The sequence below is a fragment of the Schistocerca americana genome, chromosome 3 (assembly GCF_021461395.2).
Source record: "Schistocerca americana isolate TAMUIC-IGC-003095 chromosome 3, iqSchAmer2.1, whole genome shotgun sequence".
In the NCBI taxonomy this organism is placed as follows: domain Eukaryota; kingdom Metazoa; phylum Arthropoda; class Insecta; order Orthoptera; family Acrididae; genus Schistocerca; species Schistocerca americana.
This window is the reverse complement of record NC_060121.1, coordinates 453,887,880-454,032,058: the sequence shown is the minus strand read 5'-3', so window position 1 is coordinate 454,032,058 and position 144,179 is coordinate 453,887,880. Positions and strand designations below refer to the sequence as shown.

General features: G+C 40.9%; 1 protein-coding gene across 1 annotated transcript; it reads right to left on the bottom strand.

The window, feature by feature from the left end:
* Window positions 1-39,384: 39,384 nt before the first annotated feature.
* Window positions 39,385-141,997, bottom strand: LOC124606765 (alanine--glyoxylate aminotransferase-like). The gene is made up of 7 exons (XM_047138820.1): window positions 141,664-141,997; window positions 117,359-117,551; window positions 96,550-96,715; window positions 87,295-87,450; window positions 84,565-84,666; window positions 66,598-66,846; window positions 39,385-39,957 (listed from the first exon to the last, which is right to left on the bottom strand). Exons 1-7 carry the CDS (start codon window positions 141,817-141,819, stop codon window positions 39,807-39,809), a joined length of 1,173 nt encoding a protein of 390 aa, XP_046994776.1. The 5' UTR covers window positions 141,820-141,997; the 3' UTR covers window positions 39,385-39,806.
* Window positions 141,998-144,179: the final 2,182 nt, after the last annotated feature.

Here is a 144,179-nt window from a genome sequence, read left to right as displayed (position 1 = left end):
TGAGATGCCTACGTGACGAAATTCAGGATAGTCAGAAGAATGTGAAAATAAAAATTGAAGGAATGAAGAGACACTGGGAGAAAAAGAAGAAAAAAGCACTAAATAAGTTCAAACACACCCCTTAGCTGGGTACAACGAATGGAAATAAACTAAAAAACGCATATAAAGGACACAGAATGTACTGTCTTTCCGGCTACGGAAGTGCTACATAAATTATTTTTCTCGGCTAGCTCCGATTCAGTGCCACAGCGCTTAATTTGATTGTGGGACGGACGCAGAGTCTGGGAGCTGCCGATGCCGAAGTTGGTAGTGCGGAGCGCGGCGCGGAACCTAACCTTTAAGATCACATTTCAGACGTCTCTGGGGCCTATTACAGCTGATTACTCGCGTCGTGACTGACATTTTCATTCCGGCGTCGGGTCGTTACGCGGGGCGGCCCGGCGCGTCATTGTTCTCAGGAGGGGAGCGGCCGAGAAAATGAAGAGGCGGTGGCGGCGGCGGCGGCGGCGGGGGCGGCGGAATGGGGTGCGCCAGATAACCAGGCAGCCAGAGCACAAGTCCCGCGTTGTCGTTTACCTGCATTCCGAAGCGCCGCGACCCACCCACTGAGGTCCACAGGCAGGTGATCGTTTCCAGTGAAAATGATTAATGACTGCTAAACTATTTCCTGAAAAAAGCATCCCTGGGAATGCTTGTTATTAACATCACCGTCATGGTACAATAAGTGCTGCCTCCCATGACGCAGAGAAATAAGCAAAACATCGTGAAAATGAAGAGAGAATGACACAAAATTTAAGTCAAATGGGCAACCCACCTGAGTTCTCTTTCGGGAGCACACAACTACAATGTTGCAACACCATGATCGCAGGATGCAATAAACCTCAAACTGTCATAAAATGTACTATGTGCTTCTGTATGCAGATGACTAGAATTTCAGGATAACAGCACAAAGTTGTAGTAGCACCATCTACATTCAGTATATAAGGAAAGATTAGGCAGTGGATTTCTCATTCACAAATAGAAATTTAATGTTAATTGTTTAAGAGAACATCGTGTTGTACTTCATGTGAGCGGGAGAGACGTCTACCAGTATTTTTCGGAATTCGACAGTTGTAGAACTGTAACCTTTCGCAACCAAATTATTGGTCTTTGGTTTTGTAGCATGCGTTGGTCGAGATCATACAATCGTCACCCCGGTACGGAAACTGTGAGTGTTCAGGAGAGCCACAGTCTGCGTCATGCAGGACCTCAGTGGCCCCACGCGACTGGCGCCTCAGAGGACAGATACGGAATGTCCGTTGAATAAGTACATAAACTTTTATTGGTGACTGAGGGCAATGTACTGAATAACACCGCACCAGTATTTACTTAATCTACAGACTAATAATTATAGCTATTAGGAGGAGTGTGTTTTGAGATTGGTTACTGCCCCCAAGCACACGTGGCAAGAGCAAGCCATTAATGCTTACTTTCCCCTGGGTTGAAAGTCAGGTATTGAAGTACAGACACGTGGATGCAAAACGGTTAATCTATACTGACAGGAGTAGTCCATTTAATGGTGAATTTACGACTGTGCAGAAACCGTCAGGTAGAAAATTATGTGAGCTGTTAATAGGAAGACTGTTAGACGCACAGAGAAAGCAACTAACACGCTAAAGTGGCCACATATACCTCTAAAACCTCTGCCTCGGCCAAGCAGGATCGTATCTTGAGTCTGGAAGTGGGATTGTTCGCAGCAAGACAAGTATTCACGTGGGCAGTGCGACGGACTGTCAGCGTTGTGATCATTCTTGGGCTTCCCTTATCTTTTCAGAGAATGAAATTTACTTTACAATATTCTTATTCATAACGATATTACAGCAAAAATTAACATGTAGAAACATAACACAAAATTAACCTTGCGTGATATCTAGGGTTTCTTCCAACATATGAGTAAATCTTGCCGGTTTGGAATGCTTTAGTCTTAAGCGACCATTGTTGCAGCTTCCTTTTTCCCTTGTCTGTCTTCTTTTTCTTCTTCTTCTCCTTCTTCTTCTTCTTCTTCTTCTTCTTCTTCAAGTTTTCCTCCTCCTCCAACTTCTTACTGTTTTCCTCCTCCTCCTACTACTTCCCTTTCTTCTTATTTTTCCTTTTAATCTCTTCCTTCTCCTTCATCGTTTCCACTATATGTGACTTTCGTTAACACTGGTTGTATTCGCAGTTCACCCGTCATAGCCATGACCTTCTAGTCAGCATTTAAGAGAGTGATGGACATCATTTTATTAATGATCTTGCTTTTGTCCTCCCTATGTAGCAGCACGAGATGCCATCTCTTCGAGTTCAATCTGTTGTTTTCGGCGTATCCCAACACGTTTACCTCTTTCAGCAGCGTGGATCCCAAGAGAACCCAGTAACGTTCGTATAATTCTGTAAAGAGAAGTGCGCCGACGCGGTATAGCCAATGACAACACGGGAGTGCCACAACGTCGTCTTTTCAGATGAGTCCCGTTTCTGCTTACATTGTCGTGACGGACCCATCTGTGTGTGGAAGCTTTGCATTCGTCATCGTCATGTGGGCCTAAAACTTTGAATACCCAGCACGATCATCTCAATGCTATTTTGTCGAAAACCGACATTCTGAGCCCGTGGCTATGTACAGAATGTAGGTTGACTCGTACATAGAAGGTAACAGCAACCAACCACTTTTTACAACGCTATTTATATCTTAACTCTTAAAAAGACATTGTACCATATCTTATTCTAGTTGTAGGGCACCACCGCCTCAAGGAAATTTCATCATATGGGAAAACAAAAAAACTGTGAAAGCTAATGTTAAACGTTTCTTAGCGTGAAATAGCCGTTCGATGATGAACTTGTTAAGTTCGAAACCGCTAGCGACGCTATTTAAATAAATAAATAGCATCTCAAAATGTGGCTGGTTGCTGTTGTCTTCTACATATGAGTCAATCTATTCGCAATCTCAGTTACGCATGCCAGATAATATGGGCAACACCTTTACATATGTGACATGTTAGTGCCTATCTTCGAGGTCTCCGTGATGATGTCTTTCAACGTAATACTACATGTTGCTGGTTCTGTCGTGACCTGTCATAATGAGGAAAATGTTCGTTCGACCAGGTCAGCACGTACTCAGGATCTCTAAACCATTGAAAATATGTGATCGTTGTTACCAAGAACACGCCTCCACTCATCAGCGACCACAGTTCATGTACCTCGCAACCGGATTAGAGCTATTGCTGCTGTCTTGGATGGCAATTCTGTATACAGAGTGAAAAGTATTTAAACCGACAAACTGTGGGAGGTTGTAGGGGACATCAAAACAAATATTCTTCCCGAATGTCATTTTTTCCTATGAGGAGTATTTAAAGTGGTAGAGGAAGATTTCTCTGGCGGCAAATTAATTAAACCAACAAAGACTTTTCCATTTATTTATTTTTTTGACCAAGAGACAACACATTAACACAACCCAATTTTAATAACAGTAGATTTTCAAAAATGGTTCCAGTGACACGTAAACAAAGGTTACATCGTAGAATCATATTCTGTCTGATACGGGCAAAAACCCCAGGAGTATCCTGAATTGTTCCTGCTGCTGCTACCCGGGCAACCAGGTCCTCTTCTGATGCAACAGGAGTTGCGTAAACAAGGTTGCGCATCTCTCCCCACACAAAAAAGTTCACAGGGGACATATCTTGGGGGTCGAGCAGGCCATGGTACAGGACCACCTCTGCCAATCCACGTTTCTGGGAACTGTCGGTCCAGGAATCGACGCACATGACGATTGAAATGTGCCGGCACCCCGTCATGTTGGAACCAAATGCGTTGTCTTGTAGGGAGCGGGACGTCTTCCAGCAATTCTGGCAATGCTCTGGCGAGAAAATTGTAATAGTGCCTGCCATTTAATGTCCTAGGTAGCAGATACGGCCCAATTAAACAATCCCCAACAACACCGTCCCACACATTAACGAAGAACCGCACTTGATGAGCGCTAGTAACAGTGGCATGTGGGTTATCCTCACTCCAAACATGCGAATTGTGCACGTTGAAGACTCCATCACGCCCGAACGTTGCTTCATCGGTTAACAACACAGAGGATGGAAATGTCGGATGCATTTCGCACTATTCCAGATACCACTGCGAAAACTGGGCTCTGAGTGGATAATCAACTGGTTCCAGGTTGTGGACACGCTGTAAGTGAAATGGACGTAACAATTTCTCTCGAAGGACTGTTCTTACATTCGTCTGATTAGTCCCCATGTTACGTGCAATTGCACGAGTGCTGATAGAAGGATCCCGCTCCACATGCTGCAAGACAGCTTCCTCAAATTGCAGTGTTCTTACCGTGCAACGGCGTCCCTGTCCAGGTAATATGCTAAATGACCCGGTCTCACGCAGACGTTGGTACACAGCAGCAAAGGTCGTATGATATACGGCGATTAGGATATTGTTGGTGATAAGCCCGCTGTGCAGCTCGTCCGTTGTGGTGCGCTACGTAGTACTCACCAACCATATCAGTGTACTCACTCCAGGTGTATCGCTCCATTAGTAAACAGAGACAATGCACTACTACACTGGTGGACAGCAATTGCCTACAGCTGAAGAGCGTAATACGCCCTCTAACAACTGAAGAGCGTAATACGGCCTCCACCGGTTTAAATAATCCTCATAGGAAAAAATGACATTAGGGAAAAATATTTGTTTTGATGTCCCCTACAACCTCACAGAGTTTGTCGGTTTAAATACTTTTCACCCTGTACTCCACAAACATCTACAAGTTCAATCATGTATTCTTCCTGCCATGCTTCATATGCACAATAAATAAAATTTCCTTATTTGCTACCTTTTTCTGCTGTTGTAATTTTAATGGCCCCAGTGCACATTTTTGATTGGCAATTGGTGAGATGAAAGATTAAAACTGGAAAAGCCAAATTTGCCAAACGGTGTAAAGAAATAATTTACTAGACACTCTAAAACCTAGAGCTGGGTGGTAAATTTTATGTCGTAGCTTGACACAAACTGGGCACGTCACTGTCACGAACCAGGTAGTATGTACACTGACGGAAAAGAATTGCAACATCAAGCAGGAGTTATGTGACATAAACTAAAGTTGCTAGGTGTGTTTCTACGTCTGAAATATGATGTCTGTTCGAATTTCGCATTAGCTGCATAAGATTGGCGCTAGTAGCGCCACTATGCGGATGCAAATCAGGTTTGCTTTAAATACAAGCTGTAACAGTCGTTAACGGTACCTACCTTTGAGACTGGACGTGGTCCGTAGATGTTAGACAAGAATGCCTTTAAGGCGACAAAGGCGCCATTGTCAACAGCTCACTGAGTTTGAACGAGGTCGCTAAATAGGACTACGAGGTATTGTATGTTCCTTCCGTGGTGCTGCAGAAAAACTTAGCTGGAATGTAGCCACTGTTCGTGATCGGTGACAGCGGTGATCACGAGAATGTACGGTTCCAAGAATACCGGTCTCCTGACGTCGCCAAACCACCGCCATTTGCGACTTCAGTGGTGTCAAGCGAGAGCTCATTAGAGGGTAGGATGGAGGTCTGTTTTCTTTTGTGATGAAAGCCTCGGTGCCAGTGATGGTCGTGTGTTGGATAGAAGAGGCCTGTTAAGGGCCTACAAACAACCTGTCTGCGTGCTAGACACATTGGACCTACACCTGTGTGACAGCAGGAACACTCTCGTGGCTATCCCATGCACTCTGACTGTAAATTTGTAGGTTAGTCTGGTGATTCGACCTGTTGTGCTGCGTTTAATGAACAGCACTCCAGAGTGTGATTTCCAGCAGTTTAACGCCCGTCCACAACCGGGTTGTAACCCGACGTGCTCTACAGAGTGTCGACATGTTGGCTTGACCTGCTAGATTCCAAAATCTCTTCAGTCGAGCACATACGAGTCATCATCGGATGACAACTCCAGCGTCATCCACAACCAGCTTTAACCGTCCCAGCACTGACTGACCAAGTGCAACTGGCAACAGGCATAGAACTCCACCCCACAACTTGACATCCGGCACCTATACAACACAATGCATGCACGTTTGCCTCCATGTATTAAAGCAACAGCATTTCACATTTGCAATGGCTTATCTCTCGGTTACATTAACCTGTGATCCTGTAATGTTAATCACTTAATTAGGTTACCTAGACAAATCTATTCCCGGAATTTCATTGCTCTACATTGATTACTTTTTGGTGTTGCGATTTGTTTCGTCAGTGTAGAAACTCAGATTAAGTCAACTGACGAAAATGTGGTAGGCAGCGAGGATTATGAATACAAATAACGTGAGTCAAAACGAGTTCCAACGAACAAAACCAAGAGTACCTTAAATGCAGCACATACAATCATAGTTCCAATTCAGGGTGCTGGTCCAGAAACCAGGGTAAGTACTGTATTTAAGAATCGACGTACAGAAGCTTCAACAATGAATCACGAATTGTCGATTCAGTCTCCACGGCCATCCACACGTGACGTTTTGCTGCGATCCGTCGAGTAGGTCCGCCTAAAGCGGAACTACATGTCGCAACTGTTTCTAAACACAGTTTCCTTACGTAGAGGGTTTAACGTGAAAAGAAGATATTGTTGTAAAACAGTCAAACTAAAGAGATCGAACTCTCAATCCACTTACAATCCACCCTCTGAGCAGTAAAGTTGGTGTAATCGAGTGCATCATAGGAGGGAGTGTTTCAAATGTGTTAACTCTCTCCTACTTTTTATAACACTTGTCAATCAGTTTCATTTAAATTTTTCGCCGTGTCTTTCTGTCTGACCCGCATCATATTAAATTTGAAGATGGAGACTTATTATAGTTCATATACAACACCAATTAATACTGCATAATTTGATAGATTATATAATGGTAAGACAGAGATTTAGGAACCAGGTTTTAAATTGTAAGACATTTCCAGGGGCAGATTTGGACTCTGACCACAATCTATTTCTTATGAACTGTAGATTAAAACTGAAGAAACTGCAAAAAGGTGGGAATTTAAGGAGATGGGACCTGGATAAACTGAAAGAACCAGAGGTTGTACAGAGTTTCAGGGAGAGCATAAGGGAACCATTGACAAGCATGGGGGAAAGAAATACAGTAGAAGATGAATGGGTAGCTTTGAGGGATGAAATAGTGAAGGCAGCAGAGGATCAAATAGGCAAAAAAGACGAGGGCTGGTAGAAACCCTTGGGTAACAGAAGAAATATTGAATTTAATTGATGAAAGAAGAAAATATAAAAATGTAGTAAATGAAGCAGGCAAAAACGAATACAAACGTCTCAAAAATGAGATCGACAGAAAATGCAAAATGGCTAAGCAGGGATGGCTAGAGGACAAATGTAAGGATGTAGAGGCTTACCTCACTAGGGGTAAAATAGATACTGCTTACAGGAAAATTAAAGAGACCTTTGGAGAAAAGAGAACCACTTGCATGAATATCAAGAGCTTAGATGTAAACCCAGTTCTAACCAAAGAAGGGAAAACAGAAAGGTGGGAGGAGTATATACAGGGTCTATACAAGGGCGACGTACTTGAGGACAATATTATGGAAATGGAGGATGATGTAGATGAAGATGAAATGGGAGATATGATACTGCGTAAAGAGTTTGACAAGAGCACTGAAAGACCTGAGTCGAAACAAGGCCCCGGGAGTAGACAACATTCCATTAGAACTACTGACGGCCTTGGGAGAGCCAGTCCTGACAAAACTCTACCGTCTGGTGAGCAAGATGCATGAGACAGGCGAAATACCCTCAGACTTCAAGAAGAATATAATAATTTCAATCCCAAAGAAAGCAGGTGTTGACAGATGTGAAAATTACAGAACTATCAGTTTAATAAGCCACAGATGCAAAATAATAACGCAAATTCTCTACAGACGAATGGAAAAACTGATAGAAGCCGACCTCGGGGAAGATCAGTTTGGATTCCTTAGAAATGTTGGAACACGTGAGGCAATACTGACCCTACGACTTATCTTAGAAGAAAGATTAAGGAAAGGCAAACCTACGTTTCTAGCATTTGTAGACTTAGAGAAAGCTTTTGACAATGTTGATTGGAATAATCTCTTCCAAATTCTGAAGGTGGCAGGGGTAAAATACAGGGAGCGAAAGGCTATTTTCAATTTGTACAGATAGCAGATGGCAATTATAAGAGTCGAGGGGCATGAAAGGGAAGCAGTGGTTGGGAAGGGAGTAGGTATTAAAATCCATGGAGAAGAAATAAAAAACTTTAGGTTCGCCGATGACATTGTAATTCTGTCAGAGACAGCAAAGGACTTGGAAGAGCAGTTGAACGGAATGGACAGTGTCTTGAAAGAAGGGTATGAGATGAACATCAACAAAAGCAAAACGAGGATAATGGGATGTAGTCGAATTAAGTCGGGTGATGCTGAGGGAATTAGATTAGGAAATGAGGCACTTAAAGTAGTAAAGGAGTTTTGCTATTTGGGGAGCAAAATAACTGACGATGGTCGAAGTAGAGAGGATATAAAATGTAGACTGGCAATGGCAAGGAAAGTGTTTCTGAAGAAGAAAAATTTGTTAACATCGAGTATAGATTTAAATGTCAGGAAGTCGTTTCTGAAAGTATTTGTATGGAGTGTATCCACGTATGGAAGTGAAACGTGGACGGTAAATAGTTTAGACAAGAAGAGATTAGAAGCTTTCGAAATGTGGTGCTACAGAAGAATGCTGAAGATTAGATGGGTAGATCACATAACTAATGAGGAAGTATTGAATAGCATTGGGGAGAAGAGGAGCTTGTGGCACAACTTGACTAGAAGAAGGGATCGGTTGGTAGGACATGTTCTGAGACACCGAGGGATCACCAATTTAATATTGGAGGGCAGCGTGGAGGGTAAAAATCGTAGAGGGAGACCAAGAGATGAATACACTAAGCAGATTCAGAAGGACGTAGGCTGCAGTAGGTACTGGGAGATGAAGGAGCTTGCACAGGATAGAGTAGCATGGAGAGCTGCATCAAACAAGTCTCAGGACTGAAAATCACAACAACAACAACAACAACAAAAGTTGCTTTAAATATTAGATTTTTTTCAATTTTTGTTCAAACTCCAAGATAATAATCCCTAAACTGAAACCAATAACATGTGGCTGTTGATCATTTCGCTACTACAAATCGTCACATGAAAAAACAGCTAGAAAAAGATATTTGTTTAATGAAATTTCCTGACAGATTAAAACTGTGTGCTGGACCGAGACTCGAACTCGGCACCTTTGCCTTTCGCGGGCAAGTGCTCTACCAACTGAGCTAGCCAAGCACGACTCACGCTCCGTCCTCACAGCTTTACTTCTGCCAGTACCTCGTCTCCTACCTTTCAAACTTTACAGAAGCTCTCCTGCGAACCCTGCAGAACTTGCACTCCTGAAAGAAAGGATATTGTGGAGACATGGCTTAGCCAAAGCATGGGGGATGTTTCCAGAATGAGATTTTCACTCTGCAGTGGAGTGTGCGCTGATATGAAACTTCCTGGCAGATTAAAACTGTGTGCCGGACCGAGACTCGACCTCGGGATCTTTGCCTTTCGCGGGCAAGTGCTCTACCAACTGAGCTACCCAAGCACGACTCACGCCCCATCCTCACAGCTTTACTTCTGTTTTATGTTCGATCTACAGTTAGCTTGACTCTTCATTAAATTTCTGTAACAAAAATATTTCATTAGCGAAACCGTTCACAATTTTATTGCTACTGGTTAAATTTATTTAAATTGCAGCTCGTTTATTAGTTTTAATAGCCACCTTTCGTGAAAACCAATTGTTGTAGGCGTAAATCGTCTATTCGACGATCATTTCAGCGATAGCATCCTGAACAAACAATCCCTAGTTCTAAAAATAACATGTTCCTTCCTTCCTTCTTCATAGTTCGCTAATCAAGTGCGTCGTTCAGCACAGTACCCACGCTATGGGCGTGAATTCATTGCCGTCCAAGTACATCAACAGTACTTCTCCTTTCCATGTTCCCTTATTGAAATACATTGATACTCCTTCAGTATACGGAAGTTTAACTCAAGTTTTTTAATAATCAGTGAGGAAGAGGTAACACTTTTACAAATGACACACAAACATCCACCCTTGATTGTATAACGTCCTAGACAGCAGATATGTAGCACTGTTATTAGTGCTGCTATCTCCTGTGCTAGTTTTAATTGAATTAATTGTTAGTAATTATATCCTCTAAGAAAGAGTGCCGAACATTTCAAGTGGTGTGCTATTCATTTTGATTCCTTTTTCGTGAGCCGGAAACTGCTAAGACCATGTTGAGGTCTGTTACTTCGCCCAATATTAGCTGTATTTGAAATTTTATGCTTCTATAAATGATTGTCTTGAAGAAGAAATTGCACGACAGTTATTTAATCTTGGCTGCATAGCTTCAGGCGAAATTTCTCACCAGGCCCTCGTATTTGGCGGGAGTCATTATTGTTCTAGGCATCTTTATGTGCTCTGTGTGTGCTCAGAACTAAAAAGAACGACGTTACGCGATTGACGGCCATACTAGAGACACTGCCCAACACACCTGTGCAAAACTTCATCGGATTTTCACTGTGGACAACATACTCACCCGTGCCCGAGGGAGGATTCGAACCTCCGGCGGGAGAGTGGGGGAAAGATAGAGTAATTTTAAAGGTAGTCAGGAAGAGAAAACACAGTTGGCTTGGACATTAGATGAGAAGAAATTGTTTACTAATGGATGCTATGGAAGGAGCGTGAATGGATGAAGAAGAAGAGGACGCAGAAGATACCAGATGTTGGGTAGTATAAGGGTCGGAAACGAAGAGGGTAGCAGATCAGAGGATTGTATGGAAAGCTACATGTAAAGACCTGCCCCAGGACAGAAAAATGATGATGATGAGTGCTGTTTGAGTTTATGTTAAAGTTTTATTGCCTGGAAAGAAAAGTTTTTAATTCGGGGAAAATAGTTAGGAGAAAAGTTTTGCATGTAAGAGCGCTTCGGTTGCACAATACTGATGTTGTCCGAAGAAGATCGGCGGCTACAACAACGGTTGGAGGTCTATACAGCCGTCGCTATATCGTCATTGCACCCTGGTTGCAATACACACGAGTATTGGGTAACTCCACGTAAAACTGAGCAACTTTATTATTGTTCGTCTTGCAAAATTGTAACTGAGTCTGCCCTTGTGGGGCGCCATTCTTCCACTGTTTCGTGACTGGTCATCTGTTCATGTTACAAGGTAGTCATTGAGATTGCCCTGGAAGGAGGCCATTATTTTCTATGCAGTAATAACTGATTTATGTTTCAGGTCTTATCACGCCAAGTTAATAATGTGTGTAATGTATTGCCAGGAAATGTGCGTAAAACTGACTTGTGAAATAAAATAAGATTGTAAGATTACGGCCCTGTAAACCTGATGAGGTAGCAACGGATGGATTCTAATGCTGTAGATTTGTTCTTGAGTTAAGTAATTATCTTTTGTAATTGAACAGTTCACGTCTCTTAATTTGGCCTTCGACTGAAGGAATTTTACACCTAAATTAGTTCTGAATTTGTTCGGTACTACTGTATAGTTGAGCAAATTATAAATTGTGGACGAGAAAAACGGTGTGTACAAAACTTGTGATAAGGGGGTCCCGCTGTAATTTGTTGTTGTGTATTTCAAGTGCTTTTGCTAAATTAGATTTATCTGAATATTGTTTTTAGATTTGAATTGCTGTCAGTTTATTATTACAAATTTGTTTAAGGGTTACTACGTGCATTTTTAAGATAGCATTTGGGATTTTAAATTTTTTTATTGCAAGTTGTTATGGAGCTTGAGTTGAAACTTTTAATGTTATAATTGTTTTGGGCTCAAATTTGACACTACTGTGTCATCGGTATTTTACCCCTGATATTGGATCAGTGCAGATATCAGTTACGAGTAGCCTTGTAATGGCTACTCGTCAAAAGAAGAAATAAATAAAAGGGGTAGGACAATATGTCTTAAAAAACTGTTGAGTAAGAACTGTTTGTTAATAAATTTGTTTTAAAGGATGTCTGAATTAACGTTTGGCCGGCACCTTACCACGCCTTCATACCTCCTAACATACCAGCTTTCTTCCAATTAGTCAAATTCTGATAATTATTTCAGGGCCTGACTACAGTTTAAGAGCAGCAATAATTTTGGGTGGGTTAATTTTAGCCCATAACGAATGGCATTTCCCTGAGACGGTAACGTTGTAGCGGCGTCACCGTATAAGGTAGTTTTAGTGTGAATTTGCGGCAGTGGATTGCAGCCGTGCCCGTGCAAGCGCGGGCTTGTTGATAATAACTTTGTGCAACGCGAAGTAACAAAGTATGTCGGGCCGATATGGGTGCAAGAATTGCTGAAACGGCGGGATCAGCAGGATTGCTTGCCGCAAAACGCCATCGAAACCTGTGCACTGACGCTGTTCTAATGTGTATCAGTATGTAACTTGAAGTGGCGCATTTGCAAAACATATGTGCAGTGCCGAGCATAAGTAGGGGACAGTCAGGTAATACGAGTCCTTAGCGTCACGGCTCTCTTGGACGACAGTGGTGTGCTACTCGGGCGGCCACAAGAAGCTTCCGACGGAGTATCAGAGTTCCCGTCTGTGGCGGGACACAGGTTCGATCCCCTGAGTATGCAAAGGACTCGGAGCCAGATAGCAGCGGGCCAGACCAGACCTTCGAGCAACACGGTCGACTCCTGCCCGGAGGCAGGGGGGTCGCATCCCGGTTGCTGCAGAGAACATCCACTCACCAGCATCCAACTTCGCGGGGACCAGGTCGGCCTGACGCGAGTGTCACTTGTCACGGGAGACCGGCACGCGGCCATCATCGAAGAGTTCGTTGCTGGGGTTAGTGTGCCTCCCTGGAGCTGTCACGACTGGGCCATGGGCAACGTGACTGCTCAGCAAAGCAGAGCGACCAAACCACCGAATAAGGTGTGCGGGACGACGGACACCTGTATCGCCTGAGGCAAAGGAAAATAAAATGTTTACAGATTGTCGCAGAATCTCTCTGCAGCCATGAGCTGCCCTGTGCTCCGCCCCACAACCTCCACTCCAGTAACCCGTACCTCTGGCAACTTCAACGTCATCGCGGTGCGCTCAGGTTTTAGTGGGCCATTTGGTGACAGTTATAGCTAATCATGAGGCTGGTAAGAGCCCCTACAAAGGATGCACCTTGGTTCTGAGTCAACATTAAGCTGTTTGTCTCCCTCAAAGTGTCTTGTTGCGGCAGTTCAATGATAAGAGGAAGGCAGTAGCATACCAATAGGTCCGCATCTACTAAAACATAAGAGTGTTCACTTCACAAACCAACATTCGAACTGAAGGCAGCTCTTTATACGTACACATATGAGTGTTTCCCATAGTCAACAGAGTGATTTCCACTTGTCGCTGGTAGTTGTTAGTATGTTTCACAGAAGCAGCTCCTGAATTTTAATGTAAACTGACTCGTTCCACATCCCATCCTGAAGAGTTTAACGGATCATTGAAAATTAATGACTCAATGAATGAATGAGGTAATCAATAACTATTTATTTGTGACAAATTTAACGAATATTTTTGCTTCAAGGTCATTTCATTAACCTTTTTTCAAGTATTTTGTTTTGCTTCCGGTTTAGAACTTCATAGTCTTTAGTCTGAATATATTATTATTCTTTTTGTTTTTTAAAGTATGTGTAGTACCTATTCTTTTTTTCTTTAAAGTATGTATAGTACCATAATTTAGTTTAAATCTTGTTCTTCTTTGTTCACGTACTTATTCCAGTTGCCTACATTACGACTATCCCACAATCTGGAACCAAGTAGCAGTTACATCTGGGTCATCTAGCGGATTCCAAGGACAACAAAAATTAGATTTTCGGTATTTCGCGTAAATATTGACCGAAAGTAAAACTTTAAACTGCTGTCATAACCTTACGTTAAAAGTCTGATACAATAAACTGTGTGTTTGTCTTGATACAGCGTAACTGACAGTGTGCAGATACCCAGACTTTATTCATCCACTATTTGAGATTGATTGCACTTAGTGACTTTCAGTAAGTAATTTTACACATAATTCCAAACTCTTACGAAGCATTTTCTCGCTGACACTTCCCCCCCTGCCCCCCTTCTACACAAAATAACGAAACGAAAAAGGCTTATCGGTTACTGCATTTTCGCTGTTCATGCAGTTAAACTCCAGAATGAAACATGACGTTTCGACTTATTACTTCTTTACTACCGACCCCGGTCGCATCACAATTTTCAGACTGTACCCACATATACCACTGAATATACAGCGTGTCAATTATTGAACTATATGAAATAAAATTATCATAACTTCTGAACGGTTTGCGTTAGGACGTTCAAACTGCACGGTTGGCTGCGGGGCATGATGGGAATTAGTACGCGCAAGCATGGCTTGGATTAGCGATGAAGCCCATTTTCATTTGGATGGGTTCGTCAACAAGCAAAATTGGCGGATTTGGGGGACTGAGAATCCGAATTTCGCGATCGAGAAGTCTCTTCACCCTCAACGGGTGGCTGTGTGGTGTGCAATGTCCAGTCACGGAATAATCGATGCGATATTCCTTGATAGCACGGTGACTATCGAACCGTACGCGAAGATTTTTGAAGATGATTTCACCCCCATTTTCCAAAATGACCCTGATTTCGACAAGATGTGCTTCATGCAAGACGGAGCGCTAACCCATCGAAGCAGGTGAGTTATGTCCTGGAGGAATACTTTGGAGACCGCATTCTGATTCTGGAGTACCTAGAGGCCACTGGCGTGAGCCTCGATTGGCCGTCATATTTTTGGGATCTGAACACATGCGCTACTTTTCGTGAGGCTATATTAAAGACAATGGGTACAGCAATAACCCCAACACCATTGCTGAGCTGAAGACAGCCATTCAGGAGGTCGTCGACAGCATCGATGTTCCGATGCTTAAGCGGGTCATGCTGAACTTCGCTATTCGTCTGCGCCACGTCGCCACGTCATTGTCAATGATGGTAGGCATATCGAACATGTCATAACACGAATCCGAATATCTGTTGTGACGTTTACATGTTGGATAAAGTATGTGCACGCCGTAGCTTGTTACTAATTTCCTTTTTTTCATATATTTAAATAATTGTCACCCTGTACCTACAAAATTGTTTCATTGTACGACACACAATCAAAAAAAAGGTTCAAATGGCTCTAAGCACTAAGGGACTTAACATCTGAAGTCATCAGTCCCCTAGACTTAGAACTAATTAAACCTAACTAACCTAAGGCAGCACACACATCCATGCCCGAGGCAGGATTCGAACCTGCGACCGTAGCAGCAGCACGGTTCCGGACTGAGGCGCCTAGAACCACTCGGCCACAATCCAGGAGATATGACGTCATATACATTTAGATCCATGAGAGATTAAAAAAAAGAGATTAAAATCTCTCGCAGTATCTACACTGTGCAACACAGTTAAAGAATCACTTTTTCGAAAACCCGTAATTGTCTCTCATTGCAACAATTGTTTGAAATTTGGATCAGAAGTTCCTACAACCTTCCTCTATAATGGCACAAAAGTATGACGCCCTGAGACGCCACCCTCCTGCTCGGCGAAGCTTCCAACCGAAAGATAAGCCCAGAGCTCAGAAGTTGATGTGAGGTGTAAGACGCGTTAATGGTGTCACTTTGGCAACAAATTTCATCACAATTCTGCTCAACACCATCCTGGACACGCCACGAGATAGAAAGGTCGTCACAGCCCACACGCCTCCTCGCCCACATTTCACACTTTCTTTTGAACCCTCAGCGATCGAGATCAGATCCGCGACGCCCAGCGTTCAGACCACGCCGTTTTCTTCTTTCAAACGTCCCGCCGCTCAGAATTGACACGAAAAGGTTGAAACGGCAAGAGTTTACGCTTCATTTAACTAACATTAATTTCTACTTGTTTAATATTTCATTTTACGCCGAGAGCGTCCTTTCAATGTTTCGTCTAGCTAATAAACCTCTGGATTCAAGAAAGCTTCCGTGTATATTTTTTCTTCTGTTGCTGTCACTCCTTCTCTCTCATTCTTTGATCCCGTGATAAATGTGGATGGATAAACGTAATTATGCATGGAATATATAATAATCTGGGTTAGTCAAAGATAGTAGCAGTAGGGTAGTTTAGCACCAACATAACAACGTGAGCAGATTCGGCAGAGAGTTCGTAATTCCAAAGATAGTGGGGATGAGTAGGGCAGAGTTTGTGAGGTTGGTTCTCACTGAGGTCCTCCCTCCACCACCAGGTTTTTGAACGGTTGGCGTTTGGTCCTAGAACGCGCCATGTTAGGACACTCTGGGGCCGCCGATTGAACGAGACGGACGCAGGGGTGCGGCGCTCGTCATGGATGGTGAAAAAAGTTATTCATAATGTAGGTTTCTTGGGGTAACATTGATTATGAAACATGTTCGGGTGTGAATTAATACCGGGAAACGTTCAGCGATATTTTATTTGTAGAAATTTTTCAGATTAATGTGTTTCAACTAGCGTATTTGGGCGCGAGGTGATTGAGGGCATGAACCAACTGTTCATGTCCTTAGGTCAATAGCGGATAGGTTCATTAATGTTTCATTTGTTGCATAGTTTAGTTCTGGATGCAAACAATATAAATTTTTCATGATTCAACGGTTTATTTTACTCGTTTCTTTGTTGTCGAACTTGGTCACGTGTTGCCAGCATTCATAACGGTAGTCACTGGATTTGCCTTTCGTTAATCATAGCATGAATAATGTGGAGTCATGAAGCCTGGGCTGGTTTGCTCACGTTGCATTGCGGTTGCATAATACGCCGTTTCAACATGACCTTATCCGCATGGTACTGCATGTGTAGTAACCCAAGTAATATTCCACAAGTTTTCGGGATTGCAGCCGGATCTCATCGACTTCTTTCCACGATATTTCGGCTGACAACCTTACAGCCATCTTCAGGCGAGTGTTTGACACTGGAGATTGCTAATTTTTTTTTTTTTTTTTTTTTTTTTTGCTGAAGTCTGATCAACTTCGTTGATTTTTACTTCTGTAGGGAATAGAAGGGGTAAAAATTTTCTCTTTATTTATTCATCCTTCTTTCAGCTTTAGTTTGGGCACACAGAAGGGTCCTTTAACTCGCTGCTTTTGGTGTGTGTTTGAAAACGTGTGTGTAGAACTGCTAAAGAACGATATGTCCTTAAATTATGGAGAATTACCTAGGGATATCATTTACGGAGGCTCAAATACTATCGCCTTCGGTACTTTATATTTGTGGTTGCGTAATGGTTCTACCACACCTACTGTGGTGAGTTGTGGTGTACTGTCACGTATCATGTCCAACTTCCGAAATAAGGTTCGTGCCTTCTCCTTGACCTTGTCTGAGAGGTAAGATTTGCTTAAGGCTCGATGAATGTCATGATTTCGGATCCACCATTGGGCTCCTGTGATCCATCGTAGGCATCTGCTTTGTACAACCTGTAGCTTCTTGTAGTTAGTGGCACACGTAGTACCCCAAGAGGTCGATCCATACAAAATAGATGGTTCGACTGTGGCATGGTACAACTGGAGTTTCGTGCGTTGGCTGAGGTATGAGCTCTTCAGAAATGGGAGGAGAGCTCCCAGCATTTTGAGGCCAGACGTCTTCTTCTCCATAATGTGATGACTATACAACAGTTTGGCGTCCAGATGCACTCCCAGGTATTTTACAGTTGTTGCCCAGGGGAGTGGCTGGTCTGATATCCGTAGGCGTGCATTGACGATAGGTCTCCGACGTGTGAAGACAATAACTTTGGTTTTCTCTGCATTGACCGTTATTTTGTTCATGTGGGTCCAGTGGTCCACTAAATCTAGTTGGCGCTGCATCCGTGTGACGAGGTGGTCCATTCTGGTGCCTGCAGTCAGGAGCGCTGTGTCGTCGGCATAGAAACTGGCAGTAACATGTGGCACCGTCGGGAGGTCGTTAATATATAAATTAAATGACCGATCCTTGTGGAAGTCCTTCAAGGACAGGCCGTGTTGTTGAATTCTTGTCGTCAATGCGAACATATAATTTGCGATCCTGAAGAAAATTATCGAGAAGTTTTAAGTAGCAGTCTGGTAGGGGAGTGGTACGTCGGAGCTTGACGATCAACTTGCGTCGCCATACTTTGTCGCAAGCCTTCTCTATATCGAGAAAGACTCCAATAGTATGTCGTTTCTTGTTGAAATTGTCTTGGATAGATTCCGTGAATCGCAGTAGTTGTAACTCAGCCGATAGCTTCGCCTGGAAGCCAAACTGCTCCGGTCGGATGATGTTGTGTGCCACAAGGATGTCCAGCATGCGTTTCAGTAGGACACGTTCCAGGATCTTTCCCAGCGTCGGCAGTAAACTTATGGGTCTGTAGCTGTCAGGGTATGAGAGATCCTTGCCCGGTTTTGGTATTGGCACTATTCTGGCAATCTTCCATGCCTCTGGGAAGTATCCAGTCCTGAGGCAGCTGTTCACTATCCGGGTGAGAAGCACAACAGGCTTTCTCGGGAGGTGTTTCAATTCCGTATTGCTGATTCTATCTGCTCCAGGTGAGGTGTGTTTGCTATACTTGATAATCCTCCGAATTTCCTCCGGCGTTGTCAGCCGGGGCATAGTGTTGATCGGGGCGTCCCGAATAGCTTCCCATTCCGCCGCTGTGTCCTCCTCTGCATCATCTCCATCCTCCGTGGGGGGCGTAGTCATCTGTTGTTGGTATGTATCCGCATAAGGCTCCGCCTGCGCCAGTGAGTCGTACAAGAGGCCATGGGGTCCTCGAATTGCCCTTTTGGGGGGCTGTTGCTGTCTGAGACTTTTAACTATTCGCCATTCATCTTTGGTGCGTAATAGAAAGTTGTCCATTTTGAGTTCCCACGTGTGTTGCTTCCTGTCCTGAACCTTCCGCCGGAGTTCTCGGGTTAGTCTGTGAGTCTCCCGTCTATCATCCGGATGGCGGTAACGGACCCATCGTTTCCGAAATCGATTGCGTCTTGTCTTAAGTTCCTGCAGTGGTGGTGGAAACTCGTCATAATTGACTTCTGGTTGCAGGTGCTCCATGAGTGCTCGTTGTTTCGCATTGTTAATCTTCTTCGTGAGTACTGCGACTGCCACATCAATCGCTTCTCTGGTAGTAACAACCTGGGTTGGTCGCACATTGTTGTTGAGGTACGCTTGGAACTGCTGCCAGTCGTAAGTTCTTGTCGTCGGCAGTGCGAGTTGCAAAGTAGCCCTCTCTATGAGTCCTAACACCGGTCTGTGGTCCTACGAAAGATCATCCAGCGTCCGCAGTTGTAGATTCGGGTTGACGTTCTTGATTATGACGATGTCTAGAACATCAGGGTCTTGTGTCTGGACGTAAGGTATCCTCGTCGGTTCCCGTGGTCCATGGACGGAAACATGTAAATTCTCAGCCAGTGCAAACAACATATGTCCTTTTGGGTTAGTCTTACGGGAATTCCAGGCAACATGTTTACTATTAAGATCCCCTCCAAGAAGGATCTTGTCGTAACCCTCTGTAACGGCGTAAAGATCTTCGGGGTGGAGAGGCTTCTTTGGGCTAAGGTAAGCCGCAATACAGGTAATGTTTCCGAGCGTCGTGTGGATTGTTACTGCCGTGGCCTCTAAAGTCTGGAGTTGGGGTAAACGTTTTTGGTGGTGACGAATGCATTTTTTGATCAGAACTGCGGTCCCACCACCCCGTTGGTCCCGTCTGTCCGTCCGGTAGATGTGCATGTTCCTCAAGCGGAGGTCGGTTGACTCGCGGAGATGTGTTTCGGAGACAAATGCTACGTCTATCTTGTGGCGATGTAAGAAGTCCGTGAATTCTATTTTCTTCAGTTTCAGGCCGTTGGCATTCCAAATGCAGAAGTTAAGATTCCTCGTGTGATGCCGTCTATCCATTTAGGGTGTTTGAAAAGCTGTCAGTACGCTTTCGACAAGCGAGAGGATAGACGTCAGCTTCTGCTGGAGGGCGGTGAGTAGTTGAAGAATATCTGTTAACGCTGGTGTAAAGGTGGTCGACCAGGCAGATGACGTCTCCGCTGGTGTTGGAGTCGGCGGATGGGCATGTAGTGCTTCGGAGTACGAGCGCTGTTGTCTTGTCTGTCGTAGAGTCACTCTGGGTGCCGGGTGTGGTCGAGAGGCGATTGTTTCCACAGGGAGAGGTGCCGCTTGTTGTTGGGTGGCCGGAATCGCTGCCATGGCCGAGTTCTTAACAATTATAGGCCGTTGTGGGGTCGACTTCTTTGGTGTCCTTCTAGTATATTTCCGTAGGAGTTCTTGAAATTTGGGGCAGCCACGGAAGGTCGCTGGATGTTCTTGATCACAATTGGCGCACTTTGGGGGCGCCGTCCTTGGATGGGTACAATTCGATGATTTATGGGATCCACCGCAGCGGACGCAGCGTGCTGGCATGCTGCAGTAGTTCGCTGTATGCTCGAAACGTTGGCAATGTCGGCACTGGACTGTTCCTTCTTTACTATTATAGGATTCTATTATCACTCGCGTGTAGAGCAGGCATTTGACATCATAGATCTTGTCACTGTCTTTTCCGGATGGGAGGGTGACTCGGTACACAGGTTGCGGTATCAATTGTTTCGTCTTCTCGTCGCGTTCCTTAAATTGGTAGACTTGTAGCACTTTGAAGCCTTTTTCCTTGAGGGCAAAGGAAAGTTGTTCTTCGGTAACTTCCGCCGGAAGGCGTTTGACAACTACTTTCAGTTCCCTCTCGTCTGGTGCTTGATGCGTAAAATAGGAGAAGCTGTGGTTCGTGAAGAATTTTATTGCACGTCTTTGGTCTTCGAAGGACTCAAAGTGGTATTTGATGCGGTCCTTTTGGTATATAGCTTTAAGGTTGCCCTCTAGAAGTCCGTTGAGCGTTTCATTGAGGTGAACGTAATCCTTTGTGTAATAAATTGTGACTGGGGTCACTTTGCGAAGCACATTCTTGTCTCTGTCCACGGCTTCTGCGGCATTAGAAGTCTGTGCCTGCGGCTTGTTGGTGGTTGATGGAGGCGCAGCTTGAGGTGCCAGTGGGGCGAATCGGTTCGTTGTGGGGATGGTCTCCGTTCGTCTCTTAGCCGGGTGGGCTAAGTCCTTGGCTAATGCGTTGCTTCTGCGCCGTTTGTTGTATACGAGCGTAAAGTCCCCCTCTGCGTGTGGGGAGTCGTTGTCGTTTTCTGCTGGAAAGGCCGCTGACATCTCCGCGTCGTCGACCGTTTGGTGGGAGTGCTGTGATTCGACATCTGAGTCCACAGATGGAGATGCCAGACAGGTGTCGTTATCCTGCTCTTGCGTGTCCCGTGAATAGCGGATAAGGTGTTGTATGTCCTTCAGCGTTTCTTTGTCCTCCTCCCGACATATATCGAGTCTTCTGGCGTAGTCCTGGCGGTCGTCTTCATTGCTGCGTCCGTCGTAATGTGACGTATGACCGACGTCCCAATACGGTTTCGTCGTGTGGTGTGTAGTCTTCTGCGGTCGAATAGCGCCTGTCGATCGTCGTTCTATCCTGCCATGAACCGGTGCCGTAGCCTGGGTCGTCAACCTGGGATCCGTCCAGTGTGGAGCGGCCGCTGGAACGTCCGACGGGCCAGGTCCAACCGACCGACCAGCGGCCGACTCCGGCTCGTCCGAGGCGGCTGCCCCGACCGCGCGCGCATCGTCCTCGCTCGTCGGCATCGCGAACTCGACTGGAGATTGCTAGAGCAAGTCGCTCTATTTATACGTAAAAGTGCCGCAGGCGCGCATGCGCAAGTTACCGTAGCATGCGCGCCACCTGTCGATTCCAAGGCCCTCTACAATATTACTGCATCTATGGAGCGCAAACGAATGCGTGAAAAAAGTAAAACATGCACGCAGACGTATCCAAAACAATAAAATGCTAAATTTCAATATTAAAATTAAAATTACTTGTCGCTCGACATGTCAGAAGCCATAAAAAGTTTTCTTTTGGTTGAAATTAAAGAAATCAATGGGTCCCAGGCCTTATTCGATAAAAAGCCGCCATCACGATTAATGAGATTTTCCGCTAAACGTATTTCCACGGATTCCTTCACAACTGAATCCCAGAAGGATCTTGATGGGGCCAAGATTTTCGTGGCCGAATAATCCATAGTATGTCCTGTGGAAATACAATGTTCGGCTATGGCCGACTTACTGGGCTGTAAAAGGCGAGTGTGGCGCTCATGTTCAACGCAGCGGTCGTGTACTGTGCGTGTGGTTTGACCAATGTAGGCTTTCCCACACTCTTTTTTGCAAGGTATTTTATAAATTCCAGCCTTCCGTAATCCCAGATCATCCTTGGCTGAGCCCAGAAGAGCACGAGTGTTTGTAGGTGGCCGGAACATTGCTTTCACACGATGTTTCTTTAAAATTCTGCCTACTTTCGATGAAATGTTCCCGACATATGGGAGAAATGCTCTGGACTTAAACACCTCCTTATCCTCTTGATCTTGCGGGTGGTCACTTGTTTTCCTCCTTAAAGCAGTACTGACCTGATGTGCAGAATATCCATTATGTTGAAATACCGATTTCAAATGCTCTAATTCGTCTGCAAGGCTGTCTTTATCAGACACGACATGTGCCCTATGCACCAACGTTCGAAGGACCCCCATAGTTTGTGACGGGTGATGACAGCTTGACGCCTGCAGGTACAGATCCGTATGCGTGGGTTTTCGATAGACAGAATGCGCCAATGACCCATCCACCCTGCGTTTAACCATGACGTCCAGAAATGGTAGGCAACCATCCTTTTCAACTTCCATCGTAAACTGAATGTTTCTGTGGATGGAATTCAGATGTTCCGGCCACCTACAAAGACTCGTGCTCTTCTGGGCTCAGCCAAGGATGATCTGGGATTACGGAAGGCTGGAATTTATAAAATACCTTGTGAGTGTGGGAAAGCCTACATTGGTCAAATCACACGCACAGTACACGACCGCTGCGTTGAACATGAGCGCCACACTCGCCTTTTACAGCCCAGTAAGTCGGCCATAGCCGAACATTGTATTTCCACAGGACATACTATGGATTATTCGGCCACGAAAATCTTGGCCCCATCAAGATCCTTCTGGGATTCAGTTGTGAAGGAATCCGTGGAAATACGTTTAGCGGAAAATCTCATTAATCGTGATGGCGGCTTTTTATCGAATAAGGCCTGGGACCCATTGATTTCTTTAATTTCAACCAAAAGAAAACTTTTTATGGCTTCTGACATGTCGAGCGACAAGTAATTTTAATTTTAATATTGAAATTTAGCATTTTATTGTTTTGGATACGTCTGTGTGCATGTTTTACTTTTTTCACGCATTCGTTTGCGCTCCATAGATGCAGTAATATTGTAGAGGGCCTTGGAATCGACAGGTGGCGCGCATGCTACGGTAACTTGCGCATGCGCGCCTGCGGCACTTTAACGTATAAACAGAGCGACTTGCACTAGCAATCTCCAGTGTCAAACACTCGCCTGAAGATGGCTGTAAGGTTGTCAGCCAAAATATCGTGGAAAGAAGTCGATGAGATACGGCTGCAATCCCGAAATCTTGTGGAATATTCGATACGCCGGGAAAATTTCAAGAGTCACAACCCAAGTAATGTTTGAGAGAGTGAAAGGTAATATCCTTCCCTACTCCGCGCGTTAAATAGGTGTGACAATAACTAAATGGTGTTAAGAGGCCACCATTCAGTAACATTCATTTTTACCCATTTTAATCATTAGGAGATGTAACTGGCGACGAAGTGTTGTCTATGTTTCTGGTATGACGAGATTCAGGAGATAGTGAGTGCTTCATGAAGGTTTTGTCACTGGGAGTGGTCGTTTTCTTAAATAGAATAGATTTCGTGTATGTTTTGTCACAGAGGGTAATAGTTTTCTTAAATATTATCGAAATAAATCAGAATGATAATTGAAATTCTCTCTTAGCGTTATTCAGTATCCTTCATCCATACCACTGAGATAAGGACTATATTCCATGAATTTTCAATCCAGGCATATCCATTGTATGCATTATGCACTTTATGCTACCAACTGAATTCATAGTATCAAAAAAAGAAAGTCTTACAGTCCCTAATGTTCACGTATTGTTCCATGGCCGTTCACCGATGTTGCGTTATCAATTGGTTCAAATGGCTCTGAGCACTATGGGACTTAACATCTATGGTCATCAGTCCCCTAGAACTTAGAACTACTTAAACCTAACTAACCTAAGGACATCACACAAAATCCAGTCATCACGAGGCAGAGAAAATCCCTGACCCCGCCAGGAATCTAACCCGGGAACCCCGGCGTGGGAAGCGAGAACGCTACCGCACGACCACGAGCTGCGGACCTTGCGTTATCCGTTGCTTCATTTTTAAATTAGAATACTATCTTTTCTAGCGGGTTTGATTACCCATATCTCAATTTATCGGGCCTAATTGAAAGAATTAGACACATAGCGGTAGAAATGGGAACCATGGAGCACTGCGTCCTCTTATATTAAAGGGAGATACTTCTTACATGAAAAATAATCAGCATAACAAACAAGGGGTAGACTTTCAAGGTATCAAGAGGTAGCTTAAAAGGCCTCAAGGAAACCACCAATATACTTGGGGCGTTGATTCCCACACATTTCGCAGCTAGTAACAAACGTTCTCAGCGTTAGGAGCAACAGGACGACGTTCTCGACAACGTTCGACACTGATGACACACCTCGAACGACTCAACCCTTCTCTAACGACATTGTAGAGCTGCAGCCCCATCGAACATGATATGACCCCTCTTTGGACTCTTGCCGATTGCAATTTTTGCTCCGGTGTATGGGGTGGAATCACTAGGGACAGATCAAAACCATTCGACGAAATTCGGACCTAAGTCGAATTAGCAAAGAGTGTGTGTGCTTTTTCAGCCTTCCCGTGTCGTGATAGCGAGGGTGGGAGAGGGGAGGGGGGAGGTCTGTAACATTGACAAGTGCGTGAATAAAATGGCAAAGGGTCCTTCTAAAATACCCCAATCCAACAACAAACTTGTTAGACTCAAGCCTCTTTGTTGACCACATTAAAAATGTACCTGTACAGAGACTTCGACAACCATTCCCTAAAAGACACCCGCTGCTGCCGCTCTAGCACCTGACAGCAAGCAGCTCCTTCGAAACGCCTCATATTCCGTATGCCAGCAAACTTGCACTAGAGTAGCAGCGGAGTACCACAGAAGAGCTCAAAGGATTTAACAATTACATTGGCTACTTGAAAATCAAAATAGCAGTAACCACAATACAAGGCAAATAGAGGGACTGAAACACATGGATAAGCCAATGTTCGGTTATCAACTTTGGCTTGGTCCATGCCCCTGATGGTTGCTTGATTCAGTGTAGATTCTAAAACACGCGTTTAGAATATTCATTAAATTTTCATAACAAAAAAATGGCAAAGAGCACATAGACTTTCAATCATGAGAGAGAAAATTCGGGAGACACTGAGAGCATTTAACCTGAAAGTATTTAAGATTAACAGATTAAAAATTTACATAACAAAATAAATTACAACACGCACATAAGCCTTTTAATCCTGATTGAGGAACCCAAAGCAAATAACTGAGTCTATTTGACCCTCAAGTCTTAAAATTAACTGATAATGAAAAATGTTAAAGATATCTAAACCTGGAAAGTACAAACACCACTAGTGCAGATAAAAACTAATATTCTAGTTCAGGTACTCGCAAAACAGAACTAGGTAAAACGCAAGCCCTCTTACAACTGAGTCGCTGTTTAATTCTGGCATCTTCTTATTACCAAGATGCTGATCCACTTTAAGAGCATTGGTCCACCTTACGGTAATGTCGTCTAAAGAAACTCAGTAGCACAAGCACAGGACCATTCACGAACTGTGACAGCCTCTTTACCGCGCACAGTGCTTAAATTCCTGTGTTGCACCTGGGAGAATTAAGGATGGTGTAAGTGGCTATGTCCATCAACCACTGCAGCAAGAAACAGTTTTACTCACACATCAAAGTAGCATCCAGTACCGCTAAAGCGCAGGGAAGCTGCGACTCTCCAGTAGGCGCAATCATGCTTCCCAAAAGTACACATCCGCCGTCCAAATGCAGCGAAAGAATTTGCACGGCTAGCAAGTTCAGTCCACAATCCAGACAAACTCCTTCACTAACAGCCAACCCCCAGCAGACCCCAAGTATGAGCTGTGCATGTGCTTAAATCCACGTGAGGTGCTGCAAGGCTACCACCTACTGAGACACCAGAGTGGCGACAGCTGGTTAACAGAACCCAAAGAAATTCTGCGAACAAAAGAGTCAATATGAGTGCACATGCATGGCTCAGTTCCCCTCCACCCTCCGTCCCCCTCCCCCCGTTTTCCTTTAAAGGAAAACGGGGGAAGGGGGGAATGACACCTTACGATAGTCGTGATTAAGGCTGGTAAAATACCGAGCTCCCGAAAACCACGTAAAACAGTTATGAAGGTCGGGTTATGGCGCCAATTCTAATACCACCTTTTCATTATAGGAGCTGTAATCAACCATTGGTCGATAACCATTTCCACTGACCTTACGAACAAGAAAAACAGGCGAGGCATATTGCGACACTGATAGCCTAATAAAACCATCCGTCAAAAGCTGACTGATAATCTTATACAGCTGCATCAGTTTAGGAGGCGACAATCAGTAGGGGACTGGTGGACAGGAATTTGATTGGTGAGCCGAGTTTTGTACTCAGTTTCTTCCGTGCTCCTAATTACTCAGTAAGGAAGTCAAAAATTTCACTACGTACTTCAGGGATTGCTGGGGCTCAATTTTGCTCAGATGAACAACATTACACGGGAAAACTTTGTCGGAACATTGCAACCCTTTGAATATAGTTATGGTCACACAGCAAACACCTTTTGTTAGGCTGAAACTTGAAAAGGAACTCTGTACTTACATAAACTTAAATGCACGCTGTCTTCTTAAAAAATTACAGCCAAGCAACACATTAGTCGACTAACCATTGACAACAGTAAAACTTACTTGCCGTGAGAGCCCACAAATCCCTAAATTATCACGGATCTCGTCCAGCACAGGCAACAACTCGCCATTGACCATATGACACTGAAGTTTACAAATGTAAAGATGCTTCCTATGCCAGTGATAATCAAGCGAATGGAGATTGCTTCCTGTGTCAGGCAAAGCGCATATTTGTTTATGATTTAAGGTGATACAAAAAAAAAACGGTAAACTTGAGCTTGATATGGCCTTTACCTTGAGCGGTCCCCAGAACTTCTTATTTTGAGCCACCACCCGATGCCATCAGTTGCGTTTTACCCTGTCTCAGGGTACCCGACGGTCTTGCACTAGAGGACATGACTGATTGCACTGGAAACATCTTCTCCTATCAGAAGTCGCCTATTTGCATTTATTACCTAGAGGTAAGACAATATGTAGTCTTTCTCCCCTACTCTTCAATCTGTACATCGACGAATTACGGAAATAATAGTTTAACAGAGGAATTAAACTTCAAGGCGAAAGAATATCAATAATTAGATTCGCTGAGAAACCAGATGGCGGTTATAAGAATCGAGGGGCATGAAAGGGAAGCAGTGGTTGGGAAGGGAGTTAGACAGGGTTGTAGCCTCTCCCCGATGTTATTCAATCTGTATATTGGGCAAGCAGTAAAGGAAACAAAAGAAAAATTCGGAGTAGGTATTAAAATCCCGAAGGACTTGGAAGAGCAGTTGAACGGAATGGACAGTGCCTTGAAAGGAGGATATAAGATGAACATCAACAAAAGCAAAACGAGAATAATGGAATGTAGTCGAATTAAGTCAGGTGATGCTGAGGGAATTAGATTAGGAAATGAGACACTTAAAGTAGTAAAGGAGTTTTGCTATTTGGGAAGCAAAATAAGTGATGATGGTCGAAGTTGAGAGGATATAAAAGGTCGACTGGCAATGGCAAGGAAAGCGTTTCTGAAGAAGAGAAATTTGTTAACATCGAGTATAGATTTAAGTGTCAGGAAGTCTTTTCTGAAAGTATTTGTATGGAGTGTAGCCGTGTATGGAAGTGAAACATGGACGAAAATAGTTTGGACAAGAAGAGAATAGAAGCTTTCGAAATGTGGTGCTCCAGAAGAATGCTGAAGATTAGATGGGTAGATCACATAACTAACGAGGAGGTATTGAATAGAATTGGGGAGAAGAGGAGTTTGTGGCACAAATTGACGAGAAGAAGGGACCGGTTGGTAGGACATGTTCTGATGCATCAAGGGATCACAAATTTAGCATTGGAGGGCAGCGTGGTGTGTAAAAATCGTAGAGGGAGACCAAGAGATGAATACACTAAGTAGATTCAGAAGGATGTAAGTTGCAGTAAGTACTGGAAGATGAAGATGCTTGCACAGGATGGAGTAGCATGGAGAGCTCCACCAAGCCAGTCTCAGGATTGAAGATCACAACAACAACAACGATGACATAACTATCCTCAGTGAAGGATATGCTGAATGGAATGAACAGTCTAATTAGTGCAGAATATGGACTGAGAGCAGATCGGAGAAAGACGAAAGTAATGAGAAATATCAGAAATAAGAACAGCGAGAAATTTAACATCAAGCTTGGTGATCACGAAGTAGATGAAGTAACGGAAATTTTCCAACTAGGCAGCAAAATACCCCATAACTGCCGGAGCAAGGAGGACATAAAAAGCAGCCAGCACTGGCAAAAAGAGCATTCCTTTCCGTGAGAAGTCTACTAAAATCAAACGTAGGCCTTAATTTGAGAAAAAAATTTCTTAGAATGTATGTTTTGAGCACAGCGTTGTGTGGTTGTGAAACAAAAAAACCAGAAAAGAAGAGAATCGAAGCATTTGTGATGTGGTGTTACAGAAGAATGTTGAAAATTAGTTGGACTAATAAGGTAAGGAATGAGGAGGTTCACCGCAGAAACGGCGAGGAAAGAAATATGTGGTAAACACTGACTAGAAGAAGAGAGAGAATGGTGGGACATCTGTTAAGACGTCACGGAATAACTTTCATAGTACTAGAGTGAGCTGTGTAGGGTGAAACCTGTAAAGGAATACAGAGATTGGAATACACGCAGCAAATAACTGAAGACGAAGGTTGCAAGTGCTACGCTGAGATGAATAGGTTGGTACAGGAGGGAGAGGAGGGGGATTCGTGGCGGGCCGTATCTAACCAGTCAGATGACTGATGACCCCCGCCCCGAAAAAAAAAAAAAGGCTGGGGGTGTGTTATTAGCCACAAAGGTTTCCAAGCTACATCCGCTAAGGTCAGGCCTTTCATCGAAAAACCAGATGTTTTATATACTCACCACTGCCTTGTCTAACTCGGCAAAGGTATCCGGTTTATGAGTTACATGAACACGCGACTGGTCGTCTGGACGCACACATAGAAAATTATTTACTGCGGTAACCAGAAGGCAAAGAGCTGACATCCTCCATGCATCGGATAAGTGGCTTGCTATGGCTTTGAACACAACATAAATGTTAATTGGCCAACCCATATTTTAGTCCACTTGACAAATTTTCCTATAGCAATTTTTTACAGAATCCGTCCAACGATTCGCCCTTACTGAAGCAAATTTTTAGCAATGCAAACGTTTGAACTTGATAAACGTTAGAAAACTGCCCCCAGAGGCACTCTATAGATTTCACAATTATTTTGACTATCTGAAAATCAATATTACAATAACTACAATGCGAATAACACTTTAAACACTTAAAAATTTTGCAAGATAGCAAATATGTGACTTCTGCACTGACTTTAAAATAAGAAAACGAGCATTGATAAATCTACAACCATAAACAGTTATTCACAGGAGCAAACAAGGAGGGATTGAAAGTAAATAAAGGGCCTGAAACACACAGATTAGCCAACGCGCAATAACCGGCTTGAACTCTACCCATGACCCAAATGTTGCTCGATTCAGCATACGTTCTAAAATACACACATAGAATATCCATTAAACTTACATAATAAATATATGCCAAATAGCACAGTGGCCTGTAACCACGGCAGAGAAAATCTGGGTGGACAATTGAACCCGTTTGACCTGAAAAATAAATTCCAACGTGTACATACGCCTTTTGACCCTAACTGAAAAATCCAAAGAAAATAACTAAGCTAATTTGACCCCCAAATACTTAAAGTTAACTGACAGTGAAAAATATTGAAGGCACCTAATCCTAAAAAATACAAGTACATTCACCGGTAGTGCAGATAAAGGCAAATCTTTCTAGATCATATACTCGCAACACACGAATAGGTAAAATGCAAGCCCTCTGACAATTGAATCACTATTTAATTTGGGCATGATCTTATTACCAGGATGCTGATCCACGTGAAGGGCATTGGCTACATTAAGGGCCAGAAGTATAAGCCAGACACCTAACGGTAACAACACGAAAGTTAATAACAAAGGCACAGGGATTTTCAGGAACCATGACAGACACTTTGCTGCACAAAAGACGTCATGTTCTCCATTTATTCCTATGTGGGACCTGGGAGAATCAAGGACGGTGCATGTGCCCATGTCCAGCAACCAAGGCAGCAAGAAACATGTTTAGTCAAACTTCAAAGCACGACCCAGTACCGCAAAGGCAGAGGGAAGCAGCGACTCCCCAGTAGGCATAGGCACATAGGCACCCTCCCCAAAGAAACACATGCCATCCATGTGCTTAAATAACGTCTGAAGCTGCCACCTGCCGAGGTGCCGGGGAAGCCCTAGCTAGATAATGAAACCCAAAGAAGTTTCGTGAGTGAAAGAATCTATATATGCTCGTGCACACACCTCAAAAATTTTGCGGTTGCGTGTTATTTATTCAGGTTATTGAACTAATACTAATATATTTGAGACAACTAAAGTACTCTTGAGTCTGTTAATGGACGTATAAACACAAAAAGACTGGACTGAGAAATCTAAAGTGAATGTGTACCATGTGAGGGTACGAGATTTCCCAGATGTTTTGTAGCCAAAGGTTGGAAATAAATAATTTCCTTGAGTGAAAGTTAAATCTCGTGCTAATTTTGAATATAAATGAACAAGCTTTGTTAGTAGAAGTATATGCATTTTCGCTGCCCAGGATAATCGTTCAGAATATAAAGTTTTAATTATTATATGAGAAGATTTGTTAGGAGACAAGTTCTGTTTTGTGTACTTCATTATTTGCGTGAGATATTCCGCCTCGTCTCCGCGCCGTTCCATAGGAGTAGAAGGCGTATTTGGAGTCTTGACGGGCAAAGTAGTCACGTGCTGCAAAGAGTCTTTTGCTCGGGCCACGCTGTCAAGGAATACCAGTCACCAGAAGTTTAAATCAATAATGTATGTATGTATGTATTGAAAAAACTCTTATTATTCGTTACTCAGAAGGTCTCCAGTAACAACTTATCATCTAACACGTGCTACATCTATAGGCAAAATAAATGCCTTAAAAGATCGGAGCTGCCAAGTCCTGGTTTTTAGTAAAAATTGAATTATTCTACAGATAAAAATAATACTCAACAAGTCGGGGGGTTCGCGGACTACTCCGAGCTGAAGATCACAACAAGGTAATTTAAAATATACATGAATCCCGGCAATGACTTCGAACTTCAAGGAACAATTATTGGTGTTTACAAAATAAATTCAAAATGATAGTGCAGTTTGACTCTGGAAATATTCTAATTTCTAATATTTCTCTCGCTAATTGTACACAGTTTGAGTGACAATTTTACCTTGTTGGGGTACGGGGTCATTGTTGGAAGAAATACGTCTTAAGGTAGTATGTGTATGAGAATTCGACGTTACATTCCGGTAGGAAAAAAGTGAAGAATCCGCAAAAATAAATAAAATGTTCTTTAGAAATTGGGAGCACAACAATTAAATTGCAATGAAAGTTGTGAGGTTCCTCCTGTTTTGGAAAGCATTTTACTTTCTACATTTAAACTTTTAGTACAACTCGCCAGATAGCCGAAGTAATTCACCGCCTTAAGCAGTGCTGCAGAACACGATGGCAGCGAGTAGGACGTTGCTTCCCACAACGGTAGTGGTGACGAGAGCACCACATAGCGTGGTAGTGAATCATGCTAGCGAGGAGAAGTACGCGAGCCTTGACAGCGAATCTTTTTTGGCAGTCAATACCTAGAGGAACCACAAGTACTCTGGCACGAAACTCAGAATTTTCTTGATTAAATACTGCATAGCTTAGTGTCCGTTGCTTCGCTAGCATCGCCTGTATGGCTTGCAGAGATTTTATTTAATAGGATTTTTATGTTGTTCTCAAACTGCAACACCTTCTAAGCTTTCCACGCTAATCAGGGCCACAGAAACGTGGTTTTTTCCGAATGTACTTCTGACCGAAAAGCGATTCTGTTAGCTGGAGTCCAAAGTTTTTAACTAAAAGTGTCATTTTCGTTCTTGTGGAGATATTTCCATGCTAACTTTCATCCCTTAACAAATATTTCTTTTTATCTAGCCGAGAAGTGAAATACCACTTTTTTATAAATTTTACTTTAAAATTTCTGCAATGTAACGAAATATTTCCTTAAAAATTGTCTTCCCCTATTGGACTTCCTTAGGGGTCGAATTCCCAGAAACACTGAACACCTATTTTTTTTATTTATAACGGAGAGGTCAAATACCAGTTGTCGTAGATGTAGCTCTTAAAATCCTTTGGTAGCTCTTGAGTAACAATTTACTTTCAAAAATAACTTTCAGCCAATATTTTACCCCCTTAGTGGTTGAATTCCAAAAATGTTGAAACGCCTTTTTTTAATTTTCCTTATTAGAAACCAATACTAGTTTTCGTAGTTCTAGCTTCATAATTCGCTTACTAGCGACATTCATCCAAAAACCTTTTCATCCCCTATTTCACCTCCTTAGGAGTGGAATTTCGGACAATCCCTTCTTAAATGATGCCTACAGAATAAGATCCACACCCTTTCCAAATTCAAGTTTCTGCCCTTAGCAGTTTGGGCTGGGCAATGGCCAGTCAGTCAATCAGTCTTACCCTACTTCACCGCTTAGGGGTTGAATTTCTAAAAACAGTGAAACACGTATTTCATCGTCTCTAACCGAGAAGCCAAACACCAATTTGCAGAGATTTAGCTTTAAAAATTCTTTCAAAATGAAATATTTTCATAAATCGTTTCACTCCGTGTTTCACCCTCTTAGGAGCTGAATTTCCAAAAACAGTGACATTTGTACGTTTCATTTCTAATAGAAAAGTCAAATGCAAATTTTTATACATTTAGCTTCAAAAACGCTTGCACAATGAAATATTTCCATAAAAACTTTCGTCCCCCATTTCACTCCCCTTGGTGGTGAATTTCCAAAAACAGTGAAATATGTATTTTTTTATTTCTAACTGAGAAGCCAAATTTAAATTTTCATAGATTTAGCTTAAAAAAGCTTTGATAATAAAATATTTCATAAAAACCTCATCCATTATTTCACTCCTAATTTCCAAAAACATTGAAACACGTATCTTTTTTTATTTGTCAAAAACCACTGTTCATAGATGTAGCTTTAAAGATACCGTATCAGTCCTTTAATAATAATATAATTTTAAAAAAAGTCTTTCACCCACTACTTCACTCCCACAGCGTTAAATTTCCAAAAATGTTGAAACCTATATTTCTTTATTTCTGACCGAGAAAAAAATAGCAATTTTCGTAGGTCTACCCTCAAAACTGCCTTCATAGAAACATTTTTCAAAAAGCCCTTCACCTCCTATTTCACCCCCTTACGGTTGGAATTTCAAAAAATCCCTACTTAAACGACGCCCGCAGTACAAAATCTACATCTTCTCCAAATTTCAGGTTTCTGTCCTTAGCGGGTTGGGCTAAGCGATGATGAGTGAGTGAGTCAGTCAGGACATTGCCTTTTATATATAGGGATTATTATTTAATATTTTTGACATAGCAAATTCTAGGAAGAGCATATAGGTCATCAGGGCTTTAATGCCATTATGTCAGTATGCAGTTACCAGTTGATTCAGTAGACAAATGAATATTGTTAACTTAACGTAGATGTACAAAGAGCTACGAAGTGTTACCATGTAAGCAAGAAATTTCAGCTGCACACCAACCTCGCCAGTCGGCGACAGGGTGTACTCAGAGCCTGTTCTTGTGTAATAGTGGTCACACGATCCTCTTGAATTTTACGAGTATTAACTTTTTGAGAGGACTCCTTTCAAAATATTAAATTGTTACTGTTTGTTAATACAACTATCAAAATGGCATCCAGGACTTATTTCAAGTATATTATTTACCTGCTCGTCCACTTATAATCACAGGCAGCCTGCTTGCATCTTCTGAAGAATCCAGCACCTTACAAGAGCTGCTTCAAGGCCCTACATCTAAGAGAGGTTAACAGAAAACAACTTGGAGAAAATCCTATGCACCAATCCCTTAAGATAATCCACGAAAGGATTAGCGAAATTAGCGCAGTCTCGGTTGGGAAGGCATTTCCAATTATACTATACGTGACCTGTACGCTTTCTACGGAATTGCGACTAAACTGAGAAACTGTTATATCGGTTTAGTATAGTGAGGAGGTTTTGGAAGCTCACATGCTTATGTGGAAATTTAGAATATTAAAAACACAGATATTATGCATATACATTTTATGCATATACCTCACTGATTACTTAAATAGTGTTCGTACATTTCTTCATAAAGTTTTGGTCTTGTCCTATAAAACCTTAGTGTCTCAGGCAAAGCTCATTCAGCAACATGTAAAAGTAGTTTTTTATATTTACGATTTTTTTCTTCCATGTAATATGTGAAGACAATGTCTTATAATATTTTATTTTACTGATTTAAGCACTTACAGCAACTATATATTTTTAAATGTTACCTGACTAACGTAATAAACGTTATATCGGTCATTAAAACTACCCATCACAATTGCTCTTTTAGACTCCTTTGACACTTACTTGGCCCAGTAAATTCTCGTCAAACCAACGAAGTTAAGCACTGTCGGGATGGGTTAGCACTTGGATGGGTGACCATCTGGTCTGCGGAGCGCTGTTGGCCGGGGGGATGCACTCAGCCCTTGTGAGGCAAACTGAGGAGCCACGTGACAGAATTAGCGGCTCCGGTCTTGTGAACCGAATACGGCCTGGAGAACGGTGTGCTGACCACATGCCCCTCCATATCCGCATCCGCTGACACCTGTGGGCTGAGGATGACACGGCGGACGGTCGGTAGTTTGGACCTTCCATGACCTGTTCGGACAGAGTTTGGTTTTTAGTTTTTGGCATAATAAAGTGATGACATCTCGAACTTAGTGATCCCTCGCAATAAGAACATTGTTAACCTCATAAAATTCCTATGTTGCAACGTGTCAAAATCCAGAACATGAAGGCGAATACTGTCTTTATGCGAACCAGGCCATTCAAAGTTGCTTCTGTCAGTCAGCATCACTGTGTCAGTGTGATATTCAGGAGGTTACCCATGCTTTTCTAGCCACTGGTGGGCTGGATAAGCATTTCTACCTCAGTTACAGTTTACACGGATAGCAAGAATTTGAAAATCACGTCTACATTAAGAACACACACATCTACCTGTCGACTTAGTCCCACCCCCCTTTCCCTCTTCCTGCCACCGATTACCGAAACCCTTTCCTGAAACTAACATTTTCCTGTCCCACGAATCCCCTGACATGCTGTAATAGTAGGCAGGATCCAGGAAGTATGCATCAGGCTTGCACTCCTGAATTTCTCAAAAACGGTGTCTGCGAGGAAGTGCACATCAGTCTTCCTCCATAATCTTAACACATTCTCCTAAATCAGAGATGTCGAACTCCTGTCAAACATTCGCCGTGTTCTCATACTCAGCTTCCATTACGCCAGTGCGTGTCAGTTTACTGGAGAATTCGGTTATGTCAGGCAGTGTTGTTTTATTGAGTCTCTCCATCAAATCCAGGTATTCATCTGGAAAGACCCTCTTCGTCATCATGAGTTGAAACTCAGGATATGCGGCTCTGGTGATATACATGTCCTGCTGATGCATTCTCTCAGCAAGCTTCTGAAGAGATGTGTGCACGAAACGTAGTGATGCCGGAAAGCGGAACAGTATTTTTAATGTGATTCACTAGGAAAAAGAAATTTGCTTTACAGTGGTATCAGGAATGACACTGACCGTATCATATTTCAAGCCAAAATCACCCACATTCTCAAAACAAAAGTGGGCACCACACCCTTTCAAATTGTTAAAGAAGGTGGATTATCGCTGTGGCTGTTGGTACTTCAAGTAGCAAGCGTTGTAAGCTGCGCCACAGAGCCTCCCTGTCGGATGAAAATAGTCTTTATGTGGGGTTTCCGCTTTTCTATTGAACGGGAGTCCACAAATTTGATCAAAATGCACCATTCTCTTGCCGGATGGTCATGGGGGTGTTGTTGTGACAAATCCGATCAACTTCCCAAATATGTTTTTCGAGCTCAGAAAGCGACCACCTCGTAGGGTTATCCCAAACATATATTCGAATTTATGGTGACTGGAGTCAGATGGGCGTAGAAGTTGCTGCGCTGCCACATACAGTGCATATTGTCTATGAAAGGGAGGCATTGGGGGTAGTCTTCACAATGCTCCACAGGAGCTAGGTGGTACTCGAAGTCGGCGTATACAAGGAAGGGACATCGCTTCTGGTGGTGGGCATTCTTAAACTTAAATGACTTTTTTTGATTGAGCGGAAAATAAGTGGGACATTCTTTTGATCCACAAGTAATGGTGCTTCTCACCCTTGGAGGATAGCAAACAGATCTACCTGTTTCGAATGGTGACTCGCTAATTTTGAAAAGCGGAGGTGTCCATCTACTTTATGTGTAACTTCTTTGATCCGCGCAATGTGCTCTAGGTTATCTTCTTCTGGTTTGCTACAATCATCATCCAGCGTGTATACAGGAACTAAATAATCAGGGTTCTGCCTCTCGGACTTTTGTAGGTCTTGGAGTTTTATGGGGAACGAGATGCCCATGGACATCAGATGTTTCGTATTTACTTGTACACTGGCCATGTTTTGGGTAATTCTATCCCTAGCCAAAAGTGATGATGCAGTGCCATATAAATCTTCTCATAGAGATTCCAGACATTAGTACGGGACAATCTAGTGGCAATATCTTTTGACAGAAAGATGAAACTGGACACTCATTAAGTGAATCGTAGACATGTGAGTGCACATCAAGGTGGAATAAACGGCTGAGGGCCTTAAGCAACTCACTTTCCTGCATGTCGGAAAATTGGCCGAATATGACACTTTTGACAGAATTTCCACGCCACTCCACGATTGAATCGCCCTGCGATGTCGCACCAGGTATCCCTCAACTTTCGACGATGCTCTTTTCTTTGCCAGGGTCACTGTCTTGTTTTGGGGGCAGGGGTGGGGAAGGGGGACGGGAGATCACAATATAGAGGTGTGTTACACTTAATACTGCTAGTTGGTAATGATTCTGTGGAGCACCCTCCCCAAAACACCATGGCGTATCGAGGAAAGTGACAGGATCTTGGCAGCTCACATTCATGGTGTCAATAAGGGCTGGTGAAATCCTGTCCCCAAAAGTATTAGCAACCACAGTAACAGCGGACAGGGGTACTGCTGCTGTTAGGTCCAGAGTGGTGTCAAAGCAGTGTCATATGGTGACAATTGTGAGACAATCCAACGTGCAGCTGCATCAGTAAACGAGCAGGTGTCATCAGCCCATACCACAGAAATGATGACGGACCAGACTATGATGATGTTTGCAGGTGTAGGGATAGACAAACGTATCATAATCTTGTCAGATTGCGGTGTGGTTGTTGCAGGCGTAGCCCTGAGTCTGCACACGTCGATCACATCCACAACAGAGGAAGAATAAGAGTTAATAAATTATTGGTAAGATGAAAGCTACGATGAGTAGACAAAATCATGGGGGAAAAAATCAGCCTAAGTACATACCTAGAAGATCACTGGAATTAAATCGGAGCTGGCTGCTGTGGCCGAGCGTTTCTAGGGGCTTCAGCCCGGAACCGAACTGCTGCTACGGTCGCAGGTTCGAATCCTGCCTCGGGCATGGATGTGTATGATGAGCTTAGGTTAGTTAGGTTTAAGTAGTTCTAAATCTAGGGGACTGATGAAATCAGATGTTAAGTCCCTTAGTGCTTAGAGCCATCTGAACCATTTTTGAAACACTTCGGAGTCACTTATTAGCCCCCCCCCCCCCCCAATCCCCCATGAACAATCATTTCCATTATAGCATTTCATCTCAGCTGTTTCAATTGGCGCTGTTGAAGTTGCTGCCAGCAAGTTTTAAAACCATTCAAAGAAAGTCTACTCACAGTAGTGTAGAAACACCCTGATCATGCAGTGTTAGTTGGAGACTGTTTTAACCTACACTGTGTAGATCGAGATGTTCGTGGTTTTGAAATACGCAGTGTCTCCACCAATGTCATATGTAAACCACAATCAAGTCCAAATCTGAAGGCAGGGTCATAAGTGAAGTTCAGTACTTAATACTGAAAGCATGTTTGTTACTGACACCATTGTAGAGCCACAACAAGACTGACCTCCTGGGTGGAGAATACAGCTACTTATACAATCTCTGAATATTTGAGAATGTCATTATTTATGCAGACATTGAATATTCCAGAATATACAAACTTTAGAAGCAAAGGATGTGTTAAGAACATTCTAGAAATCATAAATTGTAAATAACAAATAATTTCTGTTTGCTGGATATGATACAGTGATCCACAGCACAACAGCCAGTCATGTTGACCACTATGCTAAAAAACATAACCACAGGTTATGGTAATATTATTTAGCTATCAGACAAAATCCTTCATCAGACATACAGAGAACAAAACTCACACACATTCACACAAGCACAGGCATCTTCCTCACATTGTTGTTTTGCTTATCTGCCATTCAGCCTTCCTCTATGTGGGGATTAGCAATCTATCCTCTCATATTGTTGTCATGAATTGTGCTTCTGTGAGTGTGTGTCAGTTTTGTTTTATAACATCTAGTAGTCTTTTTCAGTGTACCTATCTGCCACTCATAACCTACACTAAGAGATGAGTTGCAACATATCCTATTCATATACTTGTTATTTCATCCTGGAGTTTCCATTTTTTAACAGGTAACTAACTCAGTGTCTTCCAGTGCAGATATGAATACGACTATCATGTTTACAACATGGCAACAGTAAATACTTTTTGAAACAGGTGGCATGATCTAGCTTGCACAATTTGTCTAGTCCAGCCATCATGCTAGTAATATAAATAGTTTCATTAAGTGTCAATTACAATTAATATGTTCATTTTTTTAAAGTTACATCATTTCACTGATCCAACTCTGCAATTATATCATGGTAGGGGCAGTAGAGGATTTTTTGTATTTCAAAGAGATGAATATTTTTGTAAAATGATTTATTTGATTTTCTTAATTTTTAACTACAGCATTCTATTTTAATATCATGCCAAAATAAATGAGGAATAATCTCAAAGATTGAAAATTGCTCCACAGCATTATGATGGGAATCAAATAATTTTAGTGTTCTGGCTGTCTTTCCTTTGGTAGCACACAGCTTTTTTACACATTTTTTGATGTAAATAGCTAGGGAAAAGTTAAGTAAATGCTTTCCAAAATAATTTACTTGAATGAGTCCACTTTCATTCATTTTTGCATCTAAACATTAAACGTGCTAGACAGCTCTCTCTTCGATTTTGGCACTCATCAATTGCTGCTTGGAACAGTGGGTTTTTATTTGCATTATTTTACTGTCAGGAAGATGGATGCAAAGTATGGGCAAAAAGGCATGCTGTTGCACTGATATCATTTGAAACTGGCATGTGAAAAGGTTCTTGCCCCCAAGAAGGCTTTTGTTGTTGAAATCATTCATTTATTTTGCAATGTTCTATTGCATCCTTCAGGACTTCCAGGGTGAAATCAGCAGTGTACGAGTTTGCATTGCTTCCCATATGACCAATTCTGTGTAGCTGTCTTGCAGTTTTGCCAGCTCCTCCAGGCAGATCCATTTTATAACTGTAACATAACAAAAAATTATGTAAGACTTTTACATTCCTATAAATATGGATGACTGTTACTACTAAGGGAACAAAAAGAAAGGTGTACACTCACACATGCATGTGCACACACACACACACACACACACACACACACACACACACACACACACACACACACACACACACACACCGAAGAACCAAAGAAATGGGTACACCTGCCTAATATCGTGTAGGGACCCCCACAGCATGCAGAAGTGCCACAACATGACATGGCATGGACTCAACTAATGTCTGAAGTAGTGCTGTAGGGAACTGACACCATGAATCCTGCAGGGCTATCCATAAATCCGTAAGGGTATGAGAGGGTGGAGATCTCTCCTGAACAGCATGTTGCAAGGCATCCCAAATATGCTCAATAATGTTCATGTCTGGGGAGTTTGGTAGCCAGCAGAAGTGTCTAAACTCAGAAGAGTGTTCCTGGAGCCACTCTGTAGCAATTCTGGACTTGTAGTGTGTTGCATTGCCCTACTGGAATTGCCCAAGTCCTTCGGAATGCACAATGAACATGAATGGATGCAGGTGATCAAACAGGATGCTAAAGTACAAGTCACCTGTCAGAGTCATTTCTAGACATATCAGGGGTCCCATATCACTACAACTGCACAAGTCCCTCACCATTACAGAGCCTCCACCAGCCTCAACAGTCCCCTGCTGACATGCAGGATCCATAGATTTATGAGGTTGTCTCCATACCCATATGCGCCCATCCGTTCGACGTAATTTGAATCGAGACTTGTCCAAACAGGCAATGTGTTTCCAGTCATCAATAGTCCAATGTTGGTGTTGACGGGCCCAGGCGAAGCATAAAGCTTTGTGTCATCAATGGCACACAAGTAGGCCTTCAGCTCAGGAAGCCCTTATCAATGATTTTCCGTTGAATGGTTCACATGCTGACACTTGTTGATGGGCCAGCATTGAAATCTGCAGCAATTTGCTAAAGGGTTGCACTCTTACCATTTTGAATGATTATCTTCAATTGTCATTGGCCCTGTTCTTGCAGGATCTTTCTCCACCAGCAGCGATTTCAGAGGTTTGATGTTGTATTGGATTCCTAATATTCACGGTATGCTCGTGAAACGGTCACATGGGAAAATCTCAACTTCATCACTACCTTATAGATGCTGTGTTCCATAGCCTGGGTACCAACTAAAGCACCACATTCAAACTCACTTAAATCTTGATGACCTAGCAGTAACCGATCTAACAACTGCGCCAGACACTTGTTGTCTTATATAGGTGTTGCCAACCACAGTGCCATATTCTGCCTGTTTACATCTCTCTGTAGTTGAATATGCATGCCTATACCAGTTTCTTTTCCACTTCAGTGTGTGTCTATATAAGGAAAATCCTTAAATGTGAGATAGCAGAAGAGTGTGAATGCTAGGTCGATTAAGGCCAAGGATCGTTCCAAAGACAGTAAGTTTCTTGTCCTTGTTCCAGTATTATAACAAAATTTTCTTTCGTATTTGATTTAAAATGTTGAGTTATACAGAGAACATTCCACTCTGGAGTTAATCCTTCAAAACTGTCTGAACCCTTGATATATGATAGATCATGTGGCTCATCTCTTCCTAGTACAGAAGGTGCAACCCATTGCCAATGACTGTGGTAGTGTAAATGAGAAATTCTTTGAAACAGTAATAAAGGTAAAATCTGTGGCAAAAGCCCATGACTGGACTGTTGTCCTGACTATTCACTGTAGCACTAGGAGGAGAGAGGTGATGAATCCTTCAGCACAGCAGCCTATTAGCCCCAGAAATGATTTTGTCATACGATGACATCGTTGGAGACTGTGGCTGTTATTTGAAGACAAATGTTGATGGTGTTGATGATATTTGGTAGTCATATGGACAGCAGGCTGAGTGAACCTGGGACTATTGTGTAGGGATTGGAATGAGGAAAAATGGCCACATATACCCTGTGTTCCCAGGACCTCCAGAGTCTAGGTCCAGTGCACTACCCACTAGATCACCACAGCCACCATGAAAAAAAAAAAAAAAAAAAAAAAAAAAGATAAATAGTTTTCCACAATTTGCATTATGTCAAGTTGCACTTCTTTTTCCCATCTATCACTTAGTTCACTTCCTGGCAAGGACAGAACCTTATCCAAAGTAGCTCTTAAAAAAGAAGGATGAAACAGTTATATTTATAAACATAGATAGCTGCAACAATGCAAATCAGGACTCGGTTCAAACAATAAGTTCCACTGTATCCTAGAGCTAACAATCAAAAACAATACTTCACAACATCAAGAAACCTTCTGGTTGTCAAGCTGCAACAAAGATGGAATAGCGTACTCCATTGGGGCACGTCAGTATTAAGTTACCAGTAAGCTATGCAGTGTTAACCAAATTATTTAAAAGTGCCTTTGTATATTCTGTTAACTCGGTTTAAGTTGTCGTTACGAGGAGTGTGTGCTGTAGTAAACTGTAAAATATCCTTGCTGCCTTTATCAGTAACAACAGCAACATTGCAAATTTCAGGTATGTTGGGCAAGAAACTACTTTAAATTATACCAATATGATGCAAAATGATCAAGAATATGCTATCCATGTTAACATTTTCAGACCCTCTGGTTACAAATGTGTACATTAACTTTTACCGTGTCGCAGCTGTTACATAAGTATTTTTTCCAAATGGAAACCTGAAGTACACATTTGTGAATGTTCAGCCTTCTCATCATGTGCAAGAGTAGCCAACTGTTGGACATCACTATGGAAATATCAGCAAGTCAGTGCAGCAGTGCGCAGCAGCTTGTGACCACCAGAATACGCGGATGTGTTTGGTTCACTACATTCCATTGTGTATTTTTATATTGTTGTTGTTTTTTGCATGATAATTAATTTAATGATCATATTACTGTTTACTATAATGGAAAATATTTCATAATTAGTTATTTTAGACCATAAAATGAAGGCAAGTGAACAAAGTTTGTTTTGAAAACGGGTACATATTTGTGTATAAATCTGCATCTAAAATCATTAAAAATTAGCCTAAGAGCATTACCACATAAAGAAAAATTTTCTTTCCTTCAGAAAAAATCCAGGTCTAAGATGGTTAAGCAGTGAAATGTCAGGGGTACAACTACTTCTTTACTTATGGAACCACACAGTTAAGAAAGAACAATAAATACCAAAATGCATTAGACTAAGTTCCAAACACTACTATTGCAATCAGATATGTGACAAGATTATGATGAAGACAGTTACTAATTTCCCATCTAAAAAATTAATTGTTACATCTGTCTAACGAAAGTTAATAATTTCATGCATTTTTCTGAAAGTTAACATATAGCTGCAAATGTTTGCATCATTGGGTTAACAAAAGGTACATGTGTAAACGTATTATATGTCATATGACATTGTAGCCTGGGATATCACATGAGGTGTGTTCAGCCAACTGTCAGAAAGTGTTTTCTTCCCCTGCGCACATTGGCCCCTTTCCTTGTGGATATGTGAGAGCTGCATTGTGTACATAACCATAGAGTGTATGCGAATTTAATGGATGTGTGATAGTGCAGTATTATGTTTGTGTTGTATGATGGAGATGAGAGAGGGGAGAGAGTGAAACCTGGTGCTAGCACATAGCCTACACCTCTTGAATAGCACCAACAGCGCTGCCAAACTTAACAACCTCATCACATCAACAGATCACATCAGACTGTCTGCCAGACAATTGATTGTGAATTGCAGAGTAGTCAAGTGGTTGTAGACAAGCTCTCACTTCATGAGACACTGCAGAGAAGTTTGGAATTTAATCCAGGATATTGGTGAAAAGACTGGTGATCAGGAACTTTACGTCACCACCTCTCCCCCTCCGCCAGCCAAATACTGGCAGTGAAAACTTCATCTACCACCAGGATTCAAACGAGTTTATTTCTGAGCTGAGCACTGCAACACAGGCATTTGTTGGTGACCTATGCTGCAGAGTCTAATGAGACACCCTCCTCTAGCATTACTTTTCCTCAACAGTAATTGTTAATGCCAGTATTATTTTTAGAATTTTGGACAGGTCAATATTATCTCAGCTGCTTTTCTGAAAAATTTCATTTAATTTTTTACACAACATGTTATATTTCAAGCTAAAATTTATGAAAAAGAACAAATTTATTTTGATGTTACAATCGATAACTGAATGTACTGTTATTTAATTTATTTTTTTTTTTTTTTTTTTTTTTTTTTTTTTTTTTTTTTTGTAGAAACATAACTAAAAATTATTTAGCATGCTTAAAATTTCTATTATTAATTACACAAACTAGTTTTTGGTTAAAGGGATCCTACAGAAAATTTTGTAGCAGCCAAGCTTTGAATGCTTCATGCCTGTGTGAACTTTTGAAGAAGAATACTGTTTGGGATTGGAATCGGCAATGGCAGGATGCTCTTGATGAGATCAAAGGACAGTTATGTCAGTCAGATATTGTTCAGACCAGATTTATCCCTTCCTTTTTGTGTTATGACAGACAGCAGTGATGTTGGTTTGGCTACTCATTATTTCAGGAGGTTGAAGTTGAAGGTGTTTTTGAGCATAGATCTCTTTCTCTTGCATTGGCTAGTTGAGTTTTGCAGAAACATGAAAAGACATACACTGTAACTGTGAAAGTACTTTTGGCTGTACACTGTGCGTTCAAGTTTCTGAATTATTTACTAGCCCGCAAAGTCTTCATCTGTACTGATCACAAAGCATTATGTTATCTCCAGGTGTGTAAGCTGTACCATAATAGAATTACTTGCTGGGCATTGTTTTTACAGCAGTTCAATTATGAAATCAGATACACTAAGGGCACAATGCAGTTGCCGATGCTTTGTCTAGGCTACCTTTAGGGAGTGAATCATCAAACAACTTTGGAGGAGGAGAGAAAGAGTTTAAAATTATGTATTTGAGAGGAATGAAAGAGGAAAAAGAGAACTTGAAAATTTGTGAAGGCATGCATAAGTATCAGAATCATGATCAAAACTGGCAATTGGTTAAGATCTGTTGGTTAAGAAAGGAAGAGAAAAGACAGAACAATTTGTAAGATACACAAAGGTATTTTATTCAGGAGCACAAGACTGACTCAGATGACTGGAAACTATGTTGGTCGGAACAATGTATTGATACTTTAATTACTTATACACATGAGAGTTTTGGTCATTGAGGATCAACCTTCTGTACACAAAAGATTCAGAAAAACATCTATTTTTATAATACAGGAAGGAGAGTCAAGAAGAAGAATGCCAGCTGTGACAGATTTCAAAGAGTGAAGGTAAGTAATCAAACAAGTAGAGGTTAAATGCAAAACATACTGCCTAATAGTAACATAGATTTTGTGTCTGTGGACATTTATGGACCTTTGCCTAAGTCTAGCAATGGATTTTGTTATATTTTTGTGGTCATTGGTATATTTTTTAAGTTCATAAGGCTGTTTCCTCTTAATAAATCTACCAGTAAGTAAATCATTTCTAAGTTTGAGAACACATTTTTTCATCAGGTGGTATTCGTAAAACAATTTTATCTGACAATGGTTCTCAATTTACATCAGAACTTTGGAAAGATTTTGTTGATCATGCAAAAATAAGGTTTGTTCTAATCTCTGTGTACCATCCATTGAGTAATCCTGCAGCAAGATATATGAGAGAAATTGGAAGACTGTTTAGAACTTATTGTAGTAAGAATCATACCAGTTGCATAGATTATGTCAGTGATTTTGAGGATATTATGAACAGCTTACAACATTCTTCAACAGGTTTTTCACCATTTGAAATCACGACCAACTAACTTTATTTCTTAGAATGTTGAGTTTCCACCATGTAAAATTCTATCACCACAAGAGAGAGAAGAGTGTGTCAGGGAGATGATGAACAAGCAGGGTGTTAGGAGAAAGCAGAGACATGATGATAAAGGCAGATCTTGCAATGGTGAACACCAAAAAAAAAATCTAAGTGTAGATATCTGAGATAAATAAATTTTTCAATATTTATATAGGACTATTTGAAATTCTTGAATCTCTGCATCCTAATGCATACAGATTCGTGTATTCTAAATTTAAGAAGTTGGCTGGATTACACAATATCACTGAATTGAATGCCTATAGACATGATTCATATTTTTTTTTTTTTTTTTTTCCTTTCTCTCTTGTCAGGATTGTAGTGTGTAAGGTGGTGTGATTTCTTAAGTTCTGTCTTATCTACAGGCTGAGTTTAAATCTATGCCACACTACATTTGCAAGTACATACAACTATGTAATTCTGTTTTATAATAGATTTGTGCTTTATAATTTTATACATATATACCTTGTGACTAAATGGGTAGATCCATTCACAGTTTTGAAATAGGAAAATGCCATTAAATACCTAGTAATAAATTTCTTATTTTAGAATGCTGTTAGTGGTCATTATTATTATTATTCCTGTGTACTCTGCAGAAAATAATTAAATTTAATTGTCATGAACTCTTTTGGGTAAAGTCATGGGTGTTGTGATAAACTGAGTGAAGAAGACTCGTTTTATTCATGTGTATTGTAAATATGAGGAATAGTTTCTTAAAGTTTCATATGGTCAAACCAAACACATATGTATGTCAAACACAGAATTCTTATGTTGGTACATTGTGGACTATGGTCCATGCCTCATTTTGTAGGCATTTATTGGACGCTGCATCAGGATAGTACAACTTCTCTTGCTTGTGTACATAATTTTTTCTAATTTGCTAATTGCTAAGTAAATGTTACTTTGAGACATTTTTAATATATCTGTGTATATTACCTTACTAGTTCATTTTTTCATTGTATTTAGTTCTGTTTATTAATGTACCTATGGGAACAAGATGCATGTCGAGGTATACTGAACAAACTGTCCCACAAATATCTGCACATAAATATGTATTTCCACAGTAGGCGTACACATGTACACAGCAAGAGACATCAATGCAAACTCTTAGAAAATACATGGCGGCTTGAATGTCCAATCTCAGTCAAAGATTATGTTGTTCATGGTCGATATGACCTATTGACGACACACAGCCTCCCCCCCCCCCCCCCCCCCCCACATTACGGGGTACCAAAGGTGAGTCTTGTCTGGAGACAGTGTGGGCATTGATGCTGTTGGTGGAAGTACGAGATGGTAGACGCATGACCAGGACCTCTACCTCAACCGCAGCAGGGTGCGGAGGCAGAGCAACGGGAGCCAGAACCACCTCGAAGTTGTTGAGCCAGTGAGAGTGGATGATGTGGCGGCTGGCCCGTGAGCAGGCAGGCAGAACAGTGGATGGTGGAGTGTAGGTGTGGCCAGCCCTGATGGTAACCAAGCCATCCGGTGAGATGAAGGTGTTGATTGTCATCGCATCGCACTCACAAGGGAGGGTGAGGCTATGCGCAACACTGAAGTTTAACTGGTCGTTGGGTGGCAAGGTCACAGTGTCTGTGAGTAGAATGAGAACTTGGTCATCGAGAGTTATGATTTAAATGTCACTCACGCAGTGTGGGGGTACGTTGCAGAGCAGGGTGACTATGGGAGAGGGTGTCTCCGTAGCAGGTGAGGTAGCACTGAAACCCGCACATGGGGTGGAGGTTGAAGTATCCGAGAAACCCGCAAATGGTGACGGGGAAGCGTCAGGTGATAAAAACGGCATGGTGGCCCAAGGAGAAACATTGTGGGACTCCACAGTGGGAGAGAGGCTGGCAGGAGAGTCATTAGAAGAATCTGAATGAGCCAGCAGGGGGCTGTCGGGATCCATAAATGCTGATTTGAATCAGTGTAATGAAACAGTTTTCGGAGAGTCTTTAATGATGATGTCGCCCTGCCGGAGGACTTTAAAGTGGCCAAGGTAAGGTGGTTGCAGAGGTTGTCAGACTGAATCGTCTCTCAGCATCACATGGAAGCAAGTGTTGAGAGCGGTTGGCATGTAAGTGTCCAGCGGGCAGTGGCTGATAGCTGGATATAGGCACGCATGTTTGAAGTGAGTGTGCATGCGACTTACAAAATCCGGGTGGGGGAGGAAATCTTCAGGTACCTGAGGCTGAATGAGTTTCCCTGGTAGGACAGGGTTCTCCCCAAAAGTTAATTCTGATATACACTCCTGGAAACTGAAATAAGAACACCGTGAATTCATTGTCCCAGGAAGGGGAAACTTTATTGAGACGTTCCTGGGGTCAGATACATCACATGATCACACTGACAGAACCACAGGCACATAGACACAGGCAACAGAGCATGCACAATGTCGGCACTAGTACAGTGTATATCCACCTTTCGCAGCAATGCAGGCTGCTATTCTCCCATGGAGACGATCGTAGAGATGCTGGATGTAGTCCTGTGGAACGGCTTGCCATGCCATTTCCACCTGGCGCCTCAGTTGGACCAGCGTTCGTGCTGGACGTGCAGACCGCGTGAGACGACGCTTCATCCAGTCCCAAACATGCTCAATGGGGGACAGATCCGGAGATCTTGCTGGCCAGGGTAGTTGACTTACACCTTCTAGAGCACGTTGGGTGGCACGGGATACATGCGGACGTGCATTGTCCTGTTGGAACAGCAAGTTCCCTTGCTGGTCTAGGAATGGTAGAACGATGGGTTCGATGACGGTTTGGATGTACCGTGCACTATTCAGTGTCCCCTCGACGATCACCAGTGGTGTACGGCCAGTGTAGGAGATCGCTCCCCACACCATGATGCCGGGTGTTGGCCCTGTGTGCCTCGGTCGTATGCAGTCCTGATTGTGGCACTCACCTGCACGGCGCCAAACACGCATACGACCATCATTGGCACCAAGGCAGAAGCGACTCTCATTGCTGGAGATGACACGTTTCCATTCGTCCCTCCATTCACGCCTGTCGCGACACCACTGGAGGCGGGCTGCACGATGTTGGGGCGTGAGCGGAAGACGGCCTAACGGTGTGCGGGACCGTAGCCCAGCTTCATGGAGACGGTTGCGAATGGTCCTCGCTGATACCCCAGGAGCAACAGTGTCCCTAATTTGCTGGGAAGTGGCGGTACGGTCCCCTACGGCACTGCGTAGGATCCTACGGTCTTGGCGTGCATCCGTGCGTCGCTGCGGTCCGGTCCCAGGTCGACGGGCATGTGCACCTTCCGCCGACCACTGGCGACAACATCGATGTACTGTGGAGACCTCACGCCCCACGTGTTGAGCAATTCGGCGGTACGTCCACCCGGCCTCCCGCATGCCCACTATACGCCCTCGCTCAAAGTCCGTCAACTGCACATCCGGTTCACGTCCACGCTGTCGCGGCATGCTACCAGTGTTAAAGACTGCGATGGAGCTCCGTATGCCACGGCAAACTGGCTGACACTGACGGCGGCGGTGCACAAATGCTGCGCAGCTTGCGCCATTCGACGGCCAACACCGCGGTTCCTGGTGTGTCCGCTGTGCCGTGCGTGTGATCATTGCTTGTACAGCCCTCTCGCAGTGTCCGGAGCAAGTATGGTGGGTCTGACACACCGGTGTCAATGTGTTCTTTTTTCCATTTCCAGGAGTGTAGTTCACTGTAAGACAGGCTTGAAAGTTGAGCAGAGGCTGAGGAGCACCCATGGAAGGGCTTCAAACCAGAGGCAGTCGTGGCACCAGAGGGTCGTTTTCAGAGTGCAGTTCCATCGTTCTACCAGCCCGTGCTTTGTGGGTGGTAGGCTGTGGTATGAATTTTCTTTATCCCACAGATGTCACGTAAAATGGTACACAGGGAAGACTCAAACTGCCGAGCCATGTCAGACCCTGGTCAGTGGTGATGGTGGTCAGACATCCGAACCTTGCAATCCAAGAGTAGATGAAACCCTTGGTCACAGTCTCAGCCATGATGTTCGGTAAAGGAACTGCATCTACCCAGCAGGACATGTGGTCAATTGTGGATAGAATGTATCTGTGGCCCTCCGACGGTAGAAAAGGACTGATAATATCGATATGTACGTGGCGAAATTGTCCTGGGGGAATGTCGAAGCTGCCCAGTGTGGTGTCCAATATTTTTGCATTGACAGGGGATGCATCTGTGTGCCCAGGTCTGACAGTCCCATTTTATATTTTTCCAAACGAAATGCTTGGAGACGAGCTGTGTACTGGTGTGGACACCAGGGTGACCGAGATTATGCAACATGTCGAAGGCCTACTGGTGCAGGGGGGAGGGGGGTGGGGGGGGGGGGGAGGGGGCAGGAGCAACGGGCATAGGGTACCGGTAGAAGAGTCGCACCACACATCGTCCACAATGCTGGGGAATTTACTCGTAGCTTTGGTAAACACAAGGGATGTTTGAGGGTCCGTGAGGAGAGCTTGACACTCTTCATCGGAGGCTTGTAGGGTGGCCAGGTTGGATAGGTCTATGATGCACAAAATAGCATTGATCCACGAGAAAAAATCTGTGGCAATTTTATCCATGTCTTTGATGCAGCAAACGTCGGTTGTGAATTGGGAGACTAGATCAAAGTGGTGGAAATGCCGAGGGGGTGGGACCTGGAGGGGGGGGGGGGGGGGGGATTGCAGAGCTAAAAAAGTCTTTAGTGCACTGAAGGCCTCCAGCATAGGTGCAGTCCATTGAATGGGTTGAGTCCTGAAGGCTCTTTACCAGACAGTGAATCTTTCAGTGTGGCCCGCACGGCGGTGGAACAGGGCAGGTGCTGGCGGTAGTAATTTATTGTGCCCAGGAAATGTCAGAGTTCTTTGTAAGTAGAAGGGGGCGACATTGATGTGATGGGCTGCACGCAAGATTTGGGGGGCTGTATTCTGTCAGTGGAGATGGTGTAACCCAGGAAAGTGACGGAAGGCTGGTGCAATTGGAATATGTCTTTGTTGACCTCGACGCCATTGGAGTTCAAGGTCTGGAGGACCATGGATAAATGATTTTTATGTTCTTCAGCTGACTTGCTGAAAATGAGTGTGTCATCCAGATATGCAAATCAAATCTCGAACTGCCGTAAGATGGAGTCAATTAACCACTGCCATGTTTACGCCGCATTTTTCAGGCTGAATGGCATGAAGTTGTATTGGAACAAACCAAGCGGTGTGATAATAGCTGTTTTAGGGATGTCTTCCGGTGCTCCGGGAGTGTCGTGGCACTTTTACAGTCAATAACACTGAAGATTGTAGAGGCTGATAACATATGAGTGAAATCATGTGTGTTAGGCACGAGGTAATTGTCCGTGAGGGTACAAGCATTTAGACGTCTGTAATCACTGCACATGTGGAAAGAACCATCGTGTTTGAGGGCGAGGTGAATCGGTGAAGACCAGTTGCTGTCTGATGGTTGCAGAATACCTGCCTCCAAAAGTTCATTAATTTGCTGCCGGGCCGAGGGCAACTTAATAGGGTTGAGGCATCTAACCTTGTGCCTAATAGGAGAGCTGGCAGTGGTAACTATCTTGTGCATCATTCTGTCAGCGACAGAAGAAACTGAGAACTGCACATGAAACTGATCATCGTCCTGACGTGAAGTTTTTGGACAAGTAGGGCACTACGAGGCATAGCCATTAGCGCGAGTGGGAAAGGGCAGCCCGAAAGTCACATGCCTAGTACCTGAGTGCACTGTGTGCTTGTGTTGAGAGGGCACCTGTGTGCGCAGCACAGAGTGTGTCAGAGAGAGCAGTGAGTGTCTGCTGTCAACCTTGCACTTGATAACCGGCACAGACGAGAGCGGCATTGGCATCGTGCGTGGAACAGTGATGGTCTCTGAGTCACATGGCTGGCACGCGAGAGAGGGGGAATGTTTATCAACACGCAGGGCAGTTGCTTGCGCAGTGCGCATGGTCATGTCATGCATGTGACTGTCCTTAGAAGCACTGTTTGAAACACAAGGCACTGAAAATAATGAGCACGTCAGGGGTGCGGAGTCTCCCGGACGCGAATCGTCACACATGATTAATGTGTTTGGACTAACCTGATGAGTGCCATAGCTGGTGTCAGCCGGAGAAGCTCGCTTAGGTGGCGGAACTGTGGACTGCAGTTTTAGCAGTGAGTTACGAGCTGTGACGAGCTCATTGTAGGTGTGTGCGATGCATTGTTTCAGCTCATCATTGTCCCGGCAGAGTTGTGCCTCCGAGTCATATTCTGACAGCAGATTAGTTACACAGGTCACAATGTCATCTGTGAAGGTGAAGCACTCACATACTATCTCACATGTCGTGAGAGAAGCAGAGTGGGGAACATAAGTGTGGGAGCACAGTACCTGAGTGTTAGTGGCATGGTGTAATACTGAGCCCTGAACTATGTTCGGAGAGAGCTTGTAATGGGACAAAAAATCCATACTGAGAACTTGTTCATCAATGTCGGCAGTGTAGAAAGTCCACGGAAAACACAGAGAATGAGATAGGTGCACTGTAGCTTTGACAGCACCTGAGTATTGTAATGTTGATGTGTTGACAGCTCGTAGAAGTGACCTCATTGGTGGGAAAACGGGGCAGCCATCGATGTAGGTATGATGGACACATCAGAACCACTGTCGACTAGGAAAGTGATCCATGACGAAATGTCAGTCACACACAAACGACCACTCAGCAGGGCAGACGAGTGGACAGAGTGCAATGTATGAGGACACCTGTGAAGTTCCCCACAGGACTCAGAGTCTTTTAAGTCCTGCAGTTTGGCGTTTGGGTGCTGGCAAGGTAACCGGCACTTCTTAGCATCCTTCCAAAAACCTTGTGGTACCAGCTGTATGGATGAGCTGGATGTAGTGGTGGTGGCGACTGCGGCAGCAGAGGAGGCTTGTCCTCGTCGATTTGTTCTGGCATGGATACCAGCACATATGGTGTGTGGGCAATCCTGGAGTGCTCCAATGGTGGAGAGAGCGAGTGGATGCTCCCAGGTGATGTAGAAGGCATGGAGGCAGAGCGAGCCCTGTCTCTGCCAGCAGATGGCCGGTAAGTGGGAGCAGTTGTGCCAACTGACGGTGAGTGATGAGCTGGCTGGTGTTGTCATAGCAATGAATACAGTTGGTCTGTGATGGAGAGATGAGAGCCAATTGATTCGAAGGAGTATGGTAGCAGGTGGATCTGTAGGTCAGTAGGCGGCTTGGCAGACCACACTGCCCACAGAGTGACATCCGGCACAGTATGCTCACTCACAAGTAACCGAAGGTGAAGCCAGAATTGTGATGGAGTTCGGTTCCCCAGGTGTTCCTCATACAAGATCTTGCTGATTAACTCTTGTGGTGAGCAGGCAAGTCATTCAATGATCATCTTCTTCATGAACTCGTATTTTGGTGGAGGCAGTGGCGAGAGGAGTAGATCACAAGTTAAGTCTGAAAGATCAAAGAGGTGCATGACGAGTCACAGGAATTTAGAGTTGTAGTCGGGTAGGTGATGCAACTTGAAAAGATGCTCGACAAGCACAAACGATGACACCGGGTTGTACTCGTATAAGGGCGGCAGCTTTGGCAGACGAGTTGGAGGTGGGGACAAAGGCGGATTTGGTGTCTCTTGGAAAACCATCTGGTCTGTGACAGGAGAGGCTATACAGCAGGCTGGCATGGTAGGCGCGGGTGTGTTTTTGGCAAAAATGTCCGTACCAGCCGTGGGCTGGATTGTCCTTGATGTGTCGTGAAAACACCACACTGCTGACACGGTTGGTACTGTGGGAACGGGCAGCTGTGCAGTAGGTGTTGGGATCCCGTAAACTGGGCCATAGGCTACAGGCACTGATTTGAATTGACCCACCTCGAAAATAACGTGGGAGGCCAGCACAGCAGACATAGGCAGTGCTGTGGGACTGGTGAGCAGCTGAGCGGCCGGAACTGGGGCCCCCTGCGAGTGCTGTGGGAAGAGGGGGGAGGGGGGGGGGGGGGGCAGGAGGGTGTGCGTTGGTTACTTGTATGACAAAAGTTTTTTGAGTTCTCTGCGCACGTTGAAGATACACCCCGTGAGGTCAGACTGTAAATGACTGGTGGAACTTGTGGAAAGTCACTTCAGTGTGGTACGACACCATTGGAAGGCAAAACACCAAATGATGCACTCGACCCAACATGGTCGAAAACTTGAGCGACCAGTCTGGGGGGTGAGTATGGAGAGTTATGTGCACTAAAATGTCCTTGATTAGTTTGCAAATGAGGCAATACTGGACCAGGTCATGGTTGATAGCGGCCGGGTGCATTTTGCGGTAATGGCGATGCTGCACATGGCACCACAGTAACTGTCGTTGCAGCCCATTGAGAGTCAAAGTACATGTACAGGTGCAGATCACTTTGAGCATTATACAATCGATCAGTAGGTACATAGTCCTGAATATTGTTCACTTCAAACTTAACATGTCGGTGAGCACAGTCTGGTGACACGAAACCTGAGTCCATTGTTTGTGTTAGTGGTGGAGCACTTGATCATTGTAAAGCGACAAAGTTTGAAGTTAACATGGCTGGAGATCACAAATTGCTGTGAATTAATGTAAAACTGGTCATTGGTGAAGGAATGAACAGGTTCAGCGATCGTTGTTGAGCTTCCAAATCTTCGAACAAAGCGTTTGGTGCATGGTGGTATGCACATAACCTGTTGATGCTACAACACCTGGTGCAGTAGTCGCAGAAGATGTGCAAACTTCAGGGTCACAAGTATGGAAACGAGGTGCACGTAGAGGTATACTGAACAAACTGTCCCTCAAATATCTGAACATAAATACACATTTCCACAGTAGTCGTACACAATAACAGCAAGAGACATCAATGCAGACTCTTAGAAAATACATGGAGGCTCGAATGTCCGATCTCATGTTTTTCATGGTCGATATGACCTATCGAGGCCACATACCATATATTTGAACACTTTTTAATCCATTCTGGCGTGAACCCTATGTACTTATTTTGCAATATAGATAGGCAAAACAAATGCTGTGTGATGTGAGGGAGGTGTTGAACAGCATACTTAGTACACAAAACAATGTTTCAGTATTCAATGTGAAAGCTAGGGAGAAAGTTACCTTTTTGTTGGAGCGTGTGATGAGAAATCTAGGGAGGAAACTGAAAGATGTGGGTGGATCCACTTCCACATTCCTGTATGGCTGCACTCTTGTTGGTCCAGTCGACTTACAAGAGATCATAGGTGCTGCGTAATGAACTCAAACATCTGTCAACTACATCAATTCTTTTGGTCAGTACCCGTCATTGTGAGTTTCTTGAGTCTTTTCACTCATCATTGCACACTTAGGCTCTGAATATTTTTCCTTCTCTTTTAATGATTTTGAAGGTGCGACTTTATAGATGTAAACAGGCGATTTGTAATTCTAGTAATTTACATTGCTTCTTCACTTATCTCTATAGTTTAGTGTTGTAATATTGTAGTTTTGACTTTGTATCACTTCTCTCGAACAGAATGTTACACATATCTGGAAATCTGACTGCCATGTCCTCATATATGTATAGATTATGACTTGAATTCCCCCCCCCCATGGACCATGGACCTTGCCGTTGGTGGGGAGGCTTACGTACCTCAGTGATATGGATAGCCATACCATAGGTGCAACCACAATGGAGGGGTATCTGTTGAGAGGCCAGACAAACGCGTGGCTCCTGAAGAGGGGCACCAGCATTTTCAGTAGCTGCACCGGCAACAGTCTGGATGATTGACTGATCTGGCCTTGTAACACTAACCTAAATGGCCTTCCTGTGCTGATACTGCAAAAGGCTGAAAACATTGGCGTCCTCTTGGGTAAAATATTCTGGAGGTAAAATAGTTCCCCATTAAGATCCCCTGGCGGGGACTACTCAGGAGAACATTGTTATCAGGAGAAAGAAAACTGGTGTCCTACGGGTCAGAGCAGTTCCTGAATAGGGGCCCAGCCTTTTCAGTAGTTGCTGGGGCAACAGTCTGGATGACTGACTGATCTGGCCTTGTAACACTAACCAAAATGGCCTTCCTGTGCTGGTACTGCGATAGGCTGAAAGCAAGGGGAAACTACAGCCATAATTTTTCCCAAGAGCATGCAGCTTTACTGTATGGTTAAATGATGATGGTGTCCTCTTGGGTGAAATATTCTGGAGGTAAAATAGTCCCCCATTTGGATCTTTGGGTGGGGACTACTCAAGGGGGCGTTTTATCAGGCGAAAGAAAACTGGCATTCAATGGGTCAGGGTGTGGAATGTCAGATCCCTTAATCGGGCAGGTAGGTTAGAAAATTTAAAAAGGGAAATGGATAGGTTAAAGTTAGATATAGTGGGAATTAGTGAAGTTTGGTGGCAGGAGGAACAAGACTTCTCAGGTGAATACAGGGTTATAAGTACAAAATCAAATAGGGGTAATGCAGAAGTCGGTTTAATAATGAATAAAAAAATAGGAATGTGGGTAAGCTACTACAAACAGCTTAGTGAACACATTATTGTAGCCAAGATAGATACGAAGCCCATGCCCATCACAGTAGTAAAAGTTTATATGCCAACTAGCTCCGCAGATGATGACGAGATTGATGAAATGTATGATGAGATAAAAGAAATTATTCAGATAGTGAAGGGAGACGAAAATTTAATTGTCATGGGAGACTGGAATTCAATAGTAGGAAAAGGAAGAGAAGGAAATGTAGTAAGTGAATATGAAAAGTGGGTAAGGAATGAAAGAGGAAGCTGCCTGGTAGACTTTTGCACAGAGCATAACTTAATCATAGCTAACACTTGGTTCAAAAATCGTGAAAGAAGGGTGTATACATGGAAGAAGCCTGGAGATACTAGAAGCTTTCAAATAGATTATATAATGGTAAGACAGAGATTTAGGAACCAGGTTTTAAATTGTAAGACATTTCCAGGGGCAGATGTGGACTCTGACCACAATATATTGGTTATGAACTGTAGATTAAAACTGAAGAAACTGCAAAAATGTGGGAATTTAAGGAGATGGGACTTGGATAAACTGACAAAACCAGAGGTTGTGGAGAGTTTCAGGGAGAGCATTAGGGAACAATCGACAAGAATGGAGGAAACAAATACAGTAGAAGAAGAATGGGTAGCTTTGAGAAATGAAATAGTGAAGGCAGCAGAGGATCTAGTAGGTAAAAAGACAAGAGCTAATAGAAATCCTTGGGTAATAGAAGAGATATAAAATTTAATTGATGAAAGGAGAGCATACAAAAATGAAGTAAATGAAGCAGCCAAAAAGGAATACAAACATCTCAAAAATGAGATCGACAGAAAGTGCAAAATACCTAAGCATGGATGGCTAGAGGACAAATGTAAGGATGTAGATGCGTATATCACTAGCTGCCTACAGCAAAATTAGAGAGACCTTTGGAGAAAAGAGAACCACTTGCATGAATATCAAGAGCTCAGATGGAAACCCAGTTCAAGCAAAGAAGGGAAAGCAGAAAGGTGGAAGGAGTACATACAGGGTCTATACAAGGGCGATGTTCTTGAGGACAATATTACAGAAATGGAAGAGGATGTAGATGAAGATGAAATGGAAGATATGATACTGTGTGACGAGTTTGACAGAGCACTGAAAGACCTAAGTTGAAACAAGGCCCCAGGAGTAGACAACATTCCATTAGAACTACTGATAGCCTTGGGAGAGCCAACCATGGCGAAACTCCACCTTCTGGTGAGCAAGATGTATGAGACAGGCGAAATACCCTCAGACTTCTAGAAGAATGTAATAATTCCAGCCCCATAGAAAGCAGGCGTTGACAGGTGTGAAAATTACTGAACTATCAGTTTGTTAAGCCATGGCTGCAAAATACTAAGATGAGTTCTTTACAGACAAGTGGAAAAACTGGTAGAAGCTGACCTTCCAGAAGGTCAGTTTGGATTCCATAGAAATATCGGAACCTGTGCTGCAATACTGACCCTAAGTCTTATCTTAAAAAATAGATTAAAGAAAGGCAAACCTACGTTTCTAGCATTTGTTGACTTAGAGAAAGCTTTTGACAATGTTGACTGGAATACTCTCTTTCAAATTCTGAAGGTAGCAGGGGTAAAATACAGGGAGCCAAAGGCTATTTACAATTTGTACAGAAACCAGATGGCAGTATAATAGTCAAGAGGCATGGAAGGGAAGCAGTGGTTGGGAAGGCAGTGAGACAGGGCTGTAGCCTATCCCTGATGTTAACCAGTCTGTATATTGAGCAAGCAGTAAAGGAAACAAAAGAAAAATTCGGACTAGGAATTAAAATCCATGGAGAAGAAATAAAAACTTAGAGGTTTGCCGGTGACATCGTACTTTTGTCAGAGGAGGCAAAGGAGCTGGAAGAGCAGTTGAACGGAATGGACAGTGTCTTGAAAGGAGGATATAAGTAGAACATCAACAAAAGCAAAATGAGGATAATGGAATGTAGTCGAATTAAGACGGGTGATGCTGAGGAAATTAGATGAGGAAATGAGACACTTAAAGTAATAAGGAGTTTTGCTATTTGGGGAGCAAAATAACTGATGATGGTCGAAATAGAGAGGATATAAAATGCAGACTGACAATGGCAAGGAAAGTGTTTCTGAAGAAGAGAAATTTGTTAACATCGAGTATAGATTTAAGTGTCAGGAAGTCGTTTCTGAAAGTATTTGTATGGAGTGTAGCCGTGTATGGAAGTGAAACATGCATGATAAATAGTTTAGACAAGAAGAGAACAGAAGCTTTTGAAATGTGGTACTACAGAAGAATGCTGAAGATTAGATGTGTAGATCGCATAACTAATGAGAAGGTATTGAATAGATTTGGGGTGAAGAGATATTTGTGGTACAACTTGACTAGGAGAAGGGATCACTTGGTAGGATGTATTCTGAGGCATCAAGGGATCACCAATATTTAGTACTGGAGGGCAGCATGAAGGGTAAAAATCATAGAGGGAGACCAAGAGATGAATACTCTAAACAGATTCAGAAGGATGGAAGTTGCAGTAGGTACTGGGGGATGAAGAAGCTTGCACAGGACAGAGTAGCTTGGAGAGCTGCATCAAACCAGTCTCTGGACAGAAGACCACAACAACAACATGGCTTGAATAGTAGATATTTTTCTTGTGTTTTTTGTAATATGTTGTGTATGGAATACTTCTATACATCTGTTTTGTACAGGGTGTTTCAAAAATGACCGGTATATTTGAAACGAGCAGCGATAGAAATACACCGTTTGCTGCAATATGCTTGGGACAACAGTACATTTGCAGGCGGACAAACTTTCGAAATTACAGTAGTTACAATTTTCAACAACAGATGGCGCTGCAAGTGATGTGAAAGATATAGACGACAACGCAGTCTGTGGGTGCGCCATTCTGTACGTCGTCTTTCTGCTGTAAGCGTGTGCTGTTCACAACGTGCAAGTGTGCTGTAGACAACATGGTTTATTCCTTAGAACAGAGGATTTTTCTGGTGTTGGAATTCCACCGCCTAGAACACAGTGTTGTTGCAACAAGACGAAGTTTTCAACGGAGGTTTAATGTAACCAAAGGACCGAAAAGCGATACAATAAAGGATCTGTTTGAAAAATTTCAACGGACTGGAAACGTGACGGATGAACGTGCTGGAAAGGTAGGGCGACCGCGTACGGCAACCACAGAGGGCAACGCGCAGCTAGTGCAGCAGGTGATCCAACAGCGGCCTCGGGTTTCCGTTCGCCGTGTTGCAGCTGCGGTCCAAATGACGCCAACGTCCACGTATCGTCTCATGCGCCAGAGTTTACACCTCTATCCATACAAAATTCAAACGCGGCAACCCCTCAGCGCCGCTACCATTGCTGCACGAGAGACATTCGCTAACGATATAGTGCACAGGATTGATGACGGCGATATGCATGTGGGCAGCATTTGGTTTACTGACGAAGCTTATTTTTACCTGGACGGCTTCGTCAATAAACAGAACTGGCGCATATGGGGAACCAAAAAGCCCCATGTTGCAGTCCCTGCATCCTCAAAAAGTACTGGTCTGGGCCGTCATTTCTTACAAAGGAATCATTGGCCCATTTTTCAGATCCGAAACGATTACTGCATCACGCTATCTGGACATTCTTCGTGAATTTGTGGCGGTACAAACTGCCTTAGACAACACTGCGAACACCTCGTGGTTGATGCAAGATGGTGCCCGGCCACATCGCACGGCCGACGTCTTTAATTTCCTGAATGAATATTTCGATGATCGTGTGATTGCTTTGGGCTATCCGAAACATACAGGAGGCAGCATGGATTGGCCTCCCTATTCGCCAGACATGAACCCCTGTGACTTCTTTCTGTGGGGACACTTGAAAGACCCGGTGTACCACCAGAATCCAGAAACAATTGAACAGCTGAAGCAGAACATCTCATCTGCATGTGAAGCCATTCCGCCAGACACGGCGTCAAAGGTTTCGGGTAATTTCATTCAGAGACTACGCCATATTATTGCTACGCATGGTGGATATGTGGAAAATATCGTACTATAGAGTTTCCCAGACCACAGCGCCATCTGTTGTTGACAATTATAACTACTGTAATTTCGAAAGTTTGTCTGCCTGAAAATGTACTGTTGTCCCAAGCACATTGCAACAAACGGTGTATTTCTATCGCTGCTCGTTTAGTTTGTATTGCCGTTTCAAATATACTGGTCATTTTTGAAACACCCTGTATCTTTTGACATCATTTTGTATTCCATTTGGCAAACCTTATAATAGGTCACAAAATATTGTAAACACATTGTTTGCAAGTTATATGAGGGGATATTGTAATGAGGCATCCTCTTATAGCATTACTTTTCCTCAACAGTAGTTGTTGATACCAGAACTATTTTTCGAATTTTGGACAGGTCAGTATTTTCTCAGCAGCTTTTCAGAAAAAAATTATATAATTTTGTGCACAATATGTTGTATTTCAGCTAAAATTTATGAAAAGGAATCACTTTATTTTTTTATGTTGCACTGGATAAGAACTAGCTCTGAATGTACAGTTAAAATTATTGTTTTTAGAAACATTTGAAATTATGAATTATTTGACACAGTGAAAATTTCTGTTATTAATTATGCAATCTAGTACTATTTATTGTGTTTATTTTGGGACTCATTTATGAAATAGTAATTGAACTTAATACAAATTCATTTGTCAAGAAAAATTGTAAACCTCTGGAATATTGTTATTACCACAGAGTGAAGGAGTAGTAAGCGTACCTCTGATGTGATCAGATGTATTTTTGTATTTTGAGTGAACAATGTAATTTTGGCTTTGTTAATGTGAAAATTCAAAAGATTGTATGATATAATAAAATGTGACACAATATACAAACTTAAAAACAAAAATTCTACAACAACAATCTTCAAAATTATTTAGATCTTTTCAACCATGAGCTAAAATGTGAGAATTTCAGCTTCAAGAATCAGGCCCCTAGACAAGAAGAATGGGAACCAACTCTACACGAAAAGATAAGTAAACTAAAAAGTTTATTGTAATCTTACTTGTCTCAAATCTTCAGAAAAAACTTTGCTTATTGTGGACAATAGTTGGAAATAGAATGGAGGGGGCTACATTACAAGATGCAAGTAGGGCTTTGCTATTGGGTAATTGACAACCTTATACATGTTTACTTTCTTGGGCCCTATGTTCACCGTGCTGCCTGTTTTGCAGGAATTTATGCAGTTTTCTATTATTATTATGGGTGAAGGAGAGATGAACATGGTTATCGTATGTTGCATTTGTTGAATGGGAAGCATAATTGGCACACACTTTTTCAAATTTATTGTAAGTGCCAGTACTGAAAAGTAACCTGCTTGTGTATAACTACTATTTTCATGGATTCAAAGTCATGATACAGATTTCTTCAGGCATGCTTAGCTGCTTGATTGTGTTTGCTTCTACAAGCTACGATGCTAAGAAGGTGCATGGACTGACACCTGTTGGGTTACTGCATATTAAATTTTGGTCTACAATGGAGGCAAAGTTATTCATATAATAGTTGAACTAGTGTACTTTGCTTTGAGTTTGTCACGCTCGATTTCAAATCAGTAATATCACCAAAAAGAATGGGTAGATGTTATTTCAGACAGACATGTTCATGGACAGAGCATATGTAATTAAATCTGAAATATATTTTCATTTAAGTAGTAATACTATTAAACATGTAAATGTATATACACTGAAGTACATAAAATAATTCTTAGGCTGTTGTAGCCATGTATCATTAAATAGAAAGCAGTTTATTACTTATTGATATTTATCACATTATTATACAGAAGACATGGAGAAATCTGATTTTATACGCCATTTTATGTGATATTATTAATAATATACAAATTAACTAGTTCTGCTAAGAAATTTGTCAATGGAATAGGCATTGGTCACTAATAAATCCTGTATTTTCCTCTTAAACAGAACTTTTTAGAAGCTAAACTTCTTGCGACTATTGAGAAGTTAATGAAAATGTGTTTCTGAGTAATGAACATAGATCTGGACCAGTGAAAGTGACTTCAAATCTCCAAGTACTATGTTCTTATTCCTAGTATCAATGCTCAGTTATCTGTCTGAAAAAGAGATATATTATTTATTTCATTAAGGAGTAAATGTATTGAGAAGCAGATTTTAGTATCCTCATTTTCTTGATCAGGCCTATGCAGTCTGTTCTTGAGCTTATGTTACAAATATTTCATATACTTATTTTTGGGCTCAGAAAACTTTGGCTTGTTTTGATTAATATGGGTGAGAACTGAAATCTGAGGTTCCTTTATTTCCCAGGTCCATAAAACTATTATACTACACCTGAGTCATTTTGGGGCATGAATTTGCATATAGTTTTAGGAAAGACACTATAGGTTATCTGAAATTGAGTAGACCACATCTATATCTACATCTATACTCTGCAAGCCATCGTATGGTGAGTAATAAGGGTACTTTGTCTACCACTGCCATTTCCCACTTTTCCTGTTCCAGTTATGAGTAGTCAGGAGTAGGACCAATTGTTGGTAAGCCTCCATGTGTGCTCAAATGTCCTAAATTTTACCTTCATGTAATTTTCAGGAGATTTACATAGAGGAAAGCAATATGTTGATGGAAACTTCCCGGTAGATTAAAACTGTGTGCAAGACCAATGCTCAAAACTGGGATCCTTGCTTTGTAGTCAAGTACTCTACTAATTGAGCTACCCAAGCATGACTCCTAACTCATTCTTACAGTTTTACTTCTGCTAGTACTCATCTCCCCAGCAGTGAAGGCAGGTAGTGAGCCACACTTAGGTAACTCGGTTGGTAGAGCATGTGCCCACAGAAGGCAAAGGTATCAGATTCGAGTCCTGGTTCGACATGCAGTTTTAGTCTACCAGGAAATTCCATATCTGCACACACTCTGCTGCTAAGTGACAAATTCATTCTGAGATATACTGGTTGATTCTGCTAGGAATGTATGCTCTCAGAATTTTAACACTAAACTACACCATGATGCATAATGCCTCTGTCATAGCTCCCACTGCATGAGTTGGCTGAGCATGTCAGTGACACTTCAATGTGTGTTAAATGAACCTGTGACAAAATGTGCTGCTCTTCTTCAGATACTCTCTACTTCCTGCATCTGGTATTGATCTCAGACAGATGAGCAATATTCAAATATTAGCTGAATGGGGGTTTTGTATCCTACCTCTTGTATCTGCTTTATCCCTATGTAGCCCAGTTGTGTTACATCTCACTTAAAGAAACTTATTCATGTGAGTACATCTCTTATACTAAAATCATTTCTTCACTCTGATTTCCAGCACTTATTTTAGCAGAGATGGAAGTAAACGAGATTGAAAATAATTCAAGTGATATATATCTGGTAACCAAATAATGTCAACAACAGGTAGGAATATCAACAATGTAAGAAAAGACAGATTGCTTCTTACCATAAAGAAGACACATCAGGCTGCAGACAGATGAAATTAAAAGACACTTACATAAAGCTTTCTGCCACAGCCTCCATCAGTAAAAGAGAGACATACACCATTCACACACACACAAGCAAGCACACCTCATGCACACACGACTGCCAACTCTAGCATCTCCAGCTGCAATGCAACTATCACATGGGATGCAATCAATCTGGAGGGGTTGGGGAAGGGAAAGGGATAGTAGTGTACAGATGGGAAGAGAGATGAACACTGTCTGGTGGAGTGTGCAGGGACTAGACTGTCAACAGGAGCAGTGTCGGGGGCAGGGAGGTTAGCAAAAAAGGAGAGGACAAGAAAAGACAGGTGGATGTGTTGGCAGAGGGCTGCAAAAAGACAGGTTGGGAGTTGAGAATAGTGAGGAAATGATAGGACAGAGGGGGTGGAAATTGTTGGGTGGAGAGTGTGGGGGCAGTATATTACCATAGGTTTAGGCCAGGATAACTATGAGAGCAGAGAATGTGTTGTAAGGATAACTCACACCTGTGCAGTTCAGGAAAGCTGGTGGTGGAAGGAAGGATCGACATGGCTCAGGTAGTGAAGCAGCCATTGAAATAAAGTGTGTTATGTTCAGCTTAATGTTGTGCCACAAGGTGGTCTACTTTGTTCTGGGTCACAGTTTGGTGGCATTCATCCTGGTGGACCACTGGTTGTCACTCGTACTAATATAAAAAGCTGTGCAATGATTGCAGCAGAGTTAGTAAATGACATGATTGTTTTCACACGTGGCCCGTCCCCTGATGGGGTAGGATAAACCTGTGACAAGACTGGAATAGGAAGTGCTGTGTGGGTGGATTGAGCAGGTTATGCACCTGGGTCTTCCACAGGGATATGACCCTTGTGGCAAGGGGCTGGGACTAAGAGTGACATAGTGATGGACTTGGATGTTGTGGAGGTTGGGTGGGCAATGGAACACCATTTTGGGAGGGGTGGGAAGTATCTTTGGTAGGATGTCCCTGATTTCAGGGCACCATGATAGGTAATCAAAGCCTGGCAAAGGATGTGGTTCAGATGTCCCAGTCCAGAGTGCTACTGGGTGATGAAGGGGACAATCCTTTGTGGCTGGTTCTTCGGGGTGGTGGGAAGATTGGGGATTTGAGTGGAAATGGCATGGGAGATCTGTTGTGGACTACATCTGGAGAGTTGTGCCTGTCTTTGAAGGCCTTGGTGAGATCCTCAGCATACTGTGTAAGGGAGTTTTTGTCACTGCTATGCTGCCCCGAGGTGGCCAGGCAGTATGGCAGGGATTCTTTGGTGTGAAAGGGATGACAGCTGTCAAAATGCAGCTTTTCTGAACTGCACAGATGGAAATCGTCCTTTAAACACATTCTGCACTGCAATAATTATCCTGGCCTAAACCTACAGTAACATACTGTCCCCACAGCCCTCACCCATATTTCTCAGCTCCTCTCCTTTTTGCTCCTTTTTCCTCACCTCCCTTTCCCATAACCTCCTAACATTATGCCTGTTGGCTGTCTAGTCCCTGTACACTACACCAGAAAGCATTGGCCTCTATTCCCACTCATACTTTACTATCCCTTCCCTTTTCTGCCCCCTCCAGATTGCTGCTAACATCCGATGTGATATTTGCATTCTGGTCCGAGATGCTGGAGTTGGAGCTGGAGTTGGCAGTCATGTGTGCATGAGATGTGCTTGCTTGTGTGTGTGAATGGTGTATGTCATTCTTTTACTGATGGCAGCTGTGGCCAAGAGGTTTATGTAAGTGTCTTCTAATTGTGCCTATCTGCAGCTTGACATGTCTTCTTTATAGTAAGTATCAATCTGTCTTTTCCTACACTGTTGATATCTAGTAACCTTTTTTTTCATGAAATTTAGCTGTTGACAATATGTAGACTTTTAGAGTAGGACATCTATATATAATCCACAAGCCACTGTACAACGCATGGTGGTGGGTACTTCACACCAAAATTATCAATTTTCTATCCCATCCTCTTTAGATATTTGGGGGGGGGGATAATGTTCATCTACAAACATCTACATGTGCCTTAATTTCTTCTATTTTATACTTATGACCCTATCCCATATATTCATTAGTGGCAGCATAATGATAGCATAGTCTTCTTCAAATACAGATTCTCTAAATTTACCCAACAGAGTTTTGTGAGAGCTACATTGTCTTTCTTGTAAGGCTTTCCATTTAAGTTCCCCAGTAATTATCATTACATTTACATACGTAGAAAAAATTAATCTAATAGCAGTTTCAGGAACTTCTGAAGATAATTTGCACTTGGTGATGTGAATATTTGTAAAATAAAACAAGTGGCAAGTTTGTAAGATGAAAACCAAATGACAGTTTAAAGAAGTTAAGTTTTAACATCTTGTCAGTAATGATAATGCCAGAGTCAATCAACCATGTAATGAGTATTGTGGGCTATAGAAATGTAAATAACATGTGGGTGGCTAATACAGTCATGCCATCAGGATGAAAGAAGAGGATCATAAATTCCACTGGTGTCAAATTCACACTTGGCAATGCTCATAGGTATGCATCATGTCTCAGTTTCACATAATACAAGAAATCCTTCCAGCTATGAATCACTTAGAAAGTCTGAGGAAAGGAGAAAAGTATCTTCACTTGCTTCATTTTCAATAAAGCTAGTTTTCCTTCAATTAAGCCTAAGCTTGAAGATTGTTCTCAAATATATATTAATTAATGAAATTTAAATGGAGAATTATTAGTTGTCAGTATTAGACTGGAGCCCTCTAATGATCTAATATTTCAATATGTGTAATCAGGTGTGTGGGTACAGGGAAACATTTTACATGTTATCTTTAATGGTAATAATCACAGTTCCTCTTCCCTCTCTGATAATAATGCTAGAAAAGAAAATGAGTACTCACACATCCATTGCATAGTGTCTTACTTTCCTCCAGTCAATTCCTGGCTTTGCACGGACTGTTGTCACACAGTCTAGGAGCGTTTCTCCCTCACAAGGAAAAAATTCAAGACCAAGCTTACGAACACCAGCACGGACTCTCTCAGCATTTTCATGATGCCTCTTCCATCTGTTTTCTAACCCTTCCTCTACAATTTCAGCTAGAGCTTCACGTAATCCAAAAAGAAGATTCATAGCCAAAGTATAGTGATACCTGAAACAAAAACAAGAGTGAATATTTACCAAATATAAACAGCAAAAGACTGGACCAAATGAAATTTCAGAATGAAATACACAAAATGTCAGGTTCACATCAACTTGATCTGTCAGAGATCAATTATCTTATTTTAGTGCTCCTGATGAAAGTCCCATATCATCCATACAGCTACAGCTTTCATATATTTAACCAAAAATTGCTACAGATCCAGAGGGTCTAACTCCCTCCTTCCCCTGAACCTCATACCTTTTGAAACACAACATCAAATCACAAACATATATACAAAGAAAAACAGTTCCCATATTCCACTTCTTTATATTGTGATATTAACCCTAGGATGCCCAAGCCTTTTTTTCTAACTTGGGTGCCTAAGGGGGAGGTTTGGCAAGCCCACAGGTATTAAATAAGTTTACTGACGAAAAATTACAACTTTCAAAATGGTTTATGTATTTTAACTAAGGCATCGGTTTATAAATGTTGTTGATTGTTATAAATATTGGATTGAGTGAATAAAAAATTGACATATTACAATACAAAATACAGATCTGTTCATATACAATAGACTACTCTGAGTCCTCAACTTCAAGGCAAGAGACACACTTCACAATTTTTTCTGAATGTGTGTTACATACATGTTTATGACACTGTCCACAATAATGTTTTGGTTTACTTAGATTGTTTTACTTCTGCTTCTTTGTTTTAGCTTCTCTTACACAAATATGGCACCAACCTTTCCCTGCAGGAGGCTGACATGCTTCTGTTGTCACTTCTTTGATTTTCTTTTGTAGAATAGTCTCCATCGATTGAACAATTTGGTTAGATAACCCTCTTGCATTGGCACTTCTTTCTTCTACCTACAATTTCACTAGTTCCATCCCAGCTTGCAGAAGATAAAGTTTCCGTTTGTTGTGTTTCTTTTCATTCCATCTTGGATGTTGCTGGATGAATATGGTGGTTGCATTGATAGCACAAATGTCGATGAGAAAGTAAAATACAGATAGAGGCCATCTCTTTGTTCCCCTCTTGCAGGTGTACATACGCGCCATTTGATCAATGGTATCAATTCCACCTTTAGTGGAATTATAATATGCATTTATCTCGGTTTTATTCTTCTCTCCTCCAACAGTGCATTTATCTTGATGCATTGTAGACAACATCAGTAAGTTTTTACTTGGTTTCATTTTTGCTGTGTAGGACACTAAAGTTACTCGAGGCCTACCTGTTGATGGGTCTGTGAACAAGAACATTGATGAATATAGCTCTCGATTTGATGTGTTCTTCATTATGTCTGGAATACGCTTCCTGTTTGACTGGAGAGTTCCTACTGTAGTAACTTTGTAGTCTTAGTATAACTCTTCCACCAAATCCACCAATGTGTAGTATTGGTCTGTAGTAATATTTCGACCAGTATTTTTCACAGGTGCTACCAGACGTTTGACGACTGCTGCAGAACCCCATTCTTCTTTTGGCAAATTCTAAACAATACATGCATAGGGTTCCATATTCAAGATGTATCTGTCAACTGCATCGGACATCATGTGTATAAGAATGCCGTACTTGCCCGGTTTATCCTTCATAAATACTTTGAAGGGGCAGCGCCCTGTAAACAAGCTGAGCATCTCATCAATGGTGAGGTGGACCCCTGGCTTATACAATAGTGGAAACCTATCATTCACTTTGTTGAAAACATCACGGATTGCTGTGAACTTGTCTGCTTCCCTTCTTAGCTGGCAGGTACTTTTGTCATCAAACCTTATGATTGCAATAAGTACCTTGAAACGTTCTCTTGCCATAATACCCTTGTAAACTGGCCGACCAATTAGGGCTGACCAAAGATCATGTACACTGACAGAATTGTCCTTATTTGCCCCTATAAGTATCAGGATTCCTATAAAGGCATACAATTCTTTCTCATTAGTCAAAGTAACATTTTGCCTAACTGCCTCTTCGTTTGAATGTTTTACTATAACATCCATGATGTCAGGCATAAGAAGTAACTTCAAGGCATCCCCAGGTGAATGGCAAACACCAGCTGGAGTTACTCCTGCCTGCTCTCTTACTATATTAGCAACAGACATCTGAGGAATTCTAGGCTGTGTGGTTACATACCTTCTTCCAGACTTGGCCACAATAACATCCTGATGGTCACTCCCTGAGGCTGTGCTATCTTCATATTCTCTAACATCCACATCACTTTCCCGATCTGAATCATACTCCATAACACCATCCTCATATTCACTTTCACTCCCCGAGTCAGAATCGTCATCTAAAATTTCATTCAGAACTCTTTCTAAACACGAGTCACATCTTCTTTTAGTCATTTCTAAGTCTGGGTGTGAACAGTAGCGAACTGCACTAACTCACTACTAGTTTACAAGATAAATAACAGCTGACTGACATCAACAATCACTTCCTCTGAAAGTAAACCAATTGTTGTGAATATCAAGAATACCAATCCACAAAGAACTAACTCGCATTGTTCTAGGGATGAGAAATACAAAATCCTACTAAGGGAAATTTTCTATAGCATAGAAGCCCAAAGGAGGGGGGCAGGGGGTTGTTGGACCCATAATACGTTTATTTATTTTTTCTTTCTACAAAATATATTGATACTAACATTTCACAAAATAGCCGACAAACAATAACTCAAAGGCAATATGTAGTATGAAAGTTACTTGGGCAAAATCAGGGGACATAACAAAATTGTGGGTTCAACGAACCTCCCCTTTAGGCATCCTAGGGTTAAAAGCAAATATTCAAATATAAAATGCTGTACCTTTCTGCATGTTGCAGCAAAGTGTGTTAGTATCCGATTTATTAACTGATTTAATAAATCAAGTATGTTGTTGTTGTTGTTGTTGTGGTCTTCAGTTCTGAGACTGGTTTGATGCAGCTCTCCATGCTACCCTATCCTGTGCAAGTTTCTTCATCTCCCAGTACCTACTGCAACCTACATCCTTCTGAATCTGCTTAGTGTATTCATCTCTTGGTCTCCCTCCACGATTTTTACCCTCCATGCTGCCCTCCAATTCTAAATTTGTGATCCCTTGATGCCTCAGAACATGTCCTACCAACCGGTACCTTCTTCTCATCAAGTTGTGCCACAAACTACTCTTCTCCCCAATTCTATTCAATACCTCCTCATTAATTATGTGATCTACCCATCTAATCTTCAGCATTCTTCTGTAGCACCACATTTAGAAAGCTTCTATTCTCTTCCTGTCCAAACTATTTATCGTCCATGTTTCACTTCCATACATGGCTACACTCCATACAAATACTTTCAGAAACTAATTTAAGAGTCTCATTTCCTAATCTAATTCCCTCAGCCTATTACTGATGGCTGATACTTGCATAGGAGGGTCGGCAATAGGGATTAAGAATCTATCCGAAGGCAATGTTGGTTCACTGACCTGTGTGAACCGGGGCGGTGTAGGCGGCACATCAGCTGAAGTCGGCAATGGAAAACATGATGCAGGAGCAGGGCATGCAGATGCATCTTGTATATTCATCCACAGACATGTCAAAACAACCGCAGGTACTGGAATGCTCAACACAGGAGCAGAACTGTGTGAAAACACTGTAGAGGCGAGTGATGGACTGCCTTGTTGTGGGTCTGCTGATAGGCTATGTATGGTGCGCCATATCTGTGGCTATTCAGCAGATGTAGAGGTGAATCAGTTGAATAAGGCATTGTTCTGGGTGCGGAGTTCATCGATTTGTGAGTGCATGTCCGACAGGTCAGAGAATCATGTACTAATGCACTTGACAAGGGACGCACATGTGGAGAGCATAGCAAACTTGTCAGAGAGAAAAGTTGTGGTGAATTTGTGTGAGCACGGAACTGTAGTGGAGTGTGGTGACCTGCAGGTCTGGTGAAAGTTCGTAATGGTATAGAAAATCTAACCCGATCATAGGTTCATCCACGTCGGCAACATGGAAAGTCCAAGGTAAGTGTGAACCAGTGATAGGTGAAGCGACATCTTGATGGAGCCATGGACCACAATAAGAGAACAATTGGCAGCAATCAAGGTGAGGGTAGAAGATGATAGTGCATTGGCAGTGTGCTTGGCCAGGATTACATTAAAATTGATGCCAGTGTTGATGAGAAAGCGGATGCCCTTTGACATGTCTGTGGCATAGAGGTGTCGCATCACTGAAGCAAGTGGTGCAGCATCAGACGATAGGTGCCATGAAGGAAAGTGGCGGGACGTGGTGCCTAAACATACTTGGTGCAAGGCGTGTGGCAGTTGCAGGCAGCATCCCCATAAGTAGCGTGGAATCAGCACAGTGGGAGGCTGGTAGCTGATCAGATTGCTGCTCGGGCAAGGTCAGTGGCTGTTGGGAGCCCACAGTCAGTACCTCCTGTAGGCCACTAGGTGGCAGCTCCTGACTGGCAGCTGAGACGCCGAGGTGAGCACGCTGACCTCAGCCAGCAGGGCATGTATCCGGAGGTGCAGTAGTCCCAACTTTGGGTGATGGAGATGTCGTTCCTGACAGGTAGTGTTGGTGACAAATGATAGCATAAGCCTGATCTGCCATGCATAAATGAACCTCTAGTGGTTCAGTGACATGAGACAGTAGATGAAGTTGCAGATACAAAGGCATCTTGACTATCCACAGTGTCCAAAGTGCGGTGTCACGTAATCCTTGATCATCAGTTAATGCAAGTAGGTGCTGCCAAAGCTGCGAAGGGATGTGGTCGTCGTGGTGCTCTTCATGAATAATGTAGTGGATAGCCTCTGCCGCAGAGCAAGAAAGGCACTTGATAAGCAGTGCTTTTGCCATCGAGTATTTGTGTGAGGCAAGTGGTGAGAGAAGCAAGTTGCTGATGAGGTCTGTACGAGCATGGAGGTGGCTCACAAGGCAGACAAAATGGGCATTGTCATCCGAAATGCTGTGGACATCCAGTAGGTGATCCACTAAGGCGAACCAAGTCTTTGGGTTATCTTTTTACTAAGCAGGTAGCTTAGGAAACTTGCCAGGTAGCACACGTTGAGGAAACACCAGCAGATGGAGATTGGTGTGAGCAGATCAGGACGCCTCCAACACTGGAAGTGCAGTAGTGGTGAATGGTGCGTCACCCGAGGTTTGCTTGGGGGCAGGGGCAGTGGATGCATGCAGCACATGGTGCGGAGGGAGCAGGTGTATAAGTCAGCACAGTGTGTCCAATCTGCAGGCCTGGCGAAGAATACGGTGCAGGTGTAATGGCAGGTGCTGTTGCAAAAGTGGGCAGGAGGCAGTCGTGGTGAAGCCACGGTGGGGCTGACCATGTAACCAGCATGGGTGGAATGGCCGGCGCCATTACAAAAGTGAGTGGAAGGCAGTCATGGTGCAACCACAGTGCTAGAGTCATTAGGCAGTGTGCGCTGTCCATGTTGTTGCTGTTGTTGTGCTGCCACACTAGGCGGTAGCATGTTGTGCCAGGTGAGGTTAGGTGGCTGCCAGCGAGGCCAGACATAAATTATTGTTCACTTTTAACCAAATTCGAAGTAGGTACACTTGTTCACTCGTGATCACAAGCATAGTTAATGGGGTCGGCTACACTTGCACCAAAATACACTGTTAGATCCATTGTGGCGGAAACAATGCGGGCTGGCACACGAAGTTCATAAATGATGAAAACAAGCACAAAATAACTTGGGCTGAGACAATGACCATGTTGGGGTCACCACTGAGATTATCACATAGGATTGGTTGGAGGTAGCACACACTAAGTATCGAACACGCATTTATTAATCACTGATACAAAACAAACCCACGCCTAATACTGTAGTACAAGTTCATATGTCAACTAGCTCTGCAGATGATGAAGAAATTGAAGAAATGTATGATGAAATAAAAAAAAATTATCCAGAAAGTGGAGGGAGACAAAAATTTAACAGTTGTGGGTGACTGGAATTTGATAGTACGAAAAGGAGAGAAGGAAACGTAGTAGGTGAATATGGATTGGGGGTAAGAAAAAAAGAGGAAGCCGCCTGGTAGAATTTTGCACAGAGCACAACTTAATTATAGCTAACACTTGGTTTAAGAATCATAAAAGAAAGTTGTATACATGGAAGAAGCCTGGAGATACTAACAGGTTTCAGATAGATTATATAATGGTAAGACAGAGATTTAAGAACAACCAGGTTTTAAATTGTAAAACTTTTCCAGGGGCAGATGTGGACTCTGACCACAATCTATTGGTTATGAACTGTAGGATTTGCACCACTGATGGCCCACCTGTCTGTTATAAGGTCAGGCGCCTCAACGCTTCCAAACTTGTGCATGGCAAGGAGATTGTTCAGGATCTGTTGGCTTCGGACGTCCTCTGCTCCTCTGATAGCAACTGGTCTTCACCTATTCATCTTGTTCCCAAAATGGATGACACCTTATGCATGTGTGGGGACTACAGGTCTCTTAATGCTCTCACCATTATCAATAAATACCCCATCCCACAAAGCCAGGATTTCATGAAATTACTCCATGGTTCTAACTTTTTATTCATTTTAGATTGTTCCAAGGCATATCACCAGATCCCTAAGCATCTACTGGACATTCCAAAGATGGCATCATCACACCCTTTGGCCTATTTGAATACTGTTACATGCCTTATGGATTGAAAAATGCTGTACAGACATGGTGCTGGTTCATTGATTCCATTTTTCTCCCTCTGCCATTTGCTTATGTTTACTTGGATCATGTACTGATCTTTTCCTCCTCTGCTGAGGAGCATCAAGTTCACCTTGACCCATTCCATTTGGCCCTCACTGACAATGGCATGGTGATCAACCATGATAAATCTCAACTGTGTTCCACATCATTTACCTTCCTAGGCCATACTGTCTCTGCCAGAGGCCTCCGACTGATGAGTTCTCGTGTTGAAACCGTACTTGATCTCCCTCTCCCTGATGATTATGCTCAGCTGCATCATTTTCTGGGTATGGCAAACTTTTGCCACCGCCATATTCCTCAAGCTGCTTCTGTCCAAATGGCCTTCACTGATGCTCTCTCCGACAAAAACACCACTGGTAAACGAAAGGTGGAGTGGACCAAACCCCTGCTTGATGCTTTTGGTAACCTTAAAACTACCCTCACCAAAGCCATCACACTTGCCCACTCTGACCCTCAGGCCCGTGTCTCGATCGTGGCTGATGCCAGTGACTAAACTGTGGGTGCTGTTTTGCAATAGCACACCGCTGACTCCACCCAACCCCTCCACTTCTTTTCCCAGAATCTGACTAAGAGCCAGTGGAAGTGGTCAGCTTTCGACCATGAGCTCCTCGCTGTGTGCAAGGCAATTAAACACTTCTGTAGTGACTTCAAGGGGCGACCTATCAGTATCTATACAGATCACAAGCCACTTGTGGATGCTATTCGTAATCTGGCTAAGGACTTTCCACCGAGAGATTTCCATCATATGGACTACATCTATCAGCACTCTTCCGATGTGTGCTATATCCGCGGCATGGAGAATATTCTGGCAGACTACCTTTTCTGCATCTGCATGCTAACTGCATTGCTGAATCTGGAGGAGCTCGCCCAACTAAAGGTCAACAATGATGATATACAGCGAATAATATCAGACAATGAATCATCGCCCTCTGTCCAGCCCCATATGCTACCTGGGTCGAAAATCCCTGTCCTTTGTGACATCTCTATGGGTAGACTCCACCACCTTGTCCCTACCACCCTTCATCATAGGATCTTTACACCCTTGTATGGTTTAGCCCACCCTGGAATGTGAGTCATGATGTGGCTGGTTACAGAGCACTTTGTCAGGCCGGTGTGAAGCATGACTGTCACACTTGGAGCCATGCATGCATTCTGAGCCAGCACAGCAAGGTTGGCAGGCACACTCAATCTCCATTGGGCAAGTTTGACAATCCAAATTTACTCCTGCCTGCTCTCTTACTATATTAGCAACAGACATCCGAGGAATTCTAGGCTGTGTGGTTACATACCTTCTTCCAGATTGGCCACAATAACATCCCGATGGTCACTCCCTGAAGCTGTGCTATCTTCATCTTATCTAACATCTACATCACTTTCCCGATCTGAATCATACTCCATAACACCATCCTCATATTCACTTTCTCTCCCCGAGTCAGAATCGTCATCTAAAATTTCATTCAGAACTCTTTCTAAACACGAGTCACGTATTCTTTTAGTCATTTCTAAGTCTGGGTGTGAACAGCAGCGAACTGCACTAACTCACTGCTAGTTTACAAGATAAATAACAGCTGACTGACATCAACAATCACTTCCTCTGAAAGTAAACCAATTGTTGTTAATATGAAGAATACGAACCCACAAAGAACTAACTCGCATTGTTCTAGGGATGAGAAATACGAAATCCTACTAAGGGAAATTTTCTATAGCATAGAAGCCCAAAGGAGATGGGCGGGGGGTTGTTGGACCCATAATACGTTTACTTATTTTTTCTTTCTACAAAATATATTGATACTAACATTTCACAAAATAGCCGACAAACAATAACTCAAAGGCAATATGTAGTATGAAAGTTACTTGGGCAAAATCAGGGGACATAAAAAAATTATGGGTTCAACGAACCTCCCCTTTAGGCATCCTAGGGTTAAAAGCAAATATTCAAATATAAAATGCTGTACCTTTCTGCATGTTGCAGCAAAGTGTGTTAGTATCCGATTTATTAACTGATTTAATAAATCAAGTATGTTGTTGTTGTTGTTGTTGTTGTTGGGGTCTTCAGTTCTGAGACTGGTTTGATGCAGCTCTCCATGCTACCCTATCTTGTGCAAGTTTCTTCATCTCCCAGTACCTACTGCAACCTACATCCTTCTGAATCTGCTTAGTGTATTCATCTCTTGGTCTCCCTCCACGATTTTTACCCTCCATGCTGCCCTCCAATGCTAAATTTGTGATCCCTTGATGCCTCAGAACATGTCCTACCAACCAGTACCTTCTTCTCATCAAGTTGTGCCACAATCTCCTCTTCTCCTCAATTCTATTCAATACCTCCTCATTAGTTATGTGATCTACCCATCCAATCTTCAGCATTCTTCTGTAGCACCACATTTAGAAAGCTTCTATTCTCTTCCTTTCCAAACTATTTATCGTCCATGTTTCACTTCCATACATGGCTACACTCCATACAAATACTTTCAGAAACGACTTCCTGACACTTAAATCCATACTCAATGTTAACAAATTTCTCTTCTTCAGAAACGCTTTCCTTGCCATTGCCAGTCTACATTTTATATCTTCTCTCCTTCAAACATCATCAGTTATTTTGCTCCCCAAATAGCAAAACTCATTTACTACTTTAAGTGCCTCATTTCCTAATCTAATTCCCTCAGCATCACCCGACTTAATTTGACTACATTCCATTATCCTCGTTTTGCTTTTGTTGATGTTCATCTTATATCCTCCCTTCAAGACACTGTACATTCTGTTCAACTGCTCTTCCAAGTCCTTTGCTGTCTCTGACAGAATTACAATGTCATCGGTGAACCTCAAAGTATTTATTTCTTCTCCATGGATTTTAATACCTACTCCGAATTTTTCTTTTGCTTCCTTTACTGCTTGCTCAATATACAGATTGAATAACATTGGGGAGAGGCTACAACCCTGTCTCACTCCCTTCCCAACCACTGCTTCCCTTTCATGCCCCTCAACTCTTATAACTGCCATCTGGTTTCTGTACACATTGTAAATAGCCTTTCGCTCCTTGTATTTTACCCCTGCCACCTTTAGAATTTGAAAGAGAGTATTCTAGTCAACATTGTCAAAAGCTTTCTCTAAGTCTGCAAATGCTAGAAACGTAGGTTTGCCTTTCCTTAATCTTTGTTCTAAGATAAGACGTAAGGTCAGTATTGCCTCACGTGTTCCAATATTTAAATGGAATTCAAATTGATCTTCCCCGAGGTTGGCTTCTACCAGTTTTTCCATTCGTCTCTAAAGAATTCGTGTTAGTATTTTGCAGCTGTGACTTATTAAACTGATAGTTCGGTAATTTTCACATCTGTCAACACCTGCTTTCTTTGGGATTGGAATTTAAATATTCTTCTTGAAGTCTGAGGGTTCGCCTGTCTCATACATCTTTTGTCAGGACTGGCTCTCCCAAGGCCGTCAGCAGTTCTAATGGAATGTTGTCTACTGCCGGGGCCTTGTTTCGGCTCAGGTCTTTCAGTGCTCTGTCAAAGTCTTCACACAGTATCATATGTCCCATTTCATCTTCATCTACATTCTCTTCCATTTCTATAATATTGTCCTCAAGTACATCGCCCTTGTATAGACCCTCCATATACTCCTTCCACCTTTCTGCTTTCCCTTCTTTGGTTAGAATTGGGTTTCCATCTGAGCTCTTGATATTCATACAAGTGTTTCTCTTTTCTCCAAAGGTCTCTTTAGTTTTCCTGTAGGCAGTATCGATCTTGCCCCTAGTGAGATAAGCCTCTACATCCTTATGTTTGTCCTCTAGCCATCCCTGCTTTGCCTTTTTGCACTTCCTGTCGATCTCATTTTTCAGATTGTATTCCTTTTTGCCTGCTTCATTTACTGCATTTTTATATTTTCTCCTTTCATCTATTAAATTCAATATATTTTCTGTTACCCAAGGATTTCTACTAATCCTTGTATTTTTACCTACTTGATCCTCTGTTCCTTCACTACTTCATCCCTCAGAGCTACCCATTCTTCTTCTACTGTACTTCTTTCCCCCATTGCTGTCAATTGTTCCCTTATGCTCTCCCTGAAATTCTGTACAACCTCTGGTATAGTCAGTTTATCCAGGTCCCATCTCCTTAAATTCCCACCTTTTTGCAGTTTCTTCAATTTTAATCTGCAGTTCATAACCAATATATTGTGGTCAGAGTCCACATCTGCCCCTGGAAATGTCTTACAATTTAAAACCTGGTTCCTAAATCTCTGTCTTACCATTATATAATCTATCTGATACCTTTTAGTATCTCCAGGATTCTTCCATGTATACAACCTTCTTTCATGATTCTTGAACCAAATGTTAGCTATGATTAAGTTATGCTCCGCGCAAAATTCTACCAGGCGGCTTCCTCTTTCATTTCTTAGCCCCAATCCATATTCACCTACTATGTTTCCTTCTCTCCCTTTTCCTACTCTCAAATTCCAATCACCCATGAGTATTAAATTTTCGTCTCCCTTCACTACCTGAATAATTTCTTTTACCTCATCATACATTTCATCAATTTCTTCATAATCTGCAGAGCTAGTTGGCATATAAACTTGTACTCCTGTTGTAGGCGTGGGCTTTGTGTCTATCTTGCCCACAATAATGCATTCACTATGTTGTTTGTAGTAACTTACCTGCACTCCTATTTTTTTATTCAATATTAAGGCTACTCCTGCATTACTCCTATTTGATTTTGTATTTATAACCCTGTATTCACGTGACCAAAAGTCTTGTTCCTCCTGCCACCGAACTTCACTAATTCCCACTATATCTAACTTTAGCCTATCCATTTCCCTTTTTAAATTTTCTTATCTACCTGCCCGATTAAGGGATCTGACATTCCACGCTCCGATCCATAGCACACCAGTTTTCTTTCTCCTGATAACAACGTCTTTCTGAGTAGTCCCCGCCCGGTGATCCGAATGGGGGACTATTTTACCTCCGGAATACTTTACCCAAGAGGACGCCATCATCATTTAACCATACAGTAAAGCTGCATGCCCTCAGGAAAAATTGAGGCTGTAGTTTCCCCTTGCTTTTAGCCGTTCACAGTACCAGCACAGCAAGGCCGTTTTGCTTATTGTTACAGGGTCAGATCAGTCAATCATCCAGACTGTTGCCCCTGCAACTACTGAAAAGGCTGCTGCCCCTCTTTGGGAACCACATGTTTGTCTGGCCTCTCAACAGATACCCCTCCATTGTGGTTGCACGGCTATCTGTATCATTGAGGCACGCAAGCCTCCCCACCAACAGCAAGGTCCATGGTTCATGGGAGGGGGGGGGGGGGAATCAAGTAAGACTTACAAAAATAATAACTCAAATTAGTGCTCACTGTGTGTAGAATGTGTTCAAAAGTGAGTAAAATAAGAGATGGAAACACAATCTGATTCAAACAATGTTTTAAAGTGGAAAACTGATGTATTAGCATTGTGAGTTTTCTATTGATGCTTGTCAAGTCACTGGACAGAAGTAACCAAAATTTACAGTAAACCACTCTTCATTCATGCATGATCACATGAAAATATAGAACATAATCTGAAACAACAAAAGTAACAATGTTTACCAAAGCTCAGCCCCCCCCCGCCCCCCCCGGGAATGTGCAGCAATGGGGAGAGGAAAGGGGCATTGTCGAATACAAGTGTAATGTAGGCTGCTCAACGGGTGGCAGTTGACCATGACATGGCTGGTCCAAACATGGCTGGTCCAAATGGAAGGCATGGGAGGACAATTTCTCACAGAGTCAGGGAGGTTCATGCACGGTTGGCTAGAGAAGATATAGTCCACCATCTAGTAAGGAGGATGGATGGGTCAACCTACATGTGTGAACAGGATCAGCACAGAAGGTGTCAATGTTGGGGGTATGGCGGAAGAGGGGGACACGCATCTTGAGCATGCCGTTGATGCCGAGTGTCACTGTTATTCCAGCTGCATCCATCTCATCTCGAATGGGGACTGTGCCCAGGATGGTTACATGTGAAGTGGATGTAGCCTTGTGCAGAACCGTCCTCGCATGAAGGACAAAGAGTGAAGGAAAGCTCATTGCAAGGATGCCCAGAAGTGTTGATAGAAAAGTTGAGCTCATCAATAGTAGTCATAACTGGCATTGTAGGAGATGGGGGGAGGGGGATATTGCAGTTTAGGAGAAACACAAGTACACACTGGGGGAACAGCAGGTAACAGCACTTGCAATGCTGTAATGTCACAAGCAATGTGTGGCTCAACCTGAGGCAGGAGATCATCACACACAGAGCCTGAGTGAGACAAGGGAGGGGGGGTCATCACACACAACCAATTAGTGACTGATGTGCATATGTTCAAAGCACACAAGATCTGGTTGGTGCACAGGCGGAGGTGTGGTATGTGTATGTCCAGGGTCATCCCATGGTGGTGGAGAACTCAACTCGAGAGGTTGTGGGATGTATTCTTTTATCATTCTCTGGTTTAATGCCCTGAAGTGAAACTGTCTGATGCCAGCAATTGACACCACCAAAGGAGGTGATCAAGGCTGTTTTTGGTATGTCACTCTGTTCCATATGTATTTGTAAACATGCCTTGTGGTAGTCCTAAGCATTAAAAATTCATGCTCCACTTAGTAGTTGGCTTTTTTAGATCCCATCCCCAGCTCTTTTCTTTGAACAGTGATTACCATGACTATGAATTCTTCACTGACATTATGCTGACTGGTCAACTTCCAGTGGAGTTTAAAAAGGCAAAGATAATATCTGTTCTGAAAGCTGGCAAACCCAGCAACATGGTAGAAAGCTATCGCCCCATTGCCCTACTTAGCTGCTGCTACAAGCTTTTTGAAACGCTAGTATATAACAGAATAAGTAGTGCTATCCTAGAGAATGTTCCAGTTGACCAAGCAGGCTTCAGACCAGGGTGTAACTGCTGCAACCAAGTATTGTCCTCACATCCTTCATAGAGTCAGGATACCAAATGAAGCAGAAAACATCTGTGGTGTTTGTTGATCTAACTGCCGCCTTCGACACTGTGTGGAGGGAAGGCCTTATCTACAAATTTCTCTGCATCATACCCTGCAGAACAGTGGCTGGGCTGATTAACAGCATGCTAAGCAATCGGAAGTTCTAGATAATCACTGGAAGCAACATAAGTAAGGAGAGGAAGCTAAACAATAGATTGCAACAAGGGGCAGTACTCTCACCATTACTGTTCAATCTATATCTATCTGATCTACCTGACACTTCATCCAGAAAATTCTGCTATACCGATGACCTGGCTCTAGCTGTACAACACCAGGAAATGAAGACAACAGAAGTGATTCTAACCAATGACCTGTCTGTATTAGGTAATTACTTCAAAATCTGGAGACTCCAACCCAGTGTGAGTAAAACAGAAGTGTGTTGCTTCCATTTAAATAATCGGTTGGTGAATGTTAAACTGGAAGTAAGTTTCAGAGGCAGAATTCTTCATCATAATTGGAACCCAAATTATCTTGGTGTCATCCTGGACCTTGCTTCAAATAACACCTTCTTAACTTGGTTCAAAAGTTGAGGACTTGAAACAACATCCTCCATAAGCTATGCGGAACTACCTGCCGATCTTCAGCAACCACCCTACGAACTTCAGCTCTGGGCTTTGTGTACTCAAGTGCTGAGTACTGTGCACCTGTTTGGATGAACAGTCATCACACAAGGCTTGCTGACACCCAGATGAATACGACAATGTGCATAATATCTGGCGCATCAGATCTACTCCAGTTTATTGGCTTCCACTGTTAACCGGTATAATGCCTCTTGATCTATGCAGATGCACTGCCCTTATGAGGGAATTACGCAAGATCTCCAGGAATTCTAATCTACCTGTGCATAGCAACCTGCCACTTTTAAATCGTAGGAGACTGAAGTCACGCCATCCAACTCTGTGCGATGCTGCTGACATGGTTGCATAGGATTTCAAACCCCTTGAAGGTCGGTGGGAAGCAGTGACAGATGTGAGCCTGCATAACATCTTCTCAGGTGCTAAACTTCCAAGTGGATTCAACCTACCACGCAAGACCTGGACTACTCTCAACAGAATCTGTACTGGACATGGACAATGCAGGGATACTGTCTTTAAGTGGAATAAGCTGCCTATTCAAGCCTGTGACTGCAGAGCTCCATGTCAGACTGTTCACCACATTGTCAGTGAATGCAGGATTCAATCCTATCAAGGTGCTGAAGAGGACTTCCTGCTAGCAATTCCAGATGCAGTGCACTGGATTGAAGGACTGGGTATTCAGTTGTAAAGCCAAACTTAAGTTTCTTTTGTGTAAATATGTACATACGTACATGTAATTTAATTTTATGATATGTCTGTATCAGCCATATGCTAAATAAATAAACCATGACTATGAAACTAGACACAGAACTGACTTCCATAGAGAAGTACATACGAAAGCCTTGTATCAAAAAAGTGTAATATATCATCCCAAAATTCTTTTTACTGTCCTTCCCTTCAGAGACAAAAAGATACCAGTGCTGCACATTTTTAAACATGAGCTTAAGAAAATATTTATAAATGAAAGCTTTTACAGTGTTGATGAGAACATAAATTTTATGAATTTGAGGACATCCATAAATTAAGTTACACATAGCCATGTGTCACCATGGTTTGTTTTATGTATTTGGTTTATGTATTTCATTATCTGTATGATTTTATATGTATCTGTATGACTTGCTTTTGTTTATGTACTTACGAGGGGCATTTGAAAAGTCCATGCAAACTACGTACGTGTTTGGGGTGAACCTTTTTTGTTTTTCAACATAGTCTCCTTTTAGACTTATACACTTCATCCAAAGCTGTTTTAATTTGTTGATCCCTTCCGAATAATAGGAATTGCCAAGTCTGCAAAATAGCTATTAGTTGTTGCAATCACATCCTCTTTTGAATAAAATCTTTGTCCTGCCAGTCATTTCTTCAAATTGGGGAACAAATAGTAGTCTGAGGGAGCCAAGTCTGGAGAATAGGGGGGATGCGAAATGAGTTGGAATCCTATTTCAGTTAATTTTGCGACCACAACTGCTGAGGTGTGTGCTGGTGCATTGTCATGACGGAAAAGGACTTTTTTGGGGTCCAATCACTGGTAGTTTTCTTGCAGCTCAATTTTCAAATGGTCCAATAACAATTAATAATATGCACCTGTAATAGTTTTACCCTTTTCCAGACAGTCGATGAGGACTATCCCTTGCGAATCCCAAAAGACAGTCACCATAACCTTTCCTGATGAAGAAATGGTCTTCGCCTTTTCTGGTGCAAATGGTGATGCTTCAAGTCCTGTGGATTCTTCCTGAACAGCTGCAAACCATCCTTGCAACACTTCACAAGATTCCGTTTTTGGTCAAGCATGAGCAATTGCAGAACCCATCTTGAGGATAGCTTTCTCATGTCCAAATGTTTATGCAAAATATTATGTACCTATTCATTTGAGATGCCCACAGCACTAGCAATCTCACGCACCTTAACTCTTCTGTCATCCATCGCCATACCATGGATTTATCAATGATTTCTGGAGTCGTAATCTCCACAGGGCATCTAGAACATTCAGCATCACTTGTGCCCATATGGACACTCCAAAAATTTTGAAATCAAAGGTGGAGAGTCACTGTAATGTTTATCAAACTTCTCTTTAGTCTCTTGAGGCGTTTTGCTTTTTGTAAAGTAATGTTTAATCACTACATGAAATTCTTTTTTATCCATTTTTTGACAGTCATTCAACTTCCTTGATACACACAAATGCAAACACAAAGAAATAGACCAATATTGCTGAAATTTTTGGTGTGCATTCTTTCCAAAGACCAACTAAACATGACCTTGATATGCGCCAGTGGTGCAGTCTCTCGAACTTTGAACAGACTTCTCAAACGCCCCTCATAATTATCTGCATGAGTTGTAAACAGACACTATTATTTAGGTTTTTTTGTGTTAACATATGACAAGTCCTATATCATTGTGCATGATAAAATGGATGATCAATAAATGATCAATAAATAAATAAACTCATTAAGAATGTCACCTCCACACAACACAGTGAGTGACATGGTGATTTACATGTGCACCTCACACACAAATATATCATTTGTTGCCATTGATGTTCCTTTCAGTTCTGGCTTATTAATGAATCATTACATATCTGCTGTCACTTTTCAAGCTAAGCTATGACTTCTCCATTGATCTACAGCACAGTGTACACGTTTTCACTGCAAATGTTGAGTACACATGTGGGTGGTTACCTTAAATATTCACCACTTTCATTAAGCTTTCTGTACACTCAACTTGTTAATACCCACCTTTTTGTGACTGCAAGAAAGGACAGGCTATAAGTGGGAAAGGGGTGTGTTTGTACTCATTTAATTGTAGCATCTTAGCCATATATTCACTATAAAATTTTTGTTGTATTTTAGTTGACATGGATGCTCTCATAGGCACAAGTTTTGAAAACAAACTGCAAGTAATATCAAGCAGACCTCACTGTACAGTATATACTTTTGAGGAACTGAACTTTTAGGCAGTCAGCAGTTCATTCTTTAACAAGAGGAATTTTTTTATACTTAGTGGCGTTCTTTAAATCTGATATCTGTAAGCTCATGGGCTGTAGCTCTTACGAGCAAGTAACTCTCTCAAATCACAACATTAAAAACTTGGAAAGTGTTTTCATGTTGCCGAAAGAGGTACCATACTCAGTAATTGTAGGAGAGAGATGGGGGTGGGGGGAGGGAGTGGGTGGGGGTGGAGGGAGAGTGAAGGAGGAGGAAAAATTGTCGTTTCTGCTGAGAACTCTGTGTGAAAAACGGTGCTTTCATTGAATTTACTAATCATTTGTGTAGAAATATATTACATTGAAATGTCATTCCAAGACACTTGTCAACAATGAATATGTGTCAGAAAGTAGCGAAAAAAGGGAATTTTTTTAAGCTGAATAAACATAATGTATGTCTGTGACACAATCATGAAGTAATTGCATTTCATTGTTCGAAACATTCTTGAGTAAAACCTTAACAAGCTGGAATAAAATAAAACTAAAATATTTCAAATTAAGTATATACCCCCTGGGAACATCAGGCCCCAAGCTCTTCCAGTTCCTAGCATGCTCCAATGCATCCATATAGAAGCACTGGACTTTGGTCTTACGATTCATCATCTTCTTTCTGAAAAAGAAATATACAGTCTTTTAGCACTTTTCATATGGTATGCACCTGCAGTTGGGTGTGTTTGAATTATTGTCAAATTACACATTTATGTTTTTCATGTCTCACAAGAAATGTATTAGTAGAGTGCTGGAACTTTACACATTGAAACTTTTTTGGAGTTTTTGCTGTAATTAATGTAAACTGCAAAGAGAACTTTCTTTTAAAAGTGGAAAAAAGTTTCATTTTCTGTACAGACAAGCACTCTTCTCATTTTTACTCATGTTATTGACTCAGAGGTACACCGATTAATCATGTATCATAAAGTTACAATGATGACATGTGACAAATAATGTACTCTGAAATACTTGTGAGTTCTCAGTATTGTAATGCACAGAGTTGCCCCATAGATACCAGTCTATTTTCTTTTCTTCAAGGGTTCAAATATCCAATTTTTACAGTTCTGAATGTGGTATAGACATCCACTCCTCAATTGATTTCAGCTCATATTTATAATGAATACATACAATTTTATAATACGGAAAGTCACAGCCATTGAAATTCATGGTAAACTGAACTTGAATAAATAGCAAATAGCTGTTAAGTGATGGTTTGTTAAAGACTGCTTTCACTGCATTAAAGCAGCATCTTCAGATGGTTAGTAGTGTCACATGAAGATGCCCCCAGTGTCTGTAGTCACAGAATCCATCCCCAGGAAGAGGGGAAGGTTCAAATGGTTCAAATGGCTCTGAGCACTATGGGACTTAACTTCTGAGGTCATCAGTCCCCTAGAACTTAGAACTACTTAAACCTAACTAACCTAAGGACATCACACACATCCATGCCCGAGGCAGGATTCGAACCTGCGACCGTAGCAGTCCCGCGGTTCCGGACTGAGCGCCTAGAACCGCTAGACCACTGTGGCCGGCGAAGAGGTGAAGTCATCAACAAATAATAACTGGTAGAGCATTGGGGCAGAATAGTGCAGGGGATGAGGTAGCTGTAGTTGACCATCACAAGGGTAAAACACTGGAAGCATCAGCTGTATAATGGAAACATGCAGTCTGTAGGTTGGGGGCACAGATAAAATCGTGGTACCAATGACAAAGGTAACTATCATTGATGAATTACTGATATAGATTATTTGCGTAGGTTTGCGAGGCTGACCCCAAGGCAATCATAGCTGATGCAACCCTATTCAGGATCCGTTGTTATGTGTACATGCAGAATTTGCATAGTAGTTCTTTGTTTCCATTATTTAGATGGGAGACCTAAGAGACAAAGGGCACTGCAGGTCCTTAATACCTGAAATGAAGAAGCTGCCTGAAATGAACAAACAGATTATGTCACTATCCATGTACATTTAACAAACACTGCAGAGTCCATAAGGGGAACATACAATTGAAGAAATAAGATGTAATTTGAGAATAAATAGAATGAACTGTAGAAATGGAGGTTTTCCTCTGTTTAAATATATCATTTTCTCTGTCTTTTGAAAATTGTATTTAGACTTTATTGAGTTTAATGTTCATGATTAAACAATGTCTACAGCCAAAAAGTTCATAGTTCAGTTGCTGAATGGACTCCAAGAACACCTCTTATCAATACTGAAATTGCTCTCGCCATTACTCCACCTCCAAAGCTTAGTAGTCATCACGTCTGGCTGCCATGTGGGGGATTTACGTTCAGTTACGGTACTGCATGAGATGTTTTCTTAGTGGGCAGAGTGAAATTATGTGTACTCAACCTCATGAGACCATGTGAGGTGCTACATGAATGAAAACTAGTGACTCCAAGATCTGAAACCCTGACAATAACTGAAAGAGTGGTATACTGATCTCAGGCCTCTCCCTGCAACATCAAAGGACCACCATAAGGCAGAGGATGGCATGGCTGCTGGTCAGCATCATGTGGGCATTTGGGCCTGATCAAGGAGTAATTTTTTCCTTTGCTTTCATCATCAAAGCCATTTGCATCAATGTACTTTACATTGGCAGTGGAGGATCTTGTATCTGCTTTGGAGGACATCTCACCATCAACAGAGAATACTTCACCACTTGTGGGGGCTCAGTTCACTGGCAGTGAGAGACTCTTCACCGACAGCTGAGAACCTTGCACTGGAAGTCGGAGATCAGTCACCAGCAGTAGTAGGAGACCCTTTGCTGGCAGCTGGTGATCCAGCCTCACCAATAGCTGCTGTGGAGAGCACTACAACACAGCCAAAAGGAAGACCTGCAAGTTGCAGAAGACCCATGGTGCTCAAGGATTTTTGGTATGTTGCCCCTAAACAGCAGCAGATACTACATAACAAAGTGTGAGTACAACTGTCACCAGTCTCATTTCTAGTGACTTTCATATTTTAAGCTATAAGTACAAGATACCAGAGGTGCCACATCTCTAAATGTAGGTGCCCCCTCCCCTCATTGCAGTTGCCATCCATGTTATGAGGCTGGGAGGGGCCAACACAACTTTTAGCTGTTTCGTGACAACAGCCAGTTTCCCTTGCATTCTCATACAAGAAGAACAGTTTATGTCAATCTCCAACAATGTTGATTTTAAGCTTCCAGATGAGGTTTTCTGCATTCATTGTACATGTCTACTGAAATAAAAAGGAAAATGAAATATAAAGAAAATACAGTAATCACTTACACTGCACGAGGACCAAAAGTAATTGGTGCAGTACCAGTTGGTGCTCCAAGTGCTTTCTGCGACCCAGCAAAAGCAACATCAATGTCCCATTTGTCAACAAATATTGGAACTCCACCTAATCCTACTACTGCATCCACAATCAGAAGGCAGTTGTATCTGAAAATTAGATCAATGTGTAATGTGCATTGCTTCATAAACACAGTGAAAAATGGAATCTGAGAAAGTAGTTGACAAGTAATTATGTGGATAACAGATTGCAGAAACATATATATTAGTTGGACAAAGAAGTAGGAGACGAGGTACTGGCAGATGTAAAGCTGTGTGGACGTGGTGTGAGTCGTGCTTGGGTAGCTCAGTTGGTAGAGCACTTGCCCGCGAAAGGCAAAGGTCCCGAGTTCAAGTCTCAGTCCAGCACACAGTTTTAATCTGCCAGGAAGTTTCAAGTTCCATATACCTATAATTTATTGTTAATGGTCATATGAAATGCCAACTGAAAACCAAGAAATTACTGTGAAATCAACTGAAACATTGTAACCTAAAAAGTGAAGAAACTAAAAACTCAGACTGCCTTGAAAGAGTATATGACAAAAAAATATTGTTACTTAATATAGTCATTTCTATGGAAAAGCAATGTAATGACTTTAAAAGAGATGTAGTACAGGCAGCAGAAAAATAATAGGACTGAAAGTAGCAGAAAAGTGACAGGGATGGATAATAGATGATACACTGAAATCATAAAGCAACATCAAACACGTAAAACTGTTGAAAGTGAACAGCAGAAATAAGGCTCATCCATATAAAATTTAATTAGTCATTTTCAGCAGTCTCTGGCTGAAATAGAGACCTGGGTGAGAAATAATGGCCTGAAATTAAATCTAAGAAAGACAGAAATCATTCACTTACCATGATTGTCCTCACATGGTATTTCTAATATATCCTGTATAGCTTGTTTTGAGCTAGAGAAAACAAATTTACAGAGATTCTTTAGGCTACAGAAAAAAATCATTAGAGCCATGGCAGGTGCAGAAAAAAGACAATCGTGCAGACCTCTGTTCAATACCCTTGATCTTATGACTGTTCCTGGCCTCTATAGCTATGAGACAATTAAGTTTTCTAAACAAAGCACAACTTTTTGAGGATAACCTGTTTAAGCATGATTATGAAACAAGAAACAAATATCAGTATAAGTTACCAACTCGTAGGCTAAAATTGCTAAAACATACTATATGGGTATGAGGCTTGCAGTTGGTGGGGAGGCTTGCGTGCCTCAGCGACACAGATAGCCGTACCGTAGGTGCAACCACAACAGAGGGGTATCTGTTGAGAGACCAGACAAACGTATGGTTCCTGAAGAGGGGCAGCAGCCTTTTCAATAGTTGCAGGGGCAACAGTCTGGATGATTGACTGATCTGGCCGTGTAACATTAACCAAAACGCCCTTGCTGTGCTGGTACTGCGAACGGCTGAAAGCAAGGGGAAACTACGGCCGTAATTTTTCCCGAGGGCATGTAGCTTTACTGTATGGATAAATGATGATGGCGTCCTCTTGGGTAAAGTATTCCGGAGGTAAAATAGTCCCCCATTCGGATCACCGGGCGGGGACTACTCAGAAAGACGTTGTTATCAGGAGAAAGAAAACTGGTGTGCTATGGATCGGAGCGTGGAATATCAGATCCCTTAATCGGGCAGGTAGATAAGAAAATTTAAAAAGGGAAATGGATAGGCTAAAGTTAGATATAGTGGGAATTAGTGAAGTTCAGTGGCAGGAGGAACAAGACTTTTGGTCACGTGAATACAGGGTTATAAATACAAAATCAAATAGGAGTAATGCAGGAGTAGCCTTAATATTGAATAAAAAAATAGGAGTGCAGGTAAGTTACTACAAACAACATAGTGAATGCATTATTGTGGGCAAGATAGACACAAAGCCCACGCCTACAACAGGAGTACAAGTTTATATGCCAACTAGCTCTGCAGATTATGAAGAAATTGATGAAATGTATGATGAGGTAAAAGAAATTATTCAGGTAGTGAAGGGAGACGAAAATTTAATACTCATGGGTGATTGGAATTTGAGAGTAGGAAAAGGGAGAGAAGGAAACATAGTAGGTGAATATGGATTGGGGCTAAGAAATGAAAGAGGAAGCCGCCTGGTAGAATTTTGCGCGGAGCATAACTTAATCATAGCTAACATTTGGTTCAAGAATCATGAAAGAAGGTTGTATACATGGAAGAACCCTGGAGATGCTAGAAGATATCAGACAGATTATATAATGGTAAGACAGAGATTTAGGAACCAGGTTTTAAATTGTAAGACATTTCCAGGGGCAGATGTGGACTCTGACCACAATCTATTGGTTATGAACTGTAGATTAAAACTGAAGAAACTGCAAAAAGGTGGGAATTTGAGGAGATGGGACCTGGATAAACTGACTAAACCAGAGGTTGTAGAGAGTTTCAGGAAGAGCATAAAGGAACAATTGACAAGAATGCGGGAAAGAAATACAGTAGAAGAAGAATGGGTAGCTTTGAGGGATGAAGTGGTGAAGGCAGCAGAGGATAAAGTAGGTAAAAAGACAAGGGCTAGTAGAAATTCTTGGGTGACAGAAGAAATACTGAATTTAATTGATGAAAGGAGAAAATATAAAAATGCAGTAAATGAAGCAGGCAAAAAGGAATACAAACGTCTCAAAAATGAGATTGACAGGAAGTGCAAAATGGCTAAGCAGGCATGGCTAGAGGGCAAATGTATGGATGTAGAGGCTTACCTCACTAGGGGTAAGATAGATACTGCCTACAGGAAAATTAAAGAGACCTTTGGAGGAAAGAGAACCACTTGTATGAATATCAAGGGCACAGATGGAAACCCAGTTCTAAGCAAAGAAGCGAAAGCAGAATGGTGGAAGGAGTATATAGAGGGACTATACAAGGGCGATGTTCTTAAGGACAATATTATGGAAATGGAAGAGGATGTAGATGAAGTTGAAATGGGAGATATGATACTGTGTGAAGAATTTGATAGAGCACTGAAAGACCTAAGTCGAATCAGGGACCCGGGAGTAGACAACATTCCATTAGAACTACTGACAGCCTTGGGAGAGCCAGTCCTGACAAAACTCTACCATCTGGTGAGCAAAATGTATGAGACAGGCGAAATACCCTCAGATTTCAAGAAGAATATAATAATTCCAATCCCAAAGAAAGCAGGCGTTGACAGATGTGAAAATTACCGAACTGTCGGTTTAATAAGTCACGGCTGCAAAATACACTCCTGGAAATGGAAAAAAGAACACATTGACACCGGTGTGTCAGACCCACCATACTTGCTCCGGACATTGCGAGAGGGCTGTACAAGCAATGATCACACGCACGGCACAGCGGACACACCAGGAACCGCGGTGTTGGCCGTCGAATGGCACTAGCTGCGCAGCATTTGTGCACCGCCACCGTCAGTGTCAGCCAGTTTGCAGCGGCATACGGAGCTCCATCGCAGTCTTTAACACTGGTAGCATGCCGCGACAGCGTGGACGTGAACCGTATGTGCAGTTGACGGACTTTGAGCGAGGGCGTATAGTGGGCATGCGGGAGGCCGGGTGGACGTACCGTGGGGCGTGAGGTCTCCACAGTACATCGATGTTGTCGCCAGTGGTCGGCGGAAAGTGCACGTGCCCGTCGACCTGGGACCGGACCGCAGCGACGCACAGATGCACGCCAAAACCGTAGGATCCTACGCAGTGCTGTAGGGGAGCGCACTGCCACTTCCCAGCAAATTAGGGACACTGTTGCTCCTGGGGTATCGGCGAGGACCATTCGCAACCGTCTCCATGAAGCTGGGCTACGGTCCCGCACACCGTTAGGCCGTCTTCCGCTCACGCCCCAACATCGTGCAGCCCGCCTCCAGTGGTGTCGCGACAGGCGTGAATGGAGGGACGAATGGAGACGTGTCGTCTTCAGCGATGAGAGTCGCTTCTGCCTTGGTGCCAATGATGGTCGTATGCGTGTTTGGCGCCGTGCAGGTGAGCGCCACAATCAGGACTGCATACGACCGAGGCACACAGGGCCAACACCCGGCATCATGGTGTGGGGAGCGATCTCCTATACTGGCCGTACACCACTGGTGATCGTCAAGGGGACACTGAATAGTGCACGGTACATCCAAACCGTCATCGAACCCATCGTTCTACCATTCCTAGACTGGCAAGGGAACTTGCTGTTCCAACAGGACAATGCACGTCCGCATGTATCCCGTGCCACCCAACGTGCTCTAGAAGGTGTAAGTCAACTACCCTGGCCAGCAAGATCTCCGGATCTGTCCCCCATTGAGCATGTTTGGGACTGGATGAAGCGTCGTCTCACGCGATCTGCACGTCCAGCACGAACGCTGGTCCAACTGAGGCGCCAGGTGGAAATGGCATGGCAAGCCGTTCCACAGGACTACATCCAGCATCTCTACGATCGTCTCCATGGGAGAATAGCCCCCTGCATTGCTGCGAAAGGTGGATATACACTGTACTAGTGCCGACATTGTGCATGCTCTGTTGCCTGTGTCTATGTGCCTGTGGTTCTGTCAGTGTGATCATGTGATGTATCTGACCCCAGGAATGTGTCAATAAAGTTTTCCCTTCCTGGGACAATGAATTCACGGTGTTCTTATTTCAATTTCCAGGAGTGTATTAACGCGAATTCTGTACAGACGAATGGAAAAACTGGTAGAAGCCGACCTCGCGGAAGATCAGTTTGGATTCCGTAGAAATATGGGAACACTTGAGGCAATACTGACCCTATGACTTATCTTAGAAGCTAGATTAAGAAAAGGCAAACCTACATTTCTAGTATTTGTAGACTTGGAGAAAGCTTTTGACAATGTTGACTGGAATAATCTCTTTCAAATTCTGAAGGTGGCAGAGGTAAAATACAGGGAGCGAAAGGCTATTTAGAATTTGTACAGAAACCAGATGGCAGTTATAAGAGTCGAGGGACATGAAAGGGAAGCAGTGGTTGGGAAGGGAGTGAGACAGGGCTGTAGCCTCTCCCTGATTTTATTCAATCTGTATATTGAGCAAACAGTAAAGGAAACAAAAGAAAAATTTGGAGTAGGTATTAAAATCCATGGAGAAGAAATAAAAACTTTAAGGTTCGCCGATGACATTGTAATTCTGTCAGAGACAGCAAAGGACTTGGAAGAGCAGTTGAACAGAATGTACAGTGTCTTGAAGGGAGGATATAAGATGAACATCAACAAAAGCAAAACGAGGATAATGGAATGTAGTGAAATTAAGTCGGGCGATGCTGAGAGAATTAGATTAGGAAATGAGACACTTAAAGTAGTAAATGAGTTTTGCTATTTGGGGAGCAAAGTAACTGATGGTGGTCGAAGTAGAGAGGATATAAAATGTAGACTGGCAATGGCAAGGAAAGCATTTCTGAAGAAGAGAAATTTGTTAACATCGAGTATAGATTTAAGTGTCAGGAAGTCGTTTCTGAAAGTATTTGTATGGAGTGTAGCCATGTATGGAAGTGAAACATGGACAATAAATAGTTTGGACAAGAAGAGAATATAAGCCTTTGAAATGTGGTGCTACAGAAGAATGCTGAAGATTAGATGGGTAGATCACGTAACTAATGAGGAAGTATTGAATAGAATTGGAGAGAAGAGGAGTTTGTGGCACAACTTGACAAGAAGAGGGGATCGGTTGGTAGGACACGTTCTGAGCCATCAAGGGATCACCAACTTAGTATTGGAGGGCAGTGTGGAGGGTAAAAATCGTAGAGGGAGGCCAAGAGATGAATACACTAAACAGATTCAGAAGGATGTAGGCTGCAGTACGTATTGGGAGATGAAGAAGCTTGCACAGGATAGAGTAGCATGGAGAGCTGCATCAAACCAGTCTCAGGACTGAAGACCACAACAACAACAACATGAGGCTGGGAATTAAAGTCTGTGAAAAATTTAAAAATTATGAACCAGAAGAATTTGGACATCATTTAAAAAATACCTAGCAAGTAAATATTATCATAGTGTAGAAGAAGTTATGACTGACTGTCACAAGTAACTGTGCCTGATGTTACATTTTATTCTGCCATGCTAAAAAAGTACTTTAAGTACATACTCATTCTTAATTTTACTTTATTTTCAACATGATTATTTCAAATCATTTGGTGGTACTTAAAATTACAAAATACCTGTAATTATTCTGTATACTTACAATAAGAAATAGCTTTAAACTGACAAGTCATCTATGTCCCAATCATCTGTTTGTATATGACATGTTATGTGACAATAAAGTTTCTATTCAATTCTATTCTATGTAAAAGTAACCAAGAATGTAGGACATTTAGAGAAGAAGGGACACAAAACTGTACACAGTAATTTAAATCCTGCACACAGGCTAACAAAAAATAACTTTGGAAGTACTGCACGATGGGCTCAGTGATAAGAGATGAAGGTGACTGGGCAGCATAAATAAGAAGCAGATGGGAACAATACTTGGAGAACCTCTATAGAAATGAGGTAGCTGAAAATAAGGCACAAAACTTTAATGCCATCAGATCAAAGGGTGAAATAAAAGAAACTAGGAAAGTTTCATGAAATTTTGAAAAAGAATGTAGCTTTTATACTTTCAAGGCAAGCAAGGATTAATGCATGAGAAAATTAATGCACAATCAGTCTACTATTATGTGTCTTCAAAAATAATCATACAACTAATTTATTGAAGAACAATAGGGAGAATTGTAAATACAATAGGAGAGGAACATTTTTGTTTCAGCAACGATGGGAGACCGATGGGAGACATTTACCTTTGTGGCTGAAAACAGAAGGAAAAATGTATATTAAAAAAAAGGAAGGATGGCACGTACAATGCATTCATTGATTTTGAGAAGGTTTTTGTTAATGTGAATGGAATCTGTTTCATCCACATTAACAAATGCCTTCTCAAAATGTTTTTCATTGTTTGTAAACGAGGAATCAACTACGAGGATAGAATAGTAACATATTTTCTTTAAGCATAGGAAACTGGAGTAGTCAGCACCGACAGAATGACAAATGATGTCAAAACCAGGAAAGTTGTGGGATATGTTTTCCCAGTGTCACCATTAGTATTTGATTGGCATTTGAAGAGCCTGTGAGGGATGTAAAGGATTATCTCATAGCAGGAGCTGTTTGTCACAGACAGGAAATCAGCATGATATGGTCTGCTGATAACACAGTAGCAGTTGCTAATGGACAGGAACTGAGTGAATTATTTTATTAAATGAAATATGTGCTACCTTATGGGTGTAATATGTGTATAAATTTCAAAAAAATTAAGGTAACAGAGTGTGCTGCAGATGGCTGTGGTGGATGGCCAAATATTGAACTTAGGCTAGAGGCTGTAAAAGAGGAGTTTGAATAGTGCTGTCTTGGAAATTGAATAGATAAAGAAATAAGATCAAAGAAAATTGTAGCAGCACAGAGGCATAAGAATAAAGGCATTCTGTAAAATGAAACATAATCCAAGACATCAGGAAAAGATCAATGAAAAGCTGTTTTTGCAGCATGATTGTGTGTGCATAAAGTGGACAGAAATGACACAATTAGTACCTTCAAAATGTTGTTTTACCAGAGACCCTTGATGGTCAGGTGGGTTGAGTGTGTAAGAAATGAATACGTTCTGCAACAGGTCAACAAAAAACAGTGCCTAATAAAGAACATTATGTATCAAAGAGAAAGAAGGATAGGACATATATAATATCACAAGTGCTTGCTGAAAACTGTAGCCTTAGTTAAAGGGATGATGGAAGAAAAGAGCAGACATTAGAGATCAGAAATGGAGCAAGTGTGAGTCATGTCTGAGGTTTGCATACATTTGAAATCAAGGAGCCACTTTTATGCCAGTGCTATACTGGCCTCCTTCTTAACCACTACAATTCCACAAGTGTGATGAGGCTGAGAATGGTGGCACTGTTGTTACCTCGTCCTTGTCAACCCATTCCATCTTACTGAGGAGCGCAGGATTGTTAGTAAAGTCATGACTTAGTACAGAACTGAGGACACAATCTTGCTGATGCAACGTAGCTCTGAGAGGGTGTAAATGAGTGACTCCCAAAATCAGATGTCCTCTAATGAAGCTTTTTTTTTATGACTTGTGCAGGATGCAAGATGAGAATTAAGTGATGCAGTGTATAAACTCAAAATGTATGCAATGTCAGAAAAAACATTGAAATTGTAGTCTACACCTCAGAAGACCAGAAAACATACAATGTTTGCCAAATTCAAACAAAATGGTTGTATCCTTGTTTTTCCATATGTGTTCCACCAAATGAAAACAGGGCACAGAGAAATGTCACTGTTATGTCCCTATGATGAAACACATTATTTGTGGCATCTTGAAGTTATAGGATAATATCAAGTTGTGTACCTTATCATACATTTCTGTAACTTTTTCAAAGACTGCTGTAAATTTATTTTAATTATCAACTACCATTTAGAGAATACACTCCATCCTTCTGTCCGGTTTTCCTGTACTGTTACCACAGACCAAGTAATGTGTCAAAGTGTGTATGTCAACATGATTGTTACACATTCTCTGTGTTGTGGATTGGCAGGAGAGCCAACCCACTAATGTCAGAGGAAGCCGAAAGGCACTCGTTTAAGCTCACGCAGGCTGGTGTGAGGTCTGGAACAGGACAAGGAAATTAGAACTTAGAAAAATGGACGCAGATGGTGGAATACTTAACTTTAATCCATAATGTTGAACGCAGCTCTTGTCTGTACATTATTTACAATATCAATAGTAACTGAACATGGTGCCTTGCTAGGTTGTAGCAAATGACGTAGCTGAAGGCTGTGCTAACTATCGTCTCGGCAAATGAGAGCGTATTTTGTCAGTGAACCATTGCTAGCAAAGTCTGTTGTACAACTGGGGCAAGTGCTAGGAAGTCTCTCTAGACCTGCCGGGTGGCGGCGCTTGGTCTGCAATCACTGATAGTGGCAACACGCGGGTCCGACGTATACTAACGGACTGCAGCCGATTTAAAGGCTACCACCTAGCAAGTATGGTGTCTGGCGGTGACACCACACTCTGAATAGTAATTGCATATTAAAATAAATTAACAGCAGTCTTCAAAACATATATGCCACAGTTAGCAATGGAAATGATACAACTGCAGTGGAACAGGAGTAATAAATATTTATTGTAGTATTCACCATTACTCTTGTTTTTAGCTTCTTGTGTATTTCATTTAACTGAAAGAAATGGATGTATCAAGCACATACTTATGACACAGTGGTCCAATATGCTGCACATCCTGTAGAACTCCAATTGAGCTCTCTGCCTGTACTATGAAAAATATCTGTGGTTTATACTTTTGTAATGCTTCCTCAATCTCATTCAAAGTGAATGTCTTCCCATGAGTTGTTTCTATTATATGTACAGTTGCCCCTGCAAAATATAGCCAGTAACAATTCTTTTTAAAATGGAAAAACTTAAAATAATTATAATAATTTTACAGTTAAAATTATATTTAAAAACACTGAAAATTCTAAATGAATTTGAAACTTTAAGTCTATGAACTATGTTGAATCAGAAATGAGTAACCTTGCTGAAACTACAGTCATGTTCACTCATTCATAAATGATGAATCACAACTGTGACCAACAGAAACATTTTACAGGAAACCAAGAACATTTTTAAGATACTGAATACAAATTAAAACTTGCCAGGCAATGTAAAGTGGGTCAACAGAGTAATAATACAGCCACTATGTGCTAGCATTCATTAATTAATTCATTTTAATAATTTACACATTGTGTTCTGTAAATCTCACCATAAAGAAGAGCCTTAAAGGATGAGGAATGAATCAAGCTCCTGGCATGCACCTACTTCTCCTTTAAGAGAAAGGTATATAAACAACATGGACACCCACACGCTACCCTCGTATGCTAGCCTTTTTATGGGCCAGTAGAAAAACCTTCCTAATCTCTCAAAATCTCAAATCTTTGTCTGTTTCAGGTTCAATGATGGTATCTTCACAATGCAGACCCAAGGCCCAGATGCCCTATCCTCATTCTGCCACAACCTCGTCTTCTTCTCCTCCACCTTCTTTGCCTGGCCCTCCTCAACCAAATGTGCCATCTTCTTGAATTTTGATGTACACCTCTTTAACCACTAACCACCAACAGTACCTGCATTTCAAAAGCTGTCATTCCTTCCACACCAAAAAAGTAGCTCCCATACAGCCTGGCCACCCATGATCAGTTTATCTGCCGTGACAAGAACTTCATGGCCCAGAATGCTGAAGGTCTCGCAAAGGCCTTCATAGACAAACCTAGGTCACAAACAGATTTTCTGTGCCATATCCTCACAAACTTAATCCTCCCACTACCTACAAGAATCAGTTACAAAGGTGTGCTGCCTTATCATCCGATGTCACACTGGACTGGAAAAGTGAACCATACCCTTCACCAGGGCTTTGATTATCTATTATCATGCTCAGAAATGAGGGACACCCTACCTAAAATCCTTCCCACCCAATCTAAAGTAGTATTCTATTGTCCGCCCGCTGTAAATCTTGGTCCAGTCCCATGCCATTCCATCTCCCAATCCCTTGTCACAGGGATCATATCCCTGTGGAAGACCTACATGGAAGACCTGCCCAGTTCATCCACCCAGTACTTCCTTGTCCTTTCCTGTCACAGATTTATCCTACACCATCAGAAGCAAGGCCACCTGTGAAAACAGTCGTGTCATAAACCAACTCTGCTGCAATCACTGCTCAGCTTTTTATGTCAGTATGACAAATAATCAGCTTTCTAGCAGAATGAATGACCACCACCAAACAGTGGCCAATAACAGAGTTGACCAACCCATGGCACAACATCCTCAATTTCAATGGTTGCTTCACAACCCAGGCCATCTGTATTCTTCCCTCCAAGGAACTTTTCTGACTAAACAAACAGGGGTTATCCTTGCAATACATCCTTGACTCCTGTAACCATTCTGGCTTCAGTCTCCATTAACTCATTCACCCTACATTCTCCACACAACAGGTTCTCCTTCCTCTGCCCTGCCACTTCCTCTCAGTCCACATCTCCATCTCACTTTCATAGTGTACCACACCCCACTGGCTGTGGGACCCATGCATCACATGCCAGCCTGTGCACCTACCATCCCCCTGTCCTTCATTCCTACTCAGCAAACCTGCTCCCTCCTCTGAGCTGATAGCTACACACTCCCAACCCCTTTTCCTGCCTTCTGCCTCTCTCTTCCTCTGCCCAACATACCCCACACATCTGCCAAAATGTAGTTCCAGCATGGTGTATCGAGAATATGACAACGTAGGGCACAGGTGTGTGTGTGTGTGTGTGTGTGTGTGTGTGTGTGTTTACTTTTGCTACTTGGTGAGTCTTCTCCTTTACTCTTCTTAAAGTATCCACATTGTACATCAGCACATGGAAGCAGCCAGAGGAAATTACTTCTTTAAGGCATACTAACAAAGGGTTATGATTAGTGCTAATCAAGTTGATAATTATAGGGATTACTTGTAGACTGATTTGTATACGTGCAAAAGAAGAAAATCACATATTTTCAAGTAAGCTGCTGCTTCTCCTGTTACAACATGCTGCTGCTGTTTTTATTAAGCATTTTTGTAAATTAACTTATTTCAGAAACCATTAGCATTTGTCTACATCCAGGAAAAGTTAAACACCAGTTTAATGAACATTAGTATTAAGCACAATTCACAACTCTGTGTCCCAAAATTGCAATAAATTATAGATCAAGTACAGCGGTTCAGGTACACAATATTATTGCTTTCACATGTAGCTCTTTTTGATGGGCTGGAATAGGATGAGCTGGTGGATGCATAGGACAGGTACTGCATCTGAGCTTCCACGGGTGTATGGTACACATGGTTGGGGATTGAGAGAATGGGGGAGTTGGGTGTACAGACGGACATGGGAATTTTGTACATTGGGTCAGCAGCGACATGCCACTTTGTGAGAGGAAGGATTGCACATAAGATACTCATTTCCAAATCTGATGTAACTTTTGAACAACCTTTTCTGTGGGCATGATCACCAACAAATTGTCTGCCTAGTGAATGGCCAATGTCAGAGTGTTGTTATAAGCAGATTTGTCCACCCATTAGTGGAACACAATACTGAGCAAAACATGCTCAACTTCAGGGCTGCTTCACAACCTATGCCATCTGGATCCTCCCCCTTCCACAGTGATAGTGTTTGAATTAAACAGGCAAAAATTGTCATTGCAACATACCTCTCCCTCCTGAAAGCCTCTCAACCTCAGTCTCCACTGTCCCACACCCACCTCCACTTCTGTACTGGTGCCACCACTTCACTCATTCTACTCTTATACTCTGTTCTCCAAAATCATCCTCCTACTCTGTTCTATTGCCCCCACCCTGCTCAATCCCTCTAGTGTGTGCCACGTGCCACATGCAACATCCCTTGCCACTGTCAGAGTGACCTCATCGGTGCAACATTTCTATCTCATTCACTTGGTGCCTCTCCTTCCCAGGCAGCAGCCACCTTTTGTAAAGGTACTGCCCTAATGGCTATTTCCCAGAGCAGTGACTTTCCTATTTCAAAAGTTGTGTTATCATTTTAATACTTGTATTTTGTATGCAATAAGCTAATAAATATGTTTGTTCAAATGATTCAATATCCTACAGAAAATATCTGCAATTATTACATTAAGTAAATTGTTTGCAATGAGATCTTGTGAACAGAGTTGTGAGGGAGTTGGATGAAGAGGTCTTCTGACTGGTATGATTTTTCAACCACATCATCTCAGCGTAGCACTTGCAACCTACTTCCTCAGTTATTTGCTGGATGTAACCCAGTCTCTATCTTCCTCTACAGGTTTTACTCTCTACAGCTCCCTCTAGTACCATGGAAGTTATTCCCTGATGTCTTAAAAGATGTCATATCATTCTGTCCCTTCTTCTTGTCAGCATTTCCCACATATTCCTTTCCTCTCTGATTCTGCACAGAACCTCCTCATTCCTTGCCTTATCAGTCCACCTAATTTTCAACATTCACATGTAGCACCACATCTCAAATGCTTCAATTCTCTTCTGTCCCGGTTTTCCTACAGTCTGTGTTTCACTATCATATAATACTGTGCAACAAATGCACATTTTCAGAAATTTCTTCCTCAAATTAATGCCTATGTTTGATACTAACAAATTTATCTCAGCCAGCAACGCCCTTTCTGCCAGTGCTAGTCTGATTTTCATGTCTCTCTTGCTCCATCTGTCATTGGTTATTTTGCTGAATAGGCTGTAGAATTCCTAACTTCATCTACTTTGTGACTATCAATCCTGATGTTAAGTTTCTTGCTTTTCTCATTTCTGTTACTTCTCATTACTTTCATCTTTCTTCAATTTACTCCCAATCCATATTGTGTGCTCATTAGATTCTTCATTCCATTCAGCAGGTCATGTAATTCTTCTTCCCTTTCACTCAGGTTAACAATGTCATCAGCGAATCATATCATTGATATCATTTCGCCTCAAATTTTAATTCCAATCCTGAACCTTCATTTATTTCCCTCATTGCTTCTTCAGTATATAGATTGGAGGATAGGGGCTAAAGACTACATCCCTGTTTTACACACATTTTAATCTGAGCACTTCATTCTGGGTCTTCTACTCTTATTATTCCTCTTGGCTCTTGTACATGTGTATATCAGCCATCTCTCCCTATAGCTTAACCCTATTTTCTTCAGAATTTCGAACATCATGCATCATTTGACATTGTCAAATGTTTTTCCAGGTCAGCAAAACCTAAGAACAATCTTGATTTTTCTTTAGTCTTGCTTCCACTATCAACCACAATGTCAGAATTGTCTCTCTGGCCCCTTCACCTTTGCTAAAGCCAAATTGATTGTCATCTAACACATCAATCAATGAGGGTTACTTAATGGGACACATACACATGGGACTGTGTACAGTGTAATGATTCAAACAGTTTTCTTTGTAATGTTCAATGACATGGAGCTTGTGATCATCACATATATTTACTTCTGGGCACTGGTGGTGTAAAAGAATATATGCTGCAAGAAGAGAAGGTTCATGTGCTAATTTTTCTAAAGCAATCAGGTAGGCACGGTGTACTGCCTTGGAAACACAGTGACCATAATGTAATTTTTTATTATATATTAAAAAAACATAAATATGCAGCATGTAGCCATAACTACAAATTAATTTGTTGTTTGAATGCAATATGACTCATTCCATATCATTACAATTTTCATGCAAATGACCCATGGACCATGAAACTAATTAACTAATAAAGTCAGCTCACACAAACGGTGTTATAGTGGGCTGCAACTTATTACCAGTCCGTCATCAGATACAATGCTTACAAAGAAGAGAAAAGGAGGATAGTAAAACATCAGAAACTGAAATCATAAATAAAATTAACATGTATATACAACTATATGTACTTGAATATATTACATAGTAACTCTTTGAACAGTCCCAAAGAGATGCTTATAATATAAACATATTTGTGCTGTGATTGTTGGATCTGAAGACTACAGCAAACTATCTAGCAGTATAAAGTTGGCAACACTCAAATGTAAGATTAGAAATATTCACAGTATAAAATTTATCACAAGACAAAGCAGTCTAAAGGCCAAATCAAATAAAAATTACTTAACCATCAGTATTGATAAGATAAATATGCACTAGATATAGGACAGATGACAGATGTGATCCACAGGTAGAAAGTGGTTGAAAATGTACAAGAAGAAGATCAAAACCACTGTTCTATCGGTCTACTAGTAGACAAGCTGGCAGAAGAAGGTACCTCAGTGTACAAAAAAGTGAAAAAACATGGTGAAGAGGCTTCTTAACGGACCAGAAAAGTCTTTGAAAAGGGCTTTCTTAGGAAACACTTTGTTCATTTAACAACTATTGGAAGTATTTTTTAACGTAATAAAAATTTAAAGCTCTTAGAGTATACAAATACCATCCTTTAGGAAAATAATGACACTTATGAGAATGTTGATCTCTTTTTGAGATTAAACTTTAAACCACTTGCTTTAAATCAGTCTTAGATTACAATATTAAACCTGTTATGTATCATCTGAGATGTATCTAGTAAGGTTGAGTTTGGATCATTGATTTTTGGGTTGTGTCTCCATCAAACATGACAGTTTTTGAACCACCCTTTAAAGTCATTGGTAAATCATTTTTTTAGGTTAAGAACAAGAGCAGGCTCTGTACTGGTCCCTTGTTGGATTTACATTTTGTCAATGTGACTCTCTACTTACTATTGTTTACAACTAGAATTTTGTGACCCACCTAGTGAAAGGCTTTTGCAAGGTACAAAATACACCATAATGCTAACTTATTTTGTTTAGTTATAGTAAGATTTCAGTTCTGAAGTCCTGTATTGCTTTCTCTGTGGAGAATCCTTTAAAAATCTAAACTGAAACCAGTTAAGAAACTCTGCCAGATGAATGAGTCTGTGTTCTATAGTAGATTACTATCTCAAAACTTTTGAAAAATTATGGAAGGAGTCAAGTGGGCCTGAAGATAGAGGCAGTTTAACTATCTGCAATTTTGTCATATTTAAATCTGCCAGGAAATATATCCTGAATCATTGACTGATTACAGTGGTAGCTTAAGAGTTGTGGCAGCTGAGCCACAAAAATGTATGAATGGGCCAGAGCCATTCATGGACAGCCTAAGTTAGCTGTGTCAGATATCCATTGACATGTAAACCTAGCAATAACCAAAATTCTGGCAGCATTTGGCTTGCATGGATGCAAGTCAGCAAAAAAAAGTAATGGCAGTGCAAAATGAACCACCGTTCAGTACAGACACATTTTTTGAGAGTCTGTAACTTCAATCCATGGACTACATGAGTTGAGCTTAATGCAAGCTCCCCACAGACCCATACAGAAGTTTGTTTGATACTATCCATCCATTTCCGCCTTCTCTTCATTGCATCTTTGAAATAAACGCCACCCCGAGAATGATGTTCATTTCATTCTGGACATGCATCCACCTGTTCTCCTGCGGTCACATGGTTGGATGATGAGCTCATCACTGAGGAGAATACACCCTTTGGGATCAATGTTCAAGTGGAACTGTTATGAAAACACAATTATTGCAATCGCCACTTAGTGGACATTGTGATCTGATTTCATTTTTTATCACTTGTTAATTTACTCATCTGGCAGAATAAATACATTTTTGCAAGTGTACTGATCAGTTCCCATTACCACACCATCACCATAGCCTACATCCTGAAAAAAGTGCCTGGGTACAAAAGTAAAGTTAGCTCACTGCACAACTGTCATGTAACCGGTGATACTCACACATTTCTACTTCACTGCTGACCTCAACATGATCACTATGCAAAGTATGTGGTGACAAACATTCATTGATGTGAATGACACAGAACAGTGACTGATCTACCACTTATGTCCTTATGTACAAAGAGTGAGTATGTGAAAAAACCGTCATGTACTACGAGCTGAAGCAAAGTGACAACTTTGGAAGAACTGTGAAAGACAGTAGACAGTAAACAAAACACAGTAGACAGTTAGATCAAGACTATGCAGCTGAAGTGTGGGACATCATCACCATCCCATCAATGCAGTCTTTTTGTAAGTGACTTAAAGAAAAGTTAATCTGATGAATTTCATCATCACAGGAACAACAGGTACATCAGTTGCTGTGCCAAGAGGACTGCAGTGACAAGAGGCCACCTCAGTTCCTGCGCCATTTTTGGAGCCTTGCATAGTTTGACATGTTCCTGGACTCGCTGCTGCTTGCCATCTGGATGTATAGTCTTCCTGCACAAGTGCAAGCGGTCATTGCCACACAAACAGAAAAGCAGCTGGATGCAGTCAAGGACTTGCGGATAGGGTGCAAGATGTGCTGGTAGTGGAGCCCAATACTCCTGCTGCAGCAGCTTACAATGTTGTGACCATGTCGACAAACTTGACCTCACAGCAACATGCATCTCTGGCAGGCACCAGCATGGACTCCTACTTGCCCCACCTAGTTCAGGACTTGGCCGCACAGGTGGCAACAGTCAGCATGCAGGTCAACCAGTTTAGATTAGATTAGATTAGATTAATTTTCGTTCCATAGATCCGTGCTGAGGAGATCCTTGTGAATGTGGAACATGTCAATTTTTTTTTTTTATTATTTATTTATTTTTTTTAAGCTGAAATAACAATACTAATAGTATGAATATATACAATACATCATTTGTTTCTATTAAAAAATTCGTCAATGGAGTAGAAGGAGTTGGCCACTAGTAAGTCTTTCGGGCTCCTTTTAAACTGATCTTTATTTGTAACTAAATTTTTTATGTTTACTGGCAAATTATTGAAGATGAGTGTTCCCGAGTAGTGGACCCCTTTTTGAACTAAAGTAAGTGCTTTTAAGTCCTTGTGCAGATCATTTTTGTTCCTGGTATTGTATGTATGAACTGAGCTGTTTGTTGGAAAAAGAGATATATTATTTAGGACAAATTTCATTAATGAGTAAATATACTGAGAGGCAGTAGTTAGTATACCCAGTTCTTTGAAGAGGTTTCTACAGGACGTCTGTGAATTTACTCCACAAATAATACGTATTACACGCTTTTGGACTCTGAAAACTTTTGTTTGACTTGAAGAGTGACCCCAAAATATTATACCATATGACATTATGGAATGAAAATAGACAAAGTATGCAAGCTTTTTCATTTTTATGTCACTTATGTCTGCTAACACTCGAACTGCAAATACAGATTTGTTAAGGCGTTTCTGCAGTTCTGTGATGTGCTCTTCCCAACTGAATTTATTATCAAGTTGTAATCCCAGGAATTTAAGACTGTCAACCCCTTCTATCTGCTCTTCTTCATATTTTATGCATATGCTGGGTGGAAACCTCTTACAGGTTCTGAATTGCATATAGTGAGTCTTTTTGAAGTTTACTGTCAGTGAGTTGGTGCACTCATGGAGAGTTAGTCACTGTCCTCACCCATCCAGCCCCCTCCCTGTTTCCATCCCAGCACTACACTGATACGTAACAAATAAGGCAGTAGAACAAGTTATGTGCCAAATGCAAACACTAGAACAAAGCAGACCAAAGAAGCAAAAGCCACAAAGATAGGGCGCTCTGTGCCAGAGATGCCACAGAGTCCCCACCCGGTAGTGTGGAGCACAGCGGAGGGAAGCTTCATTACATGAATTCATAATCTTGGTGCCAGCTCAGTGGCTTTGGCGGTGGCTGGGGTGGGAAGTCGGGGGCATCAGTGTCAGTAGTGCAGGAGTCCCTTGGTTCCAGTGGCTGCACAGGCAGAGACACGTCAACTGAAGACAGGTTGGCAGCATTGGGGAGCAGCTTGGTGAGTGACCATGCCGGTTTCAGTCATTTAACAGACACTGCCCACAGCCATCCATGTAGGTGGATGATGACTGTGTTCATACCGCAACATAGCGTGCAGTGAGGTCCTGAATAAAGTGGCTGTAGGGCTGCTCGCACAGTGTTGTCCCACAGCATCACAAAGTCACACGAAGAAAGGTCCTTGTGGATGAACACAGGTGGGATGGTGTGGGGGCAGGGAAGGCGGGTGCAGAGATGTGTGATGTGGGTACAAACCCGCTCGACCAGGGTGGGAAGAACCTCGGTTGCAGCTGACGGTGAATCCTCAATGAACTCAGCGGGAAGAAGGAGGGGTTCCCCATGTAGAATCTCAGTGAGCGAGCATTCAAATATTCTTTATGGGCTGAGTGAATACCCAGCAGGATCCACAGGAGGGCCTCTGACCATAGGCCGCCTTGCCACATTAGTGCGGCCTTGAGTGTGCGGTGCCACTGCTTAACCAGGCGATTTGCCTTCAGGTGGTAAGCCATCTACATCTACATCTACATCTACATCCATACTCCGCAAGCCACCTGACGGTGTGTGGCGGAGGGTACCTTCAGTACCTCTATCGGTTCTCCCTTCTATTCCAGTCTCGTATTGTTCGTGGAAAGAAGGATTGTCGATATGCTTCTGTGTGGGCTCTAATCTCTCTGATTTTATCCTCATGGTCTCTTTGGGAGATATACGTAGGAGGGAGCCATATACTGCTTGACTCTTCGGTGAAGGTATGTTCTCGAAACTTTAACAAATGCCCCTACCGAGCTACTGAGTGTCTCTCCTGCAGAGTCTTCCACTGGAGGCCATGGTGTGAAACTTGGCTATGCCACTGAGTTTGCAGAGTCATGCAAAGAGAGTGGACTCAAAATGGCGTCCCTGGTTGGTCATGAGAGACAGAGGACAGCCAAAGTGAGCAACCCACATCGAGGCATAAGAATGGGCAACGGTCTCGGCAGTGATGTCAATAAGTGGGACTGCCTCGACCCATCAGATCACATGGTCAATGATCGATAAGATGTATCTGTAACCTTTGGAATGGGGGAGGGGACCAACAATGCCAATATGGACATACCAAAAATTCCCCTTTGGATTGTCAAACTTGCCCAATGGAGATTGAGTGTGCCTGCCAACCTTACTGTGCTGGCTCAGAATGCATGCATGGCCCCAAGTGCGACAGTCATGCTTCACACCGGCCTGACAAAGTGCTCTGTAACCAGCCACATCATGACTCACATTCCAGGGTGGGCTAAACCATACAAGGCTGTAAAGATCCTATGATGAAGGGTGGTAGGGACAAGGTGGTGGAGTCTACCCATAGAGATGTCACAAAGGACAGGGATTGTCGACCCAGGTAGCATATGGGGCTGGACAGAGAGCGATGATTCGTTGTCTGATATTATTCGCTGTATATCATCATTGTTGACCTGTAGTTGGGCGAGCTCCTCCAGATTCAGCAATGCAGTTAGCATGCAGATGCAGAAAAGGTAGTCTGCCAGAATGTTCTCCATGCCGCGGATATAGCACACATCGGAAGAGTGCTGATAGATGTAGTCCATATGATGGAAATCTCTCGGTGGAAAGTCCTTAGCCAGATTACGAATAGCATCCACAAGTGGCTTGTGATCTGTAGATACTGATAGGTCACCCCTTGAAGTCACTACAGAAGTGTTTAATTGCCTTGCATACAGCGAGGAGCTCATGGTCGAAAGCTGACCACTTGCACTGGCTCTTAGTCAGATTCTGGGAAAAGAAGTGGAGGGGTTGCGTGGAGTCAGTGGTGTGCTATTGCAAAACAGCACCCACAGTTTAGTCACTGGCATCAGCCGTGATCGAGACACGGGCCTCAGGGTCAGGGTGGGCAAGTGTGATGGCTTTGGTGAGGGTAGTTTTAAGGTTACCAAAAGCATCAAGCAGGGGTTTGCTCCACTCCACCTTTCGTTTCCCAGTGGTGTTTTTGTCGGAGAGAGCATCAGTGAAGGCCATTTGGACAGAAGCAGCTTGAGGATTATGGCGGTGGCAAAAGTTTGCCATACCCAGAAAATGATGCAGCTGAGCATAATCCTCAGGGAGAGGGAGATCAAGTACGGTTTCAACACGAGAACTCATCAGTCGGAGGCCTCTGGCAGAGACAGTATGGCCTAGGAAGGTAAATGATGTGGAACACAGTTGAGATTTATCATGGTTGATCACCATGCCATTGTCAGTGAGAGCCAAATGGAATGTGTCAAGGTGAACTTGATGCTCCTCAGTGGAGGAGGAAAAGATCAGTACATGATCCAAGTAAACCTAAGCAAATGGCAGAGGGAGAAAAATGGAATCAATGAACCGGCACCATGTCTGTGCAGCATTTTTCAATCCATAAGGCATGTAACAGTATTCAAATAGGCCAAAGGGTGTGATGATGCCATCTTTGGAATATCTAGTGGATGCTTAGGGATCTGATGATATGCCTTGGAACGTTCTAAAATGAATAAAAAGTTAGAACCATGGAGTAATTTCATGAAATCCTGGCTTTGTGGGATGGGGTATTTATTGATAATGGTGAGAGCATTAAGAGACCTGTAGTCCCCACACATGCATAAGGTGTCATCCATTTTGGGAACAAGATGAATAGGTGAAGACCAGTTGCTATCAGAGGAGCAGAGGATGTCCGAAGCCAACAGATCCTGAACAATCTCCTTGGCATGCACAAGTATGGAAGCGTTGAGGCGCCTGACCTTATAACAAACAGGTGGGCCATCAGTGGTGCAAATACTATGACAAGTGCCATTAATGATGGCTGATACTTGCATAGGAGGGCCTGCAATAGGGATCAAGAATCTATCCAAAGGCAATGTTGGTTCACTGACCTGGGTGAACCGGGGCGGCGTAGGCGGCACATCAGCTGAAGTCGGCAATGGAAAATATGATGCAGGAGCAGGGCATGCAGATGCATCTTGTATATTTATCCACAGACATGAAAAAACAACAGCAGGTAGTGGAATGCTCAACACAGGAGCAGATCTGTGAGAAAACACTGTAGAGGCGTGTGATGGACTGCCTTGTTGTGGGTCTGCTGATAGGCTATGTATGGTGCGCCATGTCTGTGGCCATTCAGCAGATGTAGAGGTGAATCAGTTGAATAAGGCATTGTTCTGGGTGTGGAGTTCATTGATTTGTGAGTGCATGTCCGACAGGTCAGAGAGTCATGTACTAATGTGCTTGACAAGGGACGCACATGTGGAGAGCATAGCAAAGTTGTCGGAGAGAAAAGTTGTGGTGAATTTGTGGAGCATGGAACTGTAGTGGAGTGTGGTGGCCTGCAGGTCTGGTGAAAGTTTGTAATGGTATAGAAAATCTAACCCGATCATAGGTTCATCCATGTCGGCAACATGGAAAGTCCAAGGTAAGTGTGAACCAGTGATAGGTGAAGCGACATCTTGATGGAGCCATGGACCACAATAAGAGAACAATTGGCAGCAATCAAGGTGAGGGTAGAAGATGATAGTGTATTGGCAGTGTGCTTGGCCAGGATTACATTAAAATTGGAGCCAGTGTTGATGAGAAAGCGGATGCCGTTTGACATGTCTGTGGCATAGAGGTGTCGCATCACTGAAGCAAGTGGTGCAGCATCAGATGATAGGTGCCATGAAGGAAAGTGGCGGGACGTGGTGCCTAAACATACTTGGTGCAAGGCATGTGGCAGTTGCAGGCAGCTTCCCCATAAGCAGCGTGGAACCAGCACAGTGGGAGGCTGGTAGCTGATCAGATTGCTGCTCGGGCAAGGTCAGTGGCTGTTGGTAGCCCACAGTCAGTACCTCCTGTAGGCCACTAGGTGGCAGCTCCTGACTGGCAGCTGAGACGCTGAGGTGAGCATGCTGACCTCTGCCAGCAGGGCATGTATCCGGAGGTGCAGGAGTGCCAACTTTGGGTGATGGAGATGTCGTTCCTGACAGGTAGTGTTGGTGACAAATGATAGCATAAGCCTGATCTGCCATGCATAAATGAACCTCTAGTGGTTCAGTGACATGAGACAGTAGATGAAGTTGCAGATACAAAGGCATCTTGACTATCCACAGTGTCCAAAGTGCGGTGTCACGTAATCCTTGATCATCAGTTAATGCAAGTAGGTGCTGCCAAAGCTGCGAAGGGATGTGGTCGTCGTGGTGCTCTTCATGAATAATGTAGTGGATAGCCTCTGCCGCAGAGCAAGAAAGGTACTTGATAAGCAGTGCTTTTGCCATCGAGTATTTGTGTGAGGCAAGTGGTGAGAGAAGCAAGTTGCTGATGAGGTCTGTACGAGCATGGAGGTGGCTCACAAGGCAGACAAAATGGGCATTGTCATCCGAAATGCCGTGGACATCCAGTAGGTGATCCACTAAGGCAAACCAAATCTTTGGGTTATCTTTTTACTAAGCAGGTAGCTTAGGAAGCTTGCCAGGTAGCACACATTGAGGAAACACCAGCAGATGGAGATTGGTGCGAGCAGATCAGGACACCTCCAACACTGGAAGTGCAGTAGTGGTGAATGGTGCGTCACCCGAGGTTTGCTTGGGGCAGGGGCAGTGGCTGCATGCAGCACATGGTGCTGAGGGAGCAGGTGTATAAGTCAGCACAGTGTGTCCAATCTGCAGGCCGGGCGAAGAACACGGTGCGGGTGTAATGGCAGGTGCTGTTGCAAAAGTGGGCAGGAGGCAGTCGTGGTGAAGCCACGGTGGGGCTGACCATGTAACCAGCATGGGTGGAACGGCCGGCGCCATTACAAAAGTGAGTGGAAGGCAGTCATGGTGCAACAATGGTGCTAGAGTCATTAGGCAGTGTGCGCTCTCCATGTCGTTGCTGTTGTTGTGCTGCCACACTAGGCGGTAGCATGTTGTGCCAGGTGAGGTTAGGTGGCTGCCAGTGAGGCCAAGCATAAATTATTGTTCACTTTTAACCAAATTCGAAGTAGGTACACTTGTTCACTCGTGGTCACAAGCATAGTTAATGGGGTCAGCTATACTTGCACCAAAATACACTGTTAGATCCATTGTGGCAGAAACAATGCGGGCTGGCACACGAAGTTCGTAAATGATGAAAACAAGCACAAAATAACTTGGGCTGAGACAATGAGCATGTTGGAGTCACCACTGTGATTATCACATAGCATTGGTTAAAGGTAGCACACACTAAGTATCGAACACACATTTATTAATCACTGATACAAAACAAACCCACACCTAATACAGTAGTACAAGTTCATATGCCAACTAGCTCTGCAGATGATGAAGAAATTGAAGAAATGTATGATGAAATAAAAGAAATTATCCAGAAAGTGGAGGGAGACAAAAATTTAACAGTTGTGGGTGACTGGAATTTGATAGTACGAAAAGGGAGAGAAGGAAACGTAGTAGGTGAATAATGATTGGGGGTAAGAAATAAAAGAGAAAGCCGCCTGGTAGAATTTTGCACAGAGCACAACTTAATCATAGCTAACACTTGGTTCAAGAATCATAAAAGAAAGTTGTATACATGGAAGAAGCCTGGAGATACTAACGGGTTTCAGATAGATTATATAATGGTAAGACACGAGATTTAGGAACAACCAGGTTTTAAATTGTGAGACTTTTCCAGGGGTAGATGTGGACTCTGACCACAATCTATTGGTTATGAACTGTAGATTAAAACTGAAGAAACTGCAAAAAGGTTGTAGAGAGCTTCAGGGAGAGCATTAGGGAACGATTGACAGGAATGGGGGAAAGAAATACAGTAGAAGAAGAATGGGTAGCTTTGAGGGATGAAGTAGTGAAGGCAGCAGAGAATCAAGCAGGTAAAAAGACAAGGGCCAGTAGAAATCCTTGGGTAACAGAAGAAATACTGAATTTAACTTATGAAAGGAGAAAATATAAAAATGCAGTAAATGAAGCAGGCAAAAAGGAATACAAACGTCTCAAAAATGAGATCGACAGGAAGTGCAAAATGGCTAAGCAGGGATGAGTAGAGGAAAAATGTAAGGATGTAGAGGCTTATCTCACTAGGGGTAAGATAGATACTGCCTACAGGAAAATTAAAGAGACTTTTGGAGAAAAGAGAACCATTTGCATGAATATCAAGAACTCAGATGGAAACCCAGTGCTAACCAAAGAAGGGAAAGCAGAAAGGCGGAAAGAGTATATAGAGAGTCTATACAAGGGTGATGTGCTTGAGGACAATATTATGGAAATGGAAGAGGATGTAGATGAAGATGAAACTGGAGATATGATACTGCGTGAAGAGTTTGACAGAGCACTGAAAGACCTGAGTCAAAACAAGGCCCCGAGAGTAGACAACATTCCATTAGAACTACTGACAGCCTTGGGAGAGCCAGTCCTGACAAAACTCTACCATCTGGTGAACAAGATGTATGAGACAGGCGAAATACCCTCAGACTTCAAGAAGAATATAATAATTCCAATCCCAAAGAAAGCAGGTGTTGACAGATGTGAAAATTACCGAACTATCAGTTTAATAAGTCGCGGCTGCAAAATACTAACGTGAATTCTTTACAGACAAATGTAAGAACTAGTAGAAGCCGACCTCAGGGAAGATCAGTTTGGATTCCGTAGAAATATGGGAACACGTGAGGCAATACTGACCCTACGACTTATTTTAGTAGCTAAATTAAGGAAAGGCAAACCTACATTTCTAGCATTTGTAGACTAATTTTTCAACCAGTACGTCAACACCAAGGAGAACAAATGAAGGAAAAAAGTAGGCAAAATGCTACAAGCCCCAGTCTGGCACAAATTTTCATTTTTATCTGAAATATTCTAAGCTGATGTGGAAACATAATCACAATTTGCAAGTTGACTCTTAATTGAATGTGACTGTTGATCAACAATGCAGTGTCCCAGACACTGCACTGCAGTTATCTTCTGGAACCTCAATTTCATACACATTACTATTTATGTTTGTATCTTATTTAGTAATGTTCCACATTGTTTTTGTTTTATTTCTGGAGTTGTTTATGTTTTGAGCTTTCTGTGTACATTTCAGTTTTTTTAATAACAAAAAGATTTTACAATAGAGATGGTAATAGAGTTCATATCTGTCCAATGACCTTTCTTGTAAAGACACAAAAGATTAAAATAGTGCCACAGCAAATGAAAGAGGAGAGGGAAAAGATAAGAATAATAAAGGTAGGCAGAGGGACAAGATAAGAATAATGAAGGTAACTGGGGCACACATCAAACTGTAATGGAAATAATTATTGACTATAATGGAATTAATTATATGGGCACCTCATTGTATATAATAAATTATGATACTGTATAGGCTTTTTTTTTCTTGTCCTTTTTTTCTGCCACTTGTGTGATGGACTGAAGCCTTATACACATTATGAACTCTCTGATACTGATCGGCATCAAGAAGTCATTAAGAGAAAAACATTATCATCCAGTGAAACATTCAATAACTAGACAACAAAAGCTAGAAGTACATGTGCTCCTGAATGAACACAACCAGATGTATTATGCAAGGGCTAAATGAAGCATAACTTTGCAGTCTGATAGTAAGAGACTCTGATCTGGTTAATTATTTCTGCAGATCAAAATGTAAAGGTACGGGTGCTGCTATATACAAAAAGAAAATTGGTAGTCTGTAAGATAGATGACTGAGTTCTGCAAATATCTACCTAAACTTGCTAATAAACGTAGAAAAAGGCTTTGAAATGTCTGGCATAATGAATGAAGAACTAAGAATTTTCCGCATTTACAGGTATTCAAGTGGTAGTAGTACAACCCTATGAAAAAGCTAACAAAATTATTACTAAAATTTAGAATGGAAGCTGTAAATTTGGGCATAGAATCAAAATAAAAACAACAATTTAAAGATGGATTATGCATTGCAAGACAAAAATAATAATAAATATAACCATGAGAGTGACTGGTAAAAGCTGGACAATCATTGATGCCATTGTCACCAACACTGATAACAGAGGTGGTGGAGCTAAAATGTTGATTAATCATGGGTTAATACATTACATCTACAACAATAGAAGCTCTAAAATGAGAATAATGTAAGAGAAGAAAGCAGTTAGGATTATCAATCAATAAAACATGAATATTTTGAAAATTACATCAAGGAAGGAATTTTGGAGTAATACTGTGCAAGACAAGGAACAAATGAAAAAAATGCATTTCTTAATACATAAATGCACCATTTTCATGTAATCTTCCCCAAAATGACCTGTTGTAAAAAGAAAGGTCACGACAGGAAATAGGTTACCAAATGAATAATGAAATGCTGGACTGGACTATGGGATGTCATATAAACAGAAAATTTGGGGACATATAAACAGTACCTGAAGAAATACAAGAAATTTATAAGAGATGCAAAGGCCAGATAAATAAATGGAGTCATAAGAAATTCAAAATATATAAGTGAAACAGCACTGAAAGATATAGCAAAAAGAGTGCAAATATCAGAAACATTACTAAGTCAATGGAAACAGAGAACACCATACTCACACACAGACTTAAGACTGCTAATATACTCAACAACAGTTTCGTAAGTACTGTAGATTAATTCACTCAAAATTGAATATATTGAGAGAAATAATCAGGGGCCTAAGCGTCCTAGAACACATGGACAATAATCCTATTTAATGTTCCTGGAACTAGGGACACAAAAAGAAGCTCATAAAAATCATTTAAAGTAAAAAATCTTAGATATCTTCAGGGTATGATGCAATATAAAATCAACTAATAAAGCATGTGATTTAGGAAATTACTGAACCACTGTTGGATATAGGAAATACCTCATTTAGAGGAGAAGTATTTCCAGAAAATTAAAAATAAGGAAAGCAATGCACATGTGCAATAAAAGTGACAAATGTCATGTAAATAATTCAAAAGTAGTATCTGCTGTATCAAAAATATTACAGATGCTAATTCACAACAGACTGATTTAAACAGCAGAGAACTACAGTATTTTGAGTCCAGCATAACATAGTATGCTTCTATCTCTAATCCAACAGAATCTGTTATAGATGCATTAGGCAAAAGAAATTTGGCATCACTATGTTTCTGGATCTGTTTAAAGCTTCTGACACAATCACCTATGCAGCTCTAATGGAAAAAAAACTTCAAAGGATTGCCCTAAGTAGACATGCTGTGGAATGGATAAAATCATATGATACGTTGGCAACAAAAGGCAATATGTGACTACAGTAACTGGAGACAGATCTGAAATCAAAATCATTAAATGTGGTGTATCTCAGGGATCTGTATTTATTCAACTTCTTTATAAATTATATCAAAGTCGATGAGAAGGAGCAAAAAAATGCTCTTTGCTGATAATGGGACATTATTAAATATAGAAAAAAGTCTGGAAACTCTTAAAAGAAGTGAAATTATTTCAACAAATAACAGTATGCAGTGGTTCATACAAAGAAACTTAATTACAAGTCAAAAAAATGATGATCTTCATGGTGTTCACTAACAAAGAAAAGAAAGAACACATAGGTATATTTAAAAAAGAAAGAAGACTGGAAGGAGCTGAATCAGTAAATTTTTTGGGAACTGTGTTTGAAAATAAGCTGCAAAGGAGACAACATATAGACAATGTTAAACACTGTGTTATTTATTATGAAACAGCTTGTACATTATGCCAACAAACATAGTAAGTGTCCAGTGTGCTGGGTGCTTGAATCATACTGACAGTATGAAACTACAGAGTAAGGAAACACCAACAGCAACAATAGAAAAATAATTTTTGAATCACCAGGACTTTATAATCATTCTGAATAAAAAACAGACTGATTCATGCAGTGCTCTCTTCCTCAACCCAAAAGGAATGATATTTCTTACTATGCTGATATACAGAACAATAGCTTCATTAGTAAAAGGTAGGACATTACTAGTAAAAATTTTAATGTCCATAAACAAGATATAAGAAGTAAAAATCAGTTGCAACCACACAGATAGGTGTTGAAGAAGGTCTGCAATACTCAGGTGTACAGTTACTGAAGCGGCTGCCAAAGAGCCTGTGAGGCAGTGTGAGAGAGGAGACAATCCAAAAAGTCCTTACAGATTATTTAGTGTGAAAATAATTTTACAATATTCCCAATTTTTTGCTTGAAATTGTCACATATAGACTAAATATTAAGCTGTTAGATTCAGTTGACTTGGTGTATAGTACAAGTACATACATTGCACATACTGTAGTTAAATGGGACAAAACAGACATCAGTTTATTACATTATTGCTCCAGCAGCCTATGATAAACTATTGCTGGAAGTGAAACACATTCTTAAACATAATCTATATACCACATTCACATGCCTCATCATGTGCAATTACATTTCCTGTATTGAGTGAATTTAGTTAATCTTCTGTTCCATAATCATTTATCTCAATATCTATCTATTTAAAATTCATGCATTGATTGTAAGGAGGATCTATGTTATGATCTTCTATGGTGAAAATGTTTTGAAAAATGTAATTCAATATTTCAGCCTTTTGTCTATTAATCATTTCATTGTCATCTCATTGCGTGACTGTGTAGGTGGTTCTGATCTGTTGTGTGCTTATGTAAAACCAAACTAATTAGGATTTTCCATTAGGTTTGTAGGATAAATTTTTTTATGGAATTTATAGAACTGCTTTTTGCATTGCGCTTATTATGTTCATTTTGCTCTCAACCAGTTTTTGTTTGTCAATAAGGTCTTTACTTTATTTAAATCTGTGAAGAATCCCTTTTTGTTTTTGTAGCATGGTGGAGCTTTCCAGTGACACACCACATTGCTCAGCTTGATACATGTCTGTGAGATCAACAACATTGCTGATCAGCTGGAGTGACTGTGCAGACTCTGACTGTTCAATGCTTGTTGTGCCTCTATCATGTCCAGATGATTTCTACAATTTTTGTGTCAATAAAATTTTTATTAATCTACATATGGTTTGTCTATTGTGTATCCTACACCCATCCTTATCTGAGTTCCTTTATGTTTAAGGTGTACTGCACAATCGTCCTGAAGTGTGTCCATTGATACTCTATATCTTCATCCCTGGAGATGAATGTTAAATGTTTACTGCTCAGGTAATCTACAGTCTGTTTCCTATCACATTTCTTAAGGAGGATATTTGCCTATCTTCCTTAACATTCCAGTTGTGGCTTGAGATTATTGATTTTATAACAGCTTTATGACTACAGATTCCCTTTGGGTCTGTTAATCACCAGAATACAGCAAGACTTTACTCTCATGAGTTGGTTCCATTGATAATTGCTCAAGGCCATTTTCAGAAAAATCTATTTAGAACACTGTCACATGACTAACTATTCTTGGAATCTGTTTTAATCATGTAAGGCTTCCTCTCTATAGCTAACCAGGTAATTTTATGTGCATGTAATATTTAAGCTTTTGAGACTAGAGTTAAAAATGTTAGATACAAACATTAAAACCTGTAGAAAGGGGTTATTATGACTACAAGTGAATATCAGCACTCATTTAATCAAGAAATTAATGAGGATATGGTAGAGAATACTGAATGGGGTTTTTAATTGCCAAATCTTTCAGTAATTTCTCAAAAAATTACTGCTGTAATAAACTGGACTTTTCTGTTTCTACTAAAGGGGAAATCAGAGTCATTTAGTTTAGCAAAAATGATTTACCATTGGGAAGGCAATGAGCAGATTGAAGGAATATTTTGAGAAGTATTTTATAAGCTAGGAATAATTATTATTCTTACCATGTCTTTCAGAAGCTTGTGCTGCCCTTTCACTCCATATACCATTACAGGCAACAAGAACTGTATCTCCTGGTTCATACAAATTTAATAAAGCTGCCTCCATTCCCAGAGTACCTGACCCACACATTGCAAAAGTCATCTCATTTTTTGTCTGGAAGACATACTGCAAACCAGCCTTTATATCATCCAGCACCTAAATCAGAACATCAACAGATCTATTAAATTATATGTCATGCTCAGAAATGTACGTAATTCTATACTAAAAAAAATCTGCTCTTTGAGATGGTGAAAAATTATTGTAGTATTGTGGGTACTGTTCATACTAAAATGAGGATAAATTACAGTAAATATACTGTCTGCATTTTTGTTAAAATGCCTGTAAAGAAATGACCACTATAATAAAATAAAGTCATTGAGGGTAGAATCACATGCAAAAGTTGACACAACCATTAACTTCAGAACAAGTTTTCATGTACCAGACAAAAGAGAGAAAGTATCTGAAATAAATAAGTCTGTTCAGAAAATAAGTAGGATAGTCATGCAGGATATTATGGCAGGGAAGATACAACAGATCATAATAGAGCAGAGTCAACATTGAAAAGAGTGAAAAAGCACAATTTGAAGAGAAGAGAAACAAGAAATGAAGTAGAGCTTAGTCAACAAGTCAGGCATAAATTAGACCATATGGGAAATAGATGCAAAAATGATGGAAAACGAGCAGTATCAGAGAAAAATGAAAGAATAAGATACTGGTGAATATGCTTCCAAGGTAAGAAAAGGTAAAAGAGAGCACCGAATAAACAAATGAACAGTAGAAAGTAAAATTATGTGAGAAATGAAAGGAAGGGAGGAGAGTGAAAAGAATTTAGATAGCAACAGTAGTGATAAATATAAGTTAAGACCATATTAGTGGTGGCAAAAAAGTGCAAATGGCCCACCTATGAGAATCTGCCGATACACCAGTGCACTGAAGCAGACACCAAGATCATTTCTGTTATGGTGTAGAGCATGCCAAGCATAGAGATATTGTATTTACTCATTAGTGACTCTAAGCTCTGTGAAATGGCTATGCCATAGCTTCATACGGTCTTATAACTACTTACAGTCTCCCCCAGGGGGTTTTCATTCTTTAATGGCCATGAAAATTACATGTTCAATAAAGAAATAATATTTTGCCAGTGTGCTGCTGTAGCACAAATGCTCCTCCAAAGTCATATCTACAGGAGAATTCTCCAAACCTTTTGAGATAAAAACTAGTGTATATGGAGGTGATGGATTCTCTCCACTGCTATTTAACTGTGCCCTAGAAAAAGTAGTCAGAGAGTGGAACATGAAGATCTGTTGTGGAATCTGGTTGAGACCAAAAGACAAAGGCATCAAAGCCAATTGTCTAGGCTTTGCAGATGATATGGTCCTTGTGACAACACAAGTATACATCACACAGTGTAGGAATTGTTCTATTTCATTTCATAGAAGTTACTTCATTACTCTCTCTCATAATTTAAAAAACATGATCAGTAGCAGGGTAGCTATAAAGAACCTGTATGAAGCAAGGAGTGAGATGATAGAACACTGAGGGCACATATGCCATCTAACAGCAACAGGGTAAAGTAAGACAGCTTGCAACTGTAAGGTGCTGACATCATGCTGTGAAGTATGCAACCAATAATCTGTAACTGTATTTTAAATGTATCGCGGTAAATAATGTTTTTTGTATTAATCTCTATATATTGTTAAGCAGATCTTAGTTTTAAAAGTATTATGAACCTTTATAATTAAAGCTGTAAGGAGTCATGGCTTTAGGCTTAATTTAAAATGTAAAGGGTCTTCCGCATAGGGGACGGGAGGGGGGGATAAGGTGGAAGAAACATTGCAACAGGAAGTTCCAGAACAGTTCTCTTTGTGAGTCAGAAGGGTGGTGAAGTAGTGTGTGGTGCGATGCCCACATACTGTATTGTGTGGTGATTATAATGAGCATGATCACTGTTAAACAGCCTCGTATGGATGGGATATTATTGCTACACTTAATTCTACATTATTATGCAGCTATTTGTCAACAAAGCAAGATATAGAAGTGGCAATGTTATTACAAGGGCTGGAGGGAAGTAACTGTTTGCTGGGAAGGAGGCAGACATTATATTGCAGCATTACCCACTGCACTGGCCAAATATTACGATAGGAATTACAACTTCGAAGCCACTTTGTAAGAGCTGCTAAACCATCCATCAGTAGCAAAATCTCACAAGAGGCCGCAGTATGCTGCTCAACACCACAAAAGGACTGAAGTATTTATTTCCATGGTGAAGTTCAGTATATTCTATTTCTCACAGTATGAGAGTTATGACTCATTGTCCTCATTGTCTTCTTGTACAATTTATGTGTTTAAAAGCAACAAGCTTTATCACACTGTTGTTATTTCAGTACATACTTAGTGTGTCCTTTTCACATACTGTGATATTTAATCAGCAACATTTTCAGATCATAAGCTGGTTATATGTAGGCCTATATATAAACTGCTTAAAATTATTATTGCCATATCACGCAAAGCATCAGATTGTGTACAAAGTACCAGCTCTTTTGTTACATTGACAAGCGTAATGAAAGCAGTTGTGGAAAAAGACAACAAAAGGTATTGAGCACATTTTCAGTACTACAAAAAAAGATTATTACTGTGGTGTTCAGGGCATATGATTTTGCTGATTCATGGCATGTGACAAACTAAATTATGTATCAACAAAAGTGCAGGAAAGTGTTTTTGTTATGTTGCACTGAGGTACTATCAGTTCAAAAATTCTTCACATTGAAAATTATCAGGAAACATCAGTGTAAAAACTCATTTTCAGTCAGTGGTTAATGCTGTATAAAGAAAATGTTAAAGAAAGATGTTTACTAGTTACAAAAATCACAAATAATAACACCACAGTAGCTATGCATCTTCAAAGCTTAGCAGGATCTTTTCACTCAACATTTCAGTGTTATTTTACATGAAAGTGTATCAAGTTTAAAATAGATTTATTCTGTTCTGATGAAAGTGTCTTTTGGTGTGGTAAAGAAAGTAATACATGTGTAGGATCCATACCGTACATATCCAGGGTATGTTGCTATTTTAAAGAGATTATGACTTATATTGTGTGCTCTCCTCCCCCTTGTTTCCTCATTAAGTTATTATATCAGTTCCAATTATTCAAAATTAAAGATTGTGGTAAGGGTTTAGCTCTGCAGTGCTTAGAGCAATTAGTGAACACTGAGGTCCTATTGCATGCAAGTGTCTGCCCATTATAATTACAAGTCCGATCGCCAACCACAGTGATTTATAGGCAAAAACTGATCCATGTAAGGATGGAGCTGGTGGGGCATTGCAGCATTCTAGTCAAGACCTGAGAAGAAGCCAAAGAACAGATACTCAAACTTCAAAAACAAGCTGTAACAATAGGTCTCAAAATCTCGTATCAAAAGACCAAGATAATGACAAACATAAAAAACACCAAAACATTGTAAAGTGGGAGAACAAACAACAGACATTGTCAAAGAATTCAAATATCTTGGAGAATGGATCAGCTGGAATGCCCTTAAGAAAAAGCAATGAAATCTAGAAAAAGTAAAATTGAACTGGCCTTCCAAGTTGCCACATATGAAGCCATTACCACATGACCAATAAACTCTCAGATGCATTGAGGAAAAGAAGAACTGATTTTTATGGATACATCCTTGGTATGAACCCAGATAGATCAGTAAATAATTTTGACTACTTCCACTTAGGGAAAAAAACCAAATCAGTTTAATGTAATGGAGAAGGAATTAAGAGAGCCCCAAGTCACAGAAAATATGCTCATAGATAAAACTGAAAAAAAAACTTAAGACAAGAAAGAGAGGTTCCAATTCAAAATGAAAACCAAACAAACAATCTAAATCTCTGAAGAGGAAAGGAAAGCAAGATCAGAAAGAATGAAACAATAATGCATTAATAGAAAAGTACAGAACATCAAGAGTTGATTGATTCATTGTACCCAAAAGTAGGGTGAAACAAATGGAGAAAATAATTGATTAAATGTTTTATCCTTTCAGATAACTGACAGTAGACAACACTAAAGAATTCAGATTTAACTAACAGATGATTTATTCATTAGTTAAAATGCATAAACAATTGAAATGGTGGTCCTGCAAATAAGTGTGTGACCATGAAACAAAATAACAATAATAAATAGTAGTAGAAAAGATTGGATACATGCATATCCAGAAGTTAATGAAATATCTGTGGTCCTCAAATACTAAGTCCCATTTCACTAAACAGTTCACGAGCCAGAAATAATTAGATTTCAATATAGCAACTAACATATCTAAATGCATGTAATCATACATATATTCTAATAGTCTAACCAGTAACGATACTAAAATGCAACCAAAAAGAAAAAAAACTAACTGTCCAAAGCTGCATGTCACCAGACACTTTTGAAATGTTAAAGCCCCAACAAGCTCACAGATTATAAGTTCAACTTAGCTTGCTTTTCTCCTAAGTTAGAACAAAAGTTAAAGTATTTGCATGGTCGCTTGCTACCTACAACCTATCACTTTACAAGTTCCAAGTCCTTCTCCAACATTCAAATTTCCCCAATGACTGCCTGGAATAGAATGACAGCCTGAAGCAGAATTATCAGGAGCTGCCATTTGCACACCCCTGTATGCCATCACATTTTTAGAAAGATCACAAAATATAGAAAATGGACCACCATTGAAAATATATACAGTTCACAAATACAACATATATTTTCTCACTCTATCTGAGCTTTCAGACCATTCATTTCCACTTGCCTCTCACCAGCAATTGCAGCTGCCCAGCCCTTGAATAGTTTCCAGTATAGTCTGCCTCATCCCAACCCCAGCCATGGTGATACTTGTATTTCAATAATTCTGCTTCAGCTGACAACTCACCAGCATCCACATTATCTTATAAACTACACATATGATCCAGAATGAGATTTTCACTCTGCAGCGGAGTGTGCGCTGATATCTGCCAGGAAGTTTCGTTACACATATGATTATCAAATGTATTGAAAATTCTCCAAAAGACAGTGATACTTTCTAATTCTAGAAATATATTGGCCAGTATCCACATTATCTTACAAACTACACAAATGTTTTACCAAATGTATTGAAGAATTCTCTAAAAGACAGTGATAGTTTCTAATTCTAGAAATATATTGGTAAAGGACCAAAATGAATTCACATCAAATATGGTCAGGGACAGACAGAAATAGGTTCGCACCAAAACAGCTTAACTCTTATTCTTCTTATAACGACTCGTAGTATGCAATTCCAAACAAACCAAAGTAACTTATAGGTATCACAAGCAGTCAATGAGCAAATATTTTATGAGATTTCACATGTGAAGTTTCTAGTCATTTACATGGATAGTTAACATACTGAGGGGCAGAGAAGGTAGATAAGTTAACCGAACAGCTCAGTTCTGCCTGCTTTGCACTAGTTAGCAATCTAAATGTTAAGTTACAGGCAGAATTGTTGGCGTAATTTGCACTTTTTTCACTCAGTACAGTGTTAAGGCATGATCTTCTGATGCAATGCAGGTCACAGTAGTATTTATTCTACAAAAGTGCAAGGCAGGAACATCTTGCAGAAGCCTTTTATAGGAACTTTTTAATCTTATGCTAATATATCAATAATTTACTCCCTAATGGTATCAGTAGTTAACATTAAGGGTGAATTTAAGATGAACTGCCATATTCTAGAAATAAAAATCATTTCCATATGAACTATGCATTCTTCTCTAGGATCCAGAAGGAAATTCTATATTCTGGCACAAAAGTCATTAAGAAGCTGCTACATGAAATCAAACAGGAAGTGGGAAATCACCAGACATTCAAAACTAAAGTAAAAGAGTATCTTTATGTCATTCCTTTTGTAATGTATCAGAATATTTGGACTCAGGGATGTAAATTCTGATTAAAAGTAATGTTAGTGTTTAACAGTGATTGTGTTTTATGTAAAATTACATAAATGCTTAGTTTGAAGTAATTCGTATGTTAATAAAGTAATCTGCAAGAAAGACATATAATTATCAAAGCGAGTAGATTAGCACTATTTGTGATTGGTTGTTATCATACTTTAAAGTATACACATAAAGCTAGGTATAGAAAGCTGACTGAAACCTGAAATTGATACAAGTGACCTTTTTGGGGAAAATTTAAGTGTATATCGAAAGGACAGGCAAATGGGTGCATTTGTCACAGTAGACAAGAAACTCAGATCCACCAAGGTATAGATTGAAGCTGCATATGAGATTGTTTTGGCAAAACTCAGTATCATAGGTGGGCATAAAATGATAATTTGATCTTTCTATCGCCCACCAGACTGATCTCCTGATGTAACCAAAAACTCTAGAGAAAACCTCAGTTCATTTGTATGAAAGTTTCCCCAATCATACTGTAATCATTGGTAGAGACTTTAATCATCCAACATTTAATTGGGGAAATCAGTTTTGTTAGTGGCAGGCGTGATAAGACATGATGTGAAACTTTACTAAATACCTTCTCTGAAAACTACCTAGAACAGTTATGAACCCCACTCATGATGGAAATACATTAGATCTAATGGCAACAGAAAGATCTGATCTCTTTGAGGACATCCACAATGAAAATGGTATCAGTGACTATGATGCGGTTCTGGCAGCAGAGTTTACTAGTGTACAAAGGACTAGATTATGTCAGAAAAATAATAATACATGACAAATACTTACAACTGAAACAAATAAGCTAATTTACCTTCCACAGGTCCCAAGTGGAATGATACAGATAACAGTACCGTAGGTGCAACTACAATTGAAGGGTATCTGTTGAGACACCAGACAAACATGTGGTTCCTGAAGAGGGACAGCAGCCTCTTCAGCAGTTCCAGGGGCAATAGTCTGGATGTTTGACTGATCTGGCCTTGTAACATTAACCAAAACAGTTTTGCTATGCTGGTATTGCAAACAGCTGAAAGCAAGGAAAACTACAGCCATAATTTTTCCCAAGGGCATGCAGCTTTACTGTATGTTAAATGATGATGGCATCTTCTTGAGTAAAATATTCCAGAGGTAAAATAGTCCCTCATTCGGACCTCTGGGTGGGGATTACTCCGGAGAACATCATTATCACGAGAAACAAAACTGGCGTTCTTCAGATTGGAATGTGAATGTCAGATCCCTTAATCGGGCAGGTAGGTTAGAAAATTTAAAAAGGGAAACGGACAGGTTAAAGTTAGATATAGTGGGAATTAGTGAAGTTTAGTGGCAGGAGGAACAAACCTCTGGTCAGGGGAATACAGGATTACAAATACAAAATCCAATAGGGGTAATGCAGGACTAGAAAAAAAAATAGTTCGAATGGCTCTGAGCACTATGGGACTTAAAATCTGTGGTCATCAGTCCCGTATAACTGAGAACTACTTAAACCTAACTAACCTAAGGACATCACACACTCCCATGCCCGAGGCAGGATTCGAACCTGCTACCGTAGCGGTCACGCGGTTCCAGACTGAACCACCTAGAACCGCACGGCCACACCGGCCGGCCACAGGAGTAGATTTAATAATGAATAAACAAATAGGAGTGTGTATAAGCTACTATGAACAGCATAGTGAATGCATTATTGCAGCCAAGATAGACATGAAGCCCACGCCTACCACAGCAGTACAAGTATATATGCCAACTAGTTCTGCAGATGATGAAGAGATTGAAGAAATGTATGATGTGATAAAAAAATTATTCAGATAGTTAATAGTAATGAGGGACTGGAATTTTATAGTAGGAAAAGGAAAAGAAGGAAAAGTAGTAGGTGAATGTGGGCTGGGGGGTAAGGAATGAAAAAGGAAACTGCCTGGGAGAATTTTGTGCATAGCTAACACTTGGTTCAAAAATCATAAAAGAAGGTTGTATACATGGAAGAAGCCTGGAGATACTGACAGGTTTCAGATAGATTATATATGGGTAATACAGAGATTTAGGAACAAGATGTGGACTCAACCACAATCTATTGGTTATGAACTGTAGATTAAAACTGAAGAAACTACAAAAATCTAGGAATTTAAGGAGATGGACCTTGATAAACTGAAAGAACCAGTGGTTGTAAAAAGTTTCAGAGAGAGCATAAGTGAATGATTGACAAATACAGGGGAAAGAAATACAGTAGAAGAAGAATGGATAGCTTTGAGAGATGCAATAGTGAAGGCAGCAGAGGATCAAGCAGGTAAAAAGAAGAGGGCTAGTAGAAACCCTTGGGTCAGAAGAGATATTGAATTTAATTGATGAAAGGAGAAAACATAAAAATACAGTAAATGAAGCAGGTGAAAAGACAAAGTCTTAAAAATGAGATCGACAGGATGTGCAAAATGGGTTGGCAAGGATGGCTCGGGGACAAATGTAAAGATGTAGAGGCATATATCATTATCGGTAAGATAGATACTGCCTAAAGGGAAAATTATAGAGACCTTTGGAGAAAACCTTTATGAATATCAAATGCTCAGATGGAAAACCAGTCCTGAGCAAAGAAGGAAAGCAGAAAGGTGGAAGGAGTATATAGAGATTCTATACAAGGGTGATGTACTTGAGGGCAATACTATGTAAGAGGACGTAGATGAGGATAAAATGGGAGATATTATACAACATGAAGAGTTTGATAGAGCACTGAAAGACCTAAGTCAAAATGAGGCCCGGGGAGTATACAACATCTCTTTAGAACAACTGATAGCCTTGAGAAAGCCTGCCACAACAAAACTCTACCATCTGATGAGCAAGATGTATGAGACAGGCAAAATACCTTCAGACTTCAAGAAGAATATAAAAATTCCAATCCTAAAGAAAACAGGTGTCAATAGGTATGAACATCACTGAACTATAAGCTTAATAAATCATGGCTGCAAGATACTAACACAAATTCTTTACAGGCAAATGGAAAAACTGGTAGAAGCTGACCTCATGCAAGATCAGTTTGGATTCTGTAGAAATGTTGGTACACATGAGGCAATAATGACCCTACAACATATCTTAGAAAATATATTAAGGAAAGGCAAACCTACATTTCTCACATTTGTAGACTTAGAGATAGCTTTGGACAATGTCAACTGGAATACTCTCTTTCAAATTTTGAAGGTAGCATGGGTAAAATACAGGGAGTAAAAGGCTACTTACAATTTGTACAGAATCCAGATGGCAATTATAAGAGTCAAGGGGCACGAAAGGGACGTAGTGATTGAGAAGGGATTGAGACAGGCTTGTAGCCTATCCCTAATAGTATTCAGTTTGTACATTGAGCATGCAGTAAAGGACACAAACAAAAAATTTGGAGTAGGAATTAAAACCCACGGAGAAGAAATAAAAACTTTGAGGTTTGCCAATGACATATTAATTCTGTCAGAGACAGCAAAAGACCTGGAAGAGCAGCTAAGTGGAATGGACAGTGTCTTGGAAGGAGGATATAAGATGAACATCAACCAAAGAAAAATGAGGATAGTGGAATGTAGTCAAATTAAATCAGATGATGCTTAGGGAATTAGATTAGGAAATGAGACACTGAAAGTAGAAGTTTTAGTTTTGCTATTTGGAGAGCAAAATAACTGATGATGTTCGAAATAGAGAGCATATAAAATGTAGACTGGCAATGGCAAGTAAAGTGTTTCTGAAGACGAGAAATTTGCTAACACCAAGTATAGATTTAAGTGGCAGGAAGTCTTTTCTGAAAGTATTTGTATGGAGTGTAGCCATGTATGGAAGTGAAACATGGACGATAAATAGTTTGGACAGGAAGAGGATAGAAGTTTTTGAAATGTGGTGCTACAGAAGAATGCTGAAGATTAGATGGGTAGATCACATAACTAATGAGGAAGTATTGAATAGGATTGGGGAGAAGAGGAGTTTGTGGCACAACTTGACGAGGAGAGCAGTTGAACGGAATGGACAGTGTCTTGAAGGGAGGATATAAGATTAACATCAACAAAAGCAAAATGAGGATAATGGAATGTAGTCGAATTAAGTCAGGTGATGCTGAGGGAATTAGATTAGGAAATGAGACACTTAAAGTAGTAAAGGAGTTTTGCTATTTGGGGAGCAAAATAACTGATGATGTTTGAGGTAGAGAAGATATAAAATGTAGACTGGCAATGGCAAGGAAAGCGTTTCTGAAGAAGAGAAATTTGTTAACATCGAGTATAGATTTAAGTGTCAGGCAGTCGTTTCTGAAAGTATTTGTATGGAGTGTAGCCATGTATGGGATTGAAACATGACAATAAACAGTTTAGACAAGTAGAAATTTAATATTATGGTCAAAGTCGGTAAAAAAGAGAATTTACCAATTGAAACAATGGCTTCACCGTCAGATTTCGAAAATGAAGCGGTAAATCTAAATGAATCACTCATAGATTTCACTGCAGATGAGTTAGAAAATCAAACCCCGGACTTGAATATGTCCACCGCGAATACGGAGATCACACAAAATAACGAAAATGGTCGTCCGACCACTGGAATTAATGAAACTGCAGCGGGTGCGGATCAATTTAATGAAATGACGGAAGACAGTATTGCGCTTGACTCGCTTACTATTTTCTTGAAAAAGTTGGAATTACGCGATCGCGAACGCGATCAGCGGGAAAAAGAGAGGGAAGCTTTACGCGATCAGTGGGAAAAGAAACAGGAACAAAGAGACAAAGAATTAAAAAAATGAAATAAAAACCGAATTAGCCAACATCAGGTCCGAGCTAATTAATATGAAGCAAGCGTATGCAACAATTTTGAGCCAAGTCAATAAACTGGACTTCGCATTCTGCAATAAAGGCCGGCCAATGTGACCGAGCGGTTCTAGGCGCTTCAAGCCGGAATCGCGTGACTGCTACGGTCGCAGGTTCGAATCCTGCCTCGGGCATGGATGTGTGTGATGTCCTTAGGTTAGCTGGGTTTAAGTAGTTGTAAGTTCTAGGGGACTGATGACCTCAGATGTTGAGTCGCATAGTGCTCAGAGCCATTTGAACCATTTTTTTCCGCATTGAAGTTGAATATGGAAGACTTAACATCTGTCGTTACGAATCTCAATATAAATAACCAAGGGATTTTGGATGAAGAGCTAGAATCTCACAAAAGGAAAATAAATATTGGAATATCCAATTGGATAACCGCTACATTTGGACATGACGAGAATAGAAGCTTTTGAAATGCGGTGCTACAGAAGAATGCTGAAGAATAGATGGGTAGATCACATAAATAATGAGGCGGTACTGAATAGAATTGGGGAGAAGAGGAATTTGTGGCTTAAGCTGACTAAAAGAAGGGATTGATTAGTAGGACACATTCTGAGGCATCAAGGGATCACCAAATTAGTATTGGAAGGAAGCATGGAGGGTAAAAATCATAGAGATGAATACACTAAGCAGATTCAAAAGGATGTGGGTTGCAGTAGCTATTTGGAGATGAAGACTCTTCCAGAGTATAGAGTAGCATGAATAGCTGCATCAAATCAATCTCTGGACTGAAGACCTAAACACAGATAGTTGATAGTGTCCTATATACAGCTACATTAATATTTTGTTTGAATTATTAGATAAAAACTGCAGCTGAGTGTTAAAGGAAGAGGAACAGTGTCTTTTTCTTCTTCACATTATCTGTTTTCCACATATTATACATAAACATATGTAAAGCAATTCCCATAATTATCAGTGAGTTGATTAGCACTACTCTGAATCTGTTTCTTGTATTCTTTACAGAAGTAGCCTGCAGTGACTGTTTCTGTCTGTTAATGTATGACATCATTTTTTCCCCTCCTAGGGGTTCTAGAGAGCACTATATGTGAATTAATGAATGCATAGAACTATTTAGCAAGGTATGCAGGGAAGAAATGAATGATTCAACATCACAGCATGTGATCTACATTTCCTAAACAATAAGTAAATGAAGAAAAAAACAAGTAACACATTTAACAAACATTTCAATTGCCCAGAGAACTTTCCTTGACCTCTTAAAAATCATTAATATGTGACCAGTGAATGAAGGGAGAGAAACTACGAACACAAAGAATTGGAGACCAATTTAACTAAAGTCAGTATTTGGCAAGTTACTTGAAAGCGAAATTCTTGAGGAAATGGAACCTATATTCTGTAAATATTGCATAGTAAACAACTTGTATCATGGTTTCCGAAAACAGTGATCTACAGAAACAGCAGTGGCAACTTTTTACTTGTGAACAGATCATATATGGTAAACAAAGTTACTGGCACTTTTTTAGATCTGTCTAAAATCTTTGATTCTATGAATCATTCAGTACTCTTATGCAATGAAGAAACTCATGGCATCAGAGAAATAGCACTAGGTTTCTTATATTCTTTCCTTAGTGATAGATGACAGTAATGCTACCCAGATAGCTCATTTTGCATGAGGTGTACACAAGGGCTTTTTAGAATAGCTGACTCTCCTTCCAGTCCAGATAATAAAATCAGGAGAGGACCAGGATGTATAAGTACAAAGTGCAAAGAAAAGTCCCCTACAGGGCAGAGCATTAAAATTCTACTGATTAACTGCCTAAGCATTTGCAAAAGTGTCAGAATTTGAAGTGCCCTGAAAAACTATGAAGCTCACATTATACTAACTACAAAAAGATATTCAGAATCCAAAATTGAAAGCAGCGAGATTTTTGGGGAAAATTTAAGTGTATATTGAAATGACAGGCTCATGGTAAATGGAGGTGGTATTTTTGTTGCAGTAAATGAGAAACTCAAATCTACCAAAACTGAAATTGGAATGGCACGCACACTTAGCATCAAGAGTGGTCATAAACTTATAGTCAAAACTTCTTATTGACCAGCAGACTCAGTCCCAGATGTAACCAAAAACTTTAGAGGGAAACTAGGTTCACTAGTAAGTAAGTTCCCCAATCATACTGTAATCATGGGAGGAAACTTTAATCATCAAACAATTAACTGAAAAAATTACAATTTTGTAAGTAGTGGGAATGGCAAGATGTCATGTTCTCTGAGAACTACCTAGAACAGATTGTTTAACACTTTCACACCTGAGCCCAATGCTGACTTGTGTGCCCAGCAAGCTGAGCATTTTTCATTATTTTTAGAATCCAATAATTTTTTAAGCTGTAATGCTAGAGGTAAAAACTTTTTATCTTTTTGCAGACTAATGTGTCATCTTTTTGAAGAAATAGGTTGTGGCTGGCAAAAGAAAGAAACAAATTATTGATACCAAAAAATATTACTATATATTTTCAGATTTTGAAAAATGTCAAACATTGAATGTAAGACACATAATTTGTTTTTGTGTGGTATTCCGTGAAACATTCCGGTATACATCAAGTGACATTACCCGCTTGACACCACCAACATGTCTCTTTCCTTTCTCACTTGCCAGTCTGCGCTTTGATCCCTTCTGAACAAATTTTACAAACCTGTGAAGGGTTTGCTTTCTTCTCCATCACTGGGATCTTCTATACAAAATGTCTTCCCTACAGTCTGTCATTGATTGGACTATTTACAGGCTCAGTTTCCTTGTGTGCTCTTTTCACAAGAGACTCGCCAACCTGTAGAAGAAATATCTTCAGACTACATTTTTTTTCCTGTCTTCAACGTTTCTTGTCTGCTTGTACAATACATATGCATTTGTGAGACACATCACAAACATATGAAAAAACAACTCTTTCCACCATTTGAACTGCTTCCTGCCAAATGGATAGTAAGCAACCATCTGATCAAAATGATCCACTTCTGTTTTATAAGTATTGTAGTCCAACACTACATCTGGTTTCATTTCGTTGATGCAGCCCTGTTTAGTATGCACTGACACTTTTGACATCGTGGCCTTGTGACAAGTTGAAAGCATCAACAGATCCCTTGTATCTTTCCACTTTAAGCAAAGTTAAGTGTTCTCGCCTCATAAAAATCATTTCCCCCTCTCTTTATCTTCTTTTTCACAATGGTATCTTTGGGAAGGTGGTTAAATACTGCAGGAGAGTAATATCTGTCCTTGAAGACAGTATGGCCTTTACTGAAATATTTTGAAAGTAGTCTGTCTAAGAGTGGTATAACACCACTCTCTTCAGATCCTTTTCCCATGTACACTTATAAGTTCAAGCAATAGCCAGTCTTTGCATCACATACCATAAATAATTTCACACCATATTTATCAGGTTTATTTCTCATATAAACTCTGAAGTGAATTCTTCCTCTGAACCCACACATACCTTAATCAATAGTCAATTGTTGGGAGGGAGCATATGATACTTGACATGATCGAACCATACTGTCATAAAACATTCTAATTTTGAATAGTGGGTCATAATTCTGTTGCCCTTTAGGTTTGTAATTTTCATTATGGTTCAAGTGCAAGTTTGACAGAATTGCTTTGAATCTGCCCATGCTCATTATGCTAGGAGCAAAGGATGAAGAAAGCATGTAATTTGTCGACCAATAATCATGCAATGATGACTTTTTCACAAGAAACATGTGTAAAATAATAGCAAGAAAAGAATAAATGTCATTCAGCTTCACAGGCTGCCACTTAGCAAATAAACTGTTTGTATTTAAAGAGTTATTCCTTCTCATTTTATTGAAGATACTTGCTGCATATATACTAGTTTCAGTTTTGATTGTTTTCTTCTCCTTCATCTTCGCAGATGGATCACTTAGGACCATGCATAATCAACATTTGTTGGTCTTCCTTTTCAGCCAGTATTCCTTCATAAGCAACGAATGGGCTAGCTTTCATTGTGTAGACAACATATGTCGGTTAGTTTTTCTCTCTTCTTCCTCAAAACCCCGTATGTTTGCGATTTTTCTGATTTCATTTCTGTCATGTAGATTTGGAGACCCTAATTCTCTCAGGTCTTTTTCCATCTGTTTGTACCAGTTCGGTCTTGTAGTTTTGTTCTTTAAAAAGATATGGATTTTGTGTGTTAACTTCTTTGAGTCCATTCTTTCTAAATGCCCCATGAATTGGATTCATCTCATGCACATTGTGTCTGGTATTTTGGAGATATTTTTATATATTTCTGCATTGGTTTTTGGATAATGCACACCATCTTTAGTTCTTGATCCTAGGATTTTCCTCATTATTTTACGTTATTTCACTTCTAATTCCCCTTTTAGTGTTCTGTGTTGAAGGTTTAGTGTCTCAGATGCGTAGAGAGCTTCGGGTTCAATTACTGTTGTGTAGTATTGTATTTTGCAGGTCCATGAGAGACTCTTTTGTTGTAAATGTTTTTTGTTAACTGAAACACCTTCTCCATTTTATGGACTCTTGATCTAACAGATTTCTTTTCATTACAATTTTCTGCAATCCATTCACCTAAATATTTAAATTCTTTTATTCGAGAGATGTGGTTATTATCAATTTTGAGATCAGAAGGTGCATCTTTGATGTCAGTCATAAATTTTGTTTTTTCAAATGAAATTTGTAATCCTATTTTTGCTGCCTGCTCTTGTAATAATTCTAGCTGGTTCTGTGCATCGGGTATGTCTTGGGTGATCAGTGCCATTTTGTCAGCAAATGCTAAACAGTCTAATTCTATGATTATATACTTGATTGTTTTCATAATTTCGTCTATCATAAGAACACTGAAATTATCGTAAGCACTTGAGTTTCCATTTATTTGTGCAGTAGCTCCACTATGTTCCACAAAAACAGGAACATTCAGCAAAACATTGTCTCCTGTCCACACTGTATCTTCGTCTTCATTTCGAGAGCACTGTAACTTTTTGGGTGGCAGAGGAGTTTCAAATTCAGTGGCAATTTTAAGGCAATACTCTTGTTCACTTATTTCATCAGCATTGCTATTCTCTGTATATTACAATACATTTATCTTAGCAGTGTTGCCTGTTGTATACACACAAAGAGAAAACCAAATAAAACCTCAGTAAACACATATTTTTAACTTCAACAGCTTACCAACAATAAATGTTTCATTATTATCTGAAACACTTTCCCATTCTTCAATATCTCCTTCAGAACCAGAATCGTCTACAACTTCTTCTTCTAGGAGAGCTAAAATACCTTCATCCTTCAGTCTTTCACACATGATGAAGCTAATTCGCTTAGAAAAAAATCATGCACACTAACTGTCACTAGATCATTAAAACAAAAACTAACTCTGATGATAAAGTATACCAGACATCAATTCAACCTGATATTCTAAATGTTCATTTTGTCAGTCCTCAATCAGGTAACAGCATAATGGAGAATGTGCGTAGGGCAGAGGCACTGCTGCCAGAAATAAACAGTAAGCAGACAGACAGCTTTCACTGGACTTGTGTAACTGAGAAGATGGTCAATGAATCAATAGCTAAGCTCAGTAATTCTAGAGCAGAGGATTACTATTGTCTCTCAAATTACAGAAATCAAATTGTAACACCACTGACTAAAATAATCAACAAAATTTTAAATGAAGGTAATTATCGAGAATGTTTAAAAATATCTGTAGTTAAACCAGTAGATAAAAATGGAGATACAGCATCACCATATAACTACTGACCAATATCACCTATACCCATGACATCAAAAATAATAGAATATTGTATGCATAAACAGACGAGTCAATACTTTGAACATAATGATATACTCGCCTCCTCACAGTATGGTTTCAGATACAGCATTTCTACAGTCAAAGCAGTTGAGATAATGATAGCAAAAATATACAATTGTTTTGAAAATAAAGATATTATCTGTGCAACACTGTTGAACCTCAGGAAAGCTTTTTGAAATGGTCTCTCACAATATTCTCGTAGAAAAACTCTACCACTATGGAGTGAGAGAGAATGCTCTATGCCTAATGCAGTCATACTTGGACAACAGAAAACAGTTAGTTAAGGTAAATAATCAAATGTAAGAATGTCTCCCAGTTGTAAAGGGCATAACTCAAGGATCTGTTCTTGGACCTTTCCTTTTCATTATTTATATAAATGATTCACCTGCAGTTGTACCATGTGATGCAATGCTATATGCTGATGACACAACACTCATCACATGTGATACAAATCTTGAAAATGTGCAACACAGAATGGCAGGGGCAATGGTGAGGTGCACTACTTGGTTTGAGGCAAATGTACTGCAGAAGAATGATAGTAAAACTGAAACTATTGTATTCAGTCTGAATGCTCCCAGTCATGATAACAAAACAGTAAAAATATTAGGCTTTCATATAGATCAAAAGCTCAGCTGGGATACTCACACAGGGAAGATATGTGGCAAATTGGCACATGCCATATATATTCTGTACAAGCTGAGGAGCAGTGTCAGTAAAGAACTTCTGTTGTAGTATATGCATATTTTGCATTCTTCCATTCATATACTATTGTGAGGCAATTCCATAGGCTCAAAATTAGTGTTTAAAAGGCAAAAGGAAGCCATAAGATAAATAGCAGAACTTAGCCCATATGAATCATGTCGAGATTATTTTAAGAAACTAAATATAATGACAGTGCCTAGCCTGCATATTTACAAGTGGCTTGTCTTTGTTAAAGAGAATCTGAGTAAATTTGACTTAAGCAGAACAGTTCATGACCAAAAGAAGTGGACATACATTTAATATGCCATATGATAGGCTTGCAGAGACACATAGCAGTTACAAATATCTTCGTCCTGTCTACTTCAAAAAATTACCTGAAAATGCCTACACAGTGCCAGTAAATAAATTTAAAAGTAGTTTTTTGAGGTGGATCAAAAGTAAAGTAATTTACTCTGCTCAAGAGTTCCTTGAGTATGTGACAAATGACCCACTTTCCTTATGAGAATGAACTATAAATTAACTGCAAACTATACATATGCCACACTGCGCAAATATTTTATTACTGTTTCATGTACTTATTATTAATTATCTGTTTTATTATTTATTTGTCATTCACTGAACTCTGTAATTCATTTATCTTGTAATTGATCTACTAGGAAACTTCTTGTTGTTATTGACATTTGCACAAATATGTATTGCATCCATCTTGGATTATTATATTGCAGTTAATAACATTTGTCATGTCAAAGTTTATATTATTATTATTGTTATTATAATTATGTTAATACTGAAGACACTAATTGCATGTAAATATGCTCAATGGTGGAATAAAACATTTGCATTTGTATTTGTAGATACAAATGCGAAAAATGCAGGAATTTTTGAAGTCAAAATTCACCCTACATGCATGCAAAAAGTGTAAGAAACACTCAACAGATGGCAGCACATGATGCAGGAAGCTCAACGGACACAATAACATGTGATGGAAACCCTACCAAATTAGAAAACAGTGAAAATTCTGCAGCTGACTGCCATCCGAGTTGCACTTGTACTCTGGACACTCAGCAATATCAATAAGCCCAAGTCACACTCGGGTTCCATCAAGAAAGTGTTAAAAGCCCACTCTTGATGGAAATACAAGGTGCGGCAATTAAATAACAAAATTGCTCACTTCCAATAATGTAACCGCCTGGGAGTAGGTTGGTACTGGATTGCAGTTGACCTTGAACCTTCAAGATCAATCACCATCTGTTTCATCTTTATATTTGATTTAGTTTGCTTTTGAGCCTTGTTTGTATAGGATGTTGTTCTGTAGTAGTCCGTGAGAATGGTGAACTTAAAAACTGAACAGTGCATTAACTTCAAATTCCTGATGAAATTATAAGTCACCAGCAGTATGTTTTCTATTTTAAAGGAGGTGTTTGGTAATAATCCTTGGGTTTTTGAATTGCACAAATGATTTTCAGAAGGTTGCAGAGGGGTTGAAAGATGATAAACATTCCATTCAATCTGAGAGTTCAAGAACTGAAGCAAATGTTCATAAAACTAATGAAATTGTGTGGAATGACTGACATCTGAGCATTGAGATGATTATGGACCTGCTAAACAAAATCAAAGAGACAGCAAGACCAATTTTGTATGATGAATTACACATGACAAAAGTTTGCACAAAACTGGTTCTGAAAAACCTCTCTCAGGAACAAAAAGACTACTATCAGAAGAATATTTGCTCTGGTGTCACAGAATAGTTCAATGGAGAAGTAGACATGCTCACACATGTCATGATGTGTAATGAAACATGGTTCTTTCAGTATGTCCCAGAAACAAAGTGTCAATCACTGCACTGGAAGACTCCCACATTGTCAAGAATGAAAAAAGTACAGATGAGCAACTTGAAACTAAGGCAATGCTGGTAGTTTTTTCTTATATCAGGAAAGTTATCATGATTGAATGGGTGCCTGAGGTCAAACCATTAATCAGAAATACTACTAGGATGTCCTAACACAGAGACAAGGGCATTGTCAGGAGTGCCCCAGGGAACTGTGATGGGACTGCTGTTGTCTCTGTATACATAAATGATTTGGCAGATTGGGTGGGCAGCAATCTTGGATTGTTTGATGATGATGCCATGGTGTACAATCAGGTGTTGAAGCTGAGTGACTGCAGGAAGGTACAAGATAACTTACACCAAATTTCCAGTTGGTGTGATGAATGGCAGCCAGCCCTAAATGTGGGAAAATGTAAGTTAATGTGGATGAGTAGGAAGATCAAACATATAATGTTTGGGTACAGTATCCCTAGTGACGTGCTTGACACAGACAAGTCATTCAAATATCTGTGCATGACACTGCAAAGTGATATGCGATGAAACGAGCATGTGAGAACTATGGTAGGTGAAGGTGAATGCTCAACTTTGGTTTATTGGGAGAATTTTAGGAAAGAGTAGTTCACCTGTAGAGGAGACCACATATGGAACACTGGTGCAACCTATTCTTGAATATTGCTTGAGTGTTTGGGACTCATACCAGGTCTGATTGAAGGAAGACATCGAAACAGTCCAGAAGTGCGCAGCTAGATTTGTTACCAGCAGGTTTGAACAACGTGTAAGTGTTATAGAGATGCTTTAGGAACTCAAATGGGAATCCCTGGAGGGAAGGTAAACAACGTTTTGAGAAACATTATTGAGAAAATTTAGAGACCTGTCATTTGAAGCTGATTGCCAAACAATTTTACTGCTGCCAACATACATTGTGGGTAAGGACCATGAAGATAAGATTGAGAAATTAGGGCTCATGTGGAGGCATACAGACAGTCATTTTTCCCTTGCTCTATTCATGAGGGAAACAGGAAAGGAAATGAAAAGTAGGGGTACGGGATAAGCTTTGCTACATACTGTACCGTGGCTTGCAGAGTATCTATGTAGATGTAGATGCAGAAGTAGAAAGTCCAGATTTGTGGAAGAATAAGGCTTGGATTCTGAATCAGGACCACACACCAGCCCGTAGTGTGATATCTGTGAAACATGTTTTGGCAGACAAGTGTATTCCTGCGCTCAGACATCCTCTGTATCCACCAGATACACCTGTGACTTTTATCTGTTCTGAAAAATGAAAAGTGCATTGAAGAGAATGCATTTTCAGTTTGTTGAATAGGCAAAAACAAAAATAGTAGAGTTGTCAAAGGGAGTGAGAATGGATGACCTACAGCATTGCTTTGAACAATGGAAGAGATGTATGCAGCAGTTTATAGATAGCACAATGGTGTATGTCGAAGAAGATAAAAACTAATTGTAAATCTGTTTGCAATATGTCACATTCCTGACATCAGTCTCATTATTTAATTGCCACAGTTCATTTATTTTATCTCCTGACATCAGTCTCATTATTTAATTGCCACAGTTCATGTATTTTATCTAATAGCAACACATAGACCTGACCTCTTTGTGGATTTCCACGTGTATCTGGCATCAGTGAGCATGATGCAGTTGTAGCGGTAATGATTACAAAGGTATGAAGAGCAGCTAAAACAAATAGAAGGATTCATATTTTCAACAAACTAGATGTGGGAGGAGTACCAGTTTATCTGCCAGCAAGAAAATCACAACACTTATCATGTAGTTGAACCATGGATCAGATTTAGAAAAGTAGTTGAACATGCACTTGACTGATATGTACCTACCAGAATAGTTCATGATATACACTGCAAAGAAAATTCTAAAGAAGGAGAGGCTACTACAGAATAGACGTAAATCATGACATAGGGAGATGCTGAATGAAACACATTTGGCTGCCATGAAAGCAATGCATGAAGCCTTCAATGACTACCATAGTGGAATATTATTGAAGGATCTCTCTCACAAAACCCCAAAAAATTGTGGTTGTTTGTAAAAGCTATTCGTTGTGGCAGATTTGATGTCCAGACACATTATGGGCAAGAGAGGTACTGAAACTGAAGGTAGAAAATAAAAAGCAGAAATGCCTAACTCTATTTTCAAGTGTTTCTTTACAAATGAAAATCCAAGGATATTGCCCCAGTTTAATTCACACATCTCTGAAAAGGTGAATGACATAGATATTAGTGTCAACAGTGTTGAGAAACAGTAGAAATCATTAAAACTAAACAAATATCCATGATCCGACTGGCTCACTATCAGATTTGAAGCTGAGTTATCGCTCCTTTTAACCATAATTCTCTGTAGATCCCTCAAACAAAAAACTGTGCCTAGTAGTGGGAAGAAAGCACAAGTCACTCCAGTCTACAAAAAGGGTAGTAGAAGTGATTCACAAAACTACTGTACATTGTCCTTGACATTCATTTGTTGTAGAATCTTAGAACAAATTCTGAGGTCAAATGTCATGAGATGTCTTGAACAAAATGATCTCCTTCATACCTGCCAGCATAGATTACAAAAACAGAGATCTTGTGACACACAACTCATATTTTTCTCATTACAACCTGAATACCATGGACCAAGACAATCAAGTAGATGCAATATTTCTCAGTTTCCAAACAGCATTTGACAGAATACCCCCATCTACACTTGTTATTGAAAGTATGGTCATATGAGGTAGCAAGCAAAATTGGTGACTGGATTTTTTTGTCAGGGGCGATGCAGCATGTTATCTTGGATGGGAAATCATCAATGGATGGAGAAGTAACTTCCAGTGTGGCCCAGGGAAGTGTGCTGGGATTCTTGCTGTTCATATTGTACATCAGTGATTTTGTGGACAACACTAATAGTAACATACAGGAGTTTTCTATAATGAAGTAGCCTATTATCTAAGAAAAGCTACATACTTATTCATTCATATCTTCATAAGATTTCGAAGTGGTACAAGGATTGGCAACTTCCTTTAAATTTTCACAAACATAAAAATGTGTAATTTGGTGTCAACAACTCACAGCTGTTATCAGCCAACTCATAAAAACACCTGGGTGGAAGACTTCAGTTTATTGGTGGGATACTATGGAAATGCAATCATTCTACAAAGGAGAGTGCCTAAAAACCACTCATGCAACCCAACCTGTGATATTATTCAAGTGTTTGGGACATGTGTCAAATAAACTAACAAGGAGTATTGATAAAATACAGAGAAGGACAGCACAAATATATACAGATTTGTTTGACACGTAGGAGAGTTTCACAGAGATGCTGAAGAAACTGAACCAGTAGACTCTTGAAGATGACTGTAATATCAATGAGTCACTGTTGGAATCGGCCAACTCATACAGATACATGAGTGTAACAGTTTGTAGGGATATGAAGTGGACTGATCACATAGGCTAAGTCATGGGTAAGGCAGGTGGCACACTTTGGTTTATTGGTAGAATACTGGGGAAGTGCAAATGCATCCACAAAGTAGATTGGTTAGAAATCATTCATGTGCCTGGTTCTAGAATATTGCTCAAGTGTGTGGAACTGAACTGGAAGACTCTTGAAGATAGGACATAAAGTTTCACAAAAAAGTCTGTTAATTAAGTTTCAAGATGATGAGTCTAAGAATATACTATAATCCCCTAATTGCTCACAAAGGGATCATGAGAATAAGATTAGATTAATTGTTGCACACACAGACATTCAAAAAATCATTCCTCCTGCACTCTTTATGTGAATGGAAGTGAATGGAATGGGAAGGAACCCTAATAACTCATACAATGGGATGTAACCTCTACCTCTAGCTTGAAAAAGGATTCATCTGAAAGCTAGTGAAGTTTTCATTCTTTTTTGTGTGCATGTCCACAGTTTTGCATTTCTGCTATTTGGTGAGTGGTCATATTTACTGCTAATTTATTTACATTCTGCCCAGAACTTCCTATGTGATATTTATGAAACTTAAAAGTATAACTGAACAGTGAAATCAATGTTCAGTTCTTCATTTATACAGTCCCATATGAGAGCATTCTTGAGCCATTGCCACTTCTTGTTTGTATTAGTGATGTGAGAAAGCCACAAAACTCAAAATTAATGAACTATGCTGATAATATCTTCTTTCTTGCTTAGGACTGTACTGAACAATTAGCAATTCAAAACAGTAAAGAAACCTTTGGTCCAATCACAGTATATTTTATCATGAACAAATTCCCATTGAATAAGGATACAACAGCTGTGATGAATAAAATTTTACATTATAATCCCTCCCAAGTGTGTGTAAATATCAAATCATCCTGTTCAAAAAAATTATTGACATACATTTCTATGCCTTGCAATGATTGACATCATACAGTAAATGAACAGAGCACCTGTAAAAATACCAGCTGCAATATTTACTTATTAAAATGTCTGACAACCATAATAATTCTTCCTGTCCAATAACAAATCTACTGCCAAAGAACACACTTACATTTGCAATTTGAGACTAAGATTTGAGGAAGGGCACTGGCAGTCAACTGTCTCAAGCCCCAAAAGATGGTTGTTACAATTGCTAAGAACTATTCGATTAAGTGTAATTTACAAACTGTGTACTATTTGTATGTTTTTAGGATAAATATGTTTGTAAAAGAGAATGTATCACATAAAAGCATTAATTATCGCAATACATGAACAAGATATGATTATCATAATATATCTGAGTTACGAAAAAGCTAGAAATCACAGCCCATTTGTTTCTGCAAGACATTTCTTTAACAGGTGGCCTAATGATACAAAGCAACACCAGAGAAGTATTTAAGGACAAATTGAAATAGTTATTAATTAATAGATTTTTATAATTGCTCCAAGATTTCTAAACTTCATTTCTAAAGTACTATTTTGGCATTTTATTCAGTTACAGTACATTAGTGGTAGTAAATATTTATTTAACTAACATAAATATACAAAAAAGATGATAAAGTGAAGATTGTATATATTGTTATGGGAAAATGAAGATTATTATCATTTTAAAAATGAGTCAAACATATGGAAAAAGACATACTGAGCAAAAGTGATGCAGTTTTAAATTGCTTATCAGTTACATATTTCAAAAAGCTACAATATACCATTTGCATGAACTCGACCCTGTAATAAGGAATTCTATTGCCTATTTTTACTGTCTTGTACATTACACTTACCTCATATGCTTCCTTATGAAGAGGACCAATTGTAGCCTGAGAGAGAGCATGAAGAACACGTGGAGTGCAGTTTGCAGGGCCAGCACTCATCATATACTTGTATGGGATAATCAGTGGTTTGCGGAGCCTGTCTGGGGGTGGTATTGTGCACTCCATGGTGGGAAGGAGTGGATCGCTGTGTGCTGGCAACAGAACTGACTGCCCTACACAACAGCTGAGCAGCTACTGCCCAGTTGCAGAAATAGTGCCTGCTGATAGGGCAACAGCAGATTTGTCCTTCAGATAAGACCCATTCTTTACTGCCTTGCATCTAAGAAGATTAAGATAAGGAAAATGTGAAATTTAATGCTGACAAATGGTTGTTGATGAGCTCTATGTTATCATAGGTACATGCACACTCAGTACTCAGTTTTTGTGAAGTACCATCTGAACACAAAAACAGATTGTATTTAAAGATCATACTCTCATGAACTAACTTCAATTTTCAGTATCTTCAATTCATTTTTAGCAACAATTTGTGACACTGGTAAAAATTTACCTCCAGTATAACTGAAAAACAAGTGTACATAATAGTAAAATGAAAACAACATAGGAAGAAAACAAATTAATTCACATGTCTACTATAAAATCTGCACAAGGAAAGCATGGCTATCAACCTACATTTGTACTCACATTAGCAGCACTGTAACATAATAGGTTTTCCTTAGAAAATGGTGGAAGGCTCCCTAAAAATAGCCATATTTCATATTTAATCAATAAATTTCAACTGTTTTCTGCATTTTCCCAAAGTAAAATAAAATTATACAGTTAAGTATACTTGGACTTCCTTGACATTTCAGTTACACACAGCTGATTTTTAGAAGATAAGATCTAGCCCATATTTTGCAAATTACATTTCTAGAAACCTGCAAAAAATTGTTTTCAGTAGGAACAACTTCCAGTAGAAACACTTCAAATACAGAGCTGCTCCAAATGTCAGAACAGTATTTTCTTTCTTCAGAGAGGTAAAATGTATTGTTTGGTTGAGATTGCAATGGGATGAGAGGTCACGTGATTCAGAGGAGGTTATGTGGAGGCAGAGAGGTAAGAATGAATGAAAAAGTATCAGTAAGAGTAAGGAGATAAAAGCACTGTGTCAGCTTCAGTTTGCAGGTGATAGAACAGGCAGAGATAGGAGTAAATCAGTGTTCAAGAGGAAGGGCAAATAAAATGTGGAAATAAATAATGTAATTAAGGAATAGAAAGAGAAGTGGAAGAGAAACATAAAAAAGGTAGAAAGAGAGGTATATAAACAAGTAATTGTTATCATTTCAACAGGTGACATGCATAAAAGTTAGGTGGGATAAATGCTAACAGAAACTGGGAAAGGAGGAGGGACAGTGCAGAATGAGAGGATATGTTGGAGGAAAAGTCCACATCTCAGTTTATTTATTTATTTTATTTATTTATCTCTTGTTCCGGTGATCCATGTTGTGACAGTATCACAGGATATGGAACGTGTCAATTTTACAAGCTTTTGGCCAGAATTTATGGTAGTACATAAAACAAAACAAAAACAGTAAACAGTAACTTAGGTCCCACTACAAAAAAAATACATTTTAGAAATAGATAGAGATTACAAAACAAGAAACAGTAAACAGTAACTTAGGTCCCACTACAAAAATACATTTTAGAGAGAGATAAAGATTACAAAATAATAAGTGTTACAGAGAAATAAATATTGCAAAATATATGTTTACAATAAAAATATTCGGTATTACAAATACAAATTTGGGCATACATTTGCAATTTATAATACAAGAGATGTTAAACACTGTAGTTCAGGAACTCTTCTAATGTATAAAATTATCCTTGCAATAGGAACTGCCTTAAGGTTTTTTTAAACAGGAGATCATCATCTACCAAACATTTAATTCTTGAAGGGAGGGCATTAAAAATCTTACAGCCACTGAAATGGACTCCTTTCTGCACCACACTTAGATTTGGCTGTTCATAGTGGATATCATGTTTCCTTCTAGTATTGTGACTGTGATATGCACTATTCAGCTTACAGATGGATTTTTCTTTCCTTATGAAGCACATCAATGAGAATATATATTGCGCAGTGGATGTAAGTATTTCAAGTTTCTTAAAAAGATTCCTGCATGTGGCTCTAGGATGGACTCCACACATGATCCTTATGGCTCTTTTTTGTACACACAGTACTTTTTTAGCCAGTGGCTGATTTCCCCAAAATATAATTCCAAATGCCATAATTGCATGAAAGTAACCATAATACGCTGACTTCATGGTTTCCATATTTCTATAAGAAGAAACAATGCGCAATGCATATGTTGCTGAACTTAGTCTTTTGCACAGATCCACGATGTGGTTGGACCAATTCAGTTTGCTATCAATATGCAAGCCTAGGTATTTTGAGGAATCTACCCTGGTTATTGTCTGCTCACCTACCTTTACAAATATTTCCTCATCTTTGGATGTTTTGTGGAACTGAATGTAGTTTGTTTTACAGTAAT

What these genes read in the sequence shown, in the direction of transcription:
- LOC124606765 (XM_047138820.1), bottom strand. Translation starts at nt 141,819, where the DNA reads ATGGAGTGCACAATACCACCCCCAGACAGGCTCCGCAAACCACTGATT. An exon ending in TTCATAAGGAAGCATATGAG is followed by an intron (nt 117,552 to 141,663) that starts GTAAGTGTAATG and finishes GTTCTGATTTAG; the next exon opens with GTGCTGGATGATATAAAGGC. An exon ending in AGACACTATGCAATGGATGT is followed by an intron (nt 39,958 to 66,597) that starts GTGAGTACTCAT and finishes GTTATGTTACAG; the next exon opens with TTATAAAATGGATCTGCCTG.